General features: G+C 36.0%; 15 protein-coding genes, 1 long non-coding RNA gene and 2 other non-coding genes across 22 annotated transcripts; 8 read left to right on the top strand and 10 right to left on the bottom strand.

Annotated features, from left to right (window-relative positions):
- The first annotated feature begins 2,183 nt into the window (after positions 1-2,183).
- Positions 2,184-8,715, top strand: LOC129798577 (uncharacterized). 5 transcript variants are annotated; one of them, XM_055841797.1, is made up of 3 exons: positions 2,184-2,417; positions 2,572-2,653; positions 2,750-8,715. In XM_055841797.1, exon 3 carries the CDS (start codon positions 2,992-2,994, stop codon positions 8,380-8,382), a length of 5,391 nt encoding a protein of 1,796 aa, XP_055697772.1. In that variant the 5' UTR covers positions 2,184-2,417; positions 2,572-2,653; positions 2,750-2,991; the 3' UTR covers positions 8,383-8,715. The 5 variants fall into 5 exon arrangements, with proteins under 5 accessions (XP_055697772.1, XP_055697771.1, XP_055697769.1 ...); XM_055841796.1 differs by having other exon boundaries at positions 2,184-2,489; XM_055841794.1 differs by having other exon boundaries at positions 2,184-2,653; positions 2,750-2,831; positions 2,914-8,715.
- Positions 8,716-9,621: 906 nt separating this feature from the next.
- LOC129798581 (probable cytochrome P450 304a1) lies at positions 9,622-14,461 on the top strand. The gene is made up of 5 exons (XM_055841800.1): positions 9,622-9,879; positions 12,638-13,062; positions 13,123-13,244; positions 13,305-13,576; positions 13,646-14,461. The coding sequence occupies exons 1-5, from the start codon at positions 9,786-9,788 to the stop codon at positions 14,269-14,271; spliced, it is 1,539 nt and encodes a 512-aa protein (XP_055697775.1). The 5' UTR covers positions 9,622-9,785; the 3' UTR covers positions 14,272-14,461.
- A 4,455-nt stretch (positions 14,462-18,916) lies between these two features.
- On the top strand, positions 18,917-24,544 carry LOC129798582 (probable cytochrome P450 304a1). The gene is made up of 5 exons (XM_055841801.1): positions 18,917-19,229; positions 19,296-19,720; positions 23,241-23,362; positions 23,427-23,698; positions 23,757-24,544. Exons 1-5 carry the CDS (start codon positions 19,136-19,138, stop codon positions 24,380-24,382), a joined length of 1,539 nt encoding a protein of 512 aa, XP_055697776.1. The 5' UTR covers positions 18,917-19,135; the 3' UTR covers positions 24,383-24,544.
- Positions 24,545-31,933: 7,389 nt separating this feature from the next.
- LOC129798586 (uncharacterized) lies at positions 31,934-33,617 on the bottom strand. The gene is made up of 3 exons (XM_055841806.1): positions 32,409-33,617; positions 32,204-32,350; positions 31,934-32,140 (listed from the first exon to the last, which is right to left on the bottom strand). The coding sequence occupies exons 1-3, from the start codon at positions 33,453-33,455 to the stop codon at positions 32,033-32,035; spliced, it is 1,302 nt and encodes a 433-aa protein (XP_055697781.1). The 5' UTR covers positions 33,456-33,617; the 3' UTR covers positions 31,934-32,032.
- A 3,213-nt stretch (positions 33,618-36,830) lies between these two features.
- On the top strand, positions 36,831-37,905 carry LOC129798596 (signal peptidase complex catalytic subunit SEC11A). The gene is made up of 4 exons (XM_055841816.1): positions 36,831-37,019; positions 37,131-37,267; positions 37,322-37,444; positions 37,508-37,905. The coding sequence occupies exons 1-4, from the start codon at positions 36,951-36,953 to the stop codon at positions 37,734-37,736; spliced, it is 558 nt and encodes a 185-aa protein (XP_055697791.1). The 5' UTR covers positions 36,831-36,950; the 3' UTR covers positions 37,737-37,905.
- Positions 37,906-41,547: 3,642 nt separating this feature from the next.
- LOC129798591 (protein FAM50 homolog) lies at positions 41,548-42,745 on the bottom strand. Its single transcript, XM_055841810.1, has one exon. The coding sequence runs from the start codon at positions 42,647-42,649 to the stop codon at positions 41,609-41,611; it is 1,041 nt and encodes a 346-aa protein (XP_055697785.1). The 5' UTR covers positions 42,650-42,745; the 3' UTR covers positions 41,548-41,608.
- Positions 42,746-46,466: 3,721 nt separating this feature from the next.
- LOC129798587 (beclin-1-like protein) lies at positions 46,467-50,631 on the bottom strand. The gene is made up of 2 exons (XM_055841807.1): positions 50,404-50,631; positions 46,467-47,718 (listed from the first exon to the last, which is right to left on the bottom strand). Exons 1-2 carry the CDS (start codon positions 50,513-50,515, stop codon positions 46,553-46,555), a joined length of 1,278 nt encoding a protein of 425 aa, XP_055697782.1. The 5' UTR covers positions 50,516-50,631; the 3' UTR covers positions 46,467-46,552.
- A 38-nt stretch (positions 50,632-50,669) lies between these two features.
- Positions 50,670-52,106, bottom strand: LOC129798593 (abscission/NoCut checkpoint regulator). The gene is made up of 3 exons (XM_055841812.1): positions 51,973-52,106; positions 51,735-51,910; positions 50,670-51,667 (listed from the first exon to the last, which is right to left on the bottom strand). Exons 1-3 carry the CDS (start codon positions 52,018-52,020, stop codon positions 50,953-50,955), a joined length of 939 nt encoding a protein of 312 aa, XP_055697787.1. The 5' UTR covers positions 52,021-52,106; the 3' UTR covers positions 50,670-50,952.
- Positions 50,847-50,928, top strand: Trnas-gcu (transfer RNA serine (anticodon GCU)). The gene has a single exon. It is a non-coding gene; the product is annotated as a tRNA-Ser (tRNA).
- Positions 52,107-53,118: 1,012 nt separating the features above from the next.
- LOC129798597 (uncharacterized) lies at positions 53,119-57,122 on the bottom strand. Its single transcript, XR_008751436.1, has 3 exons — positions 55,986-57,122; positions 54,856-55,073; positions 53,119-53,324 (listed from the first exon to the last, which is right to left on the bottom strand). It is a non-coding gene; the product is annotated as an uncharacterized LOC129798597 (long non-coding RNA).
- Positions 57,123-57,151: 29 nt separating this feature from the next.
- LOC129798584 (protein cereblon) lies at positions 57,152-62,114 on the top strand. Its single transcript, XM_055841804.1, has 5 exons — positions 57,152-57,351; positions 57,415-57,566; positions 57,626-58,298; positions 58,357-58,496; positions 61,711-62,114. The coding sequence occupies exons 1-5, from the start codon at positions 57,276-57,278 to the stop codon at positions 62,041-62,043; spliced, it is 1,374 nt and encodes a 457-aa protein (XP_055697779.1). The 5' UTR covers positions 57,152-57,275; the 3' UTR covers positions 62,044-62,114.
- Positions 62,064-63,576, bottom strand: LOC129798588 (E3 ubiquitin-protein ligase FANCL). Its single transcript, XM_055841808.1, has 2 exons — positions 63,177-63,576; positions 62,064-63,122 (listed from the first exon to the last, which is right to left on the bottom strand). Exons 1-2 carry the CDS (start codon positions 63,243-63,245, stop codon positions 62,115-62,117), a joined length of 1,077 nt encoding a protein of 358 aa, XP_055697783.1. The 5' UTR covers positions 63,246-63,576; the 3' UTR covers positions 62,064-62,114.
- Positions 63,577-65,844: 2,268 nt separating this feature from the next.
- On the top strand, positions 65,845-76,929 carry LOC129798580 (BTB/POZ domain-containing protein KCTD3). The gene is made up of 6 exons (XM_055841799.1): positions 65,845-66,073; positions 66,154-66,927; positions 69,109-69,509; positions 69,574-69,693; positions 70,256-70,395; positions 73,427-76,929. Exons 1-6 carry the CDS (start codon positions 66,015-66,017, stop codon positions 74,096-74,098), a joined length of 2,166 nt encoding a protein of 721 aa, XP_055697774.1. The 5' UTR covers positions 65,845-66,014; the 3' UTR covers positions 74,099-76,929.
- LOC129798592 (CAAX prenyl protease 2) lies at positions 76,449-77,997 on the bottom strand. The gene is made up of 2 exons (XM_055841811.1): positions 77,830-77,997; positions 76,449-77,765 (listed from the first exon to the last, which is right to left on the bottom strand). The coding sequence occupies exons 1-2, from the start codon at positions 77,925-77,927 to the stop codon at positions 77,015-77,017; spliced, it is 849 nt and encodes a 282-aa protein (XP_055697786.1). The 5' UTR covers positions 77,928-77,997; the 3' UTR covers positions 76,449-77,014.
- A 38-nt stretch (positions 77,998-78,035) lies between these two features.
- On the top strand, positions 78,036-110,874 carry LOC129798578 (F-box only protein 11). The gene is made up of 6 exons (XM_055841798.1): positions 78,036-78,806; positions 89,606-90,892; positions 96,085-96,329; positions 100,798-100,978; positions 104,560-105,634; positions 109,707-110,874. Exons 1-6 carry the CDS (start codon positions 78,713-78,715, stop codon positions 109,834-109,836), a joined length of 3,012 nt encoding a protein of 1,003 aa, XP_055697773.1. The 5' UTR covers positions 78,036-78,712; the 3' UTR covers positions 109,837-110,874.
- Positions 110,875-117,419: 6,545 nt separating this feature from the next.
- Trnas-gcu (transfer RNA serine (anticodon GCU)) lies at positions 117,420-117,501 on the bottom strand. The gene has a single exon. It is a non-coding gene; the product is annotated as a tRNA-Ser (tRNA).
- Positions 117,502-121,435: 3,934 nt separating this feature from the next.
- On the bottom strand, positions 121,436-123,257 carry LOC129798585 (chymotrypsin-like protease CTRL-1). The gene is made up of 3 exons (XM_055841805.1): positions 123,001-123,257; positions 122,417-122,941; positions 121,436-122,167 (listed from the first exon to the last, which is right to left on the bottom strand). The coding sequence occupies exons 1-3, from the start codon at positions 123,161-123,163 to the stop codon at positions 121,515-121,517; spliced, it is 1,341 nt and encodes a 446-aa protein (XP_055697780.1). The 5' UTR covers positions 123,164-123,257; the 3' UTR covers positions 121,436-121,514.
- A 2,824-nt stretch (positions 123,258-126,081) lies between these two features.
- Positions 126,082-138,807, bottom strand: LOC129798583 (anosmin-1). Its single transcript, XM_055841803.1, has 5 exons — positions 136,847-138,807; positions 129,719-130,164; positions 127,085-127,203; positions 126,819-127,012; positions 126,082-126,741 (listed from the first exon to the last, which is right to left on the bottom strand). Exons 1-5 carry the CDS (start codon positions 137,024-137,026, stop codon positions 126,163-126,165), a joined length of 1,518 nt encoding a protein of 505 aa, XP_055697778.1. The 5' UTR covers positions 137,027-138,807; the 3' UTR covers positions 126,082-126,162.
- Between the last annotated feature and the right edge of the window lie 1,375 nt (positions 138,808-140,182).

The raw sequence follows: 140,182 nt of genomic DNA, 5'->3' as shown, positions 1-140,182 counted from the left end.
ATTTTCACGTTTAAATATGAATCTAATTCGCCCAAATTTGCTGTAGTTCTTCGTATTTTATCGTGATTGTTTATAATTGAGCGTTTTGTGTGGAAATTACAAAGGCTTTGACGCTCAAATCTATCGATAAACCAGATGAAATTTCGCCCCAAATGCCCAATTTATCCGAGAGAGAGTCTACTGTATTGCAACGAGGCGCTCTAGTGAACGTTTCATTAGTATAATCATATGCCAAAAATTTCATAAAGCTTGATCTTTTTTTCCTTCTTCTTCTTAAAAACGATCGCAAAAACTGCTAAGTATTGGATTTCTAATTCAGGCTTCTCCCTTAAGTTAATAAATGACCCAAATTCGTAACTCAAACTTTAGAACTCTGCAATTTTAACAAACACAACATATTGCCTGATTTAATTAGTTACTAAACTAGTTCTTAGTATTCTTAAACATAATAATAAAAGATAATTTCTAGTTATTGAGGGGTCATTCAAAACGGACTCCAATATTTCATACCATTTGGTCCCCAGACCGAAAAAAAAGATAATCGAATGAAACCGAACCGACACTTTATCACTCTATTACCATTTAAGACCAATACAGCTCATTTCAGGGTTGCAAATTTCACGACCATTCAAAAAATCCGAATCGTCCTATTTTGATCAAATCAGTTGATAAATAAAAACTTAAATTTTGAAAACCTATCTAAATATAAAAGAAATAGTTTGGATCAATATTTCTATATATCTCTTTTGATCGTTTAAGTCTTTCGTTTGGTGTATAAATTTTGCAAATGTTTATAATCATTTAAAGACTTTATTTATTTTGAGCCGTTCTAGTTGTCGGAATTTGATCACTGATGGTGCAAATTAAAGGTCCTGTTATTATAACTTCCTGCGACCACCGCCAGGGGAACTATAATCGAAAAATTGATTTTCGTAATTTCGAAATCGAATATTTCGAAATCCACGTTAGCAATTTCGACGAAAATTTAGTTGTAGCCGAAGCTGAGACCTTTCTAAGGATGGGTCGCACTAGCCTAGTTAGTTAGCCTATGTTAGCTGAATTGACTTATAAAAAATAAATTATAAACAATAATTAATTGAATTAAATTCAATGGGAATGAAAATAAAACTCGTTTTATGTACTGATTATTCGTGAATACTTATAGAGTGATGATTTGAAGCCAAAGTTGTGAGATTACGAGTTCAACACCAATTTTATTGATAAAAAGAGGGTTGCACAAAATTTTACAACTTTCATTTACAACTTTGTGCCAGATGTACAAGAAATTTTCTTCCTCGTCCAATGATACCTGAATTTATTTTTCCACTATAAGGCTATGGTCCAGATATGTGTAGTTATGCTGGATAAAAATATCATTTAAAAACCTCAACTAATTTGGAAAATATTTAAGAAAAACTTGAAAAAGTGGCACAAAATTGTATGATTTTATGGTATATTTATTTTGTAGTAGAAGTTCGATTAATTCCTGAGCTATGATATTTTGCTGCATGTTATGGTCCCTAAAGAATTAACCCTATAAGGACTATTGAGTTACCGATGACCCATAGAGAATTTTTTTTCGGACTAAAGTCTGATTCAATTTTTTTTAATGAAAATTTCAAAAAATTTTGTTCAGAAGTTGTACGTATATGCTTAAAAGTTTAAAAGAATTTACTTTCTTATTATGTTCGAGAAATAAATATTAAAAAAAATTGCTGTTTGTAGTCTTTGTAACCTACGTAACCCCTTAAATTTTTGGTTTTATTTAAAATAACATCCGATTGTTCAAAATGATATTCTGAAAAAAATCTACAAAAATTTCATCGCTTTTAGAATGCTTGAACGAATTGAATTTTGACTTCGAACAAATTAAACATTGCGAATAATTCCGGTTTCAAAACTTGTTGGAAAATTAATGAAAACACTTATGGGACGATTTCGAAAAAAAACTAAAAACGTAGTTGTTTAAACCTTTAAGTTTTGGCGGGAGTTGCAAATGAGTTGCGTGCGACGCGCGCCAAATAGCTTGCCAGCGAATTATCTGACCACTCCAGAAGAGCAAGTTTTTTATCACTCCCAAAAAGATCCCGTTTTCCAATTCCCACTTCCTCATCACTTTTCCCATCTAACTTCTTTTTTCATCATTTAGTCTTGAAGTATTAAGTGGCCAGAGAGCAAAGAAATTTATAGTGAAAAATCAAAGTAGTAAGAATTGTAAAAAAAAATAGTTTAAACTTAGTGAAATTGTCAGTGAGGTGGTAGACGTGAAAAACTATTGTTAATAAAATATTGGTGGCGGAAATTGTGATTTTTCTTCATCGAAATTTGCCCCACCACGTGCAACCTCGTGGTAGCTGTGTGCAGCAAATTTTTCCTGGTGAAAATCCAGAGCTGACTTGCGACACTGGAAAAATTTTGTCCGTTCGACCACGGATATTTAGTGGACGGGCAGATTGCCCTAATTTTTATATTTTTTCTACTATTTCAAGGTGCGTACAGGGAATCACAATCAATCCATTTGAGCTTGAGGGTGGGCGCTGATTTTCGCTATCATTTTTTTCTATTTAAAAGGTTCGTTGGAAAAGGCACAGCTTGTGCAAGTGATCTGGAACGTGGGGATTTTAATATCTTTGTATTTTCTTCTCATTGAAAGGTTTGTGTGATTGCACATAATTTTGTCCGTTCGACCACGGATATTTAGTGGACGGGCAGATTGCCCTAATTTTTATATTTTTTCTACTATTTCAAGGTGCGTACAGGGAATCACAATCAATCCATTTGAGCTTGAGGGTGGGCGCTGATTTTCGCTATCATTTTTTTCTATTTAAAAGGTTCGTTGGAAAAGGCACAGCTTGTGCAAGTGATCTGGAACGTGGGGATTTTAATATCTTTGTATTTTCTTCTCATTGAAAGGTTTGTGTGATTGCACATAATTTGGTCCTTCGTGGACAGGGCCCAGCGCACTCAATTGCAGTTCACCCCAGATTCAAGATGGCATCTATCGAAGCCAAGCTAGTTCGATGCAACCTCCTGTCAGCTATCGGCCGCATCGAAGATTACATTGACAGGCTCAGCAATGAAGAGAGGGAATTCATTGGGTTCAAGGGCAACCTGGAGACGCAGATCAAGATGGTGCGTTCAATTAGGGAGAGATTCGAATCAGTGCATGCGACTGTCACGGATCAATTGGAAGGGGATGCATTGGTGCTGGAAGAGAGGAAGTATGCTCAGTCATTCTACGCGAGATGTGATAAGCTGATTGCGGCAATCGAGAAGATCATCCTAGAGCTTCCTAGCACTTCGAAAGATGAGGAGGAATCCAAATCTGCTTCGGCTACCTCATCCGACCTCATGCGCTTCATTACATCCTTCTTGGCACAATCGGAACAGCGTCACCAACAGCAAATGGACTTGCTCCTCAGCACTTTATCAACAAACGCAGCAAGTACCAATCCAAATAGATTTGCCCCTCCTGTCAATAAACTCCCTCAAAAAGACCTCCCGCATTTTGATGGAAAATTTAGCTCATGGATTTCATTTAAAGACCGCTTCACGGCCTCAGTTATTAATTTCCCTGGTATCAGTAATGTTCAACGCTTGGATTATCTGAAATCCGCTGTTTCTGGAGATGCATACTCCGCGATTAAAAATATTTCCATCACGGAAGACAATTTTAAAGTTGCATGGGATATCCTGATTAATAAATTCGAACGCAAAAATGATATTATCAGTGACAATATCAAAGCCTTTTTTGCCATGCCGCGCATCACTGCCAATAATCCCAATGCTATTCACGAAATCACAAACATCTTTAATGAGTCCACCATGGCTTTGGACGCCATGAAAGTCACTCAACGGGATCCCTGGCTTATCCAATATGCTCTTGACCGTTTGGATTCGGAGTCGCGCATTTTGTGGGGTCGTAAAATAGGCAATGAAGTGCCCAATTTGAAGATGTTTGGTGAATTCCTCAATCAAAGATGCATAGATCAGCGGAACGCTACTCCAATACCCACTAAGCCCAGTCAAAGTACCACACCTAACTCACGTCAATCTCACAATAAATCTATGCCATCGCGCAAATCCGCCAATGCTCTCGCCACCTCAGCCACTTCCTCCAATTGCCGTCTCTGCCAAGAATCGTCACATGCCTTATACAAATGTGCAAAGTTCTTGAGCCTACCCGTGGAGGAGAAATTTCAAACCGTTAAAAGACTCAGTCTGTGTAGGAATTGTTTTGCCACCCATTTGACACACACCTGCACTTATCATAAATGTTCAAAATGTCATATGAGGCACAACATTTTACTGCACGACCATTTTGCCTCTGCTGCGGATGATCACCCTAGGCCTCAAGCGCCTAATAATGGGATGTCTGTTAAAAAGTCATCCGATTCTCTGTCGGATGGCGGTGGTTCGCCTTCGGTTCTTGCCTTGAGTTATTCACATAAGAATCAACCTGCCGATTCTCCTCCGAAAGTCTTCTTAGCGACTGCCCTTGTGAATGCTCTTACATCAGATGGAGAACCTATCCCATGTCGTCTTGTCCTAGATGGCGCCGCTCAAATAAATATCATGACTTTCGATTTGTATTCTCGTCTCAATCTTCCAAAATTCTCTACGAGCTGCAACGTTTCGGGAATCAACGAAAGTCGTTCCAAGGCAAAGTTTTATGTTCAGATGACTATCCTTTCACGGACATCTGACACTGCGTTCTCATTCAAGTGCTTCGTGCTGCCCAAAATTACAGGAGATATTCCAAATTGGAAAGTTGACACAAAGGCTATTCGACTGCCCCATCATATTCAGTTGGCTGATCCCGCATGGTCAAAGCAGCATCCGGTCGATTTATTGTTGTGCGGCAATCCCTATTGGGCCAGCTGGCTCACTGATACCATTCCTCTGGGACGCGGTCTCCCTCTTCTCAAAGAGACAGTGTTCGGATATGTTGTCGTTGGAGAACATGAACCAGTACCTCCTCCTGATGACCTAGATTCTGTATGCTTGTCCACTACTGCTCTCAATGAGACTCTACGACGCTTCTGGGAGATCGAAAATTTGCCTACTGACGAAGACGTTACTGACGATCAACGCGCTGCTGAGCATCACTTTGTGACCACCCATTCTCGCAATTCAGAGGGTCGCTTTGTAGTCCAACTACCATTCCGAGAAAATCCTAATGTCTTAGGAGATTCACGATCTCTTGCTATTCGTCAACTTCTAGCACTGGAACGGAGATTTCAAAAGAAGCCTGAGCTTCGAACACTTTACAATGAGGTCATGAATGAACAGCTCAAGCAAGGTTGGGTTGAGCCTGTTCCTGCGGGGTCTTATTCCTCACCTACTTACTACATGCCTCACCACGGAGTGCTAAAAGATTCCACAACCACCAAGCTTCGCATTGTCTTCAATGCAAGTGCAAAAACCTCTAATGGTCTCTGTCTCAATCATTTGCTGCGAGTGGGCCCGACGGTCCAACCTACTTTAGCAGAGACCCTCTTGCGCTTCCGGCGTTGCCAATTTGCACTTACAGCAGACATCAGCAAAATGTATCTGCAGGTGGTTTTAGATCCGTCACACTCAGATTTTCAGAGGTTTGTGTGGCGCCCTGATAAATCTCAACCTATACAAGACTACAGAGTCACACGCGTCTGCTTCGGTGTCGCCTCTAGCCCTTTTCTGGCCACCAGAGCCCTATTACAGTTGGCCCAAGAACACCAACAGTCGCATCCGCTTGCATCCATGGCTCTCCGGCGTTCATTTTATGTTGACGACTGTCTTGTATCTACCGATTCCCTCGATGAAGCCATACTCATTAAATCCCAGCTCATTGATGTGCTCCAGAGTGCAGGATTCCAACTAGCTAAATGGACAAGCAATCAGTCTCAGTTGATGCCCTCCTGCGTTGCTAATTCCAGAGGTGATGTCAACATTGGGGAGTCCTTGTCAAGTGCTCTCGGCCTTAAATGGGATCCACACACGGATTGTTTCAAGTTCTACTCCCCAATATCTCCATCAGAGGAATGCAAAACCAAAAGACAGATGACTGCTGCAATAGCACGCTTATTTGATCCAATCGGTCTCGTTGGCCCAATCATCGTTGTAGCCAAAATCCTTTTACAGGATGTTCACCGCCAAACCAAGGGATGGGACGATGAATTCCCAACAGAGATATCAAAGTCTTGGCAAGACTATGTGATCAATTTGCAGCATATTGATGAAGTCTCTGTCCCCAGATGGATATCCTCTATCGCTAATCCTATCAGAGTGGAGCTACACATTTTCTGTGATGCAAGCCTCAAAGCATATGGAGCAGCAGCATATATTGTTACACAGGACTCCGCGGACAATCGATGCTCCCAGTTATTGACATCCAAGTCCCGAGTTGCGCCTCTTAAACCGCAATTGACGATCCCTCGTCTCGAGCTCTGTGGAGCTCATCTGGCTGGAGAATTAGCTCGCAAAATCGAAACTATTTACAATCCTGCTGAAACTCATTTCTGGTGTGATTCTATGGTCGTGCTGCACTGGTTACACAGTACTACGGATAATTTCAAAATATTCATCGCGAAGCGTGTCAAGGAGACCTTAGCAGTGTCGAAAACGTCTCAATGGCGCCATGTTTCCACCAAGATGAACCCAGCAGATCTTATCTCGCGTGGGGCTTCTCCCAGACAACTTTCCGATTCGTCGTTGTGGTGGAATGGACCGTCATGGTTACTAGAATCTCAGGAGTCGTGGCCTCCAGAGTTCAATAAGGATTCATTTCCTCACACAGACCCTACAGTACTAGTTGAGACGTCATCGGGCGAGGAACGGTCAATTTTATCCAAGTTGTTGGGTCATGCTTCCTCTTTGGACAAGTTGCAGCGTCTTACTGTGCACTGGCTTCGGTTTATCAAGCAATCAATACCGGAGGGAAGTCGTCATTCGGGACCAATCTCTGCTGAAGAATTGGAGAAAGGACTCAAAGTCCTAATTCGTATGGACCAGACTGAAAATTTTCCGGGCCTAATGAGACATCTTACTGCCCAGAAAACTGTCATGAATTCCAAATGGAAACAGCTTGGGTCCCTCACTCCGTTTGTTGATCCCGATGGTATCATCCGTGTTGGTGGGAGACTGGAGCAGTCTGATGAAACCTTTTCAACCAAGCATCCGATTATCCTTCCTAAGTCTCGCTTAACCGACCTCATCATTGAAAAAGAGCACTTGCGGCAACTTCATGCGGGGCCGTCGCTCCTCTTGGCTACAGTACGTCAGAGGTTTTGGCCTATCGGAGGTCGTAATTCTACCAGAAAGATAATCCGTCGCTGTGTAAGATGTCGCCGAGCAAATCCGAAGCCACTCACTCAATTGATGGGTCAACTGCCTCATCATCGGGTTAAATATTTTCGTCCGTTTCAATCTACTGGAGTAGATTTTGCTGGACCCATCCAGTATCGTCCATCGGTGCCTCGGGGAGTGGCCCAAAGAAATGTCGGACTTTGCAAAGGATACATTGCCGTCTTCGTGTGCATGGCCAGCAAAGCCGTGCATCTTGAATTCGTAACGAGTTTATCGACTGAGGCTTTTCTGGCATCTTTTCGCCGCTTCGCAGCGAGACGGAATACACCACGCAACATGTTTTCCGACCATGGGAAAAACTTTGAAGGTGCAGCACGTGAGATAGCTCGTTTGTACCAGCAAGAGCAATTTCAACGAGAGATTCAGTCACAAACTTCTGGCGATGGTGTGATTTGGCAATTTAATCCACCAAGGGCTCCCCATCATGGTGGCTTGTGGGAAGCATGTGTGAAAAGCGTCAAGCATCATCTCACTAGAATCTCTCAACATGCGACTCTTTCTTATGAGGAAATCTCTACAGTTTTATGCCAGATAGAAGCAATTCTAAACAGCCGCCCAATTTGTCGTATCTCTAATGACCCTAATGAACTATCATTTCTGACCCCAGGGCATTTTCTCACTGGCGCACCAGGAAATGCTCCGCCAGACCCTGATGTTATCCATGTTCCTGTGAACAGATTGTCTTGTTGGCAGTTGTGTCAGCATCGAGCTCAAACGTTTGGCCAAAAGTTTAGAGTCTTCTATTTGAACACTCTCCAACAACGAAACAAATGGAGGTGCGATCAGCCAAACATTGCCCCACAGGATGTTGTGCTTATGCTGGATGAAACACAGACTGGTAGCAAATGGATATTGGGTCAAGTGGAAACGGTCACATCTGGAAAGGATGGGCGTGTACGCGTCGTTTCAGTGAGAACTCCACAAGGACTTTATGTGCGCCCGATCACAAAAATTGCACGGCTTCTTGATGAGGATCCAGATGTGTGCTCCAACCAATCGACAGATCAGTCGGAGCACCCGGGGGAGAATGTTTAAACCTTTAAGTTTTGGCGGGAGTTGCAAATGAGTTGCGTGCGACGCGCGCCAAATAGCTTGCCAGCGAATTATCTGACCACTCCAGAAGAGCAAGTTTTCTATCACTCCCAAAAAGATCCCGTTTTCCAATTCCCACTTCCTCATCACTTTTCCCATCTAACTTCTTTTTTCATCATTTAGTCTTGAAGTATTAAGTGGCCAGAGAGCAAAGAAATTTATAGTGAAAAATCAAAGTAGTAAGAATTGTAAAAAAAAATAGTTTAAACTTAGTGAAATTGTCAGTGAGGTGGTAGACGTGAAAAACTATTGTTAATAAAATATTGGTGGCGGAAATTGTGATTTTTCTTCATCGAAATTTGCCCCACCACGTGCAACCTCGTGGTAGCTGTGTGCAGCAAATTTTTCCTGGTGAAAATCCAGAGCTGACTTGCGACACTGGAAAAATTTTGTCCGTTCGACCACGGATATTTAGTGGACGGGCAGATTGCCCTAATTTTTATATTTTTTCTACTATTTCAAGGTGCGTACAGGGAATCACAATCAATCCATTTGAGCTTGAGGGTGGGCGCTGATTTTCGCTATCATTTTTTTCTATTTAAAAGGTTCGTTGGAAAAGGCACAGCTTGTGCAAGTGATCTGGAACGTGGGGATTTTAATATCTTTGTATTTTCTTCTCATTGAAAGGTTTGTGTGATTGCACAGTAGTTTTGGAAAATAGTAACGAGAAATTAGTCTTGAGATAATATCGACTCATGTAGGGCGGTCGTTGAAAACTGCAAATCGACATCTTTTGCTATTACAATATTCCTTATTCACTGTATGATATGAGCTCTTATTTCCTTTTTCTTTTTAAATAATTGATAAGATAATTTTAATAAAAATTTTCCGTTTCACTTCAACATTAATCCTAATTATTTCAAGCATTCCATAGCAACGTGTTCTAGAATCTAGATTGTTTTATTATCACCAATGGTGAGTAGCAAAAATTCATTTCAAAAATCTTCTCGAATTAAACTGATAATGGACACATAGACATTTAAATACATTTTATACAAAGATTTGAATTATGTATCAAGCATTTCTTTTCCCTTTGATATCAATTGATAGACATGTGGTATCATTGTTTTGTGATCTCAAACATTTACACTTCTGACGGGTCTTATCAGAAATGTAAATAGAGCTGATCTTTCGCGGTGAAAGATGCCGAAGCAAGAGAGGAGTAGGAGGTTGTATAATGTTGATTAGTCTTGTCTTGAGACTGGGGAGCTCTCCAAAGTATTTAAAAGCCCCATCGCATTTTCTTTCAGTTGCGATCGAGACGTCTACGGATACAGTTCAAATTGAAAGTGCAAAGAAATATAGTGAATTATAGTGAGAAGTTGAAGTTAAAAAATCTTTAGACCATGGCGTCTATTATCTTAATTGGACTCACGATAAGCCTGATTCTCTACAGAATCTACAAATACATGTTCTACCGGCCCAAGAATTTTCCACCAGGTCAGAGGACAAACTTTCTCAGATTTTAACCAAATATCAGTGATAAAAAAAACAACCAAGAAAATCTCTTGAACGGATTTAAAGTGGAATAAATTGTGTTGAATATTAAAATGACTTAATTCAGCAAACACTCTTGGACCTTAAGATCCAGTTTTAAAATGAAAGTTTACGTCACTAAACTGTGATTGATCAGTATTTTTACCCATATTTAATTTCCTTCTCGCGTTCGTTGACTTTCACTTCTATACGCACAAAATCGAAAGATGAATTTTAGTGGGCAATAAAAATATTTCTTGAAAGAATACCGCCAAAAAAAAGAAAAATGAGTGATGATAAGATATTAAAAATGTTGCCCCTTTTTAGTGGAAAGTCGCAAAAAAAAGTGCAAAAAGCGAAAGTTTTATTACGTTTTAACAATGCATTTAAGAATGCAAAACTTTAACAAAACATTTAATCGTTCTTGAAAGTAATTTGCTAAAATGATTAAAAACGTTTTTTTACAATTCAACATAATAAATTATTCTAGTTTATGATTTTTATGGTGAAAAAAAAAAGTTTATTTTATTATTTTGAATTTGGTTTCTCGAATAGTATTAAGTTTAGAACTCCGGTCAAACCAAACTAGGGGAAAGTACTCTCCTTTCGAACGCTTATAACTTCGAATAATGTGATTTTTTTTTAATTTTTCGTAAGAGACTTACACATTTCTGTTAAATATTAGTTAGCTTATTATCAATTTACTGATAATTATGTGATAATTATGTGTGAATCTCTCTTAGAAAAATTAAAAGAAATTCACATTATTCGAAAGGAGGGTTCTAAGGGAGAGCACATTTCCGTACTACCTTTTTTGAAAACCAGAACATAAATTGCTACATAAAATACATGATATTTATGACCAAGAATATGACTGCATAGTCTCGAAATGTACATAAAAGTATATATCATTATGCATAACATACGGAGGAGGACATTAAAACATGGAGGGCTCGAAGTATAGTACCGTAGATTCAGGTGACTTTGCCCTCTTGTTCGTAAGCTTTTCTTTAATTGTAGCACTTAATGAGTCTTTACCGATCCAATCTACCATGTCTAATCGGTGAGGACCATTTTTAAACATTAGAATTAAGGAAAAGCTTTCGAACAGTAGGGGATCAAGGTCACCCGTATCTACGGTAATTTAATCCTTGTATCTTAGAAATGTATCAACCGAACTTAATCAATGAATACTCAAACGAAAGGTCTCGAAAAACCCTACAAAATAACGGTAGAGATAAATTCAGAAGTTGACCGCAAGGGGCACTCCAGGTCATCAAAGATTTCAAACAATAAGAAAAGTGTTAAAATTCGCAAATTTTCGACCGATTTTGTATATTCTATGAGATCTTACAACTTTTTTTTTAAAGGCTAGAAGTTGTATCAATGTAAGATATAAACAACATTTTTTAATCTTTATATTTCCATTGTTCCTCAACTCTTCTTGGTCAATGTAGGCTTAAATGAAAGGTATATAGTTGTATTGTGAAGAAACCGGTGAGCGTCGGGGATATAGGGCAGCTCAGAAAAACAACGATTCTTCCCAAAGCTTTCGGCTCAGTCTCCAAGCCTTCCTCAGTGGCCTTAAAGCCTAAATAGACTCAGGCTGATCCTCGAGAATATTTATCCTGTAAAAGCCAGCAGTAAATTTATCCCAAACTGTCATATTTACACTGTGGGCTTACGATCATCAATTTAGAACTTCTTTGGATCCTTTACTGGATCCTTTACTGCCAGATTTTGTATGCTAAATATTCTCGAGGATCAGCCTGAGACTATTTGGGCCCTTAAGGGCCGGAGATGCCTACGACTTAAGGCGAGAGACGGGTTAATGTAATTATATTTAAAAGAATGTTTAGAGTACATTCCCATCAGTTTCCCAGTGAGACGTCTCTCGGCTTAAGCCGCAAGTCTGTCTAGGGCATTAGTGTATGATAATTTGGACTAATCCTTTACTGACAAAATTTACAGACTAAATATTCTCGATGCTCAACCTGAGTCTATTTGAGGCTTCTTGACCTAATATTCTTCTGAATTACGGATAATAAAATCCCTGTTAGGAGAAGAAAAATCCCTGAAGGTATTTTTCGTTAAATTGCTAAGAAGTAAGAGTAAGAACCGATTGCTACCTGACATCTCATATGGCATTACCGTAACTCCTTTTATAGAACTTTAAAAACATCTTAATAAATGTCACTTTTATCGGAAAATTGAAAAATATCATGTCTCTCATTATCATGATGCAAGAAACATTTAAGATTTCATATGCTATTACTTGATCATAAACATTTTGAGTATGGATAAGAATTTATCATGATTTTAGGATTCTAAACTTAAGTCAGTTCTTATCTAAACTTTGCCTAAAGTCGTAATTAAAATTGCGTGGTTTAATATTGTAAGATAATTTTTGAAAGAACAATGTCTCATTACATAATTAAAATTTTATTGCTTTGCAAATGTTTTCTTGAAATCGCAAAAGACTAGGCCTCGAAAAATTCAAAGATTAGCAAATGTCCTAATAGTCTAAAAGAGTTTTTGTTTGTTATCACAGTAATTTTCAATGGACCGATAATTAGGTAGAGTTGTAAATGCGATAAAGAAGCGATTAAAAACAATTTCGGAAACACTTCCAAATAGATTATATCGCTAAACAGGTGTTCATAAATCTTTAATAAACTTTAAACAAACTTTAATCGTCTTTCATACCATTTCTTTCTTACAGGACCACCTCGATTGCCTTACGTAGGATCATACTTATTCTTATTACTTCTAAATCGAAAAGAAATCCATAAAGGAGTTCTATGGTTGACTAAGTGGTACAAATCCAAAACGATCGGCCTATACGTCGCTGGGGCCCCTACAATTATTTGCAATGACTATGAAGGCACCAAAGAGATCCTTACGAGAAGTGAATTTGATGGGCGTCCGGATATTTTCCTTGCTCGAATGAGAGACCCTAAGATGAATCGTCGAGGGATCTTCTTTGTCGAAGGACCGTTTTGGAAGGATCAGCGACGATTCACGCTAAGACATCTCCGAGATTATGGATTTGGAAGACGATTTGCCGAGTTGGAGATTGAAGTTAGAGATGAAATTTGTTTGTTCTTGGACATCCTCAGGAACGGACCGAAATATCCTCATGAACACGTAAGAGAAAGCCCTTAAGTTTAAAGCAATTTCAGAACTATAAATTTATTTCCTTGACAGAAAATCATGAAGAATGGCTACGTTTTAGTACCAGATATCTTCTTTGCCTCCATGAGTAATGCGTTCTTGAAGATCCTATCAGGCGAAAAGTTCCCCAGAAGCGAGCAAGGAATCCTATACGAGTAAGATTATCCTAAAGCAAAGCATCGAAACCTCTACCCTAATCAATATTTTTCAATCAGAACTGGAAGTGCCGGAATGCAGTTCCAAAAAGCTGGTGATGACTATGGGAAGCTGTTAAGTGTTGTTCCATGGATACGACACATCTTCCCGGAAAAGTCTGACTACGTCAACCTGAGAGATGGCAATGAAGGACTCTACAAGTTCATCAAGTTAATCGTAGACAAGCACGTTGAAACTTTTGACAACTCCCACGAGAGGAACTTCATTGATTTGTACATCCGGGAGATGAAGGCTCAGCAAGAGGAAGGGATTAAAAATCCTGTGTTTCACTGTAAGAATAAACCTCAAAAACCCAATTTGAATTTGATTTCCTAACCCTTCTGAACCAATATCTTTCTAGACGAACAACTAATCCTCATCTGTGTGGATTTCTTCTTCCCTGCGTTGACTGCTGTTCCTGTAACCATTGGTTTCCTTATCCAACGCCTTCTACTGCAACCAGAAATCCTAATAAAGATGCAGAAAGAGATTGACGAAGTTGTAGGCAGAGGAAGACTACCAGAACTCGACGACAGAATTAATCTACCCTACGTAGAAGCTACTATTCGTGAAATTATGCGCCTTGAAACACTTGTTCCATCAGCAATTCCCCACAAAGCCGTCGTTGACACCAAACTCTTGGGATACGACGTCCCTGAAGGAGCATTTGTCGTTCCTGGACTGTATGCCTTCCATATGGATCCCAAACTCTGGGGAGATCCTGAAGTCTTCCGGCCTGAAAGATTCATCGGGGAAGACGGAAAACTCTCCCTAAAGCTAGACAAATCCCTCCCCTTCGGAGCTGGAAAACGACTCTGTGCAGGAGAAACCTTTGCCCGCAATACTCTCTTCCTCATGATTTCAGCCTTGGCCCAAAACTTCAACATCCGACAACCTCCAAACGATAAACTACCTGACCTTTCCAAAACCATCTGCGGCTTGATAACTCTACCCCCGCAATTTTGGATTAAGTTTGAACCTCGCTAAAAAATATGCTTATTTTGCGAGTTTTTGACACTTTTACTCTGTTTTTGTTATACAAAAAACCCATATCAAATTTAAAAAAAAAATAAGGCCTATATATATATGTGCATCATATTCTAATTTTGTTATGACATTTTAATCTAAAAAACAAAAATTATTATGAAGGAAATAAATGAAACTTCCGATTAATAAACCCGGTTGTTTTGCTACTAATTTCTAATTTCTATTATAAAACGTATAGAAAAAAAAACAACAATGATACTAAAATAGTAAATATGTCATCTTATCTTTGAGCACACTGTTTATTTGCTTATCATAATAAATATACGGTACTTCTGCTATCTTCAAGTGCTTTAAAAAAATAAACCAAGTAGTTAATTGCAGCAAATATCATTTGGTTTTTATGATCTGCGAAGAGCTATTGACTGAAACTTTATTAATTAAAATGAGCTCTCTTATAAAATCTTTTTCCTAACCCTAAAGTAAGAGTAACACAATCCTTCTCACCGATATTATATGATACAAAAGAGGTACAAAAAATTATTAACTCACTTAAAAAAATCCCATTTATAATTAAAAAGCCTGAAAAGGTTCTAATTAGCAAAATTTTAAAATTAAAGCAGATGCATTACCATTGATTCAAAGTTTGTTACGTTTTCTGTAATTATGATAAATAATAAAATACTCAAAAATCAACCAAATCAAAAAAATCAAAATTAAACTAAATTTTATTAGGAAAAGGTTCAATTTCATTTATAAAAAGAAAAAAAAACCATTTTAAAGGTGCCCCAATTCCCTCTAAGAGAAGGGCCGAGAGGGGACTAGGATTTTTTGGAAATACAATTATGTATGATCTAGTTTTTTATTCATTTCTATGTATGTCCCAAAAGAAACGTTTTTAAACCAAAATGGTTCTTTTACTAAAAAAACCGATATAAATCCTATTTTAATCTGATTTTGATGATTTTAACTTACAACTCAAAATTGTTTTCATTAGGTTTTCAAAGAATGTAATATTATATCTACTTTTTGGATATATTTTAGTGGTCACCAGAATGAACCGATTCGTAACCGATAAGTACTTTTTATTTTTATTCGAAAATCATTTTTATTACTCTTAAGCCATTTTTCGCGATTGTTTGAGTGATTTTATGAAAGTTTCTGTTTTTTTTTCTGTTCAAAATTCACCATTATTCCAAATCTTGATTTTTTCTGATTTCAAATTATTTGTAAAAGACAAGAGCATTTCCACAACAAATTCTTCAAAAACATTTCCAAATGAGCTTTTTGGTGGGTAAATTATTTAAAAATAAGAATTGAAAAATTTGAAAATACAATTTAAACAAAGTCCAACTCAATGAACTTGGCGGATTTCGTAAGCCTAAAACATGCTTAAGAAAACCAGGGAAGTTTTTTTCTTGAACGGAAATGTCCTTTAGAGTCTCAAAATTTTTTTCAGCAGAGTTCCATTCAAAAAATTCGCTAAAAATTTTATGCTAAACCGATTTTGATTATTTTAGACATATGTAAAAAGTTTGAGAGATATCTTAAAAGCTCTTCTAAGACAATATTACTTATTTAAAGAAAAGTGTATCAAAAGTTTCTCCAAAGTCATTTAAAAAGCTATTTGAAGTTCTTTTAATATTAGAGTTTGTTACATATAAATTAATTTTTAATCAAAATTTGAGGATTTTTGGCTTTTTAAAAATCCTAAAAGATACAATAAGAGGGCTTTCAACCTAGGAAAATTCCTTAGAGTTTTAAACTTATCGTTTATAAAGGGCAAGCAATATCTATTCTTAAATCTAGAGATACTTAGGAGGTGACCAGCTTATGGAATCGATTGGTGTGGGCTCCAGACAGTAGAGAACTTTCCGCACTACGTCTAGTCACTTGTACGACTCAATACGAACTCACTTTCGTACTCACTGAGATCGTACGATCGACTACTTAACTAATACAGTCGTCTCCACCATCACCAGAGGCGCTGACCTAGAAAGGAGGCATTGCGTCTCGAATATTTAGGAATGCCTTAGCAGGGCATTTATTGCTGTAAATCGCTAAATTTATGCTCTATCCGTTTAGTTTCTTTTAAGAGGCATCGGCTTTTCTCTGCCCCTCCCCTCGAAACGCACTTCACATTATAAGATTTGCATAAAAATTAAAGAAGATATACGGTTTTAATATAAATTAGGGGTACTATGCATAAATAACTGCTGATATTAATTTATTTATAAATCATTGTATATAATCAATTGTGTATAAGCGTGGGTTCGAAAGCTTTGGTAAATGATGATTAAAGTTCATCAGTAAGTTTCCAATAATCATCGCCCGAGGGCAGTACTAGCACTGAAATCTTGAGGGGAAAATATTTGAGAACATTTTGGCGTAGAGTGGAGTAACCACTTATCGCCATGTTTCGGAAAAACGGGAATTAATTTTATTGTAACTTTTGAACCCTTATTACAAGATAACTCAAATTTGACACAAAGTTACTTAGATGTATTGGCTACAGATTCGTGAAAACATAAGTCCTCCACTTTAACCCTGGACTACTTAAAAAACTGATTTTTATTAACAATATTAAAATAACCACTTCGTCGCCACTTTTTACCACTTTTCGCCAGTTCTGTAACCACTTCTCGCCACTCACTTGAAAAAGTTCAAACTCTATTATTTTGGGAAATATTATGCAAAGAATACATTCAGTATTTCTCTTTCCTCATGATCACCCTATCTTTACTCACTTTAAATGATTTTTCTCCGCTTTTATTTGAGAAAACAAACTACTTTATTAATTCAGAAAGTAAACAATGCAGATTTTACAACTGATAATCAATGAAGGGTAGTTAGCGTCATCTATTGAAAAGAGATGGCGACAGGTGATAAAATCATTCCAAAATATTACCACTTTTCGCCATGCCTCATTTTTATATAAAAATAATATAAAATAAAATATTAATAAACTAAATACAAATTTTATCTATTCCACAAGTGTAATTAAATATTCAATAGACAAATTATTTATCCAAAAAGGTAAATTTTGGTTGATGAAAATTTGATGACACATACTATATTTGGTAAGAAATATTGGATTCGATGCACTTGCTTTAAAATATTGCTCTAAAAAATGTTTAAAATCGTAAATCCAAAACGAATAATTATTATTTTTCTACTCTATACGTAGCAGCAGTAAAAATACAAAGATCTTTGCGACTCATTTATTTTACAAATCGTGCAAATTTTTTGCCCCAGCATTTTTGAGAATAGTCACAAAATTACCTTTTGGAAATTGGGTCGATAAACGTATTTCCTTACAAAATAGAGAAAAATTACTTTCACAAAGTTGTAGAGCGGTAAATTTCCTATAAAACTGCGCTAATTAGAAATTTTTGAAGCGCTCGAGTAGCTTGTAAAAAATAAAATATCCGTTTTGTTACTTTTTGCCCCAGTCTCCCCTACGTAGTAGCAGTAAAAATATAAATAACTTTACGGCTAATTTATTTCATAAATCGCGAAAAATAGCGATTTCAATATAAGTGGCGAAAAGTGAGGCACTGGCGAAAAGTGGTGATTCCACTCTACTTCAGTGTTTATTTTTGTTTTTTGCCATTTTGTTTATTTCTTCTACAAATCGAAACAGACAGTGACATGGTTTTTATAAATGTTTTTTCTTCTTTGTTCGATACTGCATGGATATTGTCTTTAATATTATTATTCGTTATTCTGAATACGTTTTATTTATTACTCTTCTCTTTTTCAATCGATTTACAAAATAGTTAAGATTGGGATATTTTCATGATCTATAACACCGATAACAGCCTTTTAATGTAACCTATTAGACATTGGTCTTATAACGATTACACAATTAGGAACATTAAATGGGCGCTTCTAAGATAATGGTTAAAGAAATAGAAATAAACATCAAATAATCTAAGAATTCAATGCCAGACGCGCTAGACAGATATAACTATACCTCAATACGATTAGAAGAGTTGTAAAATCTTTTAAAATAAGACGCACTTTTTTGAGTAATCATGGATTTTAGCAACATCGCAAATAAAGCCATAAAACGTAAAGCAATTGTTTGAGCAAAAAATTATGATCATCTTCGTTTAATATTAGCAAAAATGTAAAAAAGATAATTTTGGTTTGACGGTTATTAGCAATTATAAAAAAATATTTCTCATTGTTTTACAGTTTAACTTTAATTAAGATTAACGGCGCTTAAAAACTTATGTTAATCGATAGAACCTTGTAAAATATCTAAGGTAAACGACAGACATCACGCACTAAAACCAAAACAAATATCTTTCCTCTTTCATTATGAAAAAAACTCATGATAATTATATAGTGATAAGAGATGGGAAGTAAGTTTTATGTGACATGCTAAACATGATGTTATTAGTAAACAAATTTCACTGTTCATGGATTTTCTCACGAGATTTGACCGAGATCTTTAATTTTTTTTGTGAACTTAATATTCCACGGTATGTTTAGTAAATTGTTTAATAAAAAGCTTGTTTCTTGCTTTGTATTTTTGCGTGCTGGTAAATTCTACATAGATGCAGATTAGCCAACAAACTATATAATCGGAAGCTTTTTTTTTTTGATAATTTTAGTTTTTATTTGACTTCCAGCTTGTTCAGTGCCAATTTATACATCAATATGTTTTTGTTCCTATCTGAGTTTGTATCTCAAGACAATTTGTACAATGTTTATAATCATTTCAAAAGCTGATATAAGACGTATCTTTTCAAGTTTATCCTGCAGTCACTCTTTGCTGTTCAATCAGTTCAGTTCGACATTTATGGAAGTGTTTTAGTGAGCAGAGTTTTCATTTAAAAGTGATTTTATTGTGAACAAAATGCTCTCAATAATTCTTTTAGGAATTATATTTGCAATAATTATATATGAATCGTACAAATATATGTTCTATAGGCCTCCAAATTTCCCACCAGGTATTTGGCTAACTTTTCATAAAAGTGTGTTTAGTGCTTTTTGTAATTAATAATTCCCCCGAAAAGGTCCACCGAGGATTCCAATATTTGGAAGTTATCTATTTCTACTCCTAATAAACCGAAGAGATCTTCATTTGGCTGCTCTAACTCTGAGCAAATGGTACAAATCGAAAGTGATTGGAATGTATTTGGCCACAGTTCCTACAGTAATCTGCCATGATGCAGATGGTGTTAAAGAAATCCTCAATCGACAGGAATTCGATGGTCGGGCGGATATTTATTTAGCTCGGATGCGTGATCCTAATCACAATCTTCGAGGAATTTTCTTTACCGAAGGGCCCTTTTGGAAAAATCAACGAAGATTTACTTTGAGACACCTTCGCGATTATGGATTTGGAAGACGATTTACAGAGCTAGAAATTGAAGTTAGGGATGAAATTTGTTCCTTTTTGGATATCCTTAGGAACGGTCCGAAATATCCTCATGAACACGTAAGTATTATTGAATTTTATTATTGAAATATGTGATAAAATCAATGATGACATGATCACTTATTTTCGATACTATCGACTGTCGATTCTGAAAAATTTAAACGATATAATCGAAGAAATCCGAAAAATTTATTTTACCCTTCATTATTGATCTGAAATCGGTGTTAATATTACGCTTTTTAGGTGTGTTATTAGGGGTTAAGTTACCCTTTTTCATGTTAATTTTACGCTTCAAATGGTGTAAAATTAACATTAAAAGATATTGATATATTTTTACACCTAAAAAGTGTTAAAATTACTCTTTTTTCTAACTAATATAGATGTTTATCAACAGTCTCATTATTTTAAGAATGTCGCAATGAATGGCCCAACAATCCGTAAAAATTCGGCATTCACTTAATCTAACAGATATACATTTTTCGATACTATCGACTCGATATTGTCGAAAAGTTATCATTCCACCCCAGATTTAATGTCTCAAATGAATATGAAAGTGAATTATTAAGCCGCTTAGTGCAACTTTACAAGTCTGTATACTGAGAAAAAGGAGGGTGTGATTAACTTTGTTTCCTCATAATTTTAACACTGTTAGGTGTAAAAATATATCAACATTTTTTAATGTTAATTTTACACCTTCTTAAGGGTAAAATTAACATAAAAAAGGGTAACTTTTACCCCTAATACACCTAAAAAGCGTAATATTAACACCGATTTCGGATCAATACTGCAGGGTTAAATTAACATTTCCGGAATGCTATTTTAACTTTTTCGGATTTCTCTCAGTCAGTGTACTAACTCGTTAAAAACGGTCTCAGGTTCTTTAAGAAAGGTCTTTTAAAACTTGAAAATTTAATTGACTTTTTAATAGAACTTAAAATATTTTAAGCGTTTGTTGAAGTTGAACTGTATTGAGAACGTTGTTAGTAACTTCGCGGGCTGCTGGTTCAATTGTACGCATGCCACCGTTTCGCAAGGCTCGTAGTGAGTCGAAAACGAGTTGAAGTGCTCATGGCAATTGGTTGAGATCAGTGGCAAAGACAATCAGAACCAGTACCCTCATAGCTCAGTCGGTAGAGCATTTGTATAGACAGCAAAATGCCCCCAGTTCAATCCTGGGTGGAGGCAGGAACCAAGCAAACAGAAGTCTGTTCAATCATTTCATCTTAGTAACTTCAGACCACCAAAAACTAAAGTAAACTAAGGATAGGCTAAAAGTTACTAAATAGTAAGGACAACTGGACAAAATCGAGGACTTTAATAACCTTTTTTCTGACTGTCTCATTAGAGCCATTAAGGACAGATTGTCTACTTTCGAATAAGAAAAGATACGGCTCAGGCAAACCTTTTCAATCAGGAAAATTCCGTGAAATTAAAATTCACATCCCTTTCTTTCTCCAAATGTTCTCAAATGCATGTCCCGCTCTTTCATATTCTTCTTCTTCTTTTTTTGAACATCACAATAAATTCAATTTAGTTCTATATTCATATGAATTTAGATTTCTTTAAATTTTGTTGTTCTTAGAAGGTATGCCGGGAAATGAAAAATTTTACTACTCGAACTCAAAAAGAGAACAGTATATACAATCAGAGGGCAAATTATTGAAATCGTACTCGCACCCGTCAGCTCTTTAGTGGCCGAGAGAATCCACTCGCACACCCCGCAGATTCTTGAGTACGTACAGCAAGTACTTCATATTATAAAGAAGTAATTAAAAAACGATTTGAATCTGCGGGGTGTGCGAGTGGATTTCTCTCGGCCTCTAAAGAGCTGACGGGTGGGTACGAGTACGATTTCAATAATTTGCCCTCAGGTCTTTTTTTTTTTAACTTGTTATCATTCTGGAGCTGAAACCGTAAAAGATATTGAAATTAGGCCTTTGGTGACCTCTCCTGAAAACATCCCCTAATCCCTAACAAGTTCTTTTACCGAAGCTATACACTCCGACCCCCTGCATTTATTTCAAAATTATGTATTGGAAGGGTTTGCTGGCCCTCTCCGTTGTATAACTAGGTCAGTAGGGAAATTATGTAATGTCGGGTTCAGACTGGAGGTTTAGCCCAGTTCTTGAGGGTCTCAGAAATGTAAATAACAAACAATTTTTCTGCTTTTGCAAAATCTAGTGGATAATTTGTCCTTAATATCCAATCCTGAATAACAATTTCCTCAAAAATCTTACCTGATAAAGAATTAGACGAACTAAGCCATATAGTTAAGCCTTAGGTCTGAAGCTCGTATAAGGACCCAAATAGACTCAGGCTGATCCTCCAGAATATTTGGCTTGTAAAAATTTGTAGTAAAGATTTATCCCAAACTGTCATACACTGAAGGCTTACGATCATCGATCAGAGATCCTTTGCATAGATTTCCTTTACCTAATTCTTTACTACCAAATTTTATACGCTAAATATTCTCGAGGATCAGCCTGAGTCTATTTGGGCCTTAACAGTATGACAATGATGACAATGTCATATGACAAATTTAAGAATTTTTATGTGGAAATTCGGAAAAATAATTGAAAATAAGATTCATAGCACTTGCTAAGAGCTTTGTAATATGACATTGTCATATCGTTACAGAATTCCCCTGGAGGTAAGCATTTCGTTCATAGACGTCTATAACCGGAAAATTCGCCATTTTGTATTTTTAAAGGTCAAATATCAACCTTAATAGCTCAATTTTTAACGAAATTGTTTAATTTTGGATTTTTTTGGAAAGATTTTAATATTGTATCAGTCTGAATATCATGTCTGTATCAGTCTCAATCGGTATATTATTTTTTCTTTAACCCTTTAACGACGAGACACTTTTTACGGACTGAAAATCAACAATAAAAATTAAACTGAGAAATATATTCAATGATAAATCTTACATCTAACCTTGGAAAGTCCAACAGAGTCTGATTTGGTGTATTTTGTGCTTCTATGAACGATAGGGACAAAAATAACCCAAAAAATTATGTAATTTTTCTGACAATACCAATGAATATTATTTTTCGCTTTAATGACAAATATTACGTATAAGTATTGTAGTTTTTATTGCCAAAAGGGTTCTGCTTAAAAAAAATTGGAAGTATAAAAAATAAATAAAATCAATTATGAATTTCAGAACTTAAAAATTCGCCATTTTTACCTTAAATATTTACTACATAGCAAATAGCTGGAGATTTGCAAAACATATTCTAGGTTCCTTCAACCTTCTACTTTACAATTATGTACAGACATAAGAAAAAAATAACTTGAGGTAGTCAGGAAAAATTATTTTCTTTATGGGACACCGGTGTTCCAATCGTCCTTAAAGAGTTAATTTTATGATTTTCGAATCTAGAAGACAAACGGTAAGGGATATCGAGTTCCGGTCTTCGAGGACCCTCCTTGAAATGACATTATTTTGATTTTTTTTCTTTTTCCTCACACACGCCAATCGTAACCTATACAATTGTCTTTTCATATAACGCCAATTCCACAATATGGCTCATAGTTTTCGTACAGAGTTTAATCAGGTTAAACCTACTTTTAACAGGAACTCATGAAGAACGGATACGTTTCAATTCCTGAAATCTTCTATGCATCGAGTGGAAATGCATTCTTAAAGATCCTCTCTGGAGACAAACTCCCTCGAAGTGAACAAGGCATACTTTTTGAGTAAATGGTTTAAGAATACGAGTGTTTTACTTGATTTTAATGAGGATCATTTTTAATTTACTAGAACTGGACGTCGTGGTCTACAATTCCAAGCCGGTGGTGACGATTATGGAAAGTTGTTGAGTGTTATACCTTGGATTCGTTACTTCTTCCCGGAAGAGTCTGACTACATCAATCTCCGGGATGGAAATAACGGAGTTTACAAGTTCATAAAGTCCATTATTGACAAACATATGGAATCTTTTGATGGAAGTCATGAGAGAAATTTCATTGATCTCTATATCCAGAAAATGAATGAACAGAAGAAGGAAGGGACCGAAAATCCATATTTTCACTGTGAGTTAATTATTTAAGTTTGAGGCGTTAAAACGTATCTGAACCAATATCTTTCTAGATGAACAATTAATCCTCATCTGTGTGGATTTCTTCTTCCCTGCCCTAACTGGAGTTCCTGTGACCCTTGCCCTATTTTTCCAACGTCTCCTCCTGCAACCAGAAATCCTAACAAAGATGCAGGCAGAGATTGACGAAGTTGTAGGCAGAGGAAGACTCCCAGAACTCGACGACAGAATTAATCTACCCTACGTAGAAGCCACAGTTCGCGAAATTATGCGCTTTGAGACCTTAGTTCCGTCCTCAATTCCCCACAAAGCCCTCGTGGACTGCAAATTCATGGGGTATGACATACCAGAAGGAGCATTTGTTGTTCCCGGACTCTATGCCCTGCACACTGATACAAAAGTCTGGGGAGATCCCAAAGTCTTCCGGCCTGAACGATTCATCGGGGAAGACGGAAAACTCTCCCTAAAGCTAGACAAATCCCTACCCTTCGGAGCTGGAAAACGACTCTGTGCAGGAGAAACCTTTGCCCGCAATACTCTCTTCCTCATGATTTCAGCCTTGGCCCAAAACTTCAATATCCGACAACCTCCTAGCGACAGACTCCCTGACCTCTCAAAAAATTATACCGGAATAATACAATTGACCCCAAATTACTGGTTAAAGTTTGAAGCTAGGTAGAAGCACCACGGTTTATGACTTATATTTTTAAAATACTTATCGAAATTGGAACATGTTGTGTTCCGGATCGATAGTATTTGTCTTTTCTTTCTTCTTTTTATAAACAAACCAATTATCTTATTTGTAGCAATTAAATAAATAAATGGAGATAATAAAAAAAACGTTTTTTTTACAAATTGTATTATCAGTCCAGCTGTTTTTCTTCTTTATTTTTGATTTTTTTTTAACTATTCATGTCAACCGACAGAATTTGCAATTTTATGAGCTTGCAAAAATCGGACTTGTGGAAATTTCATCCAAGAAAGAGATTAAAGCTTGTTTGAAATTTCTTTGACAAACAGTTCATTAAAAAATTACAAATTTACGCAGTTCCAATCCCAATAAAATTTAGCGATAAAAAATGATTTTTTTTCGTCTCAAGTTTGTCTTGTTACATTAAAATTTATAACCTTTTATATGGTTTTTTTATCGTTTTAAATGCGCAAAAGTAGCGTGAGATGTCTAACCGACAATTGCAGCTTGTAAAAAAATGCATACACGTAATTTAGTTTTTTGTAAATATCCTTTTATATCTCTATTCGGTGTTTCAACAATTATATTTACGTCTGTTATATAGAAAAGACGTAGATTAATGACCTGTAGCTTTTTAAATTTTTTTAAAGTTCATTAGCTCAGCGATAGAAGCAATAAAATCACGTAAAGTAGTTTGAGGTAAGTGTAGGGGAAACATTAATTTCACAGGGATCAAGAAACACAATGATTAAAAATAAATTGAATAAAGGAACCTAGGGCAAAATATGTCTAAATGGGTTTTTCATTTTACACGAACTTTGCTTATCAGCGGCATTGATAAGGCCCTTGTACAATGGTTTTTTAGGTGTTTCAGAGGCTTGAGGCGCACAGCAGCTAATACGGATTTCAGATTAAAATCTGCCCTTAATATCTAATCTTAAATTAAAATTATCCCAAAATTCTTCCTTTATAAAATAGAGAAATGCTGAAATGCCTTATGCATAAACCTGAAAAGGTCTTCAGGCTTATGGTTTATCATTAAGACTTGACTACTTTAATTTCTGAATAAACATTTTTTTTGGGAAAATAATGAGTTAAGATTGTTTAATGTTAAAAGCATTTAATCTAGCAGATTTTCAAAAAATCGATGCAATTTCTTAGGATTCGGAAATACAAGGGTTTTGTGAACTGGGCTAAACGTTAGGTCTTGGACCTTATTAGGCCTAAACATACCAGTAGCCATGACTTATTTTCTTTTTAACTCCAAATTTGTCAGGCATGCTGATAAAATATATGAATCTGCTTCTTTAAGTCCCTTAATTAAAAGACCTTCTGTTTGTCCTGAACTGATAAGTAATTATCTTAGTAGTAATTATCTTAGTGAACTGATAAGTAATTTTTGTCCGAAAACCAATTTTATTACTCTCAAAACTATTTTGTACAATCTCTTGAGAGATTTATGAATCAGTTCAAATCGGTTGTGGACCGGTAATGAATCAGTTATGAACCGGAAAGCATTTTTTCTCCGAAAATCAATTTTATTACAGTAGACCGGTAGACTCTCACTCAATTGGCTCTTTTTCAATTGGGCGAAAAATTTTGTTGACAATTTTCACGTTTAATTATGAAGCTAATTCGCTCAAATTCGCTGTAGTTCTTCCTATTTTATCGTGTTTTTTTATAATTGAACGCTTTTTGTGGAATTTACAAAGACTTTGACGCCCAAATCTATCGATAAACCGGATGACATTTTGCCCCAAATGCCCAATTAAGAGAGAGTCTACTGTACTTTTAAAACCATTTCGGGCAATCTTTTGATTGATTTTTGAATCGGTTGAGAATCTGTAAACGGTAAATGAGGTGAAAGTTTTTTTTTTTTAGGTATAGCATCTAAATCTCGAATCTGAGCATTTCCCAAAGCCTCAGACACTTTGCTACCCGGTATCTCTATATTTCTCTATAATGCACTTCTTTATTAGACTTAACCCTTTAAGGACGAGTAGGACACCGGTGTCCCAAAAACAAAAGTGTTTTTCTGACTATAGAAAGTAATTTTGTCCTTTAAATATTCCGAAAAATTAGTTTTTATTTTTGAGACACCGGTGTCCCATTCGTCCTTACAGGGTTAAGACACTCCCTCCCGGGGGATTCAAGTGTATTAGGTGAGATTCTTAACAATCTCACCTACTATAATCCTAACAAAATTTCATGTCGTCCGATCGACCTCAAATTTGGCCAAAATGTGTTTCGCCACTTCCTGATTCCGAATAAATATGTGGCTAAGTTACGTTCCCGGCCGGCCGGCTGCTCTTTGGAGCTTAATAGCTCCTAAACTAAAAAAGATATCGACTTGCGGTTTTCGGCAAAGGTTATATATCGGGTGAAAATTGCAACTTGGTGCATAGACCCCCCACCCCCCACCCCTCCTTCCGCCATTTTGAAGACCCCCCTTTTTTTTGTTTTCTCAATAGCTCCGCCCCTATGGCATCGAGCGGGCTCAAATTTTAGTATGTTATAGCTGGGCCTTAGAGCTTTCCATCAATACCAAACTTAAGGTCCCCCGACCCCCCTGACCCGAGCTATAAGGGTCCAAAAAAAAATTCTTAAAATGGCCATATCTCCGGTTCTAATTGTCAGAATTTAAAAAATGGGGGCTTTTTGGAAAGCTCTCGTGAAATGCCACTTCCCCTTCTAACATCGCAAGTTCATAAAACCACCGCTAGGGGCGCTTTTTTTAAAAAGAAAATTTTTAAATCTTAAAAGTTAAATAACTCAAAAATTCCATTGTGCATCGGTCTGAAAATTTAGTATGTTGTAGCCGTTGATTATACCTATCAAACAAAAAAAAACCTTAAGTCGATCTAAAACCCCTGACCCGAGCTATAAGGGGTCAAAGTTCGAACATTGACCGGCCTCTATCTCCGGTTCTAATTAACATAGCGACCTAAATTTTACCTTTTTGGTTTCGTCTCGATGAGCACTTTCAGATGGAAGTTCAAAAAGTCACCATAGGTGGCGTTGTGATAGCGTCAAAATTCATCGAAATTCAAAGTCACTTTTCTCAAAAACGGCATTGTGCAAGTTAATGAAATTTTAGTATGTTGTAGTCCAGTCTAGGATGTTTCCAAAATGGTGCGTATGCGCGCTGTGGTTTCAATAGAACCGGAGATATGAGGGGTCAAAGTTCACGAAATTCAAAAAATCATATCTCCGGTTCTATGTGACCGATTTTGATGAATGAGGGCTTAAACGAAAGATCTCACCAAATGCTACAACTTTCTAGAATATTTGAACTTCGTGGGACCAACACCAGGGGCGCCACAGTCGAAAAACCAATTTCAATATCACATAACCTCAATTATCTCGACTGTCGCTGAACCGATTTTGATGATTTCTTCAACATAATTGTAGAGCACATTTGTCTCTACATTTCGTCCATACATCATTTTCCGCTCAGACTACGCTATCACTCCGATTTTGCCGTTTAAGTGTGAAAAAATTGATTTTTCCAATAATAACGCTTTGAAATCCCTCAGATGCCAATTTGACTGCCTCTACTCCACCGAGACACTTAAAATAGGGTTTTAAATGGAAAGTCCCGCAAAATACAACAATTCTTTGATATAGTTGAAGTTCAACAAATGACTACTTGGAGAACTCTGGATGAAAAAACGAGTTAAGAAACAAAAAACCTCGCTTATCTTGGCTTCTGAGTAATCGATGAGATCATGTTCTACGGCAAAATTATAGAGAACATTCTGGTCTACATTTCACCCATATATCACTTTTCTGTCAGTTCATCCAAATCCTTGATATTTTGGTTTAAATACAAAATTTGTATAATTTCACGAATTTGATTCAAGATAACTGAATGGCGTCTCCCAACTTCAGCTCCAAATCGAATTTGCATGCACTCCGAGTTAGCTCACGTTAAGAATCTCACCTACATAAGCCGGTTAGGATTATCTGTCCCTTTATATTTTGTATATATTGGGGTTTTTCGTTAGTTTTTTGAATTTTTTACTTTCAAATTCAATATTCTAACAATTTTTCACTTTTGTTCGCAATAGTAAGAGGATTGTATCTTATATTTATTGAGTTTTTTTTTAATACACTTAAACTTAATTAAATTTATGACGCTAGGCACTCAAAAACTTTTTGACTCCAATATACGATCCTCTGGCCGAGAAGAGGTACATACACATAGCATTGCTTCTAAATTGTCCAGGGACGAGCTTTTTGGAGAAATTTTGACTTAAAATCTAATGTTTTGGAAATATTTGGTTTTTTGAGTTCAGATAATTGCATTCTGAGTCATCTTGTCAATCACAAAGTATAAGTTTTTTTTCCAAAAATGATCTCCGTAAATCAAGCCCCAACGGCTGAATTTTTATAATTTTTAAATGAAAATTTCAGAAAAATATACTTTAAGTATTATACTTTTATGTGCTTAAGAGCTTGAATGAGTTATTTTTTTTATTATATTGAAAAAATGTTAAGAGAATACGTTGTTCTTTTGTCTGCGTAACTCACGTAACCTGAAACTGAAAAAATCTGCTAGTTGTTTTTTTTTTTAATATTTTTTAGCAGAGTCCCAAAATAATTAACCAGTTTGGTTGAACTTACCGTGGTATCACACTAGAGAATTTCACATTAAAATTTTAATGTGATTCACATTAATTGTTGCTGATATGTGTCCTAATGTGCAATTTTCGTCAAGAGCTTTTAGAAATAGATTCATTTAGTGATAAAAAAGTGGACTCGAGTCACAAAAATTGGTTTAAATGGATTAAAATAGCATAAATACGATTGATAATTAATGAGCAAATTAATAAGAATAATAAGAAAAATATCTAATCCCAAATCTCTCTCTGATTTTAGGCCAATTAGCCTCCTCTCTTCTCTCTCAAAAGCATTCGAAATCCTCCTTCATGAGCAAATCTCTCAATATTTGACTGACAATGGTATGCTTTGTGAGTTCCAGTCGGGCTTCCGAAAGGGTCACAGCACTACTTCTGCCCTTCTCAGGGTAGCTCATGACATTTCTTCAGCTATCGATCAAGGTCATTTTGTGATTCTAGTTCTGCTAGATTTCACAAAGGCCTTCGACAGTCTTCCTCACGATTTGCTCTGTTATAAATTGTGCTCAATTTTCAAATTCTCATCTTCAGCTGTTGCCCTTATTCGATCTTACTTTTCAGGAAGATCACAAGTTGTCAAATTTGGTGAAGATATTTCACCTCCTGCTTCCCTAAGCAAGGGCATCGGTCAGGGTTCAATTCTTGGCCCTCTCATGTTTTCTCTCTTCATCAATGATTTACCCTCTGTCCTGCTAAATTGCTTTTTTCACCTTTACGCAGATGATCTTCAAATTTATGTTGAGGGTGATCCCTTCAACCCTTCAAATGCCTTTTCTCTAATGAACGCAAATCTTTCCAATATTGAAAATTGGGCTTCATTAAATGGATTAGTATTGAATCCGAAAAAGTCCCAGGCTATTGTTATTTCTAAGAAAGCTCTCTCATTTAATTTTCAACCTCTATACCTACACGGTGAAATTATCCCTTTTGTTGATCAAGTCAAAAACCTTGGTATTATTTTCAACTCTACACTCTCATGGTCTGATCATGCCACATCTATTTGCCGTAAGGTCAACTATTCTCTTTACACTCTTAGACGCTTCCGGGACATTACGCCCTATGACACTCGCTTGATCCTCGCTCGAGCGCTTCTTCTTCCTTTTTTTATCTACGGGGCAGAGCTCTTTTTTGCAGCGGATAGTGACACAATTCGCCGCTTGACAGTGTCCTTTAATGATTGTGTCAGGTATATATGCGGCTTAAGTCGCCGAGATCACATCACTCCTCACAGAAATGTGTTCATTGGTTGTGATCTGCCATCTCTTTTGAGAATGAGAGCTGTTTTATATCTCTTTCACCTGCTGATATTTGGATGTCCTAAGTACCTGTCGACTCTTTTGGTTAGGGGGGGTTCGGCCAGGGTTCGGAGTCTTATAGTGCCTAAAGTTAACAGTGATTGCCTTTATCGGACGATTTTTGTGAAAGGCATCACTATTTTTAATTCTCTTCCGTGTGGTAGTCGGAATTCCGCGGATGCTATCCGTGAATTCTTTCTGGCTGAACCTTAGAAGCTTCTATGCTTCTTATTTATCTACTCATTTTTTTTTCCTTTTGTTTCCTTTTATTATTAAGATTCTTTTTTTTTCCTTTATTCTGAATTATATTTTGCATTACTTTCTATATGTTCTTTAATCACAATTGTAAGAGGGGTGACCCTATTTTTGTGATTTAAATATATGCATTATTATTATTATTATTATTAAAATCACTAAGAATACTTGAAAAAATTGAGCAAATTTATGAGCAAAATTTGCTCATTAAATTTTCATCAGGTACTGCTTTATTACAGTCATTCGGGTAGTTTCTGCGCCACAATTTTCTCACCAGTTTATTCGTGATTAAATTGTGATAAAAAAAAATAGTTCCAATACCTATTAATTTATCGCAAACGAGATGGAGAACGGACAAAAGACATTGAAAGAGATCGTTGAACAGGATAAGTAAGAAAAAAAGCTAAACAAAAATGTGTTTGATCTACATTTTATATTCCTTTATAAACTTTTAGGATTTCGTGGACAAATGAGATGGTGGCGGAATTGATTGAGGCTGTACATCAAGAATCCGTCATTTGGGACTACAAATATCGAGAATACAAAAATAGAGGCAGCCGATCTGATGGTTTTCAGGCCGTTTGTGACAAATTGAGTCACCAATAGCTGGAACTCACACCTCAGTCGGGATTTGGGTGATATTGGCTCCCTCATTTTCGTAATGTTCTTTTGAAAATAAAGCCCTACGATTTGAAGCAGCTCTTTAAATTCCTCTGAAGTCATCCGGAGAAAATTATTATGTTCAAAAAATCGGCCCAGAGAATTTCAACGACACCATTTCTCGCTTGGCTGGTCCTTTTGCACGACATAAAAGTAGCGTACAGGAGGAAAACTTCCTCTTCTTCGCTAAAATCGGTCATTTTCGCTCAAACGACTGAAATTCTTCAAAAACAAAAACACTCATCTGCCAACTCGTGTACCATCGTGACATTGAGCAATTCTAGCAATGTGTCCTGACTAAATCAGCGATTTCGAGTGGTTCTAGCAGTTTTAATGAGCAACTTTTCACTTTAACTTTAATGTGAAATTTTCTAGTGTGATAACTCCGTTCAGTATAAACTTAAATTATTGTTCAGTAAAATATTTCAGAACATACAAAGTTCATTCACTCCCCGCCAGTGGCAGCACAGTCACAATCACTAATGGAAAAATGGTAATATCTTTCTCAAGGGTTAAAAAACTTTAGAAAGGTTCCTTTAAAGAGTTAACGGCCTCACAGTTTTTGAGAACTCTAGAAGTTCGTTCCCTTGCCGCTAGCAGCAGTAAAATCGCTTAGGCATTTATTTGCAATTTTTTGCATGAAGCATATGCGTCATAGAGGGTACGGAAACAAATAAAACAACAAGAAATCTTGCAAAAAATTGATACTCTATCCATTTAATATTAAATTCTTTCCGGCTTTTAGGATTAAATACTGAGAGGAACTCTTACCTTGTTTATGGTGACCTTTAAGCAGCTGCATGTGACAGGAATCTCCCCAAAGCGATAAAGCAGTTGTTGCCATTTGGTTTCTCTTGACTTTGACGATGCACTGTTTGCAGGAAGCTCAATATTTCCTGAAATAATTGTTCAAAACATTAAATATCAATATTATCAGTGATCTTTTGATCTCGACAAACCTCTTGTACACTGCTATCGACATTTCGATAATTGTTGCAAATTTCTGCGCTAATTGGAACAATTCTCTTGATGAATTCTGCAAGGGCTTCATCCAGAAGTTGTCGTTGAATTGTTGATATTGTCAAAAGATAGGCCAAATGGACAAACTGCAAAGGAAATCATTGAGAAAAAGGGATTCGAAAGGGATTATTTGCAATTAATTACTCGAATGGTTCTTATCGCTTCTTCTCGGCTGCTGACAATTGTGAGGAATTGACCAACAAACATATCCAGTAGACTCTTTGTCCAGCGATAACACTTAATGTTATCAAATGTAATACTCTTCAATTTCAGGTCATTGAGAAGCTTGTGATTATTCTCTGAGTTCCAACTGACCTCAAAACTTTCTCTATCAGAGACTGTAAATGACACGAATTGGAGCAAGATTTCTTGGAGGAATCTCCTTGTTCCGGGATTGCTCTCCGTTTTGAGTTTGTAAATGAGAGTCTGAAGGCAATCATCGATTTTGTTCCACTCGAGATCATTCGACAGCCTTTTGTCTAACTTCACAGCTAACCAGATGCACTTCCAAATTTCTTGGGTGCATTCCTGATCCAGGATCTTCTCTACATTTTCTCTCATTTGAGTGTAAATGACTTCATGGGTATTTGTCTCTCTCAGCAAATCCTCATCCATGCACTCAAGCAAAAGACTGAGCAATTTCAGGCCTTGGAGCTTGAAAGCTGGATCGACATTCTCCAGAAATTGCGTTCCAATAGACAGAATGAACATCCCTTGATCCAAGTCCAAGGAATCTCTTTGATTGCTGTACAAAATCCTGCAGAACTGAAGAAATCCATGAATTGCTCCAAAATTTCTCTTCCATTCCTCCCCAATCAACTTGGATTTGTACAATAACATCATTTCCCTCTTCAACTTTTCATCATCATTTAACATTTTCTTGATCTTTCCCTGAAAACCCTCAAGATTCCTCCTCAGAGCCTCAACTTCCGTCCGGAAGAAATCGCAATCACCAGTTTGTTCGCAGACAAATTCCACAAAGAGTTTCCGGAATTTCTGAGTTTCAGGCACAGCCTCAAACAGCTCAATTTCCCTAGAGCTTATTACATCAAAGAGATTCGGCAGGAGATATTCCAGGTGCTTCCTGTATTCAGTGAAATGAGCCGCTTCGATAGGACGCTCAGTAATGTCGAAAACCGACTGCGGAAGCAAGCACGATTCCAGCATCTTTTCACTCTCTTCCACAAACATTTTCACAAGATTTGCTTCTTTAAATGGCACGTAAGAAAATGTAGTAATAATAAATGCACTATTTGCACAAGAAAACCTCCTTTTTGCAAAAGAAATATTCACTTGAAAAACTCAAACAAGAAAAAACGCACGTGCATTTTTGTTTACAACCAACCGACAACTGAGTTCGAAAGAGAGAAAAGAGAGAAAATTCGAAATTGATAAATGACGTGTCCTCTCCTCTCCCATTTCGAAATCTCTCAGCGCTCTCTCAAATTCGTTTCAATTGTAATCTTTACCAATCACAGCTATTGCATTCAACACACGATACACTTTCTAGATAAGTTTTGTTTTACTGAATAAAGCGATTGAGTAATATACGGTATCGGCCAAAACTTTCTTAATAAAGCTATGTTTGGTATATTACTTGGAAAAAATTATAGAAAAAATTGCCTTTTTAAATATTTCTTTTTGCAAATCAGTTTTCAACCATTTGAAGTCGACAATTTGTTATAAGGAAAGAGTACCCCGGATCGGAATGTTAAGAGACATATTCGATATTCAGACGCCCTAAAATACTACTTAGTAATTTTGTGTATGCTAATCGGTATATTAGTGATCCATTTAACTATTTCTGTGCATTTGAATTTTAAATTTTTACAATAAATAATAAAAAATAGATATAATTGCAACTATGTACCCTGTACCTCGGATCGTCACGAATTTAATCAGGTTTTTCACAGAAAATTGGTTTTATAAATGAAATCTGGGCTAATGCATTGCATTCTTGTGAGAGTTAATTGTAAAAAAGTAGCTAATAATTTTTAAAAATTCATTTGAATTCGTGCAACTATGTGGCAATAACCTGACGATCCGAGGAACACTGCCGATCGCTGGTGCTCTTCCCTTAGTGCCCCTGTAATTTTTTTTTCGAAAGTCTCAACCGTCTTAACGTTACCCGAACATCGTATGATCACCAAATTTTCACCAGTTATAGATCTCGGTCTTAAGAACAGCATATCTCTCGGAGTAATATAAAGCTAAGTCGATTTAGCATATTATGGAATGGTGCCGTCGATATATTTAAAAAATATTTAATTAATTTTATTTCATATAAAAAATTGTCTTACTAAAGTTTATAATTTTCTTAATCTAGTTATATTTTGAACTTATGTCATTTGACAGGCAAATTATGGATTTACACATTTCTGAAGTCTTCAATGGTCAATATGTGCATATAAAAGTGATGATAAATAAAAAATAATCTGTCTTTTTGATAATTTACAATTTGTGTTATAAATGGCAAAGAAAACGCTACTGGAAGGCCTATTATGATTCGACTCCGAAAGCTGATTGTGATTACCGTATTGTATTATAGATTGTAAGACGAATCGGTTCCGCCTCTAAACCAATCTCTGCATGTTGTTTCTGATGGAGCATGGTAGTCGTAAGTCTCTACAATATTTCTATGTGCTTCAGCCGCAGATTTCTTTTGGCAAAAGCAGAATGACACTTTTTGGAGCAAATGAGACGTGCTCCATATTTCACTGAAAATATGAGTCCCAAAATACTATTTGGTAGTTTTCCGTGTACCCAGTTGATAGTTGAGCGCAATTTCCCACGAAAACAAGTGTGCCAATCCGAGGAACAAGTGGAACAGAACGTACTTGTTAGTAAAAATAATTTGTTTTCGAGATTTCTTGCCGATAAAATTAAAAAAGTGTATTTATAAAGAAAATAGAATCACTTAGTATTATTTTTTTAATTGACAGATACACATTTGTAAAATTGTGTAAATTTTTTAATTGACACATGACATAATTCATTTAGCTAAAGATCATTGCTAATTTTCAAAATACATTATCTTTTGGTGTTTCGATATGCGAAACGATCTTTCGTTCCGTAGAACACTGACGATAGCTAGCACATTTCCCTTATAATAACTTATATATTTGTGTGCTGAATTCGAAATTTCCTATTTCAGCTTTCAGCGCTGTCCGACTTTTTATAAATTATCCTAAGTAAAATAAAAAAAATACAACGGGTCTCGGCTGGGACTCCCGGGATTATGCAAATATATCTATGCATTTTTGCCTATCACTAGGAGCTCATTTGTGAATTTTTTTATATACTCTTAAATGTATGCAATGTTTCGAGGCGGTAAGTTTGAAATGCGAAACTTATGAACCGTTGACACTATAGATAGACCAATACATTGGCGCTAACAACAATTTGCATAGTTTACGGCGTTTCCGTAACTTATTCAAAAGAAGTCTCCTGAAAGCATGCAAAATTTCTCTATGCATAAAGCCGTTTTTGCGTGCTTTTTCTCGATCCCGAAAATATGCATAATCTCGGGAACTCGTATAGGTTGAAAACTATTTTTTCGAGGTTTTTTTCCTCTTCTTTATATTTTGAAATAGAGTTGAAAGTCATTTCCACAAAATTATTAATTAATCATCCAGAAATTCAGACAAATTTATGAAAATTGTCTATGTTGTAGAGAAGATCTATATAAATCTCTTTTAGTATCTTCTGTCATTTTTTTTTTTTAATTTAAACACCAAAGTATTCGAAAAATTTTTATAAGGAAATAAATTTGTACGATTTGTACAAACTTTGGAAATGAAAAACAAGCGAAAATCTGCTATTTTGTAGGAAATAATATATACAGAATTCGAGACTTTTTGATAATTTTTTAGTCGGATCAAAAATAAGATGAGATTACATAAAATCTCAACCAACAATTTAAAAAAAATAATATTCTCAGATTTTTTCGAAGACAATTCGTCAGTTAAATCAGCATTTGTCGTAACTTCCTTTTTACAACTTTTCAGGAGACGAAATTTTCAGTTCAATATTATTTTTCTTAAAAATAAGCCTCGAATGCGATACTTTTGAGTCAAAATAATAAAAGTGCCACTAATAAATTGTAAATTAACTCGAGAAAATCTTTAAAAAAATATTTAAAAGCTGAAATATTGAGATATATGTTAAAAGAAACACAATAAGATCTTATCGCAACTTCCATCGTTTATAAAGCCATAACTTCCAATGTATGGAGATTCTGGAAGTTACGACAATTTTCTAAAATGCATTGTATCAATCTGAATTATTCTAGTAATAATAAGCGCCTTTATTTGACTAAATTAATCAATTAAACTCTTATTCCTGTCCCTAAAAACTTTTATTTAATAAATTTTATTGAATAAATCATTTTTATTGAGCTTATAAAAATTTCTTTTTCTCAAGTGCGTTTAATAAACAAAATTACGCTGATTCTAAGCATGTATATATCCCAAAATCGCAAAAATGAAGATACGACAAATGCTGATTTAACTGTCGATTTTTCATTTGTATCTCGCATGGTCAACATAAGAATCACACTATTCACAAGTAATCTCGGCTTTCCCCGGAGACGCATCCAAGCCCGGTGTAACTTTTGTGGTGACGTTGATGAAGTGAGGGCAGTTTTTCAGATTTTTCCTGCACATCACCAAGAGAAAATCAACCGAAATGGGCATCGCAGAGGCCCTGAGTATCGATGGGCTGCTCAATGATGTCCAGCGAATGGATAAACGGCAGGTAAGTCCCTTTTTCAGCCCCTTTTGCTACATCGATAAAAACATAACCTTCCTTTTTCGCTCAAATTTTAAAAATTTCACTAATCTTTTTACATTTTTGGGATTCTTACAGTTCCTCTATCAACTGCTGAGCTTTGGGATGATCGTCTCGTCGGCTTTAATGATCTGGAAGGGACTGATGGTGGTCACTGGTAGCGAGTCTCCAATTGTGGTGGTTCTCAGTGGAAGTATGGAACCTGCTTTTCACAGGTACGTGGCCGGGAAATCTGTTAGAAATTGTGGTAATTCATGAGATTATTTCAGGGGGGATCTGCTAGTGCTGACAAACTACCGTGAGGAACCCGTGCGAGTTGGTGAGATTGTGGTTTTCAAGGTGGAAGGACGAGACATTCCAATAGTTCATCGCGTGATCAAATTGCACGAGAAGTAAGTGAAAATTTGTTAAATATTTTTGGGAAATGGGATTTATTGGTGGGAAATTCATTGCAGGACCAATGGAACAGTGAAGTTTTTGACGAAAGGTGATAACAACTCGGTGGACGATCGAGGACTCTATGCACCCGGACAGCTGTGGCTCACAAAGAAGGACATTGTGGGACGGGCAAGGGGTTTTCTGCCCTTTGTGGGCATGATAACAATCTACATGAACGAATATCCCAATCTCAAGTATGCCATCCTTGGCATTCTAGCCCTCTACGTCCTCCTTCACAGGGAATGAAGTGCCCCTCCAAAAGGCTCTCCACTTGAAGAGTTTGCAGCAGTTTTTTGCAAGCACAAATTTTCACAAGCTCTTACACACAACATCAGCAGATGAATCTACCATCAATGTATTCCCAAATTCAAATTTCAATGAATAATAAAGAGAAGAAAAAACAGGATACAAAAAATTGGGTTTTCTTTGAGATATTTTGTTGCAAATCGCAGTTTGCTGAAATAAATACGAGGCTGGTGATTCTGTTTCTTGTTCCCAAATACTTTGAGTTCATCAATGGATTTATTTCATCTCTGGGATGCAATGTGAAGGTAAAGAATTGTCCAGGAATCTTTAAAAATGCAAGTTTTTAAAGATTCCATTGAAGAGATTTTTAAAGATTGTGCATGATGCATATGCTTTTTGGTCTAAAGCTGTCTATAAACTAGGAACCATATGGATGATGTCCCTTCAATAATACTATTGATAAAAAAAACTTCAATTATTGAAGAGAATTTTTGAAGAAAATGCCTACACACAGGAAATACGTTTTAATATCGACACTTTGTGTCATTTCTCAAGTCTTCTTGCGGCTTGAGATTCTTTTTCGAGAAAATTTATCATTTTGCTCCTGAAAAACTTTGGAAAGTATTTGTTGAAGTTCAGTGAATTTTAGTGGAAAATTTGCCAAAAATGCGAGAGAGGAGTGTTTTTCTACAGATGTTGTGCCAGGTGGAATCCAATTAACTCTTTCGCGTCATTAGGGTCATATATGATCCGGGGAAAAAACAATTATTTTTGACTATTTACTTTACATTAATTGAAATCTATCGGTTTGTGCACGACATCATAATATAAGGATGTAAGATTCTTGGCTAATTTTCTCAAGACTCCAGATATTCAAGAAAAGAAAATATTTGAGATCAAAAATCACGAATTTCGTACTTTTAGAAATGACTTCTTTTTCAAAATTTTTTCTATTCATTTATTTTTTTCAGAAAAAAATTCTTTAGAAACACAAAATAGAATATCCAAAGATTGTATATTGCATATTTTGATATAATAAACTACTCTCAATTTTCCAGAAAAGCGTGTAGAATTTTCCGGGTCATATATGACCCTATTGTCCCCAAGAGTAACAGTGTTTTCGTCCCAAACCTATAGCGAAATGTAGTTGGGACATTGTTTTTCTTGTGAAATGCAGGTGGGACATCTTGCTCCTGGACATTTCATCTTATATCTGATGAATTATAACATATTTTGCAATATTTTAATATGCGGATAAGTTTATTTTTGCCAAATACCACTCAAAATATTGTGACAGTGGCTGTTCAAGGGATTACCAGGAAGATTATTGAACACCAGGAGTACAGTGTTCATCAAGACAATCCAGTTTGCCATGGTTTTGGCCAAATTAGTAACTTCAAGCAAAAAAAACTCTTTAAAAGCCCGTGATATAGATTTTGAAAATGGTATGTACACTTCCCTTGAGGACAACAGGGTCATATATGACCCGGGGTTTTTCCGAGTTTTCACGCAATGGAAATTTTTTTTTCCTCTCTGAACTATTATATTTGATCATAAAGCATTAGGAAAAACTCAATTTTACATGAATTCATCTGCTGAATAAAAGTGGGACGCGAAAGAGTTAAATTATAGAGAAGTTCTTTGCGATGTTTCTTTAAAAATTGCCGGAAGTGATCCGTTGTGTGCTTTGTGCATCATTGAAGAGTCCTTTGGAACTATGACCCCATATTCCAAATTCTAACACGAACGAAAAAAGAGAAAATTGAGAGATTCATTATCTCCTCGGAGACATTAAAGTCTCGGACAATCGAGAGAAATCTTTATGGAATGCAGCAGGAATTTACCAGATGACCTCTGAGGATCAAGACACTATAGAGAGATTCTTGAGGATCACATTATATTAAGCAAATTCCCTCGCAACGGGATAAGCGGGATAAAATCTTGGTTGGAATTCCGGAATATGTAACCTCAAAACAGTGTTTTCTGTTTGCTAAACAATTTGTGTTCTCGGCAATAAGTGGACTTCATGAATGTGACCATGAGGAAAATCCTATCATCCAGAAGACTGGACATCATCGAATGATTGGAATGTGTCCTTTTGAAAGAATGGAACAGAAATTTTGAATTTTATGATGGACACAAGTTCAATAGGAAATTGGCTTTTGAATCACTGATTGAGGGATTTGCTGATCGTGCCTAATTTTACCGACGGTTCTGCCTCCCTCAAATGATAATTTGATCCAGAAAAGAAACCACGGAATTTTCCCCATAATTCAGCAGCTCTTCCTGAGATTCACAGAAGGAAATTGCAAGCAGATTATGGATACGATTCTACTCTAGAGGTATAGGAAAATCTCAGATATAAGAACAGAAAATTAATGTACAGTATAAAATTGTAATAAGAAAATTATTAAGAAAATGTATTTTATTTTCGACTTTAATAATATAGTTTTCTAATGTCTGATTTTTTTTTTCTCAAATGGAAAACATTTATTAAAAGATCTCTTTCTGTTTATCAATATCGCGTAACTTCAATTGTGCCTTCCTGTGTCTCTGCTTCAGAAAATCTCCCTCATTATCTATTCCTTTATCTTGCCCTTGTCTGTCAGCCGATTCAGATACAAATGAAGAACTTCACGAGTTGCATTCCAACTACAAAAATCACGGGATCTACTTATTCAACAGAATGTCCCATGGCCATCCTAATTCAATTCCTTACTTTTGGCAGAGATCTTCGGCCTTGATCTCTTCTCCAGCTGGATGCTAGGGTTGAGATCTGCCTTGTGTCAGAAGCCTCAATCAATGTCCAGATGCTCAAATTATTCCCAATTTACATCCGAACGAAAAGTGTTAACAAAATTATTTTGGATTCCAGTAGGAAATCACATCTCCTGAAACGTATACTTTTTCTCCACATTTTTTTTAATTTGCACCTAAATCCACTAAACACATCCCAATAAACTTCAAGAAGTAATTTTTGAATGTTCTGCAGCAGAAAATCATCGAATTTATGTGAAAGGAAAAATGAATTATTGAAGAAAATATCTAATGAACTTGATATTAAACATTTTCTTCAATATTGCTTCCATTTTTTCCATATTTCGCTTCAATAATATTATGGAGAAGTTATATTGACGATATTTGTTTCAGTGTGTAGGAGTAAACAATATTAAAATATAATATGGAAGAAAAACGATCCATATTGAAAGGAATATTGAAGAAATTGCCTACACACTAGACAAATTTCTTCAATAATCCAAATTTATGTCCATATATTTTACTAATGACCCCTAAACATTAGAGAAATTTATGTCCATATTGAAGAGTTTCTCCTATACAAGCGTAGGGAATTTGCTTCAATATGGACATAAATTTCTCTAGTGTGTAGAGAGGCCATAATGTGTAAGCGATTTTCATCAATATCACATACTCTGATTGCAAATATTGATGAAATTTTTTCCTAGTGTATAGACCGGTATAGACAGCTTAACTCTTTCGTCTCTTTTGGGACGAGAGTGCCCAAAGCAGCATATGAATGTTCTGTGAAAATCAATGTTTTTTTTAATTATTCAGAACTGATAAAAATCAGATTCTTGTGGATGATTACAAACTATAAGGATGTCCAAATGTAAGATATTTTTTTCAGGACCTCAATTAATTCCTGAGCTTAGATATTTTTGATTAAAAAATGGTGAAACTGGCTTGCAGCATATGCTGCGGTCCGGAAAGTTAAAGCAAAATTGCTTGAGTACCATGAAGCATGCACATGATGCATATGCTTTTGGTTGAAGGAAATTTGATTTCAACGAACTCGAAGTCACGAATTTATTCACGATTTTACAATTACTTCCTAAACATTCCTGCAGATTTTTCTACTTGGATTTTTTGTCCTTAATGGTGTACTTATCGTAGGTCTTTGTAGGATCATAAGGCTCCCATCGACTGGCAGGAAAAATGTGTTTGTTCCTCTCGTACCAAGATCTCAGAAGAACCTTTCCCGCATGAGATTCTTCCTTTTCGATTGTCGCATCGCTGATCATCCGGATGTCATCGTGAACATCAAATTGGAAGAGTGGTCCACTCTTGCCCCTAGCCTTGGTCACGATAAAGTCATAAAAGGTGTAATGATGTGGCAGTATGAGATCTTCCTTGACGTACATCAACTGATCAGCCATAACCGTCTTCAGCTCACTGAATTCCTTCCTCAGCAGCTCAAGACACTTCTGCAGGAATTGGTAGATGGAATGTCCCTTCTTCATTGTCACACTGCGTCTGTGTCCGGATCCATCCCAGTAACTAAAAGTGATTGTGATCTCTTGGTCTTTAGTTGCAGCTTGCTGAGCCACCCATTCCTGCCTCAGCTCCTCCCTCAGGCGATTTTCCCTCTCCTCCCTCTCCCGATCTGGCAGAAAGGATGTATCCACATCCGGATTCTTTTTGATCTTCTTCTTGGGCTCTTCTTCAATATCCATCCAGTGCTTTCTCTTGTTCGATTCTTCCTCCTCAGACTCCACTTCAGCTTCAGCCTCTTCTTCCTCCTCTTCCAAATTGAATGACAGTGCTTGAATCTGCTTCTGCTGCTTATTCTTCTCAGCCTGCTTGGCTTCCAGTGCCCTCAATTTTTCCCTATCCTTTTCCTCCTTCTTCTGTGCCAATTTCTTTTCACGTTCTCGCACTATGTCTTCCTGCTTGGCTTTCATCTGGTCCAGAGTAACCAAACCAATGGTTGAACTCTTGAGCTGCTGCTCCACAGCATCATAGTGGCTGGCAAATTTGTTCTCAATGTTGTGCACCCGGAGATCCTCCTCAATCTTCTTTTTCCGGAACTCTATCTCCTGCTGGGCTATTTCGCGCTTCTTCATCAACTGCATAGCGCGTCCTGCCTCACTGGCAGCTCCCTTGTAGTGAGCCATTGCGAAAACCTCAGAAGTTTTTAAGAAAACCCCGAAAAACCCGAGAAAACACAAACAAACTCTTTGTTTACTTTTTGATGAAACTGTCAAAATCAGCTGAAAGTTTTCCGCAAGAGGGCGCCACTTGTTCCATTTGAAACAGCGATGCATACGTGCATAACGCTCTTTCGCTTCGCTCTTTGCATTTTTCTTTCCTTTTTTTCAAGTGAACTCAATGTGAACAGACGTGTTTTACTAAGAAATTTATTAAGGCGACGAGTTATTTTTATTAGAAAGTGTCTGTATGTCTCTGAAGACTTGTCTTTGAGAACAAAAGATGACAGCATCATGCAAGAGTGACGCTGATCAAGCTTTCGCGATAAGAGAGTGCTAACGCCACGCAGCTATCTAGGAACAACTCTTGAAGAGCAACATCAGGGCTTCCAATTCCAACTCAAGGTAGACAAGCAAGATCCAACTAAAATCACTGTGTTCCTCCTCATGGGGGAAGAGGAAAAATCATTCAAGTTTTTCTGTCGGGAATCTACGGATACTAGATAAAGGAGATCAAGCAGATCAAGGAGCTTTTCATTGCCCAAGATGCAAAAGCCCAAAAAGTGATGAAGTTCAGAACCAAACCAACAATATCCAAGGCAGTGCCTGCAGTGCATTCATCATGCATTTCAAGAAAAGGGGCTCTGAAGAGTACTAAGTCAGGATTTGAAAGGGGTCAAATAATCTTCCACTTTTAGGTCTTCGGAGACCTACACAGTAAAAAAATGTGTAAAATTTTACTACTATAATAGTGCAAAATTGACCATTTTAGTTGTTTAATTTAAAAATGTTTAAAAAATGCACAATAATTTGGTAATTTATTGTCACGTGATTGAAAATTACCACTATTATATAGTTGAAAAATTTTCAACAACGTTGTTTAATTTGAAAATGTGTAAACTTTTAGCACAATAATAGTGTGAAATCCGTGAAATCGAATAAATTAATTATTTAATTGCGATCTGTGTAAAATTTCTCACTATTATAGTCATAATAGATTTTCAACAATATTTTGTAATTTAAAACTGTTGAAAAATTCTAAAAATTACTACTATTATAATATGATTATAGTTTTTCATATTATATTGTGAAAAAATACACAACTTTATGGTATTTTTTGTCACATGATCAAAAATTAATACTATTATAGTTTGTTCATAATTTTTCACACTATTATAGTTTGAAGCCTTGTGTATTTCAACCAAAGTTGTTGAATTTTTAAACAAAAATTGTGTAAAAATTGTTGAATTTCCATTTCAGACATATACTTCAGTCGAGATGCTTTTCATTGGGCAAAAGACATAGAACATCAAAAATTTATATGCATAATCGTGAAGATCCAAGCATCAGATGTAATTATCTCGCATTAAGGCCTCTACACATTGGGAGCAATTTTTATCAAAAATTTCATTTTTGAAGGAAATTGCACTGCTGTAGGCAGAACTGTCAAAATTCTGTCAAAAATGCAATTTTTAACGAAAATTGCTCCCAATGTGTAGAGGCCTTTAGGGAGGATCCCAAGTACAGGAAAAAACATTACAAATGTCCAAAAAGGCAAATAAAACTAAAATAAAAGAAATGAAATGAAAATTCAACAATTTTTGAGTTTACACACAAAAATTCAACAATTTTCAAATTCAACACTTTAAATTAAACAATTCATTCATTCATTCATTTTCAACCGCTTATCCCTATTGGGGTCGCGGGCCCATGACATCCAATCTAGCAGCCCACGCCTGTCGGTCCTCCGCCACTTCAGGAAGATGTTCGGGTTCGATCCCGAGGCGTTCCAAGGCAAGATTCTGAATTTGATTCAGCCACCTTGTCCTAGGTCTGCCTCGAGGCCGAGGTCTCCTCACAATGGCTTGCATAGCTTTTCTGGGGAATCTTTCTTCATTCATGCGTTGAACATGTCCATACCATCGAAGTTGTGATCTCTCAACCCGAAGAAGCAGCTCCTCGATTCTTAGTTCCTCACGAACGGCCACATTCCTCACTCGATCTCTACGAGTGATTCCCTTTACCGCTCGAAGGTACCTCATCTCGGCAGCTTGTACTCGCGATCTTACCCTTTCGGTCATTACCCAAATCTCATGACCATAGGTGAGAATAGGAATGAACACAGCTTTGAAAACCGATAATTTAGCCGATCGACTAAGCTCGACCTTCCTCAACACGCTTCTGCCAAGCTCCCTCATTACTGCAGAAGCCTGACCGATTCGCGACGAGAGTTCTGCCTCCATCCTACCATCACTCGTGAATAACACCCCGAGATACTTGAACTTCTCCACCTGTGTCAATGAGTCTCCACTAACATGTAGAGTGCATTTCACAGATTGTCGGGAAATCACCATTACTTCCGACTTACCCACGTTCACCTTCATACCTGTTTCGGCACAAACATTTACAAATCGGTCAAGTGTGCGCTGAAGCTTTTCTTCGGAAGATCCAAAAAGAACCAAATCATCTGCATAGAGGAGATGGCTCACCCTGAAATCCCCAATACGAATCGCATTCCGCCCCCGACTGCGTTCCATAATCTTGTCCATGTATATTATGAACAACAATGGTGATAGAACACACCCTTGGCGCAGTCCAACACTCACTTGAAAACCTTCCGATTTGGATCCGTTTACACGAACACAGCTACTACAGTCTCTGTACAATGACTGAATGGCTCCTACCAATTCTTCATCCAGTCCGTACTCGTGCAGTACATCCCAAAGTTGTTCTCTCGGTACTCGGTCATATGCTTTTTCCAAATCTATGAAACAAGCATAGAGTGGAATTGCATACTCCCAAGCCTTTTCGACAATCATCCTCAGGGTAAAAAGCTGATCCGTGGTGCTTCTACCAGGTCTGAAACCGCATTGTTTAAATTAAACAATTTTAAATTAAAATTTTTTTTTCCAAATTTAACACTATAATAGTGTTAATTTTTTTACTGTAGACAATTTCAGCCGCGATAGGGTTAATAATTAGGTTAAAATAATTAAATTACAGTAGACTCTCTCTCAATTGGGAATTTGGGGCAAAATGTCATCCGGTTTATCGATAGATTTGGCCGTCAAAGCCTTTGTAAATTCCACAAAAAAAAAGCTTTCAATTATAAAGTATCACGATAAAATAGGAAGAACTACAGCAAAAGATAATGGGCAAAACCGTCCGAACTTTCGCCACGAATGAGACCTATACTATCGAGTAGGTATTAGCCAAAGGTAACACATCTTTTGTTACGGGACCAACCCCAAAAGTATGTAGAAAAAGTACTAAAGCATAAAACATATGTATAAGAATTGTAATGATTTTTTTTGCAAAACTCCTTTTATACAGTAACGGTCAATCGTATATTGGTCCTTTCAAAGAATAATTTGTAAAAAAGGACTCGAGGAAAATTTTCCTGGAACAAACCATGTCTTTATCTCTTCATTTTCCCTGCAATTTTCTAGATCTTCCTTATAAATCTTTTACCATCCTTCAAATTCATTAAAAAAAAATTGATTGTATCTAGACAAATATCTCTTATATGCAGTGATATTCTGCTCGAAAAAAAGAGGTTACACCTCTAAAGATCGCAGGGTTCTAAAAGATACCGTTATTTAAGTTCTTTGAATATACAGAGAAAAAAATGTTTTAATTAATTATACTCAGAACCTTTTTTTAAAGTGGTCCTGAGAAATCGCAGAAGATACAAAGGCAATTATATGCCGAAAGAAACACTTGGTTCCCTACTCAAGAACCATTGAGCTAGCGGAGCTAGCCAAGATTAAGAAAGGCAATGCAATTTATTTAACATTTTATTTAAATAATCTTCGGGCATCTTTACAATTTGCAGTCTTCTTTTTGCACATTTTCCTCCAGGGAACATGTCTAATCATCCAATTTATCATCTGCAAACTGAGAAGACACCCATGCGAGGCCCCATTTTAGATTTGTCAAAAGAAACTTCAAGGCTTTGGTCCATTGTTCTTCCGAATTGAATTGAATCTTGATGGAATATGAATTCCCAGTGGCTGAATCCTCAATCTTGCCCTTGTCCATTTTGTAGGGCAAACAGAAGCCTGAATCTCCCTTTTCGACTTCGTCTTTGAATTGCTGAAGACAGTCCAGAAAGGCCACCATAGCAGCGTCAAATTTCGTGTCCCAGTAGAAACGGATCCCTCCGGTTCCGTAGAGTGGGAGTTGCTTCCCAGTTTCCAGTTCCTCGATGTACGAGTGATTTCCATAGGGCACGAGTTTGTAGCGCTTGAAAGTGAGATTCATTTTGCGCGCTAGAGCTGAGAGGAGTAGAGCCGTCTGACCCCAAGCTGCATTGATTTCTGACCAGTCCACTGGAGCTGAAGGCAGTCGTCCTAAGCGGAAGTTGTTGATTGTGCCAAAGTGGCCAGAATGCCAGATGTGGAAAGTGACATTGAAGACATTGGTCTTCTTGAGCTTATCCAGTTGCGACTGAGCATAAGCCAGGTGATTTTCCACACTCCTGAATTCATCTTCTGTGGCCATGAGATCTCGACGGTGTTTGGTGTACTCTCGCCAGTACTTCACTTGTTCATCCCTTAGACGCTCCTGTTCGGTCTGCTGGCTCTCAATTGACGCCTTAATGGCTTCCTCTTGAGTCTTGAGCATTGCCAGCTCCGCCACCAATCTCTCTTCCTCCCCACTCAAGTCCGATAGCTCCTTTTCCAGCTGCTCAATGTTGGGAATGTCCTCAGAAGCCTCCAGTTTCTTCAAATACTTCACGTAATCGTTGAAATCATTGTCTGCCAGTTTTAATTGTTCATCCATCATTTCCAGAAGGGTATCTGTGCACTCATCGCAGAGTGGATGATCAATTTCTGAATTTGACGATAGTTTGTCAAACAGCTCAGCCTTTACTTTCATCTTGTGACTGCCCACTTCGCCCTCAGAAACATCCGAGATCAGCATAAATCCATTGGTTCCCGTTCCGGAGTCTGTCAGTCGAAATGGTGGCACAAAGTGGTCAAAGCTCATAGCCTGGGACTCAAGATCCACGTCAATGTTGGAGTTTATTGGCACTGGAGGGAAATTGAAAGAAAATTTCGTAGAAAATTGAAGGGAAAACCTAGGAAAACCAGTGATAAGTCCAGATAAGCTTATGGTAGCTGAGATTCTTTACAGGCGACCACGAAATGCGTGCAACTCGGGGTGCTTGCAACTCGGAATGCGTAAAAATTCTATTGTGAATTGAATTTTGGAGGTAAAGAATCTCGTCGAGCAAAAGTTTTCTATTTTAAATAGTCTGAGTGCAGAAGGCCAACGGAAGAAAAAAAAGTTCATTGAAATCGGTTAATATAAACATAAGAGATAGAGTCCGGTCCATATAGATAAAGTAAGGGTCCGTCCGGATACAGTGGCTTGGTGTAGAAATGGATGGGACCCATCGAAAGATCTCGATCTCAGATACAATATAATATACAGTGGCGACAACATAAATAGCACACCTTCAGCGATTTTCTATTTTGATGTTTTATGATACAATATCAATCTTTATACCTGATTATTCTTTATTTTTTAGAAAATATAATCTCCATTATAAATAAAAATGATAATAATTTAATATTTGTATATCTGTTAAAACTATGTGTTTTTCTCTTTTAATGAATTTATGTATAATTCGTGCGGCCAATTTAAATAGCACACTTTCGTTTTCTCTGAGAATATTACCTAAAATTTTGTTTTATTTTAAAATTCATTATATTCCTGTATTTTTCATCATTTGTTGACATTAATGCCACAAATTTTCGTAAAATAAAGTTATGATAACTCAAAAATCATGGACCGTAGACTCTCACTCAATCGGCTCTTTTTCAATCGGGCGAAAAAATTTGTTGACAATTTTCACGTTTAATTATGAAGCTAATTTGCTCAAATTCGCTGTAGTTCTTCCTATTTTATCGTGATCCTTTATAATTGAGCGTTTTTTGTGGAATTTACAAAGGCTTTGACGCCCAAATCTATCGATAAACTGGATGACATTTTGCCCCAAATGCCCAATTGAGAGAGAGTCTACTGTAAGTAAAGCCTTTGGTGCAAATGTACAGGTTTTACGTAAAAAAGTTTAGGATAACTAAGATTTTTTTAAAATAAATTGTGTTGTGCAAGGAAGAGACTGAATATTTCAATAATTTGGCTTCGGGGTGTCCCTCAGGGCTCAATTCTAGGACCCATCTTATTTTCACTTTTTATTAACGATCTTCCGCAAGTCTTCCGTTATTGCGGTTATCACTTATACGCAGACGAACTTCAGGTGTACTGCTCTGGGGATCCGTCCCATTCATTTTACACATTTGAGGCCATCAATGATGATCTCTCAAGAATTAGTCAATGGGCTGACTGCAACGACCGTCTTCTTAATCCTGCTAAATCTCAAGCCTTAATCATTCACTTCAGGTGGAGGAATCCTGAACCTCACCCAGTTTATATCTCAAATGAAGTGATTCCTTTCACTTCAAGGGCCAAGAACCTGGGTATTATTTTTAATGAAAATCTGACATGGTCTAATCACGCGGCTGAGATTTACAGGAAAGTTTTCCTCACTTTGCGCACTTTGCGACGCCTTAAGTTCTTCACGCCTCAGGGTACAAAGCTTCTATTAGTCAAAGCTTTAATTGTTCCTTTCTTCACGTACGGGACTGAACTATTTTTCAGTGCTAACGCTTGAACACAGGCCCGAATGTGTAGGGCATATAACTCTTGTTTGCGGTATGTCTTCGGACTCCGAAAGTTTGATCATATTTCTCCTTGAGTGGATTCAATCCTTAGTCTTCCTCTATTTCCTTATCTGGAGACTCGTGCTGTAGACTTTATCTCACGGTTCATCAACTAGGGCTTCGTATCTCCGTGTGCCCAGTTCAGGTTGTCGCATTCTCCGCGACTCCCTATTTGTTGAGGGAATCGTTCTTTGGAATAATTTACCTCGCGAGCGGAAGAGGCAGCTTATCCTTAGATTTGTGGGTGCCGCGCGCTCCTCGTGCCCCACATGAGTTTTACTTACTTTTGCTTTACTTTAAATTAAAGCTTACTATAAATATAATTTTATACTAATTGTATAGAGGACAGATTGTCCTATTATTTTCAAATAAATTGAATTGAATTGAATATCTACACTACATGAAATACAATCACATTAGAATAGTGCCAAATCCTGATTTAATTTAATTTCCAAATAGAATTCGTAAAACTTTCAGGTTTTTTCTTCATATTCAAAATGTATTTATATTCAAGTTCATTTATTATTATTACTTTTATCATTTAATTAAAAGCATAATTTTCCGAAAAATAAGGCATACATTGCTGTGTTCGAAACTGTGCTATTTATCTTGTCGCCACTGTATGGGTTCTCCCGAGTTCCCTGAAAAATGTATAGGGTCACCGAATTCCCTGTAAAATGTATGAGTTCCCTGACAAAATGTATGGGATCCCCAGGTTCTTTGACAAAATGTATAGGTTCCCTATGATCCCCGTGGTTTTCCTGATAAAATTTAAGGAATCCTCAGGTTCCCTGAAAAATTTATGAGTTCCGAGTTCCCTGAAAAAATCCATGGGTACCCCGCAAGTTCCCTGTAAAATGTATGGATTCCCGAGTTCCCTGGACAAAATGTATGGATTCCCCATGTTCCCTGTGCTTTCCTTGACAAAGTTCCCTGACCAGGTTCGCTCAAATTCCCCGAAATGAGTTATCTATCCCCTTGTTTTCTTACGTGAAAGTTCAGCCAATTTGTGTTCATCAATTCTGTCGAAGGAATCATCGATCTTGATGGGTTGCAGACATCTCTGGCAAGCAAAACTCACACTTATTCTCCCATCACCCATTTTTCTTTAATTTTCACTAGATTATCCTTATTTTAAGTGATTTTCAACTTGATTGTTTTTCCTTCAGAAAATGTCAACAAAACAATGGCGAATCATGTCCACGACACTAGCGACCTCTTGCGGAATATTTATACAAAGAAAAAAATCTCTGAAACAATCTCAAAGAATTCACATTTATTCAATTTTTGCAAATATTTATGAAAAATATGGAAAGTTTAGCGTGCAAAGTCATTAAAAAATACGCGGGGAGTGATAAGGAAGTCGGCAAAGGTCAATTGAAGGTTCCGTCGAGCCGTACACTCTTATAGTAGATTAACCAAGGATATTTTTAGACGAGGTGGCCGAGTGGTTAAGGCGTTGGACTGCTAATCCAATGTGCTATGCACGCGTGGGTTCGAATCCCATCCTCGTCGACCTTTATTTTTTTTCCTCAGTTCTCAATCATGAGCAGTGGCTTTTCTCTGATAGCGTTTAGTTCGATGGCTCTTGTATTCTTCGTCATCGTGGATGTCCTTGAAGCACTCCCTGCAGAAGAGTTCCCCATCGCAATCAATGCAGCGTATTATAGCATCTTCGTTGCAGACAGTGCACCAGGGCAATTCCTCTGTGTCTTTTGATGGTGCTGGGAGGCTGCTGATGAATTCCTTCTCCTCAGGAGTGAGGATATCACCTTCAAGAGCCGATTCTGCTATGTATCTCTGAGCAATCTTCTTTGCAGTTGTCTCTTCATCTTCGCTCTCTTCATCTACGGGCTCTACGGGGATTGTTGTTGGTTTGCTGGAGGCTCCTGGGGTCAGGGGATTTTCTTTGAGAGCTGCTAGTCGTTTCTCAATATCCTTGGCTGGATCGTGAGCTTCCCTAATGCTCACTTCTTCAGAATACTGCTTTAGCAATTCATTCATTTTCTCCTGATCGGATCTTTTGTCCACAGCAAAGAGGTGAGCATTGGAATATTCTTTATACTGCTGCCCTCTTAATTCTGCCAATCTCTTCCTCATCTCCTCTTCGGATGGAACATCCTTTGGTTGCCTGTCTTCTCGCAATTTTTCCAAACGCTGCCGAATCTCCTCGTCCTTGTCCATTGCAGGGAGTTTAGGCTGATTCAGCTGACCAGGCTGATTGGATGTAGCTTCTGCTAGCTTCTCAATTCTCCTGCAGAGCAATTAGAGAAATGAGTCACTGAAAACACAAACAAATTGCAAACTCTATGATTAATTACTTAAGATAAGCATCCGGAACTGGACGTTCTGCTCCATCTGCTTCAGAAGATCCAGATTTTTTTGCATTATTGCTGAAACAGGAAAGGCACACTTTAATTTTCTTCTTCTCCGGGGACCCCAGAGAGTACTTCAGGCAGTTCTTGCAGTATGCAAATCGACAATTGGGGCATCCCATCTGGAATTAACAATTTAACAGTCAACCCTTGCATGTCATTCAATGAATTTTGCAAAATTTACCTCTTTGAGGAACAATCCATACTTTTTTGCACACCCGCGACAGGACATATTCCGGGAAATTGGGTAATTTTTCCAAGAAAAATCTCAAGTGAAAAATATTTTGGTGGACAAGGGTGGGGAAGATTGAGGTCCCTATAAGAAAAATCCGGCGCGATCCAATGGAAATTCCATTGGTAACAGAATGGAATGTTCCATGCGTCCACTTGGTGAAATCCACCCTTTATCCCCCTGGATTCCCCTGTAGAAGTACATTGTAATTTTGCATTGGCGCGTCACGCAATTTCCATGGGAATCTACCAGCCTCGGTGGTGGTGTTATCCAGTGGAAATCCATGGGCATTCCCGTTGAAATTCTAAAGCTGCCGCATGGTAATTTCCACTGGTACTCTATGGGAAATCCATGAGTACTCTCGGAAAATTGGCCGGTATTTTCCCATGGGACACCAAGGGAATTCCTGTGGTAAGTTCCGTACCTGGGAGGGGTAATTTCCACTGGTACTCCACTGGCACTCCATGGGTGATCTCGGAAAACCGGCCGGTATTTTCCCATGGGACACCAAGGGAATTCCTGTGGTAAGTTCCGTACCTGGGCGGGGTAATTTCCACTGGTACTCCACTGGCACTCCATGGGTGATCTCGGAAAACCGGCCGGTATTTTCCCATGGGACACCAAGGGAATTCCTGTGGTAAGTTCCGTACCTGGGCGGGGTAATTTCCACTGGTACTCCACTGGCACTCCATGGGTGATCTCGGAAAACCAGCCGGTATTTTCGCATGGGATACCAATGGAATCCACATGGTAAGAGCTGTACCATGTCATTCCACTGGCAGACCATTGCGTTGGCAATTCATGGATGTTAAGAAATGTTTCCTCTTGATGACTTGGTGCTGGAAGAGAGCGATGGCGATGCAACAGAAGATCCTCTTTTAGCACTATACTCTTCGAATGCGGCGAAAGTATTGTCATATCGATGATACTAAGAATCTCTTGGAGTTGACATGTCAATTCTATGCGACCTTCTTTTTTTTATGCCTAATGAAATATCTCCATTCTATTAAAGAATATACTTTTCTGTAAGCGTTCAGGCAATTTTTGTACTTCAGATTATCGTTCAAGCTTGAGACTAAAGTAATAACACTGGTCATATATATAGCAGAGAACATTTTATTTCATGTATTAACTTCACTTTTTTAATAAAATTAAAAAAAAAATAATACATTTAATTTAAAAAAAAAATCTAATTAAACTTCAAATTAATTTAATGTTCAGATACATATATAAAAAATATTGACGTGATTGAAAAAATATTTACATTATAATGAATTACAAAAGAAGCAGGAATCGTTGATCACCTAGAAAGAAAAGTTGAAAAAAAGTAACCGTTACTAGCCACTCATCCAAATTTTCATGAGCATGACTTGATTTTTAGAGATAGGTATGCCTAGCTAATTTACGTAAATAAATGTGCACGCTGAAATTCCCCATTGACTAATAATAAATAATGCTGGCGCGACATTCCATGAAGGAACTGGGCCTTCCCGCAAGGAGATTTCTAGACATGCTATATTATTTTTTCTTGTACGGGATGAGGTTGCCAGTTCCATGCCCCGTGGAGTCAAGTGCAGTGAAGCTCACTGGATGCAATCCGAACACCTTTAACGCCAGAAAACTTCCTGGTGACCTAAAGGGGATTCGAAACCGGGACACTTGCATCATAGAGCGAGTGCTCTACCACTTGACCCATTGAGTGCCAAATATTCCATTGAATAATGGCTCTGAAAAATTACCCACAGCATATAAAAAATACAAATATTTACGGAAATATAATTTTATTGGGATTTCTCTGAAATTTTGGTTCTTTTTTAGACCAATGGCTTCTCGCCGCATTTTTTTTAATATTCCCTTCATTAAGGAGTTGACGACAAAGCCCCTTCCACGATAATGGATCGTTTTCTTCCACTTCCTCGCAAAATCCGCCGAATTTTCGGCTGTCTGGCCTGCTTCCTGAGATTTGTCTTCAAAATTACCCAGTATTTCTCAATCTTCCGGACTGCAGGACAGGTTAAACATCTTTCCCACAGCCTTAGAATTGGAATCCTTTGAAAAGATGATCGTTGTGTTTCCGGGACCTTGTTTTAGTACGTTGATGATGTTTGCCGGTTCGATGGGGAACAGCCTAAGTTTTATAGGTTATGAAACCATTCCTCTTTTTGTTTTTATAGACCAAGCTCCATAAAAAAAGAATAATGCTGGGACCCACCTCTTTCCATCTGCAAAGCTTCTCAAAACACATTCATATGTTGTCTAATGATGAATATGAAAATAAATATGGCCTATACAACGAGTGATTCGGGATTTTCTGCCGTCTTGCCCGATGAGGTCGGTCTTGAAGTCGGTGGCAGCCGCAGATGTTTTAAGAGAAAATAAATCTATCTATCTATCTATAAAAAAGGTATATATTAAAGAGTAAAAGAGTATTTAGTAGAGTAAAATAGGAAAAAGGATACTTACTAAAAAAAAATCAAAATGTTCACTTAATTTCACTTCGAAAGTACAAATCGACAGGTCCGGAGGCGTCGATAAGCTAGTGGCGAGAATTATCGACACTAGCGACAAAAATGCAAGTTATTATCTCGATTGTCCATAAATGGACATTCGACAATAGCGATGGATCACAATGAGACAGTTATTATTTCACCTGATTAATAAATTATCTTGAAATGACATCGACGAAAAAAAACGAAGTCCGAATCCTCCTGAATTTGACTGCATATCATACGAATCGAAAATTCATCGTGCACACGCTACTTTAATTTACTACAATAGTGCTATTGTATGTTTTTTTTATAATTTGGTAGACTACAAATTATTAAAGACACTCACCTTACACAGCTTACGATTTAGACGATAGATAGATGTATGAGTAGATTCAGACGATTTCAAATCTCGCTGAGTATATGGCCCAGGTACTGCTGAAGTGTTCTTTGGTAATGGAATTGCTGGCGTTGCCTTCTTACGCTTTCTGCATGGCCTATTGCTGTCTTTGATTTGACCGACTATTTTGGCACAGGACTTCATCGCCTTATCGTGTATAATATGGTCTATAAAATATGAAAAGCTTATTTATTTTATTTGTTTATACAAATAATACAAATCCATTTCTATACAAGGAGCCCACATTGCTCAGGGCTTCTCTCCTATTTCTTCCAGAAAATCGTAGATATTGTATAGGATTTCCTTGATCATTTTATTGAATGTACCCAAAATACTAACGCTGATCAGATTATTCTTCATACTTTCACAAGGAAATCCCCTAAATTCTTAGGATTGTGTTGTAAATTTTCAGAAATACCCAAGATAAAAGTGTTTGTTGTAAGATTTACCAGAGAAGGGAAGCAGTATGAGCCTCCTTATCAACATGGGTGTCTATAATATATTTAACAAAATATACAAGAAAATCCCAAAAATCTCACGTTTTCTGCGGAAGCGCAGTAAAAATCTTCTGAACAATAAAATAAAATTAAAAAAAAGAGAATATTTTACAAAATATATAAGAAAAATCTAAGAAAATCTTTGCATTTTTGGAGGAAGTAGGTAAAATCTCTTGTTCATTATAGCTTTCTTGGGTATTTTCAACAAAATATACAAGAAAAAATTTTGCATGACTTTCCGGAAAGCGAATAAACAGCAATAAAATGGATTTTATGTGCTGTTGAATTGTGAATATATAAGAAAAATCGGCGCGATCCAATGGAAATTCCACTGGTAACAGAGTGGAATTATCCACGTGTCCACTTGGTGAATTCCACCCTTAATCCCCTTGGATTCCACTGGTGAAGTATATTGTAATTTTGTATTGACGCGTCACGCAGTTTCCATGGGTATCTACCAGCCTCGGTGGCGGTATTACCCACTGGATATTCAAATATCTCAACTAATTTGGAAAATATTCAAGAAAAACTTGTGACTCAAAGTTGATTTGACGGTATTTTCTTTTCTAAATGGCGTCTTACCTTGTCAACACAAAGAATGAGACGGAGAAGATGATTTTTTTGTGTTTCGCGCACTAAATTTCTTTATTTCGCATTGAAAACCGTGTCACTTTATTTAACTAGTTCTATTGTTCATCCCGCACACTTTTGTCACTGGTTTTTCAAAGTTTTAATTGTATTTTTTTCACAAATAACTGCACAAGAACCAATTCACCACGACTTCCAGAAAAATCCGTGAGCAATGCGCGTGCGCTGAAATGGCGTTATTTACTCATCGAACGCATCATCGACTCGTCGATTACATTTGAAATACAGAGACCGTTGTGATAAATTCTTTCGATTAATATTAAAATAGACATATCGCAGAGTGAAATCTTTTTTTTTTTAATAAAATAGAACACTGGAACTTTCCATGGTGCTCCACACAAATTCTTCTAGAATTTTCCACCTGGAAGTAGGAATTCACCACTTTGAAGTTTCTATGGGAAAACCTTCGGAGTGCCCATGGTGATTTCCATCCATCACCAGGGAAAATTTCACTGTTGTTTCACTCATATAACCGTGGTGAGAAACCACAGGATTACCAGTGGATATTACCATGTGTATGAGTGTATATAACCGTGGGAGAACCAAGGGTCTTCCACTGGATGTTTACACTGGAATATTCCACTGGTACTCCACATGAATTCCTTTGGGATTTTCCATCTGAAAGATGGAATTTTCCACCTGGAACTTTCTACGGGAAAACCCTTGGACTACCCATGGTGATATCCACTCATCACCCTGGAAATTTCCACTGTCATTCCACTCATATAACCATGGTGGAAAACCAGAGGATTACCAGTGGAAATTTCCGGGGGTATCACTGAAAAATCCCTTGGGAAACCCCATGGACTACCACTGGATATTGCTGCTGGAAATTTCCACTGGTATTCCGCACGGATTCCATGGGAGTCTACCCGTGGTATATCTCAAAGGGAAAACCACTGGATTAACCCTGGTGTTTTCCACCCATATAAAGGGAAATTTCCGTCCTTATTCCATGCGGAACACCAGGGGTAAGAATCCAGGTGGAAAGCTAAGGGATCTCCAGTGGTTATTTCCATGGGCACTCATGGAAATATCCGGTCTGTCATCCGTGGCTGGATCCATTTCTTATAGGGGTATGTCAAAGAACTGTCAAAAAATTCACCACCGAAGGGGTATTTTTGTTTTTCTTTCGAGTGTTTTGGTGAAAGAGTGCAGAGAAAAGTTAAATTTTCCTATTGAAAGTCACTGAAAATCTAGTGAAAAGTCCTCGTCGGTCAAAGCATGGATCCGGAGGAAAACGGTCAGGGTGAAGAAGCTGACTGGGAAGAGGTTGTTGAGATGTTTTCAGACTCTTCAAGTAAGTTTTTGCGTTCTATTTTTTCTTCGTGGGGGAAAATTTTATCGGAAAATCTCTTTAAAGTGGATGAAGATGATGCCCGGGAGACAGAAGAATCATCCAGTAGTAGATTTGCTGGTCTCAGGCATTTCAATATCGTGCGCATTAGGGATGCTTCGTGGTTTTTCCGGGAATTCCGGGGATTCAATCGTCCCTTCAGTTCTGGAAGTGAGGAGGTTCGTGGGCAGATTTTGGGGGTTTGAGGGGATTGTTTGTTAGGAATTTTGTGTTTCAGGAAGTGCAATTGACAACCCCGCCAAATGAAGAGAGTGAGAATTCAGATGGAGCAAGTACCAGCAACAATCAACCCCAGAATTTTGACACAGAACTACCTACAAATCACTCATACCTGGGCAGAATGGAATCTGTGTCCGGTGTGGAGTTCTATGAGCCGGGAAAGAGGTACAAAATTCACATTTGTCCCCATCATACTGTCATCTTTCCCGGGGAAATCCTCCCAGTTATCCTGTCAACAAGCCAGGCTTTTCATCTGACGGCTCAGAGTGGAGGACACTCAGTTGGCCTGGTCTTCCCGCCAGTCGGCAATGAACAGTTTGGCGTGACGTGTCAGATGTACGAGCGAAATGTGAGAAATCCGCTGTGGAAGTCCGATCTGAGGGCGAAGCTGAGAGCTCATCAGAGATTCAGGGTTTGCACAGATACATCCACTCAGCCAGTCTTTCTGGGCGATGTCCGGGAGGTTGAAGTGGAGATTCTGCCAGAATTGTCCCTGGGAGATCCTCTCAGTGGTCACTTCCGGGGGAGTTTGCATAAATTTCTGCCCAAATCAAAGCGCGTTAAACTCTTGTACTCTCATGCTCGCGTCTGGCCACTCTTTGTCTACGAGCAGTATGACATTGGAAAGGTCATGATGAAGATTAAGCACTTTGTGGCATCCCACAAAATTGGTAATTCCCCTTTTTGTCTAAAATTGAAACCTTTTCTGATCTTCTAATTTTTGAACAGAAAATATGCCAATTGATCCCATTGTCTGCTCATTCTGGTCGGCTAAGAATCTTCCTCTGGAGCAGGCGGACAGGGAAAAGATCTTCGCCACGAATTTCGTGGAAGTGAGGATGCAGATCATTGCTGAAAAGCTTAATGATGTGAGTACTGAAAGTTTTCTTGATCATTCCAAAGGGGTCATTCATTCCAATATTTCACTGACAAGGGATTCTGGTTTCTTGGGTTCCGCTAAACGGGCTATATCGCTTTTCTCATTGAGGAAACACGGGAAACACAAACCATTTTGTCAGAAACACAAACCAGAAAGGTTTCTTGAAACTTTGAAGCTAATACAAGAAACAATGAAACATTCAGAAATCCGGGAATGCATTTAATAAACTCGGAAAAAATTCTAAGAGCCCGTGAACGTTTCTGAGGACACGAAAACTAATTTTAGAAGAACGGAATCATTTCTAAAATTCCGAAACGCTTTCTACTAGCGAGGAAACAATTTATGACGTTTTTTTTAATTCAGAACAAATTTAGAAACACAACCTTTTAAACACTTTACACTCGTGGAAAATTCAGGAATCACTGAACAATTTATAATATCCAGAAACGCTTTTAAGAAACACGGAATTTTTTTTTTATAAATGTAGAAATTCATTTAAAAAAACACTATTTGTTTAAGTCTAAAACGGATTTATTGAACATGCAAGAAACTCAGAATCATTTCTAGAAACCTAGAATCACAAAAACGCAAAAACAGACACAAAAATGATTTTATAGAGGCGGGAACACATTTAGAAAGCATTGAAGCATTTTTTTTCGAACTCAAAAACACATCTAGAAACCCATGAACTTTTTTGAAAAACACGATTTCGTTTGTGAAACATCCAAAAAACACAGAACACTTTCTGAAATCGTAAAAATGCTTTCAAGAAAAAAAAAAAGAAATACTGAAATATTTTTATAAATGCAAAAATCCATCCAAATATACAAAAATGTTCTCCAAACTTGAAAATATTTTTATTCCCCTCTACATACTAAACAAATTTATATCCATATTGAAGCAAATTCCCTACACTTGTGTAGGAAAAATTCTTTAATAGGGACATAAATTCCTCCAGAGTGTAGAAACCATTAGGATCATGGAAAGGTTTTTAAAATTATAAAAAGAAATTTCTTGGAGACGAACACATCCATCGAAGAAACACGTAATCATTTTAGAATTGCAAAAACGCTTTCGAGAGACATTGTTATTTTTTATGTAAAAAATAACAGCGAGCCAAATTCAGGATTTTTTTTATCATAAATAATTTAGTTAAGGAATTAATAAGGCTTCTGCAAGAAAAAATTCCTAGATATGGACATCCTTATGGTTTATTTTGAACCACAAGAATGGACTTTGTCGATTAGAAATAGTCCAAAAAAAAACTGTTATTCTCAGAATCTAAATTTTCTTTTGGGTTAAGCGATCTTCATACTAGACTCCCGACGGTCTCAAAATCCTAAATACCAACCAATCTTATTGCTTTTTCAGAATTTAAGAGGTAATTTGTCCTCAATAATCCAATCCTAAGTTAATTTTTTTTTCAAAAATTCTTGATTGTTGAAAAATTAGAGCAGTGAAGCCATATTACTAAGTCTTAGGTCCGTAGCCCGTATTACAGAGACTCCCAAAACGAGCTAAACACGATGAAGCATTTTTTTTTGATACTTGGAAACACTAAAATGTAAATTCAAAAACGTTCATATAAGTGCAAAAACGAGTCGAAGAAATACGAAAACATTTCTGAAAGTTGAATAAATTTGTTAGAAACTAGGTATACTTTCGTAAAATCGAAAATGTAATATCCAAAAAAAATACGAAAATGAATGCAAAACGCAGGAACGTGAAAACGTCTTTTCAAGAAATACGGGATGTTACTAGAACCGCGGAAATCGATCCAAAAAACTCGAAAACGACTCTAGGAGTGAGAAGCAGTACAAGAATACACTTCTATTAATTCGAAAACTCTTTCAAGAAATATTAAATTGTTTACTTAACTCTTTCCGGACCACAACATATCCAGCGAACGAATTTCAGTAAAACTCACTTTATTATACCTTTTAGTGGTTAAATATGATACTTTTACAGAGAAAGAATTTTCTCCGCCTCTGGAAAATTGGAAAATTCATGGGTACTCTCGTCCCCAAAAGAACGCAAAGGATACAAACTTCAATTTTCCCAAAGCCAATATTATCGATTTTGTAAACTATTTGTGCGTGTCAAAAGACTTCTGTACGATGTTGATAACTAAAACAAGGTGAATTATTAGCCAGTATCTTGTGGGATGTCCAGGAAGTGTTAAAAAAGACACCCAGCTCCTGCTTGCCAACAGATTCCTCATAATATTTTGCACATAACACTTTAAAACACATTTCTTTCAACACGATGTTATTGTAGACACATTAAGCTTTCTCAAAAGCGTAAAAGACACTTCTTGGACAATCAGAATTCACCAAAATCAGGAAGAATAGGAAAAACTTCCCTGAAAGCAATCTCCCGCGATGCCAAATGTCAAAATTCTCGGCCATATTGGCAAAAATGTCACTCCCGCTTGAAATTTTGTTACAAGGTTGGTGTCAAAAAGCAAATGACGGGCATTGGCGGGATAACCTTGCATTTGACCTTTAGATTTTTGGGGACGAGAGTACCCATAAAGTTTGAACAAGTTTTTTGAAAATTTAAGAAAAAATTGTTTTTTCGAATTCATGTAATCTGTAATTGTTAGTTATCATACTTATTGGCCCCGAGAGATTTTTCCTTATTCTGGTCTAGAAATATCAAAAAAGTCACAATATCTCCAAGGAAGCAGAAAATCGAAAATTCACGATTTTTGAACAAAAATATCTAAGCTCAGGAGTTAATTAGGATCCTGCAAAAAATATCCTAGATTTGGACATCCTTATAGTTTGTAATTATCCAGAAGAATCGGATTTTTATCGATTCTAGATAGTCTAAAAAAATTGTTTCCATGGGTACCCAGTGTCCCAAAGGAGACGAAAGAGTTAACAAGAGAAAGATTTTTTATGGAAAAATAGAAAATATTTTTAGAAATACAGAAACATAAAAAAGATGAAAAACTTCATGTTTCTAGAAATAAAAAATCATGTAACGCATTTTTGTTTTATGAGTTGCCCCTTTAAAATATTCGCTCTTTAGCAAGATAATTACTCGAGGGTTCTTGTTCTTTGGTTTTAATTAAATGAAGCTTGATCGTCTTTTAAAAAAATGTGTAAACTTTCGAGAACATGGGGAGTTCCTGTGACGAACACTAGGAGCGCTGTGGGAGCGAAAATCAATTTTCTGTTTAATTTTTGCCTTTGAAGCCTTACTACTATCACTGCGGAGAGTGTCAGCAGAAGGTGGCAAAGTTCAGTGAGGTGTTTGCAATGTCCAAGGATGGCGTTCTGGCCAGTTACTGCAATCCCGGGGGCTATATTCATGACACAGTGACGCTGTTTGGAGTGGAAGAGGATTCTGTGACTGTGGAACGCTCAAAATCAACCCAGTTCAGCTGGTTCCCTGGCTATGCATGGAAGATTACGGTTTGTGCTCGGTGCCAGAGGCATCTGGGTTGGCAATTTGTGGCTGAGAAAAAGAATCTCAGGCCACGATCCTTCTTTGGACTAACTCAGCGAAGTATTGTGCTGAAACTTTAAATATATTTAAGAGATTGATGTCTGTATCTATAAAAATGAATTTATAATATAAAATTTATGTATTTCTTCAATCAATTATTTTCATCAGCTTCCAATTGGAGGAATGTTGTAAGTTTCTCCCGGCAGAATGGGCATTGGCCCATCGCCAGGGTGAACATTGTTTTGCTGCTTCGGAGGGTAACAAAATAATTTTTGAGGCACTGAAGGTGGAAGATTACGTTGCATTTGGTATTGTCACAGCTGATAATGGGTATGCTGCTGCCCTGGAGGTAGTCAAAGCAGATGTTGCAGGGAGTTTCGACATCATTTTCTTTCATTGGGAAATAAATCATGTCGTACATTCTCAGGAGATTTTTGTGAACGTCCATTTCGGAGTCCCAGTCAGCGATTTTTTCATTGTAAATCTCCCTCAGGGGTTCCACTTTGGCAATGGGTCCGATAAAATTCAGGCTGATTTGGGAAGGAATCAGGGGATCAATGGAGATTTTGAGGAAGATTTTTTCGCTGAATTTTATGATTCTGTGAGTGGTTTTTGTGGTGATTTCCGGGGGTCCAACGACAAAGCACAGCTCGTCGATTGTGTGCATGTTGTCGTAGAACTCCACCAGTTGGCCTAGGAATGACTGGAAGCTAGCCATGTGGGACTCAATCGTGCCAATCTTCCAGAACATCTCACCAGGAAGCGCGGGAAGGCTGTGATCTGTTACTTTCACTTGAGCTCTGTCGGAAACTGCGAATTCTAGGAAGTGCTGCTCATTCCCAGACATCCCAGACACTCTGATCTTTGTGCAGTCACTGGACATTTCAACGACATTCCCGGATTTCTCAAGGAAATCCAATTGATTGAACATCTCCTCAAAACGTGCAACCCCGCTCATAATATCATCAGTCTCACTGGAGTCATCGCAGAAATTGCCTTCTAGGTGCATCTCCAGACGTTTGACATAAGCTTGGGCAGTTTCTCCATCATCCGGAGGAAAATCCAAGGATATCTTCTTGGAGAGGTCAAAGACTTCAAGTTTCACTTTTCCCGCCAATGGATATTCAGGGAATTTGACGATGATTTTGAAGAAATTCTCCTGAAAAATTGTACGTTATATTTACGAGGTAAACTAATTCACCCTCTGCCTTACTTTTACTGTGAAAAATCCCACAAATTTGTGGATTTTCTCGTCAATTTCCAGGAAATTCTCAGTATGCATATTTTAGGTGTGATTCCTTCTAATCATTTTAGGTGTGTTTCCTTATAATCACACCTATTGTAATCCGCGGATTTTCTCAAAGTGCTCCGATCGAGCTGAAATTCACAGGGTATATGTTTTGAACATCCCTGATGCCGAAAATCATAAGCCGGCAATTTCGGGTCCGGCTGCCGTCCGGCCATCCGTAGTACGCAATATCTCTGGTTTGGATAGAGATATCTTCATAATTTTTTTTTAAATATATCTACGCGCGCGTACGACGATTTCTGTGCTATTAGTTTTATGAAAAACCGGTTAAAAATCACGTTTTGTAGTTTATCTCGAAATCTAAGCATGCGATTTTGAATTTTTTAAGTTTATCTTGTAGCCCAGAAAATTTAGACCAATTTAAAAAAAGAAATTAAGACATTCGTCGAACGGTTCTCGAGATATTTCACCTTAACCCATTCCTTACCATTGTATTATACATCATACGCAAATTGAGTGATTTTTGTTGATTTATTTCTGCGCAATTTTTATCTGAATTGCTGTCGGGAATGGATTTTTAGTAACGTTAGTTATTCAGTTACTTGACAAAAATAGTCAGAGAAAGATGAAAATATATTTTGTTATTATTTTCTTGCTTCGCGGAAGGTCATGCAAAATTTTTGCTCAAAATGGAGGACGGAAAATTTATTAAAATTGGCCCCTTTCCTCTTTCCTGATTTGAATTCTAGTTGCCAATTGGTGTTCTTGGATAGTTACTCGTTACTCTACAGTGCTGTCTCGTTATATGCACAGTTTGGGTACTTTTTTTGACAGTTCTCTCTCTGAATATGCACAACTTTTTTTTGAAATTCCCAACGGTTTTTTTTCTTTCTTTTAATAAATTATAATTTTTTATTGTTCTAGAATTCATTCATTCATTCATTTTCAACCGCTTATCCCTATTGGGTTCTAGAATTTCCCGTGTTATTTTAAATATAATATGAGACAGAAAAAATAAAATTAAGAAAATTAAAAACAAAAAAAAAATTAGTTACCAAGAAAATTTCTTTATTACTTTTTCAAAATGTAAACAAATTGATTTTGAATGCAACCGACACAAAAGCCGTGCATATAGAGAGTGTGCATATAGAGAGACAGCACTGTATTGTATCTAAAGCGATAGAGTTTGTAATGAATTAATGCACAGAATTTAAATTCAGTGACCGTTGAGACGTGTGTTTGACAGAGGCTCCCCGCGCCCCCATATGAGATAAAAAATTTTTCTTTTCAAAAAATTCATCTACTAATCTGTAGGAAACTAATCCCAAAATATGAACATTCTATCTCAAGTATTTCTGGTACATTGACTGAATGGGTTAGATTTCATTTTTAAGAAAATTTGCTATTAGCGTCAGGCGGGAAAAAAGCGGGAGAAGCGGCGTCGGACAAGCTTTCCTCATATATATAGCACTCTCTCACTCTCCTTTTCTGAGTCTATATCCGAAGATTTGAAATGTGGCATATACAATTCACGATCCGCGATGTCTTTCGCGGTTCTTCGAGAGGCGCGAATTTTCTCGCGGATTTTCGCGGTTCGCGAATTTTTTGGCGAACTTTCGCGAAGAGTGTAATGTTTTCGCGAATTTTCGTGTGCGTAATTTTTCGCGGATTTTCGCGGGGCGTGAAATTTTTTGCGGATTTTCACGGGGCGTGAAATTCTTCGTTGATTTTCGCGAAGCGCGAATTTTTTCGCGAATTTTCGTGAGGGGCGAATTGTTTCGCTGATTTTCACGGGGCGATTTCCAGACACTTTTATGCATTTTTTATCCAATTTTATTCATTTTCAAGTGAAATTTTGCACATATCAAGCCTGAAAGAGGCTCTAAATGGACGTAAAGTTTGAGTGCTCTATCTCTCATAGTTTCCGAGATAATCTACTTTAAATATTTCCAGACACTTTTATGCATTTCTTATCCAATTTTATTCATTTTCAAGTTAAATTTTGCACATATCAAGCCTGAAAGAGGCTCTAAATGGACGTAAAGTTTGAGGTCTCTATTTCTCATAGTTTCCGAGATAATCGACTTTAAAGATTTTCAGACACTTTTATGCATTTCTCATCCAACTTTTTACATTTTAAAGTGAAATTTTGCACATATCAAGCCTGAAAGAGGCTCTAATGGACGTAAAGTTTGAGGCCTCTATCTCTTATAGTTTCCGAGATAATCTACTTTAAATATTTCCAGACACTTTTATGCATTTCTCATCCAACTTTTTTCATTTTCAAATTAAATTTTGCACATATCAAGCCTAAAACAGGCTCTAAATGGACGTAAAGTTTGAGGCCTCTATCTCTTATAGTTTCCGAGATAATCGACTTTAAAGATTTTCAGGTACTTTTATACATTTCTCATCCAATTTCCATTATTAATAGCGATAATAAGTTACATAAAATTTAAATGAAATTTGCATTATTTATGAATATCGTTCAAGTTTGCCATAATCCGAATTTGCAACGAAGGAATCACACCTCTATAAGCTGATCTAGGCTTATCACTGGCTTGTTTACGTTATTGTTTACCTTTTTCCCCGCCATTCGGGGAAAGAGCCGAAAGCATCCGAAAATCAATGTCAAACTTCGGAAATCTTCGGCTTATGTCGTGTCAGTTTTCTCTGAAAAATTCACCATTTATTTTGTAGCTCTGTGAAAAAATGGCTAAAATTAGGGAATTTTCTCCCTAAAACACCTGCTACAGGTGCTAAAGGAGTTCACGGAAAATTGTGAGGGTATCAGTAGTGATTATGAAAATGTCATACGTGTTTAGTGGTGATATAGTGCATCTGAATGTTGGTGGAACAAAGTAAGCAAAAAATGGGGGCGCTACTTGGTAAATTTTATGCATTTTCTGACCTATTTCCCCAATTTTTTTCCAAATTTCAGGTTCGCAACATCTCGGCAGACACTCACCTGGATCCCTGATACATTCTTCACGGCCCTGCTTAGTGGCAGAATAGCCAGTTTGAGGGATGATACGGGAGCAATTTTTATCGATAGGGATCCCAGTCTCTTTGGCTTTGTCCTGAATTACTTGAGGACCAGGGAAGTTGATATCCGAAATCATGATATTAGGATGCTAAGGCATGAAGCTGAGTACTACAATATCTCGCCACTTGTCAAGAGATTGATGCTCTGTGAAGATTTGGGGCATTCGTCATGTGGAGATTTGCTCTTCTATGGGTATCTTCCGGCTCCGAGTATTCCAATTCAGGACTTTACTCCTCCAGTTTCCACCTCAACGTCGTCTCTGGCAAAGAACCCTGCGAAAACAGAAGCCACTGCGTCTCCTGCGACTCCTGGAGTCTCTACAGCTCGACCAGGCTCCATGGTGAGGGTGCCTGAGTATCAGGGAACGAGTGGAACTGCGAATGTGAGCAATGGAGCTCGCTTACCCAGTCACTCGAGGAACTCTTCATTGGATCTCCGGATGAGAAATGGACAATCATGGGCAGCCAGTCACTCAAGGACTGCCTCTCTGGATCTCAGGCACTCCCGGAACTCCTCGGCTGATCTCACCAAGACCATCAGGAGCGATGTGGGGCTTGTGTTTAGTGCCAATCAAATGTCAGGATGGATGGATCCGATGCGTGTGCAGATCATCAAGGCTCATCTCAACTGGATCTCAGTAGCCTATGCTCACTTTGTCACCTGCTACAGGTATGTCCCCTTGAAATATTACAGGAAATTCACTTTTTAGATGAGATTCTTATGAAATGTCAACCAAGTCCTGTTGCAACGTCCACTCCCTCTTGGAAAATTTTGAATTCGGTCTACTCTACACTAGATCCCGGGATTATATGCACATTTTCGGGACTGAAAAAAACGCGCGAAATGGCATTATGCATCGAAAAAATTTGCATACCCGCAAGGGCTTTCTTTTGAATAAATCGGCCGTAGAACAAATATCGGGCGGAGTAAAAGTAGTTCAAACAAAAAGATTAAATATTAAATTATTTAATAGAAATTCATTAACAAGCAGTACTTTTTGGCCAGAGTTCTGCAATAAATGGTTAGAATATTTAAAAAATTCGCATTAATAAAAGAAATTAAAGTTTTATTCTAAGAAAAATTTTGTAAAATTAAAATTTATATAATTTCTATTGCTGTAAAGAAGACATTTTAAGTTTGTAATCCAATTATATAAAAATATCCCTTTACTACATTACTTGATGCACACATCAGCTACATTCACAAATTCGAAGCCAACAATATTTTTTCGAATTCATTAGTTCCATCTGTAAAATGCATATGCAAAAACGGTAAAAAGTAATGTATTGCGTACTTTATTTCTGGAGCCTAATTTCTGTACCTATAGAAAATTTTGAAATTCGACATCTGAAAGCAAACTTCTTTATACAGAGAGTGTAGGACCATTTAACGCTTATAAGTTTTAAAAAGCTGCTAAAGGAGATTCAAAAGAGTACTAGTCTTGCTAAATATTTTAATTTACTAGATAGAACTTTTCGCTAATTTTTCAAAAGACTTTTTAATTTCCATTTTAATAACATATTAATAATGTTCTGAAAGAACAGGAAATGATTTTAGGAACACTTAAAAACACGCACAGCTGAATCATAAAACGATTAATAATGCGCTTAAAAACACCCACAGCACTCACGTAAAACGGTTAAGATTGGGCTTAAAAACACGAATACCTCAATCATAACATGGTTAAGTTTGCGCTTAAAAACACGCACAAGTCAATCATAAAATGATTAAGAGAATGCGCTTAAAACCACACAAAGCACATATCGTCTCCTCAAAATGAAACTGTTCTAACTGCATTTTTTTTGTATCTGCAATCGTAGCAAACGACGCTTCATGATGCGCCATTATCAACAAATGCTGATACAAATTAAATGCAGTTGGAACAGTTTCATTTTGAGGAGATGATATGTTAAATGGTTCATATTGCGCTTAAAACATGAACAGATCAATCGTAAAATGGTTAAGATTGCGCTTATAAACACGCGCAGCTGAAACATAAAACAGTTAAGATTGCGTTAAAATACGCACAGCTTAATCATAAAACGGTTAATATGGCGCTTGAAAACACGCACAGCTCAATCATAAAACAGTTGAAATCTCTACCGTCTTATGATTGTGCTGTGTGTTTTTAATTGTTTTCTTAACCGTTTTACGAATGAGATGGACGTGTTTTTAAGCGCAATCTGAACTGTTTTATGATTGAGCTCAGCATGTCTTTAAGCGCATTCTTATCCGTTTTACGATTGAGCTGTGCGTATTCTTAAACGCGTTCTTAACCGTTTTGAGATTGAGTTGTGCGTATTTTTAAGCGCAATCTAAACCATTTTGCGATTGGTCTGCGTGTGTTATTTTGCACACAACTTAGGTCGTTCATGCTGAGGCACTTGGTCTTTATTTAAACAAACATATGGGAAACATAGGTAATGTCATGCCCCTGGTTAAAAGTGTAGGGATTTTTTGAAAAATATACAGTCTTTGTATATCTCTTAAGTAATTAAAATATTTCAAAGTGGTGCAAAATTAATTTGAAGGGTGGAAAAAAAGTGTTTACATCCTCCCCAGAAAGTGTTAACTTCTACCCCAGGTATTTTGTGAAAATAGAAAAGTGCACAGTGACGCAAATTTTATTTTTATGGAAAACTCAATTGTTTTCCAGCATCCGCATTACAGAGTCCAGAAAGATTTTCCAAAAAATCACTGTCTTCTTGGAAAATCACTTCAAATTCGCATCTATCGAAAATGTTTACATGTCCCCCAGTCTCCCCTACTTCATTTGATGGAACGTCCACTCCCTCTTGTAATTTTGAATTTCGATTTACCATAAAAAGAAAATCTTTTCACTGGGTTCAGGCTCAAAGATTCTTCTGGGTGGCAATTGGTCTTCACGTCGCCGTACATTGAGTCAGCAATCGAGAGGATTGCCATTAATGCCAAAGTCAACATTACGACATCCGGAGAGCAGACCCAGAGCAAAATGGTGGCCATTAGCTATGGGTCGCAGATTAGACTCTGGGGAATTTCTGAAGATGGGGCTAAGACTGAAGTGGGAACGTTTAATCTCAAGGTACGTGTTGAGTATCTCTTTTTCATCGGAAGTCAGCTTGTTGCGCTGTCATCTTCCGGGAAAATTGGAGTCTGGCACGCAATGACTCAGCATTGGCAGATACAGGATCTCGTGCCCATACTCTCCTTCGACACAGCAGGATCCTTCCTTTTGTTGGGATGCAACAATGGATCAATCTACTATATCGGTAAGGAATTCTCTCTCCGGTCAGAATAGGGGATGGGTTATTGTCACGCCAAATTTCCTTCCAGATATGCAGAAATTTCCACTCAGGATGAAGGACAATGATCTTTTAGTGACGGAACTCTACAAGGATCCGGCAAATGACCATATCACAGCGATTTCAGTCTATCTCACACCAAAGACAACAAGTAAGATTTTGACCAATTTATTTGAATTTTTGTGTCTATCTCGAGCCAATTGGTGTATCCTGATGAAGTCCTAAAAAGGCCTCCTCTTGAGGTAGAAAAACAGTCCCTCTATAAGACCAAAATCTCCCAAAAGAAAGTTAATAAAAATTGTCATTTTGCATGCCAGCACCGGATAGGGGAAGAGAAGGTAATTTTACAGAGCATTTTTAATCTCTTTCTCTCTTTTTTTTCGTTTCTTTACTTTTCACGCTAATTCCCAAAAGAAATACATGGGAGTTTTCTTGAGGCTTTTACCACGAGCCAAATTTATTCTTTGTGCGCTTTATTACGTTGTTGAGTAAGAAAAAAAACAAGAGACACTGCTAAAGTTTTTTGGCCTGAGCGTTTGAACTCGTTTTCTGCAAATTTAGGGTGATGCATCTCTCTTTTTTGTTGTCCTTATGGATGATTTCGAGGTGCTGGCATGATTATCACTCTCCAGAAAGAGGATGTGCCAAAAAGAAGAAAATGAAAGATTGCTATTTTATCTTAACGAACACCTTTGATGGGAAATTTTTCACAGGTTTATGTGGCAATTGGATTGAGATTGCGTATGGGACAAAATCAGGATCAGTTCGAGTGATCGTGCAGCATCCGGAGACTGTAGGACATGGTCCTCAGCTCTTTCAGACCTTCACTGTCCATCAGAGTGCTGTTACTAAGGTAAGAGGAAGCTATCTATTTTTTTTTACAGGGAGTAGATTAATCCCTTAATCATCCGGTGTAAAATCGAAAGACAATTGATATTCGACTAAAATTATTAATAGGTTTATATCTTCTAAAAAGACTGTTAAGAGGGTTAAGAGAGTTAAGGATTCCAAGACCTTTCCTACAACACCAAATTTGTCCAAATCGATTAAGAAATACGTTCTCTAGACCGTTTCAAACCTTAGATATCAAAAAATGCAAAAAATCGTTATAATACGGTCATCAGATTACAGGTTTAGCCCAGTTCCAGAATTTCCCAAAATCTTTATCAGAATCTGATAAATCATTTGACTTTAATAAATCCAATCCCAATTGAAAAATTTCCAAAAATCTGACTGATAGGGGGAAGTGGGGCACCTTTGAAAGTGGGGCACCTTTGAAATTGGGATTTTTCTCCTATGTTTAAGTAGAACTGAGCCATATTATAATGTAATTTAGCTTTTCAATGTGTTTGTGCAGCTAAATCATATCACGATAAGGCTCAATTTTATTTTTAAATAGGTGAAAAATCCCAATTTCAAAGGTGCCCCACTTTCAAAGGTGCCCCACTTCCCCCTAAGGAATTAGTGAATTTAATACATGTGGTTGAGCTTTAGGTCTAGGCCCGTATAAGGCTTAACTGGTCGAATTTTTCGTCAGGCTAGATTTTTGAGAAAATTTCGACGGAAGGTATAATGACCCCTTTAAAAAAAATCTGCGCCATTCCATAGGAAAATCCCCAAGAAGTGTCATCACTTCCTCACCGAAAATTCTCCAACGGGTACGTAGGGAAAAGTACGGGGAGGCCAAGTACCAAACATTGGCTTTGTAATATGGGCTTCAGACTTAAGGCTTAGCCAAATGGCTTAACTGATCTAATTTCTTATCAATTACGATTTTTTGGAAAAATTTAACTTAGGATTGGATTATTAAGGACACATGACCAATTAGGCTCTCAAAAAGCAATAAAATTGCTTGCAATTTAAGATTTTGAGACATTGGGAACTGGGCTAAACCTCTAGTCTGAAGCCGGCCTAACGCAACTTCCTAGGGAATCTTCCCCACCTCGAGGGAGAAGATCCCTCAGGCAATCCTTGACAAATCCCCGGTAATGTGGCATAGGAAAGCGGGGATTTATCTTAAGGAAATCCCAGGGAACTTCCCGAGAATATGGTGAGGAAAACTGAGAGATTTTATCCAGTGCTATACCCGTGAACCTGAAAAAGTCAGGGGTTGGAAAAACTAGGGGACTTTTCCCAAAAAAATCCCTGCGAACCCTTCCGGGAAGGTCGAAAATACTTGATGATAATTCTCAGGAAAATCTCTGAGAAAAACCATTAAAAAAAACCCACATTTTTTCTTTCATTTTGATTTTTTTCTTTTATTACTCATCTTTGTATTTTCTTTATCTTTTAGCCCTCTTCAATTTTTTACCTTTTCCTTTTTGTTACTCAGTTGATGACTTGTATGTATGGTCCGACCTTACATGGCTGCTTGAATTCAGTAGTTTTATGCTTTGAAACGGAAAACTATCTCGCCAGAAGTATAAGCTTAACTTTTACAGAATTTTCCCCTTCCGGTGAGAATTTTCTCTTCGATTTCCATGGAATTCTCCGAGAATAGTCTAGAAAATTCGGAGACTTTTCCTCGGAAAATTTGGAGGAATCCTCTAGGAGTGGCCAGGGAATTTTCTCAATCACTAAGAGGAAATTTCACCTTTAAATCCCCCAAAAATGCCGGTAGAAACTTTCCCATAAAATTTTCCCCTCTTGAATTTTTAAGGAAAATTTTCCAAGAGAATTCAAAGGGATCTCTTTGGAAAATGTCAACACCTTAACGGGGTAATTTTTCCAGAGCTTCCACCCTAGTTCTCGTTGTTGAAATCAACGGGGATTTTAGGGAGAAAAACCCTGACGTAAATATCGAAATATCGGTGGGAAATCCTAGAGAACAATGGAAATAGCACAGAAATTTCTCTAGGAATTCCATTGGAATTCCCTAGGAAGTTACAATGTTTTCCGAAAAAATAAAATTCCTATGGAATCCCCTATGATCTATTTGGGAATTTTTCACTCTTTAGCAGGTAATTTCTCGAGCAATTCCACTCAAAATGCTATAAGTAATTTTAGAGACTTGTGGAGGAAAATTCTTTTGGTATACCTGATAAAATTTCCTTAGGGAGCATTTTCTATGGGGGCAAAGGACTGATTATGTAGCTGAGTTTTTGCTCTCAAAGTTTCCTTATTGATGTTATTGATTTGATACCAAGGCTTATCGCCGTTAATTGCTCTGCAGCGACCGAGCTCGTTGCTTCTATTCGAAAACTACCAGGGCTACCAGGCCATGGTACCGATTGAAACTATACTGCCAGTAAAAGGCCTTGCTTGGAGTGAGATGTGGGAAATATAAATTACCCGCGAACAGTTCCCTCCCTGTTCCGGGAAGGGAATCCCGCCAGCTGGGGTCTATTTAGCTCTCAGGTAGAAAATCTCGTCAGCAATTAGGCGGCTTTGGAGGGATTGGAATCGTTGGAATAGTTATCTTATTGCGAGGGTCCTCTGAAAGTTCCAAGTAGATATCTCTAATCGTTTGGCCTCTAAACCTAATAACGACTAAACGGATCATACTAATCCGTCGCAGATCCGTCCACAGAGGAACTTAGGCCTTCCCGCAAAGGGAGTTCGGATTCGGAGCATCCATTATTATTTTTTCTTATACAGAAATGAGGTTGTCAGTCCCATCGTCCCATGTCCCGTGGAATCAAGTGCAGTGAAGCTCACTGAATAAAATTCTATCTTCGAACACACCTTCAACACCAGAAAAAATCCTGGTGACCTAATCGGGATTCGAACCCGGGACACTTGCATCATAGAGCGAGTGCTCTACCACTTGACCCATTGAGTGCCCTGCCTTACTAGGTAGTAAAGGCAATAATTCTTCCTAATTGATCCCAATCTTGCATAATATGTACCTTCAATGCGAACCGTATTTCAATCCCTCTCCTCAGGTAACGCTCTCAGAGAAGTACTTGATCTCCGTGTGCAGTGAATACAATCACGTACGAACGTGGCGTGTGACACGATTCCGAGGCATGATCTCTACGCAGCCAGGCTCAACTCCCGAGGCATCCTTCAAAATTGTGTCATTGGAAGCAGCCGACAGCAATTACAGCTACGCAGCTGGAAATGATTTCGGTCCATTTGGAGAGCAGGATGATGAACAGGTGTTTGTGCAGAAAGTTGTCCCGGACACGGATCAACTGTACGTGCGTTTGGCATCAAATGGGGATCGGGTTTGTGTGATAAAGTCTGTAGACTCTACCACAATCACGTCCTTCTGCGTGCACGAGTGCGAAGGATCTTCGAGGATGGGCTCCAGACCAAGGAGATTTATCCTGTCGGGACACTGCAATGGGGCCATTCAGATGTGGGATCTGACAACGGGGCTGGATTTGGCGGCAAAAGGGGAGAAAACGCAGCAAATGAGCGGAGGTCCAAATGCTGAGGAATTGCTGAGATTGTTGGATCAGTGCGATTTGAGCAACAGTTATGCTTCGACACCATGCATGAGTCCCTGTCCAGCCAACATTCCACCCACAACGGCTCCTAGGCTCAAATCCTCCAATCTCGCATTCCTCAATCAATCATCCAGCGCCTCCGATTCTGGTGCTTCCCAGTGATCTGACTCAAGAAAAGTTCTTTGTTTTTTTCTCGGTAAATTCATTTATTATTTTACTACATTATTCTCTTTTATTATCGAGTGTACGTTTAAGACACATTTTTCTTTGTTCATCGAGCATTAATACGTTTAAGTAATGTAAAATTATATTTCTCTATTATATTTTGAAGGGGATTACATTGACGTTTTCACATGACTTTTTCCAAGAAAGTCTGTCCATTTATTTTTGAGGTAGCTTTTGAAGGAGAATAATGCAGAATTTTCTAAAAATATCTGCATATGAGATTTTTCAAAATGTATAACAAAAATACTAAAACATTTCAAAAAATTCTCAAAATGTAAAAAACAGGACTGTTTTTAGGCAAATGACTAGATGGAAAAATCGGGACTCCTTTTCTGAATAAACTCGAATCGGTAATTTTTTAGGCCACGCCCTCCTTAAAAACTTTGGCATTTTTATTTTTACTTGATTTTTTTTGAAGGGCTAAACAAATTCTAAAATAAAGCAATTAGCGAATGCGAAGTAATCCGCCCAGTGAAAAATAAGCCCAATTCTCTTCTGTGCAGAAAATCAGTGAAAAATAACCAAGGAATCTTGAAGATACTTCGAGGAGTAACTTGAAGGGGTAACTCATTGAGAAACCTTTGTCAATTTCAGTAAAACGCTTAGCGAAACGTGAGAAACACAAAAAATTTCTTTGCGAAACATGAAAATTGCACTATGGACTCAAAAATTGCATTCTGAAATCCGAGAAACCCAATAATATCATTGCGAAACCCAAGAACTCTAAAATTCACTTTGCGAAATTTGAGAAACTCAAGAATTGATCCGCCCCAAGGATTGCACACTCAAGGATTGCTTCGTAAAACCCGACAAAGGTAACTGCTTCGTAAAACCCGATCCAAGAATTCCTTCGCGAAACTTGAGAAAACCCAAGAATTGCTTCGCGAAATCTCAGAAACCCAAGAATTTTATCGTGATACTTGAGAAACCGAAGAATTGCTTTGCGAAACCCAAGAAACCGCTTCGTGAAACCCGAGAAACCCAAAAATTGCTTCGCGAAACCTGAGAAAATTAAAGTATTGCTTCGGGAACTTTAAGAAACTCAAGAATTTTATCGTGATACCCGAGAAACCTAAGAATTGCTTTGCGAAACTCAAGGATCGCTTTGCAAAATCCAAGAAACCCAAGAATTGCTTCATAAAACCCGAGAAATCCTAGAATTTATTCGCAAAACCCGAGAAACCCAAGAATTTCTTAGCGAAACCCAAGAATTTCTTCGCAAAATCTCAGAAACTCAAGAATTTTATCGTGATACCCGAGAAACACAAGAATTGCTTTGCGAAACCCAAGAATTGCATCACGAAACCTAATAAATCCAAGAATTGCTTCGTGACATCTCAGAAACCCAAGAACTTCATCGTGATACACGAGAAATCTAAGAATTGCTTTACAAAACCTAAAGATTGCTTCGTAAAACTCGAGAAACCCAAGAATTGCTTCGTGAAGTCCAAGAATTGTTTTGCGAAATCCAAGAATTGCATCACGAAACCTGAGAAACCCACTAATTGCTTCGCAAAACCTGAGAAAACCTAAGAATTGCTTTGCAAAACTTGAAAAAAACTCAAGAATTGCTTAGCGAATTCTCAAAAACCCAAGTATTTCATCGTGATACACGAGTAACCCAAGAATTGCTTGGTGAAATCCAAGGATTGCTTCGAGAAACCCAAGAATTGTTTCGTAAAACCCGACAAATCGAAGAATTTCTTCGCAAAATCTGAGAAAACCCAAGAATTACTTCACGAAACTCAAGAATTGCTTTGCGAAACCAAAAAATTGCATCAAGAAACCTGATAAACCCAAGAATTGCTTAGAGAATTCTCAAAAACCCAAGAATTTCATCGTGATATCCGAAAACCCAAGAATTGCTTTGAGAAACCCGAGAAATGATTCGTAAAACCCGACAAATCCAAGAATTTCTTCGCAAAACCTGAGAAAACCCAAGAATTACTTCGCGAAATATCAGAAACCCAACAATTTCATCATGATACCTGAGAAACCGAACAATTGCTTTGCGAAACTCAAGAAACTGCTTCGTGAAACCCGAGAAACGTGAAAACTGCATCTTTAGTAACTGACAGAGTAGCCCAAGCTCCCATTTCCCCGAGTTTCCTTACAAAATTTATGAGCATCTCGGGTTTCCTGCAAAAATATGAGTTTCCCGGATTCCTTAAAAAAGGATTTTCTGGTTTTCTGTAGGTCGTCCGTGAGTTCCTTAAAAAAAATTATGAGGTCCCCTGCGTTCTTTGGCCAGATTGGCTCTAATTTCTTGAAATGAGTTACCCCTTGGTTTTTTTTTAATATTTATATTTTATTGTCGTAAGTACACTTGGCATAAAAACTATTCAGACAAACCTGACGGTAGAATATTTAAGTAAAATATTTCATGTTATACCTCGTATTAATTTTTTAATACATTTTTAAATGGGCGTGGCCTATTTTTTCTATATAAAATGATCTGTGAGAATTCAAAAGTTTTAACTGTTGTCAAATTCTTAAAGGGGCGGAGCCTATTCTTAATTCTTTGAGAAATATTCTGATACATTCAGGAACATTAAAAAAGCAACAATAATTATCCCTAAATTTTCTAATATCGAATGGCAATTTATAAAATATATTTGAACTAATTTATCCATCCCAAAAGCTGCCTCCTCATTCCATCCCCGCAATCTATCTTTGTTTTTTATACTTGTAATAACTTTGACTATATTTACAAAAGTGTAATTATTACATTAAAAATGTGGCAAAATTGAAGCGCTTCAAAGATCACACGAATATCTTTTCACTTTGAGGAAGAAAGAGGGGTGACTATCTTACAGAAGCAAAGACTAGGGGCAGGAAGATTGTGATTGGGAATCACAGATAGTGGTCATAGAGAGGATTGGCGTACATGGTGGGTTTCGTGGCAATGGGCAAGAGGACAATCCATGAGACTAGGCCCACAACATAGAGAAGTTGCAGGAGACGTTTTTTGGGATTGGGTTGACTGGAGAGTTCAACGAGATCGGGAAAGCCCATGTGATTGCAGAAGGCATGAGCTACAAAGGGAGCGATAAAGTGGCCAGTCTTGGTGAAGAGGTAGGCTGAGTAAATGCCAAAGATGTAAGTGTAGGAAAATTGGAAGCAGGAAATAGTTACAGCTGTCTTTACGTCCATCCCATTCCGGAGGCGTTCGATGATGTGATGAAAGTGAGCGACGGCAAAGAAGAGAGGCACGAGGAAGATGGCCACGGTTGGTGTGAAGGATTGCAGCAGCAGAGGCAGCATGCAGGCCCGGAAGGTGAATTCCTCCGAAAGGGGAGCCACAACGTGATTCCGCAGCCAGAGGATGTCACTGAAGCTGGACAGCCAGTATGTTGGGCGGAAGTAGAGTTTCCACACACCACTGTACACCTGCATGGAGATAGGTCCGAGGAATAGCAAGGCTGTAAGGGTGAGTGGGATGAAAAAGGCCACATATGCACCATCCCGGCGGAATCCCATGGCTTCCCACAGTGTCACGCGCGACAAGAGATTCTGCGAGGAGAAAATGTAGAGAAATAGTGGTGATATTGTCATCACCAGGAAGACACTGAGGAATCTCTTGAGGATTGTTGTTGGATGATCCCTGGCAAAGAGACAAAAAGTGAGGTTAGGGTTGTCCATTTATGAAAACAAAGCAGTTTTTTTACCTTTTCTCCTTTGAACTCCACACATAGAGGCTAGCCACGTAGATTATGGACAACACAAGACATGATCCTACGGATTTTGTGGGTGAAATCAATTCCATAGTGCGAAAAAATATTAGGGCTAAAGAAAAACAAAACCGCGACCGCAGAATGTTTATCGAATTTTCGATGAAATTATTTTTGAAGTTTGACATGCAGCGCCATAAACGGCGGCGGCATGAAATACAATCCGGTTTTTATTACGATTTTCTTGTAATTTTCCAACTGGAAAGACAGTTTACGAAGTGGAAATTCGGCAAAAGTGCAGAGAATTTGGGAGATTTCTGGGGAGAAGTGGAAAATTTGGGGGAAAAAGAGGTGTGCGCCGGGAAATTTTTGGTATTTTTGACAGAAGGCGGCGGGCGCAGACGCAAACCCTGTTTCTCTTTGGCAGCTCAGTCGCGACGGGAGTGAAAAAAGATAGTCTGCCTGCAAATTATGCAATTTTCCCAGTAATTTGAGGTGAAAAAATAGGTGAAAAGGTGCATTAATGTGTAAATGAGTGTCCAGTGTGTGGGGAAATGGTGGAAAACCAGTGAAATTGTGTGTGGGTGTGTGATAAAAAGCGCCTGAGACAGATTTTTGGTGTCGCTGAAAAAGGGTGCCTCTCTCCGGAGCTCTGAATATCGTGCCATCTCATTTGTGCACATTGAATATCCCATAGCGCCATCTTATTCTTGCTCGTGGCCTGAGTGCGGTTGTTTTTTTTTCGGGCTACAATTAAAATGGCTGCGACCAGTTTCATCTCCTTTGTTTAGGACGGATTGAGGAATTTCGTGGGCAATTTTGTTGGGATTCCTGTGCTGTGTGACGGGATATTTGGTGGTTTAATAGCAGTGGGTGCATCATGCCGAGTGCCTCATTCACATCTTCGAGATCCTATGTGAGGCGTTCACGGCGAAAAGGTGGAAATCGTATAGCTCTGCCATCGAGAACATCAGGTAAAAAAGCCCATTTCCCTGTTGTCTTTTTGCCGTCCGGAAGGTGTGCCTGTGGATGGGGGTCAAGAGGCAAAAAATCTCTAGAAGCACAGTTCTCAAAGGAAATTCATCCTAAAAAGCAATCAACTGCGGGGCGCATGGGAATTTTGGTCACAAAATGAAGGAGCCTCCGCAGAAGCAATTGAAGGGTTTCTCCCGGTGGAGCCCTTTTTTGCTCTCCCAAATCCCTGCGAGAGACTCTCACGAGACGAGACACTTTGCCCATGGAAGTGTTGGAGTGAGAGAGGGCATGAGAATCTTGTGGGTGTTCACAATTGTTCTGAGTGAGATAGACTGTGTCCGTGTATGTTTAATTCCCGGAAATTCTACCCCAAATTTTATCGACTCCGGATTCATTTTTTTTCCTCTCTCTCGTTGCCTCTCTCAGTTTATTTTCTCCTCTTCCATCTTTTTGGCCCTCAGACTACTTTGCAAAATTGTCTGCAATTCCGATATTTATTTGTCATAAATTTTTTTTGTTACTCTCCACTTTTTTTCACTGCTCTTTCTCAACCTCCTCCTCCTCCTCCTCCGATTCATGGCGTGACGATGGATAAGAGACTTGAAGAAAAAGTGTACGACGACGATCTTTTTTTGCCCAAAATCAATTGCAAATTCCGTGGCTTTTGCTCTTTTGTGGAGCGGTATTGGAGACTTTATTATTATTCTTCTGTGTGCGAGGAATGTTACTGAAGATGACGTTCAGAGAAAGATATGACGTCAAAATTCTTATAAATTGATTTTTGGTCAGATGATATTTTCGACCTAAGGTATATGTACTGGAAGAAATGGCACTTCCACATTATTTTTTAGTATGAAGTACTGATAGGCCGATCGATTGATAAAAAAATCATATCCCTGTTACTCCAGGATAAAGATAGGTTGAAAGGAACATCTACTGACACTTAAAGAACTCGTGTCAAGGCCTATTGACATCCTACTCTGTACCATTTGGAATACCAAATTTGAACATTTATCCTTATAGGTCCGGCACACCTTTTAGATCAGAAAAATTTCATAAAGTCGAAATTCGAATCCCTTTCTCACATGCTTTGCATATGTCTACTTCGTTCTCTTGCACTCTTCTTCTTCTTTTAAACATCACACCAAATTCAATTTAGCTCAATCGAATTTGGTATGCGAAAGAATGAGATAGTCATATGCAAAACATGTGAAAAAGAAAGGGATGTGAATTTCGACTTCATGAAATTTTCCTGATCTAAAAGGTGCCATTATCGAAAAAATCCAGACTAATAAAAAAACATTATATTACTAAGATGAATTGGATGAATTAACCCATTCCTTACCATGGTATTATACATCATACGCAAATAGAGTGATTTTAGATAATATATTCCTGGGCAACTGATACTCGAATTGCTGTCGGGAATAGATTTTTAGTAACTTTAGTTCTTCAATTACTTGGGAAAAATAGTCCGACAGAGATGAAAATACATTTTGTTATTGTTTTTTTTTGCTTCGCGGAAGGTCATGCAAAATTTTTGCTCAAAATGGCGGACGGAAAATACTACATCCCGTCGAATTTATTAAAATTGGCATCTTTCCTCTTTTCTGATTTGAATTCTGGTTGCCAATTTGTTTTCTTGGATAGTTACTCTATCTAAAGCAATAGAGTTTATAATGAATTAATGCACAGAATTTAAATTCTGTGACCGTTAAGACGTGTGTTTGACAGAGGCTCCCCGCGCTCCCATAAGAGATAAAAATTTTTTCTTTTCAAAAAATTCATCTATTAATCTGTAGGAAACTAATCCCAAAATATGAACGTTCTATCTCAAGTATTTCTGGTACATTGACTGAATGGGTTAAATAAATTTCAACATTTTGACAAAAGTGTCAATAGGGGTTTCCTGTCGAAGAAGAGTTCCTTCGACCCTACTTCATATTCCTTTATAAAAAAGCAAATTTTGCAAAGATTTCCGGAGTATTTTTCCGAATTTAGGGCTCTTTTGCAAGGAAAATTGTTCCTCGTGTTAACAAGTAGTCTTTCGAACTTACAATGTTTTTCGAAAATCCATTTGAACATCCTTTGCGGAATTTTGATCATCCGGACAAAACCTATTCCTCCCGTTCAGTAGTAACCTTCCCGATCTGAGAGCTCTCACCGGTTGAGGTTTTTTCCGTACCGATTCAAAGATTTATCAGAGAGAGAACCTACCTAAAAACCCATTGGAAGTTCGAAAGTTTCAGCCGACGAGTTACACTAAAGCAGGGGTGAGCAAGAACCGTTCGAAACCGAATTAACGGCAAAATAATTTTGTCCAGCTAAACCATATGGCTAAGCTTTAGGTCTGAAGGCCGTATAACAATTAAAAACATTCCAATTTCACTTCTTTGCTTAGCTACTTTTCGTATTTTGTAGTCAAACTTTCAGCAATGTAAAAAATTACTCTAATTGTTTATAATTTTAAATATTCATTACTTCATCTTATATTAAATAACGCCAAATATTTTAAATAACTATATGTTAGAACGTGAGTAGAACTCAAATTTCAAACCTTTTAGGTACGAAACGCTTGCCACTGACCGTAAATCAACAGCAAAAACCAAATTTCTAAACCTTTTAACTTTAAACCTTGGAAAATCCTTAATAAGTTGATTCTATATTTTTTTACTTGTACGGAAGATTAGGATTTAGGTAGCCTAAAAAAACCCTAAAACCTTTAAGAAATTTTTCTGGAAATACCAATCAAGTTCGAGGTTATGTCAAGTCTAGCCTCAAAAATTCAAGACTTTTTTATGGCATAATTTTTTATCTCACGATAATAATTCAAGTAATCATTTAAAATAATTTCACGATTTTTTTTAACAAAAAATATATATTGGCTTAGAAATTAATAAAACTCCTGCGAAAAACATCCCAGGTTTAGACATCCTTACGGTTTGAAATTATCTACAAAAGCGGATTTTTTCGGTTCTAAACAAGTTCAAAAAATTGTTTTACTCAGAATATCAGTGTTTTAGATTTGAGAAGGATACAATTAAATGAACCGAGTTCTCGATCATTATTTAGGTATAGGGGAGACTGGGGCAAAAAGTCACAAATCGAAAATTTCAAAATTCAGTATCCTTTAAGATAAAAAGATAGCTGCTTAAATTATTTTCCATAGATAGCCTTCATAGACCTTCTATAGTGTCGTAAGTTTCTTAGAATTCGAACAAGGAATTTTAGAAAATAAAAAATATGAAAATTTTTAGCCCTATTTTCCTTGCAGAAGATATCATTTTTTACCTATTTATTTTCCAAAATTGGTGCACTGCTAAATATTTCCTAAATAATTTGGATTCTTTAAATACGAAATCGCTATCTTTTTTTTTAGAATTTTACAAGGATTCTTTTTTCCAGAAATTCTTTTATTAAAAACGACCACTTGGGGTAAAAAGTAACAAAAACCGAAGCAATTTCTCATCTCACGGCGAAAAGAAACGTCATTGCCATGTCTCGCTGCTTGTTGTTTGTATTGGTCAAACGATTTCTAGTCTCTTGTGTGTTGTTTTTTTCTAAAATAGCTTAAAAAACGTTTTTCTCGTTCTGATAGAGAAAACGGTGTTTTACAAATATGTTGAGTAAGAAATTTTCTATGAATATATGACATCTAGGTATTTTTTTTAAATGACAGACCACTGTAGGTAGAATACTCAACATTTTTTTCTTGGAAAAGTGGACAAAATTAAAATTTAAACACTGAAAAATATATTATACATGCATATTTTAAGAAATTCATAAAGTTTGAAAGATACTTTTTGTACCGTTTAAATATGTATTAATTTTAAAAAGTGCCTAAAAAAATTGAGTGATCTGTATATTTTCTGTTATAACCTAACATATTTTGAGGTTAGTTCATTATAACCTCAAATATTATTTTCAAAAGAAATTTGTCAGGAAATTATATTAAAAATTGCCCTAATTCTCTATAATTTATTTATTTTATGCAAAATCGAGACCCGATTGATTATCAAATTCTCCGACTTGAATATCTTAGAATTGCAAAATTTGACAGAAAGCCAATGTGCTGAACGTAATAAATAATATGCTTTATGAGAAGAAAACTTCTTCCTCAGTTTCAAAAGTCGTGAGGCATGAAGATGATGGAGAAATGGAGTGCAATAGGTCATATTGTGAGGGATTTTTCCATGAAGTATTCTCCCAAAGAGATTGTCGCGATTCTTATGGCAAACTACAGAGTTAGAGATGCTATAAAGAATGGTATTTTTCCATCAAAGAACTCTCTTATCGTGAGGAATTGTCCCAAAAGATACTGTGGAGCCCAAGGACAGAAAAGTCCCAATTTCAAAGATTATTGAGGGAAGTGGCTGGTTTAGATCTTTGAGGAAGAATGTTGCAGAGACAAAACAAGCTGACAGTGGTGACCTCAAAAAAAAGAGGCAAAAAGAGAATTATGTGGTTACATATGTTCCCGTTTTATTAATTGTACTACACACAATTTAGCGCACAACGCACACAAATGCAAACAAAAATGCTCAAAAGCGGAAAATGGTCATGTGTATTGGCTGAGAGAGTCACTTTGATTTGATGTTGTTGAATGTTGATTATGTTTGCTATCCAGGGGGATTGGCTGTTCTTGGAAGTTAGTGGGAATTTCGCAAGAATATCTTCTTCGGTGATGAAGAGAAGGGGAATTCTCAATCTGTGGAATTTCATTGACAAATCTTTAGTGTATTATTGGGCTGTAGTCTGAATGGAAATTAATGCAAAATTCAGAGGTCTTTTGCTGTGAGATCAAGATAGAGATTGACGGATTATAAACCAAGATTTTGGAATAAATAAAAAATTATTCAGTTTTCTAGCTTAGAAATTTTTCTTGAAGATTGATTTCAATTTCAATTTGTTTAATTTAAAATATGACAAACTGTTTTCTGTACAAAAATGGCTCAATACAGTAAAGTAAGGTAAATTAGGAGGCTGTAGAGGCCACAAGACTCAGGATAAGCTCCTTCTTTCGCTCTCTGGGAAAAGTGTTCCAGAGTATGACACCCTCCACAAAAAATGGACTCTTAATCTTGTTTTTTAATCATTTTAAGAAAAATAATAAGCTAAATTACCAATATTTTTCTTTTAAATGTTAGAAAAGTGTTTAAACTTTCTCAAAAAAGCTATAAATTTTGAGGTTAGGCTCTATATAACCTCACTTTCTGAACATAATTTTGGAGTTTTCAACAATTAACTCTGAAATAAAGATTACAGGTTTTAAATTTAAAACTGCAAAATATTGCATGTTACATTAAAAATATATATGAGCGTTTTTGAGGTTAGGATATACATAACCTTAAATGATAGGATAACCTCTTTATCAAAAGAGAAATTACATCCAATTTGAATTAAATAAGGAATTTTTACTTTTCAAATGAAAGGACAATGGGCAAAAGTGGTCTATGGTGCGACCACCAATGAGACCTATATCATTGAATAGGCCATGGAATAGGTAACAACTTTTGTTCCGGGACCAAAGTTCTAAACCATGGGGGGAAAAGTTCTATACAGAAAAAGGGTTTTCGTAGAAGAAAAATAATTTCTCATACGAAATGTGCACATTTATACTGTCTTTTTTTAAGGAAATACATAAACTGCAACATAAAATGTATTAAATGACTGCATATAATGCATAAAATGCATAAATGACGAAATAAACAGAAGAGCATATGTCTTTACAATGCATAACATGCCTAAGGAGGACATTGAAACATAAGGGGTAAAAGTTAAAACTTGATACCTTATATCACAGAGATTTATTAAGCGAATTTAATCAATGGATACTCAATCGAAAGGTCTCAAAAAATTCTATAAAATAACGGTATAGATAAGTTTACAAGTCGCTGACAAGGGACGCTCCAGGTTATCAAGTTTTTCGATTAACAATAAATGTGTTAAGTTTCGAAACTATTCACCCGATTATAATGATCTTATAATATGTATGTCTCATACTTTTATAGAGAGAGATATGTCCTTATTGTATTCATCGATTTCAGTAGAATCATTACATATTTTGATTTATTTTTCTAACTCTGATTTATTTATTTATTTTCTTTTGAAATCGTAGTCAGATTTTATATGGCTGAATAGCCTTCCATAAGCCTTGTTCCCATGCCGAGTTTCAGTAGCTTTTCTCAGAGAGCAGTTATAGTGGAAAAAGTCCTTATTTTGTATGGCGACTGATAGAAGAAGTGACGGGGGAAAACGTATGCATTCACGGTTAAAGAGCCTTCCATTACCCTTGATCCTATGCCATGTTTCTGATTTCTCATTTTTTTTTAAAGAGGAGTTATAGTGGAAAAATTCGTTATTTTGTATGGGGGCTACAAGAAGGAGTGGAGGATGGAGGAACCCATATACATAGTTAAAAAGCCTTTCGTAAACCTTGATCCCATGCCGAGTTTCAGCTTTCTACCTTTTCTAAGAGGGGCGTTATAGTGGAAAAAGTCCACATTTTGTATGGGGGCTATTAGAAGGAGGGCTGGGGGAAGAGGGTAGTATTCATGGATAAATAGCTAAAGTCATACATTGACTCCATACCGAATTTCATGAAGATCCCTTTATCTGATGTTGAGTAATTCGTTGCCAAAATGGTATTTTTTCGAAAGGATAAAGGCATTTTTACAAGGACTCTCGGTGAATATCGTCCTGGGCAGGGGGGTGACATTAGCTCTGAAAAATGCGACCAGTTTTAGTGTAAATTTTTCCCTGTTTTCGTACACATTTCACAAGATGTCTCCGAAACTACGTAGGTTGCCAATTTGGGGTTTTCGGTTGCCCATTCCATATTAAATTGGCTTTTATTTTGTATTTGTATTTTTGGCTAATTCATTCCACAATGACAGAAAACACCGAATAAACTCCAAAGTTTTTTCGGCACGCTAGAAACATATGGGAAATGTCCTTTATTGGCAAAACATGTTTGCTATTCTTCAAGTTATATTATTTTAGGTTATCTTTAATTTGCGATAAAGGCCTTACTTCATTTAAAACAATAACCGCTTATCTTTTTATGAAATGTCCTCGATACAATAATGTCTAAAAATGTATCAAAACTATTATTAGAATTTAGTAGAGAAAATGCGTTCTTCCAAGAATTTCCATCAAGACTTCAATGTTTCTGTTAGAATTATTTGGGGAGTGCATGTATGTTGATGATGCAATGCTAAGTGAGTCATTCACCCCCTAACAATTAAAAGCTGAAAGACGAGATGTGAATGCGAAGAGAGAGAATGTGTATTAGTGCAGAGTTCTCATGGAAATGAAGATTCTTAACACAAGAGATGAGTGAGAGACCTCAACCTCTAACCCAGAATCAAGGAGGATTTTTTCATCATGTCACTTCCTTTATCTCTTGGATAGAATCTTGAGATAGATTGTCTCTCTATCTTTGGAGTGATGTGTGTTAAATTGATTTTCAGAGCACATGGGATGTTTTTTTTTCTTGGTCATCGAACTATTTGGGCTTCTCTATTCCCTTTTTTCCTTCATCTCTCCTCAAAGTCTCTGAATGTTTCTTTTTTTTCATACTTACCATTCTTATTTGCCTCTCGAGACTAGACATTTTTTCCGTCTACCTGAAGAAGTCTACTGGTGAGAAGCAGAAGAAGAAGAAAAAAAAGTATGTAGGGCGTATAGAACCAGCTGTGTTGAATGCATTACTCTTGAAAAATTGTTCCTTCTCATTCGAATTAGGATTTTGTGGGACTCCACTCTTAAAAGGAAAACGAAGGTTTCTCAACCCTCGGGTGAGACTTCTTAAAAATAGAGTCCCCTATGTCTACAAAGAGGTAGATATATATTTTTTTCTTTTGTAAGAATAGGGTGAGGAAATGTGTATTCAATTTTTTGGGAAGATAGTCAGAAAATTGCCTGGAATGTCCTGGACAGAGCTAACATTTAGGATGTTAGCTTTCTCAAAAACATATTTTATGTAAAATTATTACCTGGACAACTTGAACAGGGGTTTGTCTAATAGACTTCTTCATCTGTGCCCTTTTGGAACTTTTGTAAACGTTAGGGATATTTTGAAAATTGAACTAAAAAAAATAGTCTTTATCTTGGATTGGTTTGCTGACTTGATGATGAAGCAGAGGAGTACTAAAATTATTTACACTAAAAGCATTTCTTTCTCAAAAATTGTCTTTAAAAAAAAATACGTTTCTGCCTGCAATGATAGGGGACTTTTTTTAAAGAAAACGCTAATGTGTAGACGCCTTTACACAAGCTAGTATATAAGGAGAATATTTTTGTAAGTACCCAAAAGCTTTTTTTTAAAATAATTTTTATAATCTTATCATTTCAAAATAAAATAAATAAATAAAATGTAGGGGAAAGCGCGCTACCTTCGAACGACTCAAGCTTTGGACAATTCAATTTTTTCTCTATCTTATGGATTTCACCCATAGTTATTTTCTGAAAATTTGAGCCATTGGACTAGCTATTAAAATACAATATTATAATGGGACAAATTAATTCATAACACATTGAAAAAATGATTTGTGCGATGCATAAATCGTCCAAAGGTAGCGCGCTTTCCCCCTGCTTTATTTTGATTTGGAAGATTTATACAAGTTCTCTGTTTATAAGGGAATGTAAGCATAGTTCGCACAGAGTGAACCTTCAAACGATGCGAATTTTCTCTGTTTGCAAAGAGTTGACCTACCATTTCTCATCTCGTTTCATGAGTTTAATAATGATCTATCTTATGGCAATGACGAATTAGGGGAAGGCTTTGATCGTTCGCGCATACGCTACCTTCAAACACTTTATATTTCTCCCATATTCCTTTATGAATCTCACATATGGCTATATATTGTAATAGCTAGCCTTAAATCCCATGTTTCCTGAAAAAATTGGGAGTCTAATACTTTTTTTTCCTAGTTTCAAGAAGCAAAAATTAAAAACAGGTTCAAAACTATATTTTTCTTTATAAATGGTTAAATCAAAGAGATTAGAGTTTCCTTCAAACAATGATGTGCAACTTTTAGAGTCCGGTGCAAAATTTAAGGTAAAAATAGGGTGTTCAATGATGACGTGAATCGTGTGCGAGGATGGAAACTTGATTGAACTTTCGCACAAATCGCCATTAAATTTTCATTTTCCTTTAGAGGAAAATCTAAGGATTTCCTGGGATTTTGTGGGGTGGGATTATGAACTTTATAAGTAAGACAGTTTTTTGGCATAGGGGAGACTGGGGCACATGTAAACATTTTCGATAGATGCGAATTTGAGGGATTTTCCAAGTACACAGCGATTTTTTGGAAAATCTTTTTTAGTTCACGTTTTACCCTTGGGTATAGGCAATACATCGAAGGTAAGGCGGATGCTGGAAAACAATTGAGTTTTCCATAAAAATAAAATTTGTCACTGTGCATTTTTCTCTTTTCACAAAAATACCTGGGGTAGAAGTAAACACTTTCTGGGAAGGATGTAAACACCCTTTTTTTCACCCTTGAAATTAACTTTGCACCACTTTCAACTATTTTAATTACTTAAGAGATATATAAAGACTGTATATTTTTCAAAAAAATCACTACACTTTTTGCAAAGAATAATTAAAATAGCAAAAAAAAGTAAAATCATGCAAATCAGACATTTTTCAATGGATTTTCGCCATATTTTGACATCATGTGACTTTTTCCGCTCTTTTACCTACTCATTTTGTGAAATTCAAAAGAAAATGTTGGCGTATTTTTTCTACTAACGTAAATATTTTACTTCTTATAGTTTCTCATTTTATCTGGAAATAGGAAAGAAATTAAGAGTATTTTCTGCGTGTTCTTCCTAAAAAGTTTTGCGCGGGAAAACGAAAAACTTCCCACCATGAGATGGAGCTGTCAAACGAATGAAATGAAGAAGAAGAAGACAAAATATTTTGCAATTCATTCAACATTAGCGACATCTAGAATTACGGGGCAATTGCCTGTTTACATCTACCCCAAATGCTGTTTTCTGACCAATTATAAATTCTTTTAATATAATGAGAATATCAATTTCTCTAGCAAATGCATTAATATAATCCTAAAGGATGTAGGAAAGAACTGGTATTGCTACATTTCGATTATTTTACACAGTTTTTAATATCCAGGTGGAGATCCAAATGGCCAAAATAATCGAAACATCAACATTTTCGGGAAAAATGATTTTTATTTTTAAAGTATTAGGATTTTATTGACCAATTCATCTGTGGACATACATTCCCATGGTATCTATGAATGCTTATGGGTTTTATCCTCTTGAGCCTTAAAATTAATGAAAAAAATCACAGTGTTTACAACTACCCCTGTTTATTACTGCCCCAGTTCCCCCTAGTTGGAGAATCCATACGGTTTGCATGGTAGTCAGAAAAAATTACTGAACTTGAACATAATTTTTGTGTGCGAAAGTTCAAAGCTTCCCCCTACATAATTTTAATTAATTTATTTGTATGGCCGAAATTACACTCAAAGTCGCCGAAATTAGGAGCTGGCCGAAATTTGGCACACTTCCCCTATTACTAACTTTGTGGGGATAGTTATTGCGTTATCCTCTGAAATTTATTGAGTAGAGATGGAGATTAGTCTTCTAAAGTCTAATTTGTGACATTCAGGAATTTTTTTTTGGTGGCAAAACGTTCCAAGGAGGAACTTAGGCCTTCTCTCAAGGGAAGTTCCCCATGTCCCATGCATTCAGGCACTCCAATTTTGACAAAATTTCTGACTTTACAGAAAATAATTTTAAATGTAAAATCGTGTCTTTTGGGCAGATCCGTGTGAGCCACCGGGTCAGAATATTCCAGCACCACCGAATGTAGGATCGGGAGCAACGTCATCCGGTGGTCCGTCGACAGTAGCAGCAACTGGAACGAGTGCTTCTAGCACGAGTCCAGCCACAAATTCCATAGCAACAAATAGTGCTATTCCTGGCACTAGTAGCTCAAGTAGTTCACCAGCTGGTGCATCAGCTGCCACAACATCAGCTTCCACAACGGCATCCATAGCCACGGCATCGACGTCATCTGGGCATCAGTCGCCGTACGATTTGCGCCGAAAGTCCCCGTCGGCGAGTCATGAGGTGTCCGGATGCAGCTGGAATGGTCAGACACCGTCTAGCAGTCATCACTATCAGAGTACGTCGATTGACGGTGGATGCTACATGCTGCCGGCACGAAAGAGACCTCGACGCACCTATTCCACCAGCATTGACACCTGTACCCCATCAGCAGCCCAGTATCTGCAGTATGAAATGCCGGATGAGGTGCTACTGACAATTTTTTCGTATCTCCTGGAACAGGATCTGTGTCGATTATCACTGGTGTGCAAGAGATTCAACACCATTGCCAATGACACAGAACTGTGGAAGAGATTGTATCAGAGTGTCTATGAGTATGATTTGCCACTGTTCAATCCTGAACCCTGTAAATTCCTCTTTGTGAAACCGGAGGATTCAGAGTATGGGAATCCGTGGAAGGAGAGTTTCCATCAACTCTACAGGGGCATCCATGTGCGTCCGGGATATCAGGAGAGAAAGTACAAGGGACGCAATATAGCCTATTTCAATACAGTCCAGGCAGCTCTGGACTACTCAGATGAACGCACAACAGCTACAGGAGCTGCCACAGCTGCAGGATTGGCTACAATTAGTGTATCATCGGCAGGATTGCCGGCTCTGGCCAATGCTGGAGCTCCAGCTGGATTACCTTCCAATGCTGTCCTGGCGGCGGCCGATGAAGCTTGCGTGGCTGAACATCCGGGCAGTTTAATATTTCTCCATGCTGGTCACTATCGTGGGGAATTTCTGGTGATTGATTCCGATGTTGCACTGATTGGTGCAGCTCCGGGAAATGTGGCAGAGTCCATTGTCCTGGAGAGGGAATCGGAGTCAACGGTGATGTTTGTGGAAGGTGCAAAGCACGCCTATGTGGGACATATGACACTGAAATTCTCTCCGGATGTCACATCAACGGTGCCCCATCACAAACACTACTGCCTGGAAGTTGGAGAGAATTCCAGTCCGACCATTGATCACTGCATCATCAGGAGCACTTCAGTTGGTGAGTCTCAATCTTTTATTACTTTTTTTCTACACAGCAAAAAAAAATTAACACTATTAAGGGAAGTGTACCACGGATCGGAATGTTAAGACACATGCTTCATATTTAGCTAAAAATATGAGCCCCAAAACACTATTTGGTAGTTTCTCGTATGCCAATTGATACATTATCCATTTAACCATTTACGTGTATTTACGCTTTTATTATTTGCGGAAATTAATAATATATAGGTTTAACTCTTTCCGGACCACAACATATCCAGCGAACGAATTTCAGTAAAACTGACTTTACTGTAAGTCTTAGTGGTCAAATGTGATACTTTTGTAGAGAAAGAATTTTCTCCGCCTCTGGGAAATTGGAAAATTCATGGGTACTCTCGTCCCCAAAAGAACGCAAAGGATACAAACTTCAAATTTTCCAAAGCCAATATTATCGATTTTGTAAACTATCTGTGCGTGTCAAAGGGCTCCTGTACGATGTTGATAACTAAAACAAGGTGAATTATTGACCAGTATCTTGTGGGATGTCCAGGAAGTGCTAAAAAGGACACCCAGCTCCTGCTTGCCAACAGATTCCTCAAAATATTTCACACAAAAACACTTTAAAACACTTTTCTTTCAACACGATGTTATTGTAGACACATAAAGCTTTCTCAAAAGCATAAAAGACACTTCCTGGACAATCAGAATTCACCAAAATCAGGAGGAATAGGAAAAACTTCCCCGAAAGCAATCTCCCTCGCTGCCTAATGTCAAAATTATCGGCTATATTGGCAAAAATGTCACTCCGGCTTGGAATTTTCTTGCAAGGTTGGTGTCAAAAAGCAAATGGCGGACATTGGCGGGATAACCTTAGATTTGACCTCTAGATTTTTGGGGACGAGAGTACCCATAAAGTTTGAACAAGTTTTTTGAAAATTTATGAAAAAATTATTTTTCGAATTTATGTAATCTGTAATTGTTAGTTATCATACTTATTGGCCCCGAGAGGTTTTTTCTTATTCTGGTCTACAGAATATCAAAAAAGTCACAATATCTCCAAGGAAGCAGAAAATCGAAAATTCACGATTTTTGAGCAAAAATATCTAAGCTCAGGAGTTAATTAGGATCCTGCAAAAATATCCTAGATTTGGACATCCTTATAGTTTGTAATTATCCAGAAGAATCGGATTTTTATCGATTCTAGATAGCCTGAAAAAAATGTTGTTTCCATGGGTACCCAGTGTCCCAAAGAAGACGAAACAGTTGAATTAGTTCGTAAATTACAAGAGAAGAAAAAAGCAACTTTAATCCTTATCAAATTCGAATTTTCGAAGTCGATTTTTTTGGTCATGAACGATAATGTTCACCTTCTTCTAAAACATATCCGAAAATAAGAGAAATAGTTGGAAATGTTTTCGAAATAAACCAAAAAACATGGTTCTTGAGGGATAGAAGAGGTGTAAGGGGAAAGAAGCAAAAAACGTTTCGAGCTAATATTTACTTATGGAGGAGTAATAACAAACAGGAAATCGATATAACTTACCGTTTGACCTGTAACCCGGTAAAAAATTTTCGAACAAATGAAAATAAAGTGAACTACGAGTACTTCATAAAACCATTAACAAATGATAAAACCAATGCTGCCGGATTGTAATTTTCAAGACCTTTCTAAAAAATCTAAATTTAAGCAAATCGGTTGAGAAATAGGCTCTCCAAAGTAGTTTAACCTTGACTTTCCAAAATTAGATGTCGAAATTTTTCCGGTCATGTGACTATGGACGAAATTTCTATACTCCGTTCAGTAATCACCTTTCGAAGAGATAAAGCCAAGACAAGCCTAATCGAAAATCTACCGAAAGTCTAAAGTGCAAGTTCATATACTCACCGCTTTATCGCTAATTGTTCTGCAATTTCGAATTTCGATATTCTAGACACTTTCAATCGTCAACAATGTCAACAACTGTACAAACGTTTGATGAACTTGCTCACCCCAGCAAAACTTCGTTCTGCAATTCCGCAATTTTTCTTCTTCTTCCTTTTTTAATGGCCATCAATCACCATAACCGCACTACCGATCATAACGGCAAATAACCAAAGCTATTCAAATTTGTCTCGAGTAAGCGAAGTCTCACACCCGTTGCCTAATGGCTGCTTCAGAAACGATTATTTCAAATACAGTAGAGTCTCCTAAATTCGAACGCTCGGGGGGTATTTTTGACATTTCTCACCTCCTAAATTCGAACGATTTTTTCAAAACTAACGAAATTTGTGTGAGATTAAAGTGTACTTTGAATCAAATTCTAGTACCTTCTCGCAAGTTTTAGTGGTAACATACTTCCTTTTCATTTTATATGATAATAATGTATGTAAACATTCAGGAAGAAGCACATATATATTATTTTCATTCACCTAGAATACGAACTTTCTAACATAACCTCACAATTGACATTTTGAACGCAAACGGCGTTCGAATTTGAGAGATTCAGATTTAAGAGACTCTACTGTATATACATTTTATTGGAAAAATTGACGAAAATATACTTCTTGAAATGAAAAGAATAATTTTTTCACATAAATAATAAATAATTGCAGAGGAAATATTCCAAGTTCATTTTGACAGAACGACATCTTGAGGAAAGTGCCGAAAATTTATAAAATTTTCTGTAGAAATTCTGCAGAATTTTCATACAACGATCTGATCCACCTTTAGAACAAATTTCTGCAGAATTTTCGGCAGTCATATTTTTAAATCTTACGAATTTCTGCAGAATTTGCAGTTTAAACCGACGAGTTACACAAATTTTTGTGTAACTCGTCGGTTTAAACGTTTGAACTTCCAACGGATTTTTAGATCTCTCTGATATCGAAGGCTCCATTCCATACTATGCTAAGCCGACTTAGCCTTTTATTACTCCGAGAGATATGTTGTTCCTGGGACCGAGATCTATAACTGGTGAAAATTTGGTGGTCATCCGAATACACAGGCAGCATAGGAAATCGCTAACTTCAAATGGCTCTCCTGAAAAATTGTCATTCTGAGATAGCATAGTATGGAATGGAAGCGTAGATATATCTTCGAATCGGTACAGAAAAAAATCTCAACCGGAGAGAGCTCTCAAATCGAAAAGGTTATTACTGAACGAGAGGATTGACAACCTCCAAAACATTCAAATATGAAAAAAATTAAATAGCATTGTCAATTTTGTCGATTTGTCTTAAATTTTAAAATAGTTCGCGACAAACTTTGAACCCTTTTCGGACCGTAAAGCGGTCTTCAGACCGGTTTAGTCCGGTTTTCGAAGGTCAAAATTTTCTAAACAACAGTCAATTACATTTATTTTTCATAATATTTTAGGTCAATTGCTTACAACATTTACAAAAAACTAAGTATGTATAGATTTTCTTTAAATTATTGCTTATTGAAAAATTGCAGCAGTTAATCCACATGACTAAGCCTTAGTTTTGAAACCCGTATAATATATTTAGCAAACTAATTTCAAGCAGTCATACTTTTTCAAAGGTTTAGATCCCCGGAGGAAAATTTATGACGGGTAATCTCTAAAACATATCCAAAAATGAAAATAAATCGCACCACGCGTTTTCCAGCAATCCCAAAAAAAAAAACATAGTTTTGGAAGAGAAGGGGAGGGGTGGGGGGAAAATGAGGGGCATGTTAACGATCCTTGGGTCGACTTATGGAGGGGTCCCTCTTAAGTCCCAAGTCGATATCTGTAACCGTTTGACCTCTAGACTTGACGACATTTCTCAGAAATCCTCTGAAACACGAAAATTTGTTGAGAAAAGTAGTCTCCGGGGAATGGAATGTGGAAATTTTCGGGCAGGGGTGAAAAAATCGAGGGATTAATATACTGCTCTCTCCGTGGAGTTAGAGCAGTAACATAACTTTAGAAGGCTGTAAGCATAAAATGTTGGGACACGGGCTTTCCAATCGTCCTTAAAGGGACCCGATAACCTAAATCGGATCGTAACCTAAAAATTTTCAAAGACTCCAACACGATTTCTGTGACGAAAATGCTTAATGAGAAATTGATTAAGAAATGGAATATAAAATGCTCTTTAGAGTTTCAGAGAGCTCATCTATTTTTTTTTAAGATTTGTATTTTATTTTTGAAGTTTTTTTTTACTTAAATGCAACAGCTTTAAGAACTTAAAAGCTGAAATAACAAGGTCAAATATTATTGTTTTTTTTTTTAATTTTTTTAATTACGGTAACTGTACTAAATTTCGGCATAGATGCATGCAAACGCCAAATGAAATGCAATATTTTTAATACAAATTGATTTCTTTTGTTATTTTTTTAAGGAGTGTTGCTTGAAATCTTTTAGATAGTTTATAGTTTTTGTTTTCTCTAAAATCATTCTTAGCACATTTTAGGATGGGTAAAACTAGAGACATAGCTTTGAGTTAGTATTTCGGCCACTTAGAGCGGCTATAGTTCTTTGTTCTTCCGGAATTCAACCTAAGTATTTTGTACATCATCTTGTTCGTCGAAACGATTTTTTTGTTTTTCTTTTGCATGATATAATCTCTAGAGTGCGTAAAAACTAAAAATTCATGAAAATTTGACGAACAAAAAATAGTGGACGATATTGTAAGCTGACCGAAATTTTGTACAGTTACCCTATTGCAGGAATCTTTTAAAAGCATTTATTTGAATAGTAAAAAATTTAAGGTGAGCGGCGTTGAGCATTTTCAGATTTTAGAAAGTGAATAAAAAACGAAAATGCTTTCGGGTTTCGCACATACTTTGGCTTCGAACACTTCATATTTGTCTCATATTCCTTTAATAAATCTGACCTATTTTCTTGAAAATATGTACCTTCCTAAATATACGATGTATTCGAAGCAAAAGTATGTGCGAAGCCTGAAAGCCTTCCCCTACTTATATGAAATCTTCAATTGAACTTAATGATTTTTTGGTATATAATTAAGAGATATCATCTTAAAAATTGCAGATTTTTTTTTAAATAAATAACTGTACTGTATAATTTATTTATTACTAAAAAATGAAGTAAAATATTGACTGTGTCGACTGTTAATCTTAATTAAAATTAATATTTATTTGTCCACGGTCTTCTATAACTTAGAAATTATGTATTTCTTCTTAATTTTCTCTTGAATAAAACATTATAAGGTCATGAAAAGGGTTAGTACACTGACCTTTTGCTGTCTTTTCTTTTTTTGGCAAAGTCGGGGCAGCCGTTTGCGTGAGTGGCGTGGGTGCAAATCCCGTGATTCGACACTGTGACATCAGCGACTGCGAAAACGTTGGCCTCTACGTGACGGACTACGCTCAGGGTACCTATGAACACAATGAGATTAGCCGAAATGCCCTAGCTGGGATTTGGGTGAAGAATTTTGCCAGTCCCATCATGCGTGAGAATCACATTCATCACGGTCGTGACGTCGGTATCTTCACCTTTGACAATGGCATGGTAAGTAGCTTTATTTCTCTTTTAAATGGATGACTCAATTTATTGGGCTTTTCAAGGATGATTCCAACAAATTTTAAATGTTTTACTATCTGGATGATTGAATATTTTTCGAAATATTTCAGTCGCAATTTGCAAATAGGCAAAATATTTGATGTGATTTCGTGGAAAAGAGGGACAAAAAAAAAGAATAAAGATTAAACAACTCATCAGCCAATAAATATTTTTGAACAACAAAAATATGGTTCTTTTATGGCCATCAGCAAAAATTCACTCTTCAGAACTTTTATTCAGTAACTGTTCTTGAAAAATATTCCGGCATTTTAAGTATAAAATGGTTTTGTGGTGAATATTTTATTATAATAATGTGCTTTTGAATTGATAATTTTGTGGTGAGATTATTGGATTACTTTAATTCCTATTGAACAAAAAGAAATTGATTTGGCAGTGGAATGAACGAGAGCGATCTTGGATGGTATCCAAGAGAGCGAAAGGGAGAGAAATGTGAAAGGAGAAGAGTGACGAGGTTTGAGGAAAACTTGAGGCTCCTCGAGTGTGTGGGAAAATGGAAATAAATTTTCATCAAATGGAAAACTCATAGAGACACTCTGATGTAAAGTGATGAGGGATAAGGATGGGTGGGACAAAAAAAAAAAAAAGAAGCAAAATCTTCCTCAATATCAGTCGCGTTGAGAATTAATAGTCCGTTCCAAACTGAAGTATTTTAAGTTCTATCAAATAATTCTATAAATTTAGGGTAGAATCACATTGACCGTCAAATTTTTACTGTTCTTGTTTTTCTCGTTTACACATTTTTATCCCAATTATGAGAGAATTTTTCAATTAGTAAGTTAGTAAAAATCGTAAGGTTTAGCCAAGACACCACCCGGATAACACATTGAGTACTTATTAAGTACATAATAAGTACTTAATTTAATGACTTAATTCTAAGGAGTTGAGAAACAACCAACTACTTAAAAAAAATATGAAAATGGAACGAACGCCAGCACCTTGTGGTGAACAGTGGCACTAATATGGTATACAGTAGACTCTCTCAAATTCGGGCATTTGGGACCGAAATGTCACTCGAATTAGAGAGAAATTCGAGCGTCAAACTGTTTTAAAGGCAACGATATTTGTTCATCTGCATGCACATATTAAGTTTACATACTCCAGGAACCTCTCGACATTCCATTTTTCTATACGTTTTTGCATAGAGGCACTGAAGACTATTGGCAAGTTTTTTCCTACAGAGAATTGACTTATCAGTCTGATATATTTCGAAATCGCACATTAAAAGCTGTCTAAAAATACATATTTCATCATGTTCGCCGAAATAATACAAGAACTACGAGCAAATTTGTTAAAGTCGCGGTGCAATATCTGCAAAATTTTTACAAGGAAAAGTGAAAAATAGCTTCACTTTTTATTAGGCTTTATTGGCTACTGACATACTCATATTTATTGTAAATTTTCATGAAAACCTTTTAATAATGTAAAATCACATCAAAACTAAGACAAACCATGGCAAATTTGAACATATTTGCTTAATTTGATAATTATAATCAAACGCGAAAAATGTCGAATTTAACTGCCGCCCGAATTAAAAAGAAGGCCGATCTTAAAAGAGTCGAATTAGCGAGAGTCTACTATAACTTTTTTAATGTCATGTACTTAATTAAGGACTTAGTAAAGGTCCTTAATTAAGTAGTTTGTATTAAGCATGTGAAAAGTATTTATATTAAGTACTTAATTAAGAGTTTTTAATGAATCACGTTTTAAGTGGTTTCACTAATGGTTATAAACCTTTTTTTTATTTTCAAATAAGGTAAAGTGCCCTCGACCGGTAGAGTTATTTATTCAATTTATTTATATTTGCACTAATATTTGGCGTATGATCTAACATTAATAGATGAATTATTCCATAAATAAATACGAATCAGTGACAATTTTATAGAAATTTACCATCAAACATTCAAATATTGATCCACCGGTCGAGTCGAGGAACTGGTCGACTCGAAGGCACTTTACCTTATTCGTTTTATTTACAAAAAAAAAAAACAAAATTATCATATACTAATCTCCTTGTAATAATCAATACAATGTTCTAAGCTATTTGAATGGGTCGAAAAAGAAGAAATATTAGAGTTTGTTGCCCTTGGGGTACTCTACACTCCCGGATCACGAACTAAAGGAAAGTTTTGACAGAATATAAAGCACTTTCGTGTAATTTACGCTCCCGGATAACAATTTGATGCCATGACAAAAAAAGTATCGAAAGAATTTAAGGTACATGTAAAGATCACATTTGATAGGACGCCTGGGTTTAAAGGGAAGATCTTCAGTTAAAACGAACCAAAATAGGTTCCTTACCGTTCACTAATCGTCACCTCTAAATGATTAAAAATTTTGCTAATGAAAAAATTCATTTCACTACATTTAGAAGTTGTGTCTTTCATTTATATCTTTCTGTCCAATGGTCAACATATCGTCGGTTGCGGCTACCTAAGTCGTATCTGCATTTCTTTTGTGTCAGCATTTCACGCAAGAGGGGACGTCTGTATTGTAGTTGCTCCGAATGCAGATACAAAACAAATGTAGATACGACAGAGGTAGCCGCAACCGACGATATATATGTCCATTACATTCTCTATTTCGGTTTCCAATCTTTACCACCAGGTGTAATTATCGACCAAAAAATGCCTCAACTACTTAATAAGTACTTATTAAGGACTTATTTTAAGCACTTGGACAGAGTCCTTATTTAAGAGCATGGACAATGCTTTTAATTATAGCATTGTGCTATTTATATTTAACTTTTGTAATGCATAAATGTCAGTATTCTAGTATTTTTATAAATATCCTAAAAACCTCACTTTTTTAAGCCCTTATGGACGAGAGGATCAAAAATTGTGGGTTATAAAAAATCACTTTTTTCTAACTTTTTGAGCAAAACATAATTTTAGGAAACCGTTGGAAAAATTTCATTTTTGGGTTACCGGTGACCCAATCGTCCTTAAAGGGTTAAAGTAAACAAAGGTTTGGAAAATCTAAAATTGTGGAAAACTTTAGGAACAAATCACTTTAGGTCAATCCTGACCGGAAATTGTATTAAAAAATTCAAAACGGTATTGAAATCACTGCTGTACGAGGTGTTTTCGAAGCAAAGGTAATGTGCGTCTGGGCTAAGTTGTGTGTGTCTTGGGTAAATATATTTTTTAATCCTTTAAGGCCTCTACACATTGGAAGTAAGTTTTATCAAAAATTGCTTTTTTGAAGGATATTGCCTGCAGTGCCGTAGGTATAAACGTCAAATTTTTGTCAAAAATGCAATTTTTTACGAAAACTGGTCTAAATGTGTAGAGGCCTTTAAGGACGAATGGGACACCGGTGTCCCAAAAACAAGAGCAATTTTTTGACTATAGAAAGTTGTTTTGTCCTCTAAAATTTAGATAGATACCAAAATACTCTAAAATTTAGAGGACAAAACCATTTTCTATAGTCAAAAAATTGTTTTTTTTTTTCAAGTCACACACCACATAGCCCAGACGCACATTACTTTGCTTCGAAAACACCTCGTACAGCAGTGATTTCAATACCGTTTTGAGTTTTTTTTCTCTAAAATTTAGAGGACAAAACAACTTTCTATAGTAAAAAAATTGTTTTTGTTTTTGGGACACCGGCGTCCCACTCGTCCTTATAGGTTTAAACCAAGACACACACCACTTAGCCCAGGCGCACATTACTTTACTTCGAAAATACCGTTTTGAGTTTTTTTTCTCTAAAATTTAGAGGACAAAACAACTTTCTATAGTAAAAAAAATTGTTTTTGTTTTTGGGACACCAGCGTCCCATTCGTCCTTATAGGTTTAAACCAAGACACACACCACTTAGCCCAGACGCACATTACTTTGCTTCGAAAACACCTCGTACAGCAGTGATTTCAATACCGTTTTTTTAGTTTTTTTTCTCTAAAATTTAGAGGACAAAACCACTTTCTATAGTAAAAAAAATGTTTTTGTTTTTGGGACACCGGCGTCCCATTCGTCCGTAAAGGATTCAGCGTGATTAATTACAATGCTTTGACTTGGAACCAACGTAAGGAAACTTTTGTCTTTAGCATCACAAATTCTCTCATCCCTCTATTTCAAATTTCTCGATTCGAAAATATTCCACTCTGAATAGTTTTTTTTTAATATTGAAAGTAACAACTATACGTTCTTATAAAATAGAAAAGAGTACTAAGGAGGAGAATTGTAATAATGTGTAAGAGTGGAAAAGAGAAAAAAGAAGTATAGAGTGAAGTTATTTGAAGGAAAAAAAAATGAGTAAAATGTTTATGTTGGATGATTCTTAATGCGATAGATACTCTCTATATTGTATATTGATTTTTCCTCAGTCATACTTTTATCTCGAGAGACTCATTGGGTGTGTTGTTCTTTTCTTTTTTTTCGCATCATCGCCGTTGCAGGGATACTTTGAGCGAAATGACATACACAACAATAGAATTGCTGGCTTCGAAGTGAAAGCTGGTGCCAATCCGACAGTGGTTAAATGCGAAATACACCATGGACAAACTGGTGGCATTTATGTGCATGAAAATGGACTTGGACAATTTATTGAGAATCGAATTCATTCCAACAATTTTGCGGGTAAGTTCGATTGAAATCTCTTATTGATTTTTAACCAATGTCCCTTATCTTTTCAACTCGTTTGTGCTCAAAAAAAATTATATATACACAATCTCGGGAAGGTATCAAATTTTTGCGAAAGTAGCTTTTTTTGTGTATATTCCCATGGATTTTTTTTGTGGCTCTCATTGTGAGATGCTAATCGAGATGAGTGAAGGTGTATTTTATGGGGAAGTTTTAAACCACAAACAGATAGACTGTGAAGGTTCAATTTTGTCCTTGGAAGCCCATGATGCCTTGCGAATTCATTTTTATAGGTTTTTTTTTTTGCAATAAAGTTTCTTATGTTTGCAGTTTATTTTATTGCAAAAATATGGAGCAAAAGTATATTGTAAAATTGTAATTGCTTATTATTGCTTCTAAGAAATACAAGGATAAACAAGGGTTTCTTTTTGTAAAAAAAAATGTTGATGTGAGTAAAGAGCAATTGCACCTTATTGTAAACTAGGGGAGTATGGGGTAACTTTACTCATGCGCAACTTCAGAGATCGAATTTATTTTAAAATAACAAATTTATATCTAGGAATTCATCTAAATATTTATTTACAGAATTTAAAGAAATTATTAGAGTAATCAGAATATTATTTTGAGAATATTTTGAGATTCAATATTTTAACATTAATGAAATTACACGTAAATAACTTTTATGACCGTTCCATTAATTCTGGTTATTACACTTTGCAATTTATTGTAATCAGAAAATACTAATTATACTACAATGAGAAAAAACGGGGGTGCGATTAACTTTTTTTCCTCATAAGTTTAACACTTTTTAGGTGTAAAAATATATCAACATTTTTTAATGTTAATATTACACCTTTTTAAGTGTAAAATTAACGTGAAAAAAGTGTAGCTTTTGCGAAATATTTTTTTCTGTGTATGCTAATTTGGTTCATTTGGCTAACGCCCATCCTTTTTTCCCGAATTCTTTATAGTCTTTTTTACTCACTGTTATATAGAATTATTTAGAGTTATATAGATATAAGAAATTTCCTCGACACTTTTTTTGTATTCAATTAAAGTTTTCTAATTAAAGTTTTCCTATTCTCAAGTTGTGATATGATTCTGTAGGATTAGAGCACACAATGACATTGATTGTGAATGTTTTACCGGCACGGTCAACACAACCCCTTATCCTTTTTTTGTTTTTCTGAGTATTTGCACATTTTTTATAATATTTCAAACTTCAGACAAATCTACATTTTGTCGGTTGGATCAGCAAGTGCAGCTCGCACAGTTGCAGATCCAAGCGAGGATGTATTAAGCAAACTTAATAAATGTAAAGAGAATGGGGCTAAGTTTGTCAAATGGAAAGTTTAATAATTCCCTGAATGAAACAGAACCGATGATGCTTCAAATTTTTACCACAGATAGCCTTTATGAATCACCTTAAACGTACAAAGTTGTAAGGGATTCGACTAAGAGTTATGAAAAGAAAAAGGGATGGCAATGCGTCCCAGTCTTTGCGAAGTGCTCGAACTCGTGACTTAGATGCTATCCCTTAAAATATTTTAGATAGATAGTTATGACCAGCGCACAATAACTTTTGTTTGTAAACATGTTTTCAAAATTTCCCATGAGAATGAGCGAGATGACTAGATCTAGATCTCTCTTACTCTTATTGAAATGTCAAAAACATGTTTACTAAACAAAAGTTATTGTGCGTTGGGCATTAGATTTATTGTCATCAATGTTTTTGGAGATTTCGCAGCATTCATTACATTGCAAATATTTTTCTGCGGTCACCGCCGTCTTAGCGTTGGTTACCAACCTACTCCAGAGTGAAAACGGTGGAAAACCGTTCGCATTTTCGCATCACTTACCGTTTTGCGGTTCTCAACCGATTTGAACCGTATCATGAATAACTTAAAAGATCTCCCAAAATAGTTTTAAGAGTAATAGAATTGATTTTCAAACAAAAATTACTTATCGCTTTATAACCGGTTCACAACCGATTTGAACCAATTCATAAATCACTCAAAAGATTTCCCAAAATAGTTTTAAAAGTATTAGAAATGTTTTTTAGACAAAACTTACTTATTGCTTTATAACCGGTTCATTACCGGTGTACAACCGATTTGAACCGATTTCTAAATCACACAAACATTGCCCAAAATACACCTTAGGAGTAATATAATGGAATTTCTGGTAAAATTTAATTATCGGTTATGAACTGGTTCAAAACCAATTGAAACAGGTTCAGTTTGTGAACCTGTGTATGTATTCTGAAATGCGTGAGGTATTTACGTGAGAAATTCACGGCTCTGAAGTCCCTTTTAGTTAGCGCTTAGTGAAGCTTTCGTAAAAACTTTACTGTGCATTCTTCAGTACTGTAAGTGTTTCACATGACAGTTGACATGAAAACTTAATGAAACTCTAACAAAGGACGATCCAAAAGCCGTGAGTTTCTCACGTGAGCACAAAAATGGAGAAATGCTCATTATTTTCGTATGGTTGACTCTATTTTTCCTTAGTAAACTTAATGTGTTTTTCGATTTTTGTACTCATGTGAGAAACTCCCGAATAGCAGAATTTGCTCTTTCTTTCAGTTCAGGAACGGGTTCAGTTTGTGAACCGGTGACAAATTAGTCTAAAATCTTGATACTTTTTGTCGTATAGCAATTTTGCGAATATCTACAAAATCATCTTTTAGAATATGGGTTGAAAAGTTCATTTTTTTGCGACGTTACGAGATAGAGGAAAATGATCTTCGGCAATGTTGTAGAGCAATAAATTTCCTGTAAGAGTATGCTCATTATAAATTTATCAAGTTGTTTGAAGATTCGTGATAAAATATCTAATATAAAAGAAAAAAAAACATGAAATTATTTTTAAAAATGAAAAAGAATACATAAATACAATCATTTGAAAAAGAAGTTCTAAAAATTCTCACAATGAAAACCAAAATCCATGAATACTTGGTCTGCCGATTCAATTGTACGCATGATACCGTTCCCAAATTTCATAAATTGAGAGTGTTCGATTGAAGTGCACAAAGCAATTGGTTAAGGTCGTGTGGCAAGACAGATAGAGCTCGTGACCTCTATAGCTCAGTTGGCAAGAGCATTCGTCTGGATAATGAGAGGTCCCCAGTTCAATTCTGGGTTGAGTGTCACTTGCTCTGATTGACAATTCTCGGTACATAAATACAATCATTTGAACAAGAAGTTCTAAAAATTCTCACAATGAAAGAGAATAGTTGGGGAATTGACTATCTGTACGGTCTGTATGGTTTACTGGGTTTATGGCATTTTCTTGATGAGGTCGGTATTGATAAGTTGGCGGCAGACACAAACAAATTACAGATTGGAAATCAAATCTATAGGACTTAAGAATATGGGAAAAATGCGAAGTGTTTGAAGCCACATTGTGTGCGAAGCCTGAAAGCCTTCCCCTCCATTTGAATATTGTTTATTAATTTTTGAAAACGGTTTTATGTGGATCATGAACCAAATACAATTAGAGCACATTAAAAAAAATGTAAAGAATGAATTAATGCAAGAAGAAAATTAAGTCTTGTTTTCTTTTGATTTTCGTGTTAGGTGTTTGGATAACGTCCAATAGTAATCCGACAATTCGCAAAAATGAAATTTACAACGGTCACCAAGGTGGTGTGTACATTTTTGGTGAGGGCCGTGGACTGATTGAGCACAATAATATCTACGGAAATGCCTTGGCTGGCATTCAGATACGTACGACAAGTGATCCAATTGTGCGTCACAATAAGATCCACCATGGTCAGCATGGTGGTATATATGTGCACGAAAAGGGTCAGGGATTGATTGAGGAGAATGAGGTGTATGCCAATACGCTAGCGGGTGTATGGATAACAACGGGCAGTACACCGGTTCTCCGACGCAATCGTATCCATTCCGGGAAGCAAGTTGGTGTCTATTTCTATGACAATGGACATGGAAAGTTGGAGGACAATGATATCTTCAATCATCTGTACTCGGGCGTTCAGATACGTACGGGCAGTAATCCTGTGATTCGTGGCAATAAGATCTGGGGTGGGCAAAATGGTGGGGTATTGGTGTACAATGGTGGCTTGGGATTGTTGGAACAGAATGAGATTTTTGACAATGCCATGGCTGGTGTTTGGATCAAGACAGATTCCAATCCGACGCTGAAGCGCAACAAAATCTACGATGGACGCGATGGTGGTATTTGTATTTTCAATGGGGGCAAGGGGATTCTCGAGGAGAATGATATCTTCCGGAATACTCAAGCTGGTGTACTGATCTCCACGCAGAGTCATCCAATTCTCAGGCGAAATCGCATCTTTGATGGATTGGCGGCTGGTGTTGAGATAACAAATAATGCCACAGCAACATTGGAGTTCAATCAGATCTTCAATAATAAATTTGGTGGATTGTGTCTGGCCAGTGGTGTTCAGCCCATTGTTAGGGGCAATAAGATATTCAACAATCAGGATGAGGTGGAGAAGGCTGTGTCGGGTGGACAGTGTCTGTATAAGATATCCAGCTATACATCCTTTCCCATGCACGATTTCTATCGGTGTCAGACGTGCAATACAACAGACAGAAATGCCATTTGTGTCAATTGCATCAAGACTTGTCATGCAGGACACGATGTGGAATTCATCAGGCACGACAGGTGAGTTCAAACTTCAAATATAGCTCTACCCTTCTTTCTTTTTGCAGCTCTTTAAAATATTCCTACTAAAGTAATTCTCATTAGGAAAGATTGCCATTTACTTTGCAGCAGAAATCTTCAAAGTGAACATCTTTGAAGGTTTCTTGCAAGAATTTGCTAATTAGAGCAGAAATTCTGTCTCAAAGTTCTCTTATAGTGAAAAAGTTAGATTAACATTGCTTCTTACAATTTTCGCAAAACATGTCAATGGATATTTTAAAATGAATTTTATAGAATTTATTACTGCAGGATTCTGCACTAGTTCTAGTGCAGGAATCCTTAAGAAGGTAATTTGATAATTTATAGGATTTTTATGTCACTTAAAGTGGGAAATTTTAAATGGATTAAAAAAAATCAAAAAATCTTGGAAACATCTCCAATAGTTCTTTGACTTGGGCTTGGGAGAATAATTTCATTCCTTAGCCTGATGCTTTCTTATAATGAGTTGAGTTTTCTTTTCCTTTTTGATTTTAAATTGTTACAGACCTAGAGTTCAAACTGTTGGAGTTATCAACTTCTGATTTTCAGTGACCCCCTCATAATTTAACATTGTCCTAGGTGTTCTCTTTTTTATCCTTTTCATTTCTTTCCGAATTCATTCATTTGAGGAAGATTGAATTGATTTCAAAGGTCTTGAAATTTCCAAGCTGACTGAGTCCTTTCGTTCTTGTTAACGTTCCAGATTTGAGAGCTCTCCGGTATAGGTTTATACCGTTATTACTGTACCGATTCTAAGGTTATATCAGAGAAAACTTACCTAAAAACCCCTTGAAACTCCGAAAGTTTAAACCGACGAGTTGCACATCGGTAAATAAGTTCATGAAAAGGACTTATTTTAATGAACTTAACGTTCTGCCATCCTGAAATTCCTCAACATTAAAATTTAAAATGGAAGAGAAGCCAGAACTAAGGCGGCGAACATGTGAACTCGATCTTATGATCGATTTTTGAATAGGTGTGGTTTGGTTTTGGAATAGTTTTGTCTCTTCGACAGCTTTGAAAGTTTCGGAGATCTATTGGAAAAGCCGAAAAAAGACAGTCTTACATGGTGCCTGAAGTACTTTCTGTAAATTGTTACAGGCCTAGAGTTCAAACCGTTGGAGATAGAAACTTCTGATTTTCAGTGACCCCCCATAATTTAACATTGTCTATATAGGTGTTCTCTTTTTTTATCCTTTCCATTTCTTTCAGAAACATGTTTTATGGGGATTTCATGATACTGTCTCGAGCGATTTCTTTCATTTTCGGATATAATATGAATTTTTCCAGTCGAATATTTCGTCGAAGCACATCCCTATGACCAAAATATTATTTTCGACATTGATTTTCTCAATATTAAAATTAAACGAGCATAGATTATATATTTTTCTTAACGGATTTGAGCACGATTGAATTGATTTCAAAGGTCTTGAAATTTCCAAGCCTATTGAGTTCTTACGTTTTGTAATAACCTTCCAGATTCGAGAGCTCTCCGGTTAAAGTGAATTAAAGATATATCAGAGAGAACGTACTTAAAAGGCGAAGCTAGAGGAAGAGATTAGTCTGAATCCGGTCAGACTATTCTCCTGTTCTGGTAGGGATATCTTTTTTCGTCTTCTGTTTGTTTGGACTGGCTCTCGGTTGTTTTTCTCAAAATCTAGTAACAGTTATTTCGAGCCACCGGGCTTAAGGCAGTAATGCCTCCTTGTGTAGGCTACTCCGAAGGTGCCTCGATAGAATTTCAACTCAGAGTTAGAATATAAATTTCTAGTAGTAAAAGTATCTATAAATAGTGTAGTGGTCCTTAAATCCTTTAAGGATTAGTCATTGAGTTGAAAAATGGGGGTAACGAAAACCCTTGTAAACTTTTGGTTGAAGATTAAATAATCCTTTGAAAATTATTTGTGTGAACGTGTGTATGAACAAAGCCTAAAAAACATTCATACTTATTGATAATTCTGCAAGGTGGCTCAAGTATTTTCTGTTCCAATTCGAAGTGTTTCGATGGTCAAAATAGTCAAAATGTATTGGTATTCATTTGTTCTTTATCAAAAGTAAACAAAGCAACCATGCTTACTATTCCTCTCTCATTATTAAGTCTCTTTGTAATCACTACGTAACTCCTTTAATAGCTACTTTGTATATTACGTAAATTTTTATAACCCTTCGCGATTTTTTTTATGAAAATTCGGAATCCCGTTTAAATTCTCCGAGCATCAACGACATTTTGTGAAAGTGAAAGTTATTTACCCTTTAGCCGAGACATATTTTGAGAACCAAACTCCAGAAATGAGAACATTCTAGGTAGCAAGTTGTTCCATATACGGTTTCTTGTTTTTTTAGTGCTGTTTTGATGAAAAGTGAACATTTTTTTGGTACAGTATGACTCCGATAGAGTCAATCCAGAAAAAATTTAAAAACCGTGACAAAGTATGTAAATTTCCAGGTTTAATGCCACACATTTGAACTGCTTTTGTTAAGTATGAACCTGAGACAATTTTTAACGAGAGAAAGAGTAACTACAACATTCAATAACTTAGAATATTTCAGATACATAAAAATTGAATGCGTTGACTCTATCGGAGTCGCACTGTATTTCACTGTTCTCAAGTGCTTCTGCATTATCGACTTGTCTTTGTGTCGGTTTCTGTCTCGACTGTTTGGTGGTTTTATAAAACTGCAAGGACTTGACCTACAAAGTTTAAGCCAATTTGTTACATTTGCATACAGACGCGTGTGGGAATTTTTCTGCATTCGTGACCGTTACACGATAGTTATATGTCAAAAATGAGGTGTTCCTTGTGTACAGGATACTGTTCCTTGTAAAGAGGCATAAATATACTAGATTTCTGTCTAAATACCTTCTTGTTCTGAGAAGTGTAAACTAAGTTTGAGACCAATTTATGAGTTGGCTTCAATCAGCTCCATATAAAAAAGAAAACACTTTGCCGGGGGGTAGCAAGAACCGGAGAAAATAGTCAAGTCAAGACACTTGAGAACAGTACAGTAGACTCTCTCTCAATCGGGCATATGGGGCAAAATGTTATTCAATTTATCGAGAGATTTAGGCGTCAAAGTCATTGTAAATTCCACAAGAAAAAAACGTTCAATTATAAAGAATCACGATAAAATAATAGGAACTACAGCGAATTTGGGCAAATTTGCTTCAAAATCAAACGTAAAAATTGTTAACAAAATTCTTCGCCCGATTGAAAAAAAAATCGATTGAGTGAGAGTCTATTGTATAGTGCTTCTGCATTATCGACTTTAATTTGTGTTGGTTCCTGTCACGACTATTTGATGGTTCTAGCACTTCGTAGAGCTCTAACTAAAAGTGTCACGGAAGGACCAAGTGGCAGCCGCTGCTATTGTTCGGATTTTACAAAATATTTTGACATTTTTACTTATATTTAAACATTCGGGGCATCAGTCAGTTGTTTTCTGGTGTCTGAATCAGAAATTTCATCTCCTTGGTTCCTGATCTAAGAATTTCTAACCATTCGATGTTTTCATCTTCATCAGAATCATAGAAGAATGCTTTTTTTCATCGAACATTTTACAACCTCAATAATTTACTGAATTTTTATTATTTTTCTTCACAATAATTTGCAATAACACTTTAAAAATGTTCTTTCAATGCTTCTACACATTAATAATCAAGAAAATTACATTTGCAAAACGGCAAACTACCACATATGCATATGGCAGTAACTGCCACTTGGTCCTTCCGAGTGCAGTTTATTGTTTTTGCAATATTTTTACATTAATATTTAATTTTTATTAAAAATTTTATAACAAAAAATAACCAGATAAATTAAAAATAAAATTGAAAACTAAATTGGCAGTGGCTGCCACTAAGGTCCTTCCAAGTGCTAGAGAACACGGCGAGGACTAGGGAAAACAGTCAAGACAAAAACCAATACATAGAAAAGTCGATAATGCAGAAGCATTTGAGAACAGTTAGTCTTCTCTACTCCATTAGTCTTCTACAATTTTTAAACACTTTTCACGACTAATCAATCTCACTTATATTTCCTGAAATGTCTTTTTGAAGATTTTTCTGCGATTGCGGTGCCGGAACACTCACCAATCAGTGCCAATTGCAAGGGGAGCCGACCCAAGATACGGACACGCTCTATGATTCGGCAGCTCCAATGGAATCTCACACATTAATGGTGAACTAGGGTCTTGTTATATTCATCATGATTTGCTAATTCACCGAACAAAAAAAAATAGTAATCGAAGATAGAGGAAGAAAAAAAAAATATCAATACACCGAGAGAAGAAGAATTCTTCAGGGAGAGAAAAAAAAAGAGAAGAAGGATACTCCGCAAAGCCCAAAAAAAAATCCAACGCTTTTCCCTTGGACTATTATTATTATTTTGGATTTCGCTGTAAGTTTGAGAGATTATTTTACTGCCTAATTGATTTTTATTAATGTCTATTTTCTCAGACATTTTAAATACCTATTTAACAATTTTAATTATTGAACCAATATTTCGCTCTGAAATAGGCTTTTTTTTAATTTAATAAATTTAACTCAGTATTGTGTTTGGTACATTTTGCGGGTGAGAAGAATTTACTCTCTTGAGAAGATTTATATTTAAAACAAAAAAATATATATATAAAAAAATAAAATGAAAGAGAGCAGACATTTTATCACTATGAGAATTAATCTTCTATCGACATTTATACATTTAAAAAAAAGAATACAAAAAAGAAGAAATTATAAAATTTTGTATGAATGTGGTTTAGATGTTTTTTAATGTATGGCCACAATTTGCAAAACCTTTCTTCTTTTGTTTATATTTTTTTTATTTGTCTGGGATTAGTATCAAAAGACTAAAAAAAATAATTTTATATTTTAATTATTTTTTTTTTATTTAATCTGTGAATTATGGGAATTTTTGAAGGAATATTCCAAATGTCTTTGAAGACAGACGTAATATTTTGTGTAAATAATTGACGAAAAATTTGAAAGATCAACGGAAATAAATTTGAAAAAAAAGAAAAAGATTTTTTTCGTCTTGTAGAATTCTAAAATAAATTGATAGAAGTGGAGAAATATTGAGAAAGACAACTTTTAAATTAAAAAAAAATATTAGGTGCCAACAAATAAATTCTATTGATGGAGAAAAATATAAAAATAAAGGATTAGGAAAAAAATTAAAGCGAAAGTAAATTGTTATATTTTCTTACGATGAATCTCAAAATGATAAAAATCAACACAGATTTTCTCCCTCAATTTCTTTCTCGTGACGATACTTTCTTTTTTTTTTTTTTGGTGATGAATATAATATCCATTTATTTTTAAAAATTGTTTTATAACAAATTCTTCCAATTGATTGCTCTGAAAATCAATGCAATGATTAGTAAAACAAAACAATTATTTATATATTTATAGAGAAAGTCAGGATAATTAAAAAAAATGAATATCAGAAAAGAAAAATTTCCAAAAAAAGCGCGATAAATGTGACATGAAAAATTAAAAAATAAGGAAAAATTTTAAAAATTCGCAATTCAAAATTGCATAAGAATATTAAAAAAAAAACGAGCGTAAAAAGAAATGCTTCTAATTGTGAATAATTATATTTTGGTGAAGAAATGAGAAAAAAAACAAAAAATTGAAACTAAAAAAAAATAATGAAACATATTTAATAATATTTATTCACAAAAAAGGGAAATGAAAAAAAAATAGGATATCGAAGGAGATTGGAAATTATGAGTGAGAGACGGAAACACGATGGCAATTTTGTGGAATTAGAGGAAGTGGAAAAAAAATTTAGGATAATCCCAAGGAGAATAGATATTCAAGTATTAGAAAAAAAAATTTGCTCGAGGGAAGAAGCGCCCACTTAAAAAAAATATTTATTACTCAATAATTTGTCCCATAAATTTATATAAAAAAAAAAGAAAATGCAAACTAGAGAGTTTTTAAATGGAGATTAAAAAGAGAAAGCGAAGAAAACAGAAGATGAAAACAAGATAAGATAATTATAAAATTCTTTTTTCAAAGTGAATGAGTGTGTAAATACAATAAATGACAATTAATTGATAAGGAAGGCTTAATCATTAAGTGAAGTAATAGATTAAGGTGAAAATTGACGGCAAAAAAAAAAGAAAGAGATAAGAAAAATAAGTTTAAAAAATATATATATATTAAGAAAAATTATTTATAGTGAATTACAAAATATGTGTATGTTGTGTAATTGTGTGAAAGTATGTTTTGATTTTTTGTGTGTTTGTCACTCTTTCTTAAAACAAAAACAAAAACTTACTCTAAAAAAACAAGAAAAAACTATGCAAAAAACACTAGACACTAATCAGTCCCACAATTGCCCCTCTCTAAAATGGTAAAGGAGAAAAAAAGTTAAAACTCAAAAAAAAAAAATTGAAAAACAAGAAATAGATAGTGAGTAAAGAATTTTATCAAACAGAAAGAAGAGAAAAAAAAATCATTTTAACATGAATTATATAGAACAAAATATTTATCACAATTTAACAATGAAGAAAAAAATCTATCAAGTTAAAATTTCTTAAAAAGAAATCATCATCATTGTCAGACAAATTTTTTGGATTATTAGGAATTTGTCGTCAGATCAATCAACAATTGATGTATCCAAAAAAAGTCATAAATCACGATAGTTGTTGATTCAATCAGTCACACTCATTTAAAACAGTTTCCTTCTGGAAGACAAAACGGGACTCCTTCACTTTATGCAACATTTTCTTTTCAGTATTTTTTTTGGGGAGGTAGGATTTGACGTCTGCAGTAAGCTCCGCCCAAAAAATGACATCTCTGTAATCCATTAATTCTTGACATTTGCATTTTAATTGGTTTATTGGTTGGGAGATCTCGTGGAGCAGTCGGTAAGGGCACCAGCCAGATATTTGGTGGTCGGATACTTGAGGGAAAATTATTGAAATCGCACTCGCACCCGTCAGCTCTTTAAACGGTCTTCAGACTAAAGCTTTAGCCCAGTTCTCGAAGGTCTCAAAATCCTAAATAACAATTAATTTTATTTGATTTACAGAATATAAAACAGAGGTGTACAAAAACCGTTTGAAATCGAATAAACGTCAAAATAAGTTTGTTCAGGTAGCGTTTTGACCATTGACGTATAAATTTCATTTGACGTTTGTTCGGTTTCAAACGATTCTTGCACACCTCTGATATAAAAGATCATTTGTCCTTAATAGTTCAATCTACAATATTGAACATAACAGATTTTTTCCGCTACAGGATATGACATTGTAAAAATGATTACCTTGGTAAAGGGGTTTCAATTCTTTACCACTAGAACAGAAGTGAGCAAGAACCGTTTGGATTCGAACAAATGTCAAATAAAAATTGTATGTCAATGGTCAAAACGCTACCTGATAGGCTAACTTATTTTGACGTCTATTCGGATTCAATCGGTTCTTGCTCACCAATGCACCAGAATCTCACTCTCGATTCGAACTTTGAGGTAGTCAAAAGCTTCAAATACTCGGATCCACAGTGAGCTCTGATAACAGCGTGAAGATGAAGGTCAAGCGGATTGCAGCAGAGAATAGGGGCTCTTTTGCTCTGTTATCAATATTCAGTTCTTGAAACGTCTCCCGGTAATCGAAGATCATGATAAATAATAAATAAAAATGAATAAATAAATAAACATATGTTTCTAGCGAGCCGAAAAAACTTTTGAGTTTATTAGCTGTTTTCTGTCATTGTAGAATGAATTAGCAAAAAATACTAATACGAAACAAAAGCCAATTTAATGACGAAGAGGCAACCAAAAACCTTAAATTGGCAACCTACGTAGTTTTGGAGATATCTCGTGAAATGTGTACGAAAACAGGGAAAAAATTACACTAAAGCCAGTCGCATTTTTTAGAGCTAATGTCACCCACTTGAATAAGACCATAGTAAAAGCAATTGTAACTTATCGTTTAGAGGTAGTACCAATAACCCAAACTGAAGAGCAATCGCTACTGATCTTCGAAAGATGAATTCTGAGACAGATCTATGGCCCAGGAGGAAAACAGTTAGTGGAGAGTAGCGTATCCGGGCGAACCATGAACTGGAACTCCTCTATGGGACACATACACAGAATTCCAGCCGAAAGAATGCCCAGAAAGCTACTAAACAGTGAGCCTGAAGGGCCTGAAGGGACAACTATAAAAAGATGTCCCAGAAAACGGTAGAAAATTTGAGGTTATATCATTTTATAACCTTACTTCACTCGACGCTGCAGAGATTCTTTGTTGAGTTCCGTGGCCAGAAAAGCAGATGGAGATTGCAAAAAAATGGCCTACCTCACGGTAATGATCAAATGATCAGCCACTGCCATCTCCTTCCAATGCCTTCTTGTACGCAGATGATTTGGCTCTAGCTGTTAACATTTATTGGCACTCACAAAACATAAATTTGGTCAACTTTTATGCAGATACACCAACTGAAAAGCACTATTACTTCAGCTTAAGCAGAGTATATGTACATTGCAATAAGAATATCTGCATAAAAACCCACAAAAACTATGTTTTGTGGATACCAGTGGACACTAAGTCTTATTTGTAGTGTGTCAGGAACTGACTTGGTTATGAACGAGCTTAGTCGTCCCTGGATTTTAGTCGTAAGTGTGTCTAGGACATAAAACTAGGGTTGTCAAGAAAGTTTTCGAGGGCAGGCCAGTTCAATCCAGGACAATCAGAAGACCGAGAAAAAGGTGTAAAGAAGCAATACACTCAGTCCCGGGATTAAGCACATTTTCGGGAGAAAATTTGCATACCCGCAGGGGTTTTCTTTTGAATAAATCGGCCGTAGAACGAATTTCGCGCGGAGTAAAAGTAGTTCCAACAAAAAGATTCAACTGTTTAATAGAAATGCATTAACGAACAGTACTTTTAGGCAAGAATTCTTCAATAAATGGTTAGAATATTTAAAAATTTTTCAGTGTTTCTTACAGTGTTTCTTCCCGCGTTGCGAAATAGTATACATTCAGGCGTATTTAAAAAATGATTTCATAAATTGACTCTCAATGGTAGGCAAACTTGCATAATTGATGTGCATAAATCCGTCAGGTGCATAATCCCGAAGTGCATAATGCCGGGACTGAGTGTAGTCCTACATAGACTAGTGCTCTGTATTAGTTCTCCATAAAGACCCAGTTATGACGTTCTTTTTCAAATGAAACCGTAGTATGTCATCATCCTGTAATACTTTCCGGACCGTAACATATCCAGTAAGCCAATTTTGCAATTATTGTACTTCATGAATGAATTAAACTCCTGTAAAAAACTATCCTAGCTTTGGAAATACTTATGGCTTGTAATCATGCACAAAAATCGGATTTTTATTGATTTTAAATGATCAAAAAATGCTTTTTAAACGTTTTTTTTTATCGAACAGGAAAAGCAAATTTTACTGTATTTAGGGTAGTGTCAGTACTTGTAGCCTGTCTTTTCCTATGGCCTCATTGCAATTTTTGTCAGAAAATGATTCCAAAAACCAAAAAAAAAGTTATGTGTTATAATAAGACGTTAAATATTTTTAATTTTGGGGTTTTTCGAAAGCATTTTGTGACATTGTAGTGTTTTTTGCGAGGAGGCCATAAGTAAAGATAAAGGCCACAAATAATGTCGCCACCTTACGTTATTTGATTGAATGAATTTTTGAGCCGTAATTAAAAAGAGGGGTAATGTTTATAATATTTAAAAATAATTATGAAAAAGGTTTGAGATCCAAAAAGATATTATCCGTTACTTTTTATAATTTTGCACTTTTGTTTAAAAACAAAAAGCTTAGGCACTGTAGCATTGACATTTAACCAAATTTGATGGTATGTGTCTCAGCTTACTATTATTTTTTCTTTGATTTCTTATTGATTTCACACCTTATTTTTATTTTAGTGTCTCAGTGATGAACTAACTTAAATTCTTAGAATATTCTAGGAATTTCGTTAAAAAAATAGTAAATTTCGGAAAAAAGTTGTTCATGCGGAGTTTACACGAAAGAACAAATCTTAAATCCAAACTAAATATGAAAAAGAAAATGTTGCAAATCTGAAAAAAAGTCGAAATTGCATTTTGTTGTGCTCTTTCGATGATGCACACACTCACATACACGGAGCCAATACATAAATCTATGAATATTTAAAAAAAAGAGAAAAAAACTACAGAAAATATTTAGGACACAAAATAAAAGTAAAGTTTGTGACGTAGAAATTCTTACAAAAAAAAGGAGAAAAATCATTAAAAGAAAAATTAAGAAAAAAAAACTATTTAGAGAAGATACAAAAAATAAATAAATGATATAAACTTTTTCACTGTATGATGAATTATCGTGTTGATAAAAGTCCCATTGAATTGATAAAAGAAAAAAAAAACATTTTTAAAAAGAGAAAAAAATGCAATATTAGTCTAAAAGAGAGATAGTGAGTGAGAAATAAACACCTCCACACTTTTTTCTAAAAAGAAAAAGTAAGTAATATTTTTTTTTTAAATCTTTGAAGTGAAGTGAGAATAATTGTTTTCTGTTTTTATTAATTTCTTCCTTGAAGAGTGTTGTTTTTTGTTTGTTTTACTATTTCTTTTTTTTCGTGCAACGTACAAGAAAATGCATCAAAAAATATTTAGAAGTAATCTTGAAATAAAAAAAAATGAAAGTATTAATGAAGCGAAGTGACTAAGAATAACAGATAAAGAAAAATGAAAGAAGGTATAAAAAAAATAATCATAAGAGCACCAGTGTTAACTAAAAAAAAAAAGAATCTTAAAGGAAAAAAAAGAATGATGAGAAACAAGTAAGAAAAATAACTAATGAATAATAGATAAATAAATAAGGATTAGAAAAAAACAGAGAAATATATTTCCTTGATTTTGTTTTCTTTTTGAAAGAAATCTTGAAAAAAAAATACCTTTGCATTTTTCCGGAAAAAATAAATTGAGAAAAAATACAGAAAATTTTAATCAATCATGCAAATCATTCCTAATTTTTCAATTTTCATTTTAACAATTTTTCTTTTTGATTGAATTTATCCAAGCGGCAGTTAAGTGGATGACTAAATGGAGAATAAAAATATTTATAGTTATTTTTTATATTGCTCACAACACAATTTATATCGTGATTTTCAAATTGAGCCAGATGAGACGAAAAAGATGAAGAAATAGCAAGAAAATATTGAATAAAATTACAAATTATGAAAAAAAGTGAGTGTCGTATAGTTGATGAAAAAAAACAAAGTATTATTTAACATTTAATTAGCTGAAGTGAAATGTGGTGGAGTTAAATTAGGAAAAGAAGAAAAAAATGGCATAAAAAATAGCGTTTTGCTTTTTCTGTAAAAGAAAATCAAGAAAAAGAATCACAAGAATATTTTACACAAAAATAACGCAAATTTTATGTGAAACTTTACAACATAAAAACTAAATGTATTTTGAGCTCATGAGAAATGAGCTTTTGGAATTTTATTTGATAATTTATTTGATAACAGAAATACATTGTTTTATTTTAATTTGTCCGAATAACACCCTTTTTATTCTTTTTTTTTGTGTCATAACACGATTTTTTCTTTGATGGTATCAAAGGTTTTTTTTAAACGAAGAAAAAAACTTGCAAATTGAAAAAAACCTTTATATTGTAAAATCAAATATACGCTTTATTATCACAATTTTTAAGTGAAAGCATATGCAAATTATACATAATATCCATTCTGTATAAACTTATAAAGGATGAAAAATAAAAATAATCAAAATAAAATGGTGTGGAATGATGGTAAAAAGTCAACGACGAGGATGGGATTCGAACCCACGCGTGCATAGCACATTGGATTAGCAGTCCAACGCCTTAACCACTCGGCCACCTCGTCTGAAAGCCCAGTTGAGCAACATGACTCGTATAGTTTCGATGAAGGGGCTGACAATTTCTCTTTCGCTTCTTTTTTCTCCACAGCAACTCATCGAGGCTTTGGTTAATTCTCAAAATGATTTTCCCTGCGGAATTATCCCGGAAAAGCGGTAGGTTCATTGAACTTTTCCCAATAATTTTCTTTATTGAAAGACTGACATTGGCATCGGCTTTCGGTAAAAATTCATCAATCATTTATTTCTTATCAGTTTTTGATTATGCAAATCGAATAGAAAAAGCCTGAGTTCACTTGCTCAGATTTTTCTTAAGGAGAAATATATGCGGAAAATATCTGAATTTCTTTATTGATATTTTTTTAATATAATCCATAAATATCTCCAGGAATTATGAACTTTTAGGAATTACAAATTCCGCCTCTTCAAGAAGAAGATATTCGCGGTCAATACCAAAGTGCTTCAAGGTAGGATTGAGAATTTGATTCAGTCACCTTATCATATAGGGGGAAGTGGGGCACATTTGAATTGGGGCAGTTTCGAAGTTGGGCTTTTTACCCTCTTTTTAAATAAAACTGGACCATATCATGATATAATTTTAGCTCTACAAACCAATTATGAAGCTAAATTTTACTTTTATATTAAAGCTCAATTCCATTTAAAGATACAGTAGACTCCCGCTCAATCAGTTCTTTTTCAATCGGGCGAGAAATTTTGTTGACAATTTTCACGTTCAATTATGAAGCTAATTTGCTCAAATTCGCTGTAGTTCTTCCTATTTTATCATGATTATTTATAATTGAGCGCTTTTTGTGGAATTTACAATGGATTTGACGTACAAATCTATATCGATAATTTGGATGAAATTTTGTCCCATAAGCCCGATTGAGAGAGAGTCTACTGTAGGGGAAAACAGTCTAATTCTAATTTCAAAACTGCCTAAACTCAATGGTGCCCACCTTACCCTTAAAATCTGCCCCGAGCCGAGGTCGAGGTTCCTCTACAATGGCTTTCATAGTTTTTTAAGGGAATCTGTTCCGGGTAGGAACATGCATTTTCTTCAATATATGAGAAATTGTGTGTAAATTCCCACGAGCAAAAATGATAAAGTTTAGGCCTAGATTTTTGCACTATCAATGACCCAAATTAGAAATTATTCGTCTCATCAAGCAGGTATATATCATCCAAATAATGCTTTAACCCTTTAAGGACGATTGGAACACTGGTGTCCCATAAAGAAAATAATTTTTCCTGACTACCCAAAGTTATTTTTTTCTTATGTCTGTACATAATTGTATAGTAGAAGGTTGAAAGAATCTAGAATTTTTTTTGGAAGTCTCTAGCTATTTGCTATGTAGTAAATATTTAAGCTCAAAAATGGCGAATTTTTAAATTCTCAAATTCATAATGGATTTTATTTATTTTATATACTTCCAATTTTTTTTTAAGTAAAACCCTTTTTGGCAATAAAAACTACAATACTCTTACGTAATATTTTTCATTAAAGCGAAAAATATTATACATTGGTATTGTCAGAAAAATTAATCAAATTTTTGGGCTATTTTTGTCCCTATCGTTCATAGAAACACAAAATACATCGAATTAGACTCTGTTGGACTTTCCAAGGTTAGACGTAAGACTTATCATTGATTATGTTTCTCAGTTTAATTTGTATTGGCGATTTTCAGTCCGTAAAAAGTGTCTTGTCGTTAAAGGGTTAAGACAATTTCATCATCCCTTAAGGATTATTAGTTTATTTAATAATCATGCCAATCCTTAGACATAACATTCATATACAGAATTTTTCTACACTATCAAATTATAACTATATACTTGGTATATCGTTAGTCAAATCTTTCTAGTGTAAAAACCGTAAAAACCATATGAATCCTTTATCATGTCTCATAGCATTTTCAATTCAAGATTAAATGCACTTTTAATCCGAATTTCAGATCGAAATTACTTTAAATAGATTCGTACTAAAGTCAATTTTCACTTTCTCTAAATGATTCATCCTTCAAATAAAAATATTTCAGGATATATTATATTTAAAAAACTAATTTTTATATGAGAATTCACCCAGTGAATGACCGACCTACTTAACATGCGTCATTGGGTGAGGAAGAAAAACGAGAAAAAGGCAATTCTGCATATCAGGCATAGGGTAAAGTGGTACAAGTTGGACAATGGTACAATTTGGACAGGGCTTTTTGTCTTGATAGATTTAGTACTTCAATTTTATTTGTATATTTTTAATGCTTTAGTTTTATAATTTGGTTCCTTGTGCTTAAAAACAAAAATTTTGTACTATATTTATAAAGAAAAAAGCCATGTCCAACTTGTACCAGCGAATTGTCCAACTTGTAGTTAACTAATTCCAAATTATATCACTTTACCCACCTATATTCAAATATAGGGACTCAGCTATTTTCAGTTAAACAATGCTTGAGCTTTGTTTAACTGAAAATTGCTGAAAGAATGATTGGTTTTTATACAAAATTGTGGTCTCCCCTATTGATAGGGAAAAATTTTCTGAAAAATATTTCTGAAAAATTTTCTATTTGTAACACCAGTAACATTTTAAATTCAATAAAAATATATTCTCTGTACATGTGCCTACCATTTCGTGTTATATTTATTTTGTGGGATATAAGACTTAAAAATTATAAAGAATTTAAGAAAAATATACCATTTCTAAATAAAAATGTTCCATCCGTTAGTTAATCATCCTAGGCTATGCCCATACCTTTTCATTGGCTTTAACAGACAAAGAAAATCATACAAATTCAAAAGGATTTTTAAAATTTTATTTCTCAATTTTTACACTGATAAAATCTGAGAGAAAATAGTTTTTATATCGAATTTTTAAATACTTTTTTATTATTAGAAAAATAAAACTGAATAAATTCTCTTCACAAAAACGAAATTATTAAAAATGTGGTGTTTTCCAGTCTTTTTGACCCAGGTTACCCTTTAACAACAAGAGTTTTCTCGAAAAATAAAAAAAAAATCAATTTTATAAATTTGAGCCTATTGAAAATTGAATAAAAACGTTTACTAGGACCTTAAATTAAACGTTCAGAAATTTTGAAAAAAGTCTCCACTTAGAAACTGTTTTTATTTGAGGAAATTCTGTTCTTTGATCCATTTCTGGACCGATTTTGATGATTTTGACAAAGTGCACTAGTCCATGCATAACACTTCTGGAAATGAATAGATAAACTCGTGAAAAAATGGTCGTTAATTTGACACCAAAAAGATTCTTAATGCTGTCGCTGCTGTCGTATCTCTGATCCGATACCTTTTCGTATTGCTAATGCAAAAAGATTTTATTAAATAATTTTTAAGGAGTTGCAAAATGTTAAAAAAAAATCTGTTAACGTCTACAGTGCCCGCTCTCTAATCCGGATCGCCGTAATCCGGACGAGTTATCGACGGTTACATTTAAAATAATTTTGAGGTTATGTATGCATGTGTGTTCAGCAATGAAAATGAATTATCCTGTGAGGTTTTTGTTTAATAAATAAAGTATAATAGCATAGAATTCTCTAATTATGTCTTTTTAATCCTTTTTAAAACTTTTATTCTAATTTTACAAAAACAACTTGTTTTATATTTTCGAAACGTTGAACAAATTCAAAAAATCCATCCGGATTACGAAGCGGACATCTGTCATATTGTCTCCCAATCACCCGGATTACTAAGCGGGCACTGTATATGATTTTTCATGAATTCTATTAATTCTTTTATGACAAGTTCTAAACTTATGGCTTCTACACACTAGAGAAATTTATGTCCATATTGCAGAGTTTTTCCTACACAAGCGTAGGTAATTTGCTTCAATATGGACATAAAATTCTCTAGTGTGTAGAGGCCATTAGTGAAGTGGTAGAATATCTTTAAACAAAGTTTAAAGACTTATCAGGCAGGAATTGAGCAAAATATTTATTTAATATTTATTTTATTTATTAATTTATTTAAAATTAAATTGTAGTATACCTCTGTGGTAGTAACATCCTTCTTATTTCCTTCCCACTTGAGTAATCCTCGGAGAAGTCTCCTGCTTAATCCAGGATAAGTACTTGGCTACATCAGTGAATAAAACATAGTGCTTGGGATTGCAGATTGCTTTATCCCGTCGTCTGATGCTTAATGAAACTATACCACGGATTCTCCAAACCTTGTTTTCGTCCTCAAAGGCTAGAGAGCCCCCAGAATCCCCAGAGCACACATTTGTACCATTCGTAAAGCCCGCGCAAAAGTTACTGTCCGACAGAAAAGTGCCGAAAAAGTCTCGATCACTCTCAAGGCAGGTGACTGTAGGTACAATGGGCAGCTCCACATATCTCAGGGCATCTGCTACCGTGTCATTTTCCGTGTAGCCCCATCCCAGAGCTACTCCTGACCGATTTTCTACGTCCATGAGCTTTGTGTCGTTAGAATTCCACAGACAAATCGGTTGAATGTAGTCTGTATAACTGAGTTCCCGGGACAGTCGCAAGAGGGCGATGTCGTGGGTGAGGAGAGTTTTATGGTACGAGGGATGGGGGATGATTCTAAAAACTTGAAATTCTTTTGCAAAATCATCAGCGATATTTAAGTGGTATTTTCCAACTTGAACTATAATTCTTTCAGCTGCAATTAAATTGAAACCCTCGAAAACGCAGTGTGCAGCTGAAAAACATTAAAAGTGAATTGCAATTGAAAGTGTTTTGTGTGAAATATGGGGCGCTTTCTTTAGGAAAAAAGTGGGCTAATTGCGCTAATGTTTGCGATTGATTGTGGTAAGTTTATTTGTTCAATTTTTAAGATGTAAAAAAGAATCTCATAAGCAAGAATAGTTAGTTTTCTGGCAAAAGATGCAGAATCTCAGAATTTTGTTTCCGGAAGTCCTATAAATTGGCTTTTCCGTCATTAACTTACCCGTGAGGATGGTGTTTGTGTCGATGATAGTGCCCCCACATTTGTAATTCCTCTGGCGACCTTCCTGATGGTAGATCGCTACATGCCACGGGAAATCTCCAGGACGAGTTTCTGAGCCAAAGGTTATAAGTCCTTCGTGCTTGATCGTCCTCCTGCCGCATTCATTGCTCGTAAAACTGCTTCCTGTGGTGTCTTCTCCGAAATCTTCACTTGCGGTTGCACTCGATGTTCCCAAAAGATGGGCATTAAATGGTTGGGGATTTGGGCAAACATCTGCCCCATTGAGATGAACAGATTCAATATCTGGGAATTTCCCACCAGATCTCCCGCGAACTGTGAATTCGATCTTTTTAAGCTTTGGCGGTGCCTCGAAGGTCGTGATCATGAAAGTACGTCTCCGGACAGAAAGTCTTCCAATGTCTGGATCAATCTCCATCCTCGCTGGAGCTTTTAGAGTTATGTGAAGTCGAACTTCTGGGATTTGAGGCCATTTGTCAAAATAAAATACTCCATCCCAGTAATTTTCTGCCAAAGTAAATCACTTCAAGTTTTGCGCAAGATTTTGAGACACAGAAATCACTCACCGACACTTGGGGGGCGTCCTATTTCACGAGACATGTGAAGGATACTATCGGGACAAGGTGAGGCTGCTTCTAGAGCCAAACCAATGTAACCCATGCCATCCTGAGCCAAACTCTCGGAAATCCCCACCAAAAGGCCAAATAGAACCACAAAATTATAAGACATTCTCTTTAGAGATTCTCCACAAGACTGACGGGAGATGATGAGATTCACTCGTTAGTGGGAATTCCTTTGCTAAAACTCATTGAAGATAACCAGTTTATTGTGGCGCTTCGAGAGACACACGAAAGAAGGCGATCTCTCATCTCTCTGGCTATTACCAGGGCCTTGAAATTTTGAGAAAAATAATTATTACGATAATGAGGGTCAAATGGTTCAGGAAAGCACTGGAATTCATTAAAAATCTATAAACTCAAAAAAGTTGCTAATCTACACTGAAGTGCTTGTCGATTTGGCGGGAAAAATCGAGATTGAGGAATTCCCTGCATGGAGAATGCGTCACAGGGAGAAGAAGCAAAAGAGAAGATCAACATTTTAACAAGAGTTGATTTAACAAATTATCATCTCTCACTTTCACTCTTCAGGGATGATATAAAGAATGCAGGTGGAACGCATAATAAATTCCAAAAGAAAATGCGATAATCAGAAAAAGATATTGAATTTTGGCTGGATTAAAATATGTCTTGATTTAAGTGGGATAAATTTTACCATTCTTAAAAACTGAGTAACTCAGGTTATAGACTTACCTGTCCACTTATCTGCCTGGAAGCCAAATTGGCACAAAGGCCATAAATTAGTCCAATTTTCTCTTTCTCAACAAGAAATGAAACTGTATTCAACCGAGAGTAGCCACAGTTGAATTTTACAAGATTCCAATGTTGTTTCTTAGTGGTTCTCTTCTTAATACGTCCATCGCCGTCTTAGCATAGCTTTCAATTTTTAGGATAATACGATAAAAAAATCTTGATCGATCGTTTTTTTCTGTCCAATTTGGGAGTCTAATGTTGACTTCAGGCCTGAGGTTTAGCCCAGTTCCCGACAGTCTAAAAATTCTGAATGGTAACCAATTTTATTGGTTTTTAATAATATTCATATTTTTCATAATATTCAATCTAAAGTAATAATTTTCCAAAAAGTCTTAATTAATAAGAAATTAGTTAATCATATGGCCGAATCTTATACGGGCTTCAGAAATAAGATTTAGCCATATGGCTTACCTACTCTATTCCTTTATCTATTAAGATTTTTGGGAGAAAATAACGTAGGATTGGATTATTAGCGACAAATGATATATTAGATTCTAAAAAAGCAATTAAATTGGTTGATATTTGAGATTTTAAGACCTTTGAGATCTGAACTAAACTTCTAGTCTGTGAAGACCCTTAGACCGATTTCAGACCTAAGGTTTAGCCCAGTTCCCGATGATCTCGAAATTCAAAATAGCTACCAATTTAATTAATCACTTCCCCATGTTGTCCAATCTTAAGTGATAATTTTCCAAAAAAAACTTGATTGATAAAAAAATAGAGAAGTTAAGCCATATGGCTAAGCCTTATACCGGCTTCAGGCTGGAGGTTTAACCTAGTTCGGAAAGGTTGCAAAAATCTAAAACAGGCAATTTTACTGATTGCTTAAAATATGATGGATCATTAGCCTTTAATATCCAATCCTAAACGACAATTTCTTCAAAAATCTGACCTGACAAGAAATTGGAGGTGTTAAGCTATATGGCTAAGTCTTAGGTCTGAAGACAGTATCAGGTCTACAGCTCGTATAACCCCTAGTATCACTCAATAAACGAAACCGAAGGAGAATTAGCCAGCTAGTACAATTTGTTGAGACTCTAATACTTCGCTGTCTAATTTTACCCCTGGTTAATCTGCCCTGGTCCCCTCTACATTCAAATTTTTTACGATCATGCGTTCTAGTCTGTTATTTTGGTCTTTAAATTACGTAAACCGTAAACTCTTTGACTTTTATTTCTTTAGGGAGGAAAAGCCAGATTTATTCCATAAAAATTGGTGGAAACAGACTTAAATAACACAAAAATATGGTTTCTGATAAATTCGTTTTCATTAATTTTCAGAATTAATAAAGAAACCATATTTAAGTCTTTTTAAATTAAGTTTTGTGGGCCAAACCCGGTATTTCTCCCTGAATAAATCAAAGTTTACATAAGCTTAAGCCCACCATTGAACGCATATTAGCCATAATTAAGGTGCTCAGAACTAAAAGAGTCTAACGGTTTAATATACCGCGCAAAGCAGAGTATAGTAATTCATAGAAGAGTGTGGAATTGTTTGAAATCCAAAACTTAAAAGCTAAAATGTGTGCCCTTACTTAAACACTCTTTCTGTTATTCATATAATTTTCTTAGCATAAAAGTTCTAAGGCTTAAGGTTTAGTTTTGACAAAATAGAGGATATTTATTATTATTTTTTATTATTTTATTAACTGTTTTTATTTTATTTTATTTTTTTTATTATTATTTTATTATTATTATTTTATTATTATTTATTTTTTTTTATTATTATTTTATTATTATTATTTTATTAACTGTTTATTAACAAGAAAATGAATAAAAGGCGATGAAAAAATATTTTTTTCATACTTAAGTATTTTAAAATAATTATACTTTGCATTCATTTTAGGATGTAACGTTTGATAAAAGAAACAAGATAGCCTCTACACTGAGAGAAATCCGAAAAAGTTAATTTTATCTCAGTGTAGGAGATCCAAACCTTCAAAAACTGGACTAAACCTCTAGTCTGAAGGCCGTTTTATCCGAACTTCGATTTCCATGTCTGAGAACTAACACTGACTGAGAGAAATCCGAAAAAGTTAAAATAACATTCCGGAAATGTTTATTTTACCCTGCAGTATTGATCCGAAATCGGTGTAAATATTAAGCTTTTTAGGTGTATTAGGGGTTAAAGTTACCCTTTTCATGTTAATTTTACCCTTAAAAAGGTGTAAAATTAACATTAAAAAATGTTGATATATTTTTACACCTGAAAAGTGTTAAAGTTATGAGCAAAAAAAGTTAATCGTACCCCCGTTTTTTTCTCAGTGAAGAAATAAACTTGAGATTATATGATTAATATTCAGAGATGTGCATGTGATGCTTTATTATGAGACACAGAATAATTTAATTAAAGTTATGATCAGCATTTGATGGTCAGTGAGTGCTTTCTGCGAAAATTCTCACAGAGAGGCGTCGAAAAAGTCCTCACGAAATTATGATGCTTAGCAATGGCATGATTAGTCACCCGCAGCCGGATGCTGTAGAGGGTGGCAAATCTGAGATTGAGGAATTCCAGGGAATTGTTGTGAGTTTTCACACTGCGAAATTCACCCGTTTCCGGGTTGTCCAGGCAGTGTTTGCCACGACATAAATCAACGGAATAGCTCTCATGGGGATTCCCAGCCCAGCTGGCTTTCACGATCATCTCACCCAGCTTCGTGGCCAGGTATCTCATAGTGATACTGTGTCCGCTGTTTCGATGGCGATGTTCCAATTTGCCCACCATGCCGTCCTGGAGAGATGTCCAAATGGATGTGGTCATGAGGGAGGGTGGAGAATCCAGGGCAGCTAGGATGAAACTTCCTGGAATTGTCGTGTTGAGCAATCTGGTTTCACGGCGAGATTTTGAACGATGCTTGCCAATGCCTGAGATTGCCTGCACTTGAACACAATAAACAGAATTTGGCTGGAGATTTGCTAGCTCCACAGACTTTATTGACTGATCCAGGAAGAAAAGAAAAGAATAAGAAATATTAAAGAGAGATAATTTAAAAGAAAATAGTGCAATTAGCTAACCTGAGGGACAATACTTTGGTTAAGTGGTAACGATTTCCTCCTGCCACGAAGAAACCAGGAGATTTTGTACTTTGTGATGGGATGTTTATCCACATCTGGCGCATTCCAAGACACCACAGTGTATATTGTTGAATTCTTGGCGATATGGAGGCGCCCAAAGGTGAGATTTTGCGGTGGTGGAATGAGTCTCACGTCTGAAATCCAGAGAAATACAACACCATTCAGTTATTGCAAGATCTTGACCTACAGCTGAAGCCACAGCATACTCTCTGTTAATTGGAAGGGGGATGAGTATGAGGAGTAGCCCCTAGTACCATTCTCATTCACAGCAGCCACACGGAATATATACCAACGTCCTGGCCGAAGTTTAAGGTTGCCAACATGCCTGAAAAAAAAATGCGATTTATTATTATTATTATTATTAATAATAAAATGAGTGCTATTGAGAAAAGTCCTCTTGAAAGCACAAAGAGTTATAAATGGTTTAAGATAGGGTTAGCGTCCACCGCCGTCTTAGTGTTGGTAACCAACCTTCAGAGCCAAACGGTGGAAATGCTCCTTCGTAGATTGTACATATAAGCCATCTGAGCAAAACAAAAACCAAAAAGTATGTACTGTACAAAATTGAAAGTAAAATGAGAAAAAAACGAAAGACAAGAAGTCAAGACGACAGGAAGGATCGAATGAGCCGCTGCCTCTTCTCTCTGCGTAGCTCATTCCAGAGAGTCACCCCCATGACAAAAAGTGAGCAATGAAGAATGCAGCTCCCCGACCTGGGGACGACGAAACAGGAAGACCTGGTAGACGAGCCCGGCTGACCGCATTGAAGCACCCGACATAACAAATCGACCGCTCGTGACTACAGGAAGAGTGGGAAAGATTGCCCCAATACTACAGTATGATAAGGAGAGACATGGTCGTAAGGACGAAGTGAAAATATGAAACGAATGCAATTATTAAAAGTTACGGTCAAGCGCCGAAGCGAGGCTTTAACGTATGGCCAGTGAAATCTGCACAAAAGTTTGAAGGCTTAAAAAAAATTAAAATGTATACCAGTCACTTTTATACCACTTTACAGTGTTGCCAGATGTGTTCTTAACATGACATAAAAGTTTTGCTAGATTTAGTTAGGAAACATGGCTCCCACAAATAATACTGAAGAGTATAGACGAAAATTAGTTTGTAATTTTCAGGACAGTCATCCCACATTGAATAAATCTGAAGTCGTAAAACATTTTGTGACTATGGGAATATCGCGAAGGAGTATTTATAGCATCCTGTCGAACTATGGGAAGCGAAAAATCACTACACGAGCTAAGGGATCTGGAAATTTTAGCATCCTTAGTCAATCGAAGATGCGGACTCGACTCGCAAGTTAACATCCAATAAAGTTGCAAAGTCGTACCGTGAGCTTGGTAACAAACTTGAATGTAGCAAAACAACGGTGAAGAAGTATCTGGAGTCTATGGGAATCAAGAGGAGAACCAGAAAACCGAAGCCAGCTGTCTCAGAAACTCAGGAAAAGACTCAGAAAATTCGTTTGTCTCTTTTGATCCAAAATGTTTTTCACGCTCAGAACGACATTGTTTGTGTCATGGACGATGAGTCCTATTTCACCATGGATGGTAATAAGTGGCAGGGGCAGTATTATTATGTACGTGACGACAATGTAGACAAGAAAGATAAGTACGTTGAACATACTAAGTACCCGAAAAAGGTCCTTTTGTGGCTTGCAATCAGTGCTGCTGGAATGTCTGATCCCGCGTTCCTCACAAAGAGTCTAACGCAAAATTCTGACGTCTATATCAGAGATTGCTTGCCTAAGCTGGAAGCTTTCATCAATAAGTATCATCGAAGGGACAATGTGATCTTCTGGCCAGACCTAGCACCCAGCCATTACTCAAGGAAGACAATGAACGCATTGGAGGAACTTGACATACCTGTTGTCAAGAAGGAAGAAAGCCCCCCCTAACGTCCCCCAATTGAGGCCTGTTAAATCATTTTGGGCTAATATTAAGTGAAAGGTGTATGCCCGAAACTTTCGACCCAAAACCGAAGTCACGCTGAAGGGAAAAATAAAACGAGAGTTGAAGAAGATGCCAACATCCACATTTTCGACATTAATGGCGGAAGTTCCCCGAATGTGCCGAAAAGCTCATCGGATCGGACCGGATTTTTTCCTGAAATAAGTTCATACATATACCTTTCAAAACATGTAAAAAAGTTATAATAAAATTATGTACAAATATTAGAAAATTGTGTTTGAACTTTGTGCAGATTTCACTGGCAATACGTTATCGCACGAAAAAAATAACTCAGCACCATAGGAAAAAAGAGGAAGGAGCAGGGCACGAAATAAAAGTAGCCGAATATCCTGAGGGATGAAGAATTGATGTCTTCTAAGTGTATAGAGGGAAAAGTTCACTCTCCTACTGATGTAGGAGATATGATCGTCCCAGGCCAAAGAATCGTTGAAAATGACTCCAAGATTTTTAGCCTTATGGACGTAAGGGATAATTTCACCATTGAGATTAAGAGGACTAGGAGAAGGACGGGATCTCCCACACGAGATGATCAAAGCTTGGGACTTTTTAGGGTTCAAGAGCAGTTCATTAGAACTAGCCCAGCAACTTACTGAGCTTAGGAGGCAATTTGCCTCAGAGAAACAGACGTCCGGAGCATTATTATTGCCAAAACAATAAATTTGCAAGTCATCTGCATAGAAATGAAATTTATGATTCCCGAGGGTATTGGCAAGATCATTAATATATAGGGAAAAAAAACAATGGTCCGAGAACGGACCCTTGTCCAATTCCCTTTGAGAGAGGTAAAGGTGAAGAAATAGATCCTTTTTATCATAAAACATTTTCTATTTTGAGAGAAAATAAGGATAATCTTACGTTTTTCTATCAACTTTGACTTCTGGATGTTTGATATCGTAAATTGGCTGGACAGGAAAGAAGGTCCATGGACCAAGTTTCTGATCCATATACACATTCCCAGTATGAGAGCGTCCTTCGACGAAGAAAATAATTGGAGCTGTCCGATTGATGTGCATTCGAACCTCCCAGGATATTTGTACAGTCCTCACGCCAGGACGCTTCTCCTTCACTCCGAGATTGTATGGTACAGGTGGCAGAAGAGGACTCCTGTCCACACCCATTGGCTTGATGCATATATTTGCACAGGAATAGTGACAGCATTTTTGAGCATCTGAACATCTCCAATCTGTCCCATGGCACTGATCTCGGCACTGCCGGATGTCCTCATTCTCATTTGGCATTTCTGGACAAATGCCCAATTTTGGTGTAATCCTCATTTGCTGCAGGCAAGCCTCAATATTGCACTGAAAGAATTTGATTTGCAAAATGTAGAGTAATTGGATGTGAATTATAATTTAATGTTCATTTCGAAATAAATATTTTGTAAAATATAAATGCTGCTGGTGAGAATTGAAAATACTTAAATCATTAAGCTTTCTTGCTCATCCGGTTTAAGGCATTTATAGAGCAAGGTTTAGCAAGTAGGACATATTGCACTTGATAATCTTACGGATCTTGCTGTTAACTCTTGACAATATTTTGCGATTTTCCACATTAAATCATGTTGAAAGAGAATAATTTTTGCAGTTTTAGTTTAAGAGTTGGTAACATTTTGTTAACGTATTCTCTGAAGCGATTCAACCAATGGATTTTACGATGTTTCATTGATGTTTCATGAAACTAGTTTTAGCAGTTGTATCCACATACTGCAGAGATCTTCTTAAATGTTCTTTTGGGATTTTAGAATATCTTTAGTAACTATCTAGGTGGACATTTCGTCTATAAATGAAAATTATATAGAATCACTCACAAAAACGGTTTTCAGAGTTGAAAATTTAAAGAAAAATCTTAAAAGCGCATTACTCATCCGATCCGGATAAGTTAGAGTTCGTTTAATTATATTACTCCCAAGTTTCAGTGAGAGTTTTATCGTTTTTTCTAATCGGTTTTGAATCGGTAAACATTGAAAAAATTACGTAGAGCAAAAATACTTTGCGGAATGCTTGAAAACGTAAGCACGATAGTTTTCCCATGAATTGGACCGTTTAATTAACTTCATTGAGATAGTGCGAAACTATTTTTTGGAGTTTAACATCTTAATCACGAATTCGAGCATTCAAAAAAAATTGAGACACTCTAGGGACCATGTAACCACTTATCGCCACTTTTAGGAAAAGTGAAATTAACTGTATTATAACTTTTTACCCCTTATTATCACATAATTCAAATTTGACACAAAGTTACTTAGATATATTGGCTCTAGATTCGTCAAAACAATAGTTCTACAATTTAACGCTGCAGTACCTAAAAAACTAATTTTTATTAAGAATGCTAAAATAACTACTTCGTCGCCACTTTTTACCACTTTTCGCCAGTTCTGTAACCACTTCTCGCCACCCACTTGGAAAGGTTCAAACTCGATTATTTTGAGCAATATTATGCAAAGAATATATTCAGCATTTCTTTTTTCTCATGATAACCTTTTTATTACTCATATTAAATGATTTTTCTTTACTTTTATTTGAGAAATCAAATTATTAGACTATTGCAGAAAGTAAACGAAGCAGATTTGACAACTGAGAATCTATGAAATGAAGTTAGCGTCAACTATTAAAAACCAATATGGCGACAGGTGGTGAATCAATTTTAGAATATTACCACTTTTCGCCATGGCTCATTTTTACATAAAAGTAATATAAAATGAAATATATAACTAACTAAATGCAAATTTTATGTATTCACTGAATGTATTAATTAAATGTTCAATAGACAAATTATTTATTCAAAATCGCAAATTTTGTTCGATAAAAAATTCATGACACTTACTATATTTGGTAAGAAATATTGCACTTGCTAAAAATATACCTCTAAAAAATACTCAAACATTTAAATTCAAAACAAAAAATTAGTGTTTTCCACTCTATAAGTAACAGCAGTAGAGATACAAGTAATTTTACGGCCAATTTATTTCACAAAAATAGAAAAATTGCGATTTCAATATAAGTGGCGAAAAGTGGGGCACTGGCTAGAAGTGGTGATACCACCCTACCTCCCCTTTTGTTCTATTTAGAACTTTTCCAGAAATCAATAATAGATAAGCATTTACAATACTATGGGAAAAAAACCTACTAAATAAACTTATTGTATCTTGTATTCTTGAGAAAACAGAAATCACATGTTTTAGATGGGAAATTGATATGATTATATGTGATTTTTTCTTGGTACTATCAACATTACCAATGAAACACGAAGATCTTAGCGATGGGTTGAAATAGAATACCTCAGAATTACCAATGAGATTAAATATTAAATACAAATTTTAAAAATATCAATTTAATAATAAAAATGGGTTTTAGAGTCTTGGTATTCAAATTGAAGGCAATAGTATACACTTGGATGTTTGTATAATATTTTTAATTGATTTAAATATGATTGTTCTTAATCCAAAAGAAAAATGAAAAAGAACCTCGGGTAATTTCTTATCTTGTTTATCTCTGCTTTTAACCGTTTTATTTTCATCCTTTTGTTGCTTTAATTGAATGAAAATGCAATTTATTTATAGAAAAATACCATTTCAATAATTTATGACAACTGTGTTAGATGATAAAGTTATTTAAACTTTTAAAACATGACTTCACTGATTGAACTCGCATTTTTATACTATATTCATTCACTAACTTTACCTTGCTATTACACCACATATTACAATTACATGGCAATTATGTCAATTGTGGCTAATATGCGTCTAAAAGTGTTCTTAATACTTTTAAGCAATTGAAATTATAAGATTTTGTTTTCTTTAGTGCAAAACCTAAATAGCAAAAGTATGATTTCTTATTAAATTTGAGAGAAACGAGAGAAATAGGGTAATTTAACCTAATTTCGCCTAGCTTGCAATTTCGACCACTTCTTTTGTTCCTCAAATTTCCATGAATTTTTAGGTTTCGAATACTTTAGAGATTATACTATACAAAAAATATCAGAAATGTCGCTTCGACGAATGAGATTACGTGAAAAAACTCACGATTTGTTTTCCTAGCAAAAATTTACGAACAATATTTGTGGATTATACGATTTACGAGAATTTCGTAGGTCCCCAATAGGCATTCACAAAATTTACGAACAATTTTACGAAATAATTTTTTTTGTGAATGAGTAACAAGGTGGCCGAAATATTACCCAGAGCTATGTCTATATTTTTATTCATTTTAAAATATATTAAAAATGATTTAAGAGAAAATAAAGATAATAAACTATCTACAAGGTTCCAGGCGACACTCCTTAAAAATAAGTAACAAAAAAAAAGAATTTGCATTGAAAGTATTACACACAGAAATATCTTCGACTAAAATTAAGAAATTTTTACTTAAATCATACTAAAATTAGGGTAAATTTTGCTCCAAGTAATTCGATTTCTTAATTTTAGGTAAAATTACTAAAAGTTGCCTAACAGTCCGTAGGATTAATTTAAGTAACTGGTGGATCAAAAATTTCTAAAATCTTTATATCATTTTAGAATATTACAGATTAATAAATAGTTTAAAATAGGGTTATTTCTAGAATATCGAGAGCATCAATTTCAGTAACTGGAGGATTAATATTAGAAACTATCAGGATTGCTTTTAGAATACCCAAAGGGTAAATTTTAGTAACCTGATGGGTTAATTTTAGTAATTTTCGGGATTGATCTTAGAATATCTAAGTGATCAATTTTAGTAGCCTGGGGGGTTAATTTCAGTAACCTGTGGGTTAATATTAGTAAATTTAAGGATTAATTTTAGTAACTTTCAGGATTGATTTTAGAATATCGAGGGGATCAATTTTACTAACCCGGGGGATTAAAATTATCAGGATTGATTTTAGAATATCGAGGGAATCAATTTTAGTAACCTGGGGGGTTAAAATTAGTAACTTTCAGGATTGATTTTAGAAAATTGAGGGGATCAGTTTTAGTAACCTGATAGGTTAATTTTAGTAATTTTTAGGTTTAATTTTAGTAACATTCAGGATTGATTTTAGAATATCAAGGGAATCAATTTTAGTAACCTGGGGGTACTTAGCAAACTTAACACTTTGGTGCTTGCATGCAAATATGGCGAAATTTCGTACAGTTACCCTATGTAAATTTTAATTAAAAACTAAATTTATGCTATTAAAATCTATTTTACTCGCTTTTTGTGTTTGAAAATTAAATATTTTTATTATATCTAAATAAAATATTAGAAGATAATGCTGTTTTTTAGTCGTCATGACCCATGTAACCCCTTACGAACATTGTACAAAATTCCATAGAGGATCAAGAACTCTTCGAAATTAAGAAGTTTAAAGTTTTTTTCTTGAATAATAATTAGGGGAGGCCGGGGCAGAATTAGCCACGTATAGTATTACATAGTGGTATCATATAATTTGCCTGCGAAGGAATATATAGGAAACCACTCTTTATTCTAAATATATACTTCTCTTACTATTCATTGAAATATTTATCAGCCTCAAATATACACTTTTGGTACAAATTATATGCAATTAAAAATCTCATTTTGTGGCTAATTCTACCCCGGTCTCCCCTAAACGCTTCTAAATAGAAAAAAGCAAAAAAATTGCTAGTCAAGACACCTAATAAAAATATTATAAAGAATCTCAGCTAACCAAGTTGTTTTCACTGACAAGAAAATGATTTTACTAAATATCTAGTTGTAAATTAGATGAAAATAAATAAAAAAATGTTATTAAAAATTGTAGACAAAGAAATCCAGTCTTCAGAACAAAAATCTATGTAGGGGAGACCGGGGTACATATAGCCAGGGGTAGAATTAGTCAGTGGATTTTTCTCGTTTTTCTTAAAATGCACATCGAGCAAAGTATTTTTTTAATGAAAGTAGGACCACATCCCCAATCCCCATATTGCCAGAATTATTTATAAGTCTGATCCTGTTATTCTACAATTTAGAAGCATTTTTATAAAATGGGTATAAAATTGTAATTATGATGTTACAGTTTTTGGACCAGCATTTGGTTTTCTGAGTTTCTAGTCAAGATTTCATAGTTTTACCTCGTTTCTGGTTTAATAAACTTAATTAAAAAATATTTTTCACTTTGGATAATAATAATCCAATTTTTTTTTATATAAGATGATAAACACTGAAGCAGCCCTCGGGGCAGTTGTAGCCACTCTTCCGTGGCGGGATAAAACTATCAATGATTTTTCACTAGCAGGGGGAAGTACTCTTCCTGCGAACGTTCATGCCTTCGAATAATATGAATTTCTTTTACTTTTCCTAAGAGATTTCCACATGATTTTCATGTAATTATCAACAATTGATAATAAACGAACTAATATTTAATTGAAATGTTTAAGTCTTTTAGAAAAACTTAAAGAAAAATCACAATATTCGAAGGCATGAACGTTCGAAGGGAGAGTACTTTCCCCTACATGGATAATTGTTAGATGAAAATTACTATTGATATTCCAAGCAATAGGGGAGACTGGGGCAAAAAGTCACAAAACGGATATTTTATTTTTTTACAATCTACTCGAGCGCTTCAAAAATTTCTAATTAGCGCAGTTTTATAGGAAATTTACCGCTCTACAACTTTGTGAAAGTAATATTCCTCTATTTTGTAAGAAAATACGTTTATCGAGCCAATTTCTAAAAGGCAATTTTGTGACTATTCTCAAAAATGCTGGGGCAAATAGTACCAAACATTGCATATTATCATATTTTAATTCGCTTCATTACGGGCTTCCGTAAATTTGAAAAAATACCTAGAGGACATATTTTAATAGAAAATTTATTCAATAAATTTGTAAAACACCGTTTTCTCTGCGAGAAAAGTGAGAAAACGAGAAAAGCGTTTTTCAAGCTATTTTAGAAAAAACACTCAAAAGACTGCAAATCGTTTGACCAATGCAAACAACAAGCGGCGAGACATGATAATGACGTTTCTTTTCCCAGCGAGACATCAGAAATTGCTTCGATTTTTTGTTACTTTTTGCTATATACCTTTTGTTACTTTTTACCCCAAATGGCCATTTCTAATAAAAGGATTTCTGGAGAAAAGAACCTTTGTGAAATTCTAAAATAGATAGCGGATTCGTATTCAAAAAATCCAAATTATTTAGGAAATATTCACCAGTGCATCAATTTTGGAAAATAAGTAGGTAATAATTGTTATCTTCTGCAAGGAAAATATTTCAAAAATAGGGCTAAAAATTTTGATATATTTTATTTTCTAAATTCCTTGTTCAAATTCTAAGAAACTTACGGCATTGAAGAAGGTCTATGGAGGCTATCTATAGAAAAATATTGAGTCGCTATCTTTTTTACCTTGGAAGATATTGAATTTTGAATTTTTCGATTTGTGACTTTTTGCCCCAGTCTCCTCTATTGCCATTCGGATAAAAAAATTGTGGAATAGATTTTCTCAGGATTTTCTCACAAACCACGCGCGAAAAACAAGCTTTATTTATTTTAATAATTTTAATAATAATTTATTGATTGATGCCCAGGTTACATAATATAACAAACAGGACTATACAATATATAATTTAACATGTGATTAAGTATGATTAGATTTGCTGGCTAATTCTACCCCGGTCTCCCCTAATGAAAGCTATTTGGTGTATGTCTTGGCTCAATGTTTTCCGCTTTTAAAACCTTAAATGAACTGGGAACCGCTAAGGTTATTGCACCTAAAGAAATGCATCGAAATAGATTGCTTTATCAGTGAAAGACAGGAAAGACATTTTAGGATAAGGAATTTTACTGGTTGTAAGCCCTGCTGTAGGGGTCAATAAATGCCCAGAAATTGAAAGAAGAAGAAAAAAAATAAGAAGGTATAAACGGAAGTGCCCTCGAATTGCACAATTTCCTCAAATATTTTTGCACGGAATCCACTATCTTGGAGCAAGTAAACACTGATCGTGTGTGTGGGGGGGGAGGCAAAGGCGCGAAGGGTCAATGTGATAAGATTAGAATAAATATTTACAATATTCGGTGGCTTGTCCAGGCATTTCAGTTGACAGCGCATCATCATGAGGTTATCGGTCGTTGAGTAATTGCCGAAGGTGGATCTCCTGTGTGCTCCGACCATTGCCACCTCACAGCTCAAGATTGTGCAGAAAATTGCGACTGCAATTCGCGATAGGAGTCCCATTTTGCTCCTCATTTCTCAAGGTGGTGCGCGTTCCAACTTCAAATAATAATCTCTCTGTCTCGTGTCTGATGAGATATTGCAATTGGTTTGTTTTTCTTTTCTTTTTTTTTTTTTTTGCTGACACGATGCTTAGGGTATATGGAGAGAAGGATGTATACCACGATTATGATTGATCAACGCACTCTCAAGCGAAAGATGGAGTGATTGTGATAAATCATAGGGAAGGTTCTTTCACTTTAGCACATTGCAATTGTAACTTTGCAACAATGTTGCAGGATTTAAGCGCGTTTTCTCAGCATTCAATATCAACTTTAAAGAATTATCTTTCTTTTTTGCATTATCACTCTGCGGTGTCCTTCGCACGCAAGAGAAATATTATTTAAAATCTGCGTGTCTCCTTCGGTTTATTTAGCGTTTCACGTTTCACTTTTCTTTTTTTTATATTTTTAAAATTTTTGTCAAGAAGGGATCTTGTTGGATGATCTCTCGAAGAGTCTCTTTGTCACTTGAGATTTTTACTTTGTATACGGATTTTTTTTGTTGTTGTTTAATCATGCACAAATTAACACTTTCTTTAACACTTTCTTAAACAGATTTTTGTTGGTCGAAGAAAAAAAAAGAGGTGCCTTTTTGGAAGTGCACTTCGGTGAGGGAGAGTTTTTGGTCGATTGGAGATTTTGGATTGGAACACAGAAAATTGAGCAGAGAGACGCGTTTTGGAATCCCAGGCAGAGTTTATCAATTTGGTAAGTGTGATTATTTTGTCATGCAATATTGGGATGTTTTTCATTGAAAATCAAACATATACAATAATTTTCTGTGTTGGGGTATAAGAAGAGAGCAAAAGTTTGCAAGAGATCACGCACAATTTCTTTTGCTGCAATGACACGAACAAATATTTACACTGTAAGTCTGACTGTGGTGCTGCATAAACAATTATTTTGGTGCTATTTGGATTTAAAATTGTGCGACTTCTATTGTACACCAACGAGGGTGATCTTCAGAAAAGTGCACACTTGATCATGGTTTATTGTTCTTTTTTTTCTCTTATTTAAAGTCCATATGGAAGGGGGAAATTAGCACATGATCACTGTTGAACTATTTAACTCTTCCACGATGCGGAAGTATGTGATGAAAATGTAAACATAGAATTTTTCATGTTTAATAACATACGGACTAAAGCCCTAAACAAGATCACGATACACCATATCAATAGTTTGTTATGAAAATTTTCGCAATAAACACTAATCTTTTTTTAGTCACACGCGTGCATATACACAGCCTTTAAAATCCCGCGAATGCACTATACACTTTGTTCCTCAGAGATGCTAATTGGAGTGGCTATTGTCCTCCAGAGAAGTTGCGTCCATAAACCTCCTAACAAGGAGTGTCAAGGTTTTTTTTCCCTCTTGTTTTACTGTGCTTCTGTGCGGAAAAGCGTGAGAATTTTCCAAAAGTGTCTGATATGTTTAATCATAATTTGTGATGAATATACTCCATTTATCCCCAAAGGTAAGTAATCAAAAAAACAAAAAACTAAGAAGTGCCTTGGAGAAAAGAGATGGACCCAAAGATGATGAGGCGTGGAATTGTAATCTCGCGCGCGAGCTGTGTTTTTTAAATTGTGAGGGGAGGCACGTGTGCGTGCTATCGCACCAACGATATCTGACCAACTGATCAACGGACGGTATGCGCCCAAGAGCCAAAGTGTTGCAGTCCGGGGGCTTCGATCCCCATCTACTCTGGCCACCGCAGCTCTCGATACGTGCAAAAGTGTTGTGTGGATGGCGGTGTGATTGAGAGTTCGATTGGTGCGCTTGGCTCCATTTCAATCACTCTCCAATACACACTTGCAGTGGCCACAACTTCTCGCCGTGGGATTCTTCGCGCACTCCGCAGATTGTGGATGGGCCCCTAATGATCAGTGTGGCGGGTGCGAAAGAGATGGCCCTGGACATCCCCAGAGAGCTACCACTTTGCTGCTGGATGGAATATGTACACACATTTTGATTGACGTGATTTTTGAGCGCCAACAACGAGATTCTTCTCATTTGTCTCTCTTTCGCATTTTCTCCCATGGATATTGTGGACATTCCATAGGGGGTATAGGGGAGAGCGGGGATGTTCAAAACAAGGGTAGTTTTACAAGTGAAGATTTCTAAACCACTTAAACATTTTTTTATCTGCAGTTTTCGTTTGTACGAATCTTTTTATTTATTTATTTATTTATTGCACTTGAGCTATTATCCATGAAAATTGTTTTGCTTGATTACAAAAACAAAAAAAAAACTTAAAGTGTGAGTAAGTTGTGTTTTAAAGCGTCCACCGCCGTCTTAGTGTTGATACCCAACCTCCAGAGCAAAACGGTGGAAAAGCTCCTTCGTAGGTTGTATATGCCAAACATCCATAGGATGCGTATGTTTACAGAATGTTCACGCAGAGCAAATTGAAGCATTTACAATAATATTGGAAAACCAAAATTAGAGTATATCATGCAAAATATACATAACTTAATATGAAGCGAAAAGAAAATAATGCTCAAGGTAAGAGATGTCTGAATTTGTAAAACAAAATTCGTTTGACATCTCTGAGTTCAGTTTTAAGTGAAATAATTTACAATATAAGAAAAATAAAAAATAGAATAAAATAAAAATTAATGAAAACTAAAGTAATAAAAATAGATTAATGCAGAGACATAGATTAGGTAGCCGAAAGTCAACGTAAGCCACAGAAGTAAGTGTCAATACGAGGACAATGGAGGAAGAGCAGGAGAACGGAAAAGCAGCGCGAGAAAGACGTCAAAATTTAGAAAACAGGAAGACAGGCATGACTATGCAAAAATCAAATCAGAAAAAGACAAGAAAGAAAAGATACACAAAAAGTAGCACACAGTATGCACCGCAGAAGGGCCAGATCGGCAAGAGATGAATGAGCACAATCAGCATAGTGAAAAGCTAGCGGTCCAAGCAGCCCACGCACCACCCCACAAAAAAAACAGACGCCAAGCAACAGTTACCGATCCACGCACTATAACACTTTGCAGGGTGGAACAGTGACTTATGGATGTTCAGCTCGCAAAAATCATTATATAAGATTTCGAAATGTCATCAAATTAGAATTTTATGATTTGATATGATTTTTAAAAATCAAAACAAAAATGACATAGAG

This window comes from Phlebotomus papatasi, chromosome 1, assembly GCF_024763615.1.
Source record: "Phlebotomus papatasi isolate M1 chromosome 1, Ppap_2.1, whole genome shotgun sequence".
Lineage (NCBI taxonomy): Eukaryota > Metazoa > Arthropoda > Insecta > Diptera > Psychodidae > Phlebotomus > Phlebotomus papatasi.
Note: the sequence above shows the minus strand (reverse complement) of the source record. Positions and strands in the feature narration are given on the sequence as shown.

Excerpts from the sequence above, each read along its gene's own strand:
- LOC129798577 (XM_055841797.1), top strand. The coding sequence starts at position 2,992 with ATGGCATCTATCGAAGCCAAGCTAGTTCGATGCAACCTCCTGTCAGCT.
- LOC129798581 (XM_055841800.1), top strand. The coding sequence starts at position 9,786 with ATGGCGTCTATTATCTTAATTGGACTCACGATAAGCCTGATTCTCTAC. Across the intron at positions 13,245-13,304 it reads GAGCAAGGAATCCTATACGA|AACTGGAAGTGCCGGAATGC; the intron begins GTAAGATTATCC and ends TTTTTCAATCAG. Across the intron at positions 13,577-13,645 it reads TAAAAATCCTGTGTTTCACT|ACGAACAACTAATCCTCATC; the intron begins GTAAGAATAAAC and ends ATATCTTTCTAG.
- LOC129798582 (XM_055841801.1), top strand. The coding sequence starts at position 19,136 with ATGCTCTCAATAATTCTTTTAGGAATTATATTTGCAATAATTATATAT. Across the intron at positions 23,363-23,426 it reads GAACAAGGCATACTTTTTGA|AACTGGACGTCGTGGTCTAC; the intron begins GTAAATGGTTTA and ends TTAATTTACTAG. Across the intron at positions 23,699-23,756 it reads CGAAAATCCATATTTTCACT|ATGAACAATTAATCCTCATC; the intron begins GTGAGTTAATTA and ends ATATCTTTCTAG.
- LOC129798586 (XM_055841806.1), bottom strand. The coding sequence starts at position 33,455 with ATGTTTGTGGAAGAGAGTGAAAAGATGCTGGAATCGTGCTTGCTTCCG. Across the intron at positions 32,351-32,408 it reads AAGCGATAAGAACCATTCGA|TTTGTCCATTTGGCCTATCT; the intron begins GTAATTAATTGC and ends TTTCCTTTGCAG. Across the intron at positions 32,141-32,203 it reads TCGATAGCAGTGTACAAGAG|GAAATATTGAGCTTCCTGCA; the intron begins GTTTGTCGAGAT and ends CAATTATTTCAG.
- LOC129798596 (XM_055841816.1), top strand. The coding sequence starts at position 36,951 with ATGGGCATCGCAGAGGCCCTGAGTATCGATGGGCTGCTCAATGATGTC. Across the intron at positions 37,268-37,321 it reads ATGGAACCTGCTTTTCACAG|GGGGGATCTGCTAGTGCTGA; the intron begins GTACGTGGCCGG and ends AGATTATTTCAG. Across the intron at positions 37,445-37,507 it reads GTGATCAAATTGCACGAGAA|GACCAATGGAACAGTGAAGT; the intron begins GTAAGTGAAAAT and ends AATTCATTGCAG.
- LOC129798591 (XM_055841810.1), bottom strand. The coding sequence starts at position 42,649 with ATGGCTCACTACAAGGGAGCTGCCAGTGAGGCAGGACGCGCTATGCAG.
- LOC129798587 (XM_055841807.1), bottom strand. The coding sequence starts at position 50,515 with ATGGGTGATGGGAGAATAAGTGTGAGTTTTGCTTGCCAGAGATGTCTG. Across the intron at positions 47,719-50,403 it reads CAAATTGGCTGAACTTTCAC|TGCCAATAAACTCCAACATT; the intron begins GTAAGAAAACAA and ends ATTTCCCTCCAG.
- LOC129798593 (XM_055841812.1), bottom strand. The coding sequence starts at position 52,020 with ATGTCCTGTCGCGGGTGTGCAAAAAAGTATGGATTGTTCCTCAAAGAG. Across the intron at positions 51,911-51,972 it reads ATGGATTGTTCCTCAAAGAG|ATGGGATGCCCCAATTGTCG; the intron begins GTAAATTTTGCA and ends TGTTAATTCCAG. Across the intron at positions 51,668-51,734 it reads GTTCCGGATGCTTATCTTAA|GAGAATTGAGAAGCTAGCAG; the intron begins GTAATTAATCAT and ends ATTGCTCTGCAG.
- LOC129798584 (XM_055841804.1), top strand. The coding sequence starts at position 57,276 with ATGGATCCGGAGGAAAACGGTCAGGGTGAAGAAGCTGACTGGGAAGAG. Across the intron at positions 57,567-57,625 it reads TCAGTTCTGGAAGTGAGGAG|GAAGTGCAATTGACAACCCC; the intron begins GTTCGTGGGCAG and ends TTTGTGTTTCAG. Across the intron at positions 58,299-58,356 it reads TGTGGCATCCCACAAAATTG|AAAATATGCCAATTGATCCC; the intron begins GTAATTCCCCTT and ends ATTTTTGAACAG.
- LOC129798588 (XM_055841808.1), bottom strand. The coding sequence starts at position 63,245 with ATGCATACTGAGAATTTCCTGGAAATTGACGAGAAAATCCACAAATTT. Across the intron at positions 63,123-63,176 it reads TGGGATTTTTCACAGTAAAA|GAGAATTTCTTCAAAATCAT; the intron begins GTAAGGCAGAGG and ends ACAATTTTTCAG.
- LOC129798580 (XM_055841799.1), top strand. The coding sequence starts at position 66,015 with ATGAAAATGTCATACGTGTTTAGTGGTGATATAGTGCATCTGAATGTT. Across the intron at positions 66,928-69,108 it reads CACTTTGTCACCTGCTACAG|GCTCAAAGATTCTTCTGGGT; the intron begins GTATGTCCCCTT and ends CACTGGGTTCAG. Across the intron at positions 69,694-70,255 it reads TCTCACACCAAAGACAACAA|GTTTATGTGGCAATTGGATT; the intron begins GTAAGATTTTGA and ends AATTTTTCACAG.
- LOC129798592 (XM_055841811.1), bottom strand. The coding sequence starts at position 77,927 with ATGGAATTGATTTCACCCACAAAATCCGTAGGATCATGTCTTGTGTTG. Across the intron at positions 77,766-77,829 it reads TGGAGTTCAAAGGAGAAAAG|GGATCATCCAACAACAATCC; the intron begins GTAAAAAAACTG and ends TCTCTTTGCCAG.
- LOC129798578 (XM_055841798.1), top strand. The coding sequence starts at position 78,713 with ATGCCGAGTGCCTCATTCACATCTTCGAGATCCTATGTGAGGCGTTCA. Across the intron at positions 78,807-89,605 it reads TCTGCCATCGAGAACATCAG|ATCCGTGTGAGCCACCGGGT; the intron begins GTAAAAAAGCCC and ends TCTTTTGGGCAG. Across the intron at positions 105,635-109,706 it reads GAATTCATCAGGCACGACAG|ATTTTTCTGCGATTGCGGTG; the intron begins GTGAGTTCAAAC and ends GTCTTTTTGAAG.
- LOC129798585 (XM_055841805.1), bottom strand. The coding sequence starts at position 123,163 with ATGTCTTATAATTTTGTGGTTCTATTTGGCCTTTTGGTGGGGATTTCC. Across the intron at positions 122,942-123,000 it reads AGGACGCCCCCCAAGTGTCG|AAAATTACTGGGATGGAGTA; the intron begins GTGAGTGATTTC and ends TTACTTTGGCAG. Across the intron at positions 122,168-122,416 it reads CACAAACACCATCCTCACGG|CTGCACACTGCGTTTTCGAG; the intron begins GTAAGTTAATGA and ends AATGTTTTTCAG.
- LOC129798583 (XM_055841803.1), bottom strand. The coding sequence starts at position 137,026 with ATGAGGAGCAAAATGGGACTCCTATCGCGAATTGCAGTCGCAATTTTC. Across the intron at positions 127,204-129,718 it reads GTCAAAGTTGATAGAAAAAC|GCATGTTGGCAACCTTAAAC; the intron begins GTAAGATTATCC and ends TTTTTTTTTCAG. Across the intron at positions 126,742-126,818 it reads ACCAAAGTATTGTCCCTCAG|TCAATAAAGTCTGTGGAGCT; the intron begins GTTAGCTAATTG and ends TTCCTGGATCAG.